Consider the following 144,179-nt stretch of genomic DNA (forward strand, 5'->3'; position numbering starts at 1 on the left):
ATATATGTATGGATGTTACAAAGCATGTCCAAATTCAGTACATGTTGACCATCACATGTATATGCTAACAATCTCAGATGAATTTTGTGATGTCTTTTCCTCTCTTTTCAGACATATGTGAATATGCACAATCACATTTTGGCAACTGTCGATATTCACTGCATCACAACATTTCCCCCCTATTGTTCTCAACAACATTCAAACATGTTAACATTGGCTGCCATCCAGACTAATGCTACATTAGTGCAAATAGGTGCATTAGCTGGCTCTGCTCAGTTGGGAGCTTGCATTATAGACTAGTGTTGCATTGGTGCAACGTGCTTGTGCAACTTGTAGCATGCTTCCTGCTGTGAAAGCTCTTCAACAGTCCATATACATTGCAGGGAATTACTTGAACCTATCCATTATGCTTGTTGTGCAAGTGCAATGCTTGCACAAATGGACCAAGAGCACAAGAGATTGTGCAATTTTGAATATCTGCTCAGCTATGTTACCTTCTTGCGTGTGCATCTTTGTTCGTAGCACTAGTGCAGCATTAGTAGTCTAGATGTCAGGCATTCCCCAGATTTTGAACATGCACTATAACAGACAGTAGGAATGTACATAAATTGATTTTTTAAAATACAATTTGTGCCTGAGTTGAATCATCCCTGATTTGTTTTGTGTCCAAATCTGCCCCCCATCACCTGATTCGATTTGGATTTAATTTGATTCAATTTGGATTTTGATCAATTCATACCACTTATAAAGGTCCTATGGGCACCAATTTTGGGTGGTGGGTAGGTCCTCATGGGTGCCACCTACCACCCAAATTTCAAGGCAGTAGGGCACTTGGTTGATTTTTAATGATTTTTTTTCTTTTTTAACCATTTTTGTATATTTCCACCATAGGAAATAATGGGGATTCAATATCGCCCTTTGCTAACCCTAACATGGATCCCCAGCTTTTTAGAAGAAGAAGAAGAAGAAGAAGAAGAAGAAGAAGAAGAAGAAGAAGAAGAAGAAGAAGAAGCAGCAGCAGCAGCTAAGCAATAGCCCTTGTAGAAGCGGAGTTATGGAGCAAAATGTGCGGTCACTATTTTTCAAGTGTATGGATTCTCTGGTGTATAAAAACTTTTCCTCATAATGAATCCCTATGAGGATTCATTGCACTATTTTTCCAAACACTTGAAAAATAGTATCCACACATTTTGTTCCATAACTCCACTTCTACAAGGGCTAGAACTTTTTTTTTTTTAAAGAAAGCTGGAAATCTAGGGGAATTAATAGAAGATATCCAAAGCTCGAATTCATTGATCAAATCTGGTATGATTCGATTTGGACCTGGATCTAGCCAATGGACCACGGGGTGATTTGTTCTGTCTCCAAATCGCCCAAATCAGCTAGATTTGGGAACAAATAAATTTGTACCGTAATTGAGTCGCACATCCCTAACAGAGCAAAATATTCTGCATTTTTATCCTTATTAGGCAACATTCAGAGCTCAGTCTGTGCAAGGACTTCCTATTATTAATTGTTGTTGATGTTGTTGTTTTATTATTCACATGAAAATGCTTGTTGCAGGTACAGAGGGTGCCCTAGTCTGAGGATGCACATCTAGCGTGTTCAACTATTGACAAGGTGGGAAAGCCTCTTTATCCATGGAGCCTCATGCATGCACCAGAGGTTCTGGTATTGATTTTCCAGAGACCTGGTATAGTGTAGGGTCTAAGACTGAGCTGTGAAGCACTGTTTCTGCCATGAGTTCACTAGGGGATGTTAGTCAAGCCACTCAGTTTCAGCTCCCCAGGTGCAATATGAGGATAACAATACTTTGCAGGGTTGGTATAGGGTTTACAGCATTCAAAAAGTGTAATTCCAGATTCAAAAGAGTGGGCTTTGCAAACTAAAAAGAAAAAGCTTAATATTGTTACAGGCATATTAAGCCATGCATTGGTCTGGAAGTTGCAGTTTACTACAACAACAAATATTTATATACCGCTTTTGAACAAAAGTTCCCAAAGCAGGTTACATAGAAATAAACAAAATGGCTCCCTGTCCCCAAGGGGCTCCCATTCTAAAAAGAAACATAAGATAAACACCAGCAACAGTCACTGGAGGGATGCTGTGCTGGGGGTGGATAGGGCCGGTTACTCTCCCCCCAATAAATAAAGAGAATCACCACGTTTAAAAGGTGCCTCTTTGCCCAGTTAGCAGCAGTTTAGATGAATTGTCCCCCCGCCCGACACACACACACAATTAGGCAATGGTGGTACAGTGCACACAGAGGGGGGCATGCATGCTCACACTCTTCCTCCACTTTATTAGGATGGCTTAACAGAAGTATCATCCAAACTGGCCCACTGGGTCTGAGTTACAGAGGTTAGTAGTGATATGATGGTTTCTTATTATTTAGGTATCATAATGCCTGAAAATATAACTTGCAGCCACAGTCCCATCACAGTTTATTCCCCCCCCCCCGTGATTGTTTTGAGGAGTGTTATGTTGTGTTTCTTTTAACAGTTTCAGGTTGTGTAGGTTGTCATGTATTGAATTTTAAAAATCTGGTCTTATGTACCTACATTTTCACCCTGGGTGTTTTTCCTGTACTGTTATTCTCCATATGTGCGGGGTCCAGTTTTATGTTTTTGTGGTTGTGTGGTACCTTTTAAAGGTTTCATTTGTTTCAGTGTTGTTATCTGGGCTCTAGGAAATTTTTTAATGTGTTGTTCCCAGTGCCGGGCTGCTGTCTTTGCCAGTACTGGGACAAGCATTCTATAGTGACAGTCGCTCAGCTGTTGCCTGGGAGACCAGGCCTATTGGCGCCATACATCTTGGCCTCATCAATCCCTAGCCAAGCACTGTGGCATAAGGAAGCTGTGCAGGCCTCAAGCCTGGATGGAATAAATCCTGGAGCCGGTCCTAGGGACATTTCCTCAGCCAGACATTCAGGCACAGAAAAGCTGTCTCTGTAGCCTTCAGGAATGAAAGAGTTTAGGCATTCCCTAACCAGTAAATAAAACCTACAGGAACAGTTTGTGTATGATTGACTCTTAGTCATAGTCAATGAGCAAGAGCATAGAAGATAAGAAAAGCTACATTTTACCGACTGAAATGTTTGGAATGAATCCAAATAGTGCCTCAAAGGGAACCCAGTATATGCAACATAAAATAAAATTTAAACTCGGTTATGGAAAGTTAGTTTACAATGATGAATGGTTTGTTATGTTGCCAGTTAGATTTTATCTTTATGGTTTTGTTTAATGCAGAGGCTGCACCTTATTTTTATGTATGCCATCTTTATTCTGCCCTTCCCCTGAAGAGCTCAGGGCAGCATACATAGTCCCCTCCACTTCCCTGCCTGAATTATCTTCACAACAATCCTATGAGATGGGTTTGCCTGAGAGATAGTTAACGGTCCAGGTCACCCACTGAGCTTCACAGCTGCATAAGAATTTGAAGCCAGGTCTCCCCCGTTCTAGTCTGATACTTTAGCCATTCTACTATACTATCTGTTTATGTGTATGTGTATTTATATGTGTATGAGGAAAGCTGGTCTTGTGGTAGCAAGCATGACTTGTTCCCTTAGCTAAGCAAGGTCTGCCCTGGTTGCATATGAATGGGAGACTAGATGTGTAAGCATGGTAAGATATTCTACTTAGGGCATGGAGCCGCTCTGGGAAGACCATCTAGGCTCCAAGTTCTCTCCCTGGCATCTCCAAGATACGGCTGAGAGAGATTCCTGCCTGCAAGCTTGGAGAAGCCGCTGCCAGTCTGTGTAGACAATACTGAGCTAGATGGACCAATGGTCTGACTCAGTATATGGCAGCTTCCTATGTTGTTATGTGTATGTACATACACACCCACACACATATATATCCTGATTTTATAATCTTAAATCCTAGTTGCCAGAAGAGAATAACCTGAGAGTCTAACTACATGTTAGATAGAAATGCATGTAATTAAGTTTTGATGGCTATTTTTTATAAAATGAAATACTGTTCCAGGAAGGACTGGAGAACGGTAGAGCTACAGGGGGTAGCTTTTTTCCACCACTCACCTTTCTGCTCCAAATCCTGCCCCCATCTGAGTTTCTTTTCCATCTGTGAGGTTGCAGATGCTGCTGAGGGAAAGGGAGCTAGAGGAATTTGAAGCACGATAATGGCTGAGAGAGAAATTCTTAGTAGCCCTCCTTCTTTACTCCCCTTCACTCCAAATGGCCACTTCCCTAAGTCCCTTATCTTTAGAAGTTGTAATCACTGGAGCTATATTACACATTCATTCATTCATTGCGATTTATATACTGCCTTTCACTAAAATAATCTCAAGGCTTGTGCGCATGCATGGGCACCATTTGTGTCCTGATGCCGCACAGGGGTACTTGGGCCAAGCGCCACCACAGCAGGAAGCTGCATGGGGCAGTGGAGAGCAGGTAAAGACCTCCTCTTCTCTTTCTTAAAGCTCCCGCTCCTTGTTCCCCTCCCCATGGCGCCGAACCATTGCTCAAACCGCAGTTAATGCGCACCCCTAACCATGGTTCTGATTTTGCCTGCAAACTGGGGAATGAACCTTCATACAGAGTTCCACTCACCCATCTGACGGTCCGTTCCTTCCAGCATTTGGGATTTCATCCAGACCGGTGGTAAGGGAGGAAGGTATTCCCACAGGCTTCCCTCCCATTGGCCGGTGCGGGCTGTCTTTCCAGGGTTGGGGAAAGCCTGCACAGACAGTCCCACCCCCTTTCTCGGTTCCCAAACTTGAGATTGTAATTATCTGGGAGTGCCCATCCACAAGGAAGGTGGAGACAAACTGTGGGTCCCTTGGACCTGGGGCTTGCTGTTGTGTCTGAAAGGGCCCAAGGTGTTATTTTTAGATTCTACCATGAAAATCTAGAAAAAGGGTCTGTGAATTTAAAGGTTCATTCAACCACCCTCTGTGACCAATATTTTCAATTTGTGGGTTTCCCCCCTTTTCTTTCCTGAGTGTAGGATGAAATTTTAAAATGTCAGGGCCTTGTGAAGTAATGAAAGTTTGTAAATGTTTGGAAACAACTGCACTGTAATCAGAGTTAAACATGTTGGTATTTATAAAATGATATGCAATTTGGGTTTGTCAGCCTAAATCAACTCGTTTGGTTTGGGGATGTTCCATATTAAAAGCCCCAGTTTTTAAAAACTTCCTATTCTGCAAGTCATGTCATCTCTGTTCTTGTTCTTGCTTCATATTCTTTTACATGTCAGACTAATGGCCAATTGCAAAAATCATCTGCAGCAACTGCCAGGGCCCAGTGGGGTCAGGAAGCTTTCAGATTTTGGATCTGCAAGCGGGGACTGGTTGTCTCCCTGGAAAAGCTATATTTGCCAGCATTGCAAAGACTGGGAAGCAACAGAATGAAACAGAAGGAGAGGGAGAGGAAGAAAAAAGAGAGGGAGACCCTAATTTTCCTCTCTTATGTTCTCAGACATGGTACCACCTGTAAACAACAGAGCTGAAGCACTGCTTTCTGGGAAATGTAGTCTGACAGCACAGGAAACAGGACATAAGGGGAATAAATTCAGCCTGACCATAGAAAGAAGAAGTCGCGAAAAGCGGTCTGTGAAGATGACTCCATATACACAAAAGGCAGTTATTAGAGAATTCCTCATTGTGAGGGAAAGTATTAGTCTTTTCATGTTAACTGGCTGAGTGAATTGGTCCTACATCTCCTGAGCAGCACCACAGCATCTGCTTTGCTTTTGTAGGAGCAGGGGCTATAGTGGCAGCTGGTTACAGGAATGCATCAAGAAAGGCTGAAGTCTCCAGGATTCAGACCTGTAGAGATGAATGAAACCAGAAGATATTTAAAGAGGTTTTCCACATGAGGAGGTATAATATACACTAACTGGGGTCACTACAGACTGTCCACACATTTGCCTCTTTCCCCCCACTTCATTCCATCCAAACAGGACTTTTGTATTGAAAAAGTGCAGACTTCATCTCCCTGTCTTCTCACCGCCTTCCTCTCTTCCCTGCCCACCACTGTCCATCCTCTCTGGAATCCCCCACCTAGAGTTGCCATACCCCCCCCCAAATTTCTGGTTTCACACAGATTTTAAGCATCTCACCCAGATTGCTTAGCCCACCCAGATTCAACCAGATTTCAGCTTTCATTAAAAAAAGAAAAACCTAAGCTCTAGCCCTTGTAGAAGCAGAGTTATGGAGCAAAACATGCAGTCACTTCTGCTTGAAAATTATTTTCAAGCCAGTTTACATAATATGCAAATTAGGCACCTGGATTTGGAAAGCCAGAATATGGCAACCCTACCCCCACCCATTTCCCTCCCATTGCCTACATATCACCCCTTTATTCCCATACACCCCCATTGTGTACATATTGGGGATCACACAGAGATATGAACTTGATGCTATTGGAGGGGGGAGATGCTATTGTTTTGAAGTATTTGTACACATGAAGAAGTGCTGCCAAGAACTGTAGCTTCTCCCATAGTAGAGAATACATAGCCCTAGAGAACCATTCATGGCAGTGTGGGAACAGTGGTGGGAAACGTCACTATTTTGTGGGCAGTAAGACTAAGGAGAAAGGCAACAGCCACGAAAATCAAGATTTTACTGCTGCTGAATGTTTTCCTGGGCAGGCAAAAGCATGAATGTGCCAAAATGCTCCTAAAAAAATAAAATAAAAAATACAAGCAATTGCAAAGCAGAAACCCAGCAAAGTAACTTGGCTACCATTTGCCAAATGGTAAAGTACAATCAACTCCCCCCCATCACACCCCCAGAAAATGATCCAGAGAGATTACAGTTATAGAAATTATATGCTCAGCAACTGAGGGGTGTTTGCCAGCTTGTGAAAATGTTCATTTGCACAAATAATCTTCAGAATTTATTTTTTATTTTTTATTTTACAAAAGGTGGGGGGAAATACAAGGCACATGTGCCTGGGGAAGAATCCAAAGGTAAAGCAATCTTCCAACCCACTGTCCCCAAACCACCCACACTATATATGTTATGGTTGGTGGGTCTGCAGGCTTGTGCTAGTACAAATAAGCATGCATATGGTGTAAATTCATCTTTAAAGAAATAAAAAAGGCAAATGTAAGGGAAATACCAGCAAGCTCGCTCGTGACCAGAAATGGACTGTGCACCACAGGAAAGAGGATTGCAGAGGTGTGCCCAGGTGCAGAAGTGAGGGGTATGCATGTCGGAACCAATACCCCCTAAGTCAACTTCCAGACAGGCAGCCACACCTCCAACACGTGCTTAATTTGCCACATGGCTGCTTCTAGCTCCCACAATATTCCATGCTTCTGTTTTCAGGACTGTTTCAAAGTCATCAGGAAAAAAGCCGGAAAGGACCGTTCACTGTCTGAACACCCCAAACATCTTGGGCATATGTAAGCAAGCTCAGTTGTGCCTATGATTCGGATTTCTAGTGACTCCACCACACCACTTGATTTGCAGGAGTAGTGATGATGGTTAGGAGTAAACAACATATCTGTCCCAGTCCCCATTCTTTATGCCAAATCCTGAGTGTCCCAATTTTTCTTTTGGAGGATTAATTTGTGTTCTTCTTTCCTCAGGCATCTGCAAAGGATCCTTCTGGAGTCATTTGCTGCCAGTGCCTGTGACATTGAGCTCATTATTGGGATTTCTGGGCATCAGTCTTGACTAGTGAGTTTCCAAACCAACACCTAAAATCTGTAAAGGAAACTCAAAGATTATTCATTGCCATTGGGACGACAAAAAAGCATTTGCTGAATCTGTATACAATCATGTGATAGTTAATAAAAGCTTGGTATTATATACATATTTCCAATAACTCACCAGTGGAAAGCTGGTCGAATAACCCATTGCATTTCAACACCTTAATTGTGAGGATTGTATTGCAAGCAGGGTTTCCCACCCAGGTATAAAACAGGCATCCATGTATGAGCCCATTTGCCAACTGAGGCCAAGTAGCTAGCTTTATTGTCTGTGCTATCTCTGTGGCAGGGAGGAGGAGTGACAACTTTGAGAAGAGCTTTCACAATGGCTGTTCCCAATGCTGTAGAACAGGGTTTCACAATGTGTAGGTCCCCAGATGTTATTGGACTTCAGCCCCCATAATCCCCAGCCCCAGTGGCCTTTGTTTGGGGATTATGGGAGTTGAAGTCCAATTACATCTGGGGACCCACACGTTGAGAATCCCTGCTGTAGAACCTTGCTCCCCCTCCCAATAAAGACCAGTACTTCTTTGCTGCTCTTTAGAAAGGGCTGCAAGTCTTTCCTTTTTAAGTATGCTCTGTAGCTTGTTTTGACTATTTACTGTTAAAAAGGTATGTCTTAGTCACATTTGTTTTCATTTCCCTCAGAGACTGGAAAAGCAGTCTCAGGAACACCTTAGAGCCTCCATTTGGGAAGTGCCTTGTGAGGTGATGAGAGGCCCATTTTCGGCTGCTAGGGAACATCATCTACACTCTTTCCTTGGTTCCTTGGGCTGCTCTTTAGCTTCAGTGATGAACGCTAACTCCTGTTGCTCCTGGGACTGGCAGATACAGACCGTGCACCTCTCCAGGGGCACAAGAGTACATGGGGCCCAATTTTGGACCTCCTTCCTTCTTTCCTTCACCCACTGCCAGACCCGGCTTCTTCAGCCCACTCCTCCAGTTTGCTCACAGAGTCGGCTTGTAGGTCACCTATGCCAATGCGGGGAATATGTAAGTGTGGGCTATGCAGGGGTTTTTTTGTTTTTTTGTTTTACATAAATGGATATTTATGTAATCACATTTTTAAAAATGCATCTATTTGATCAAGCTTTTAATTTATAATGTTTTAAAGTTTTAGTAATCATCATTTTTTAATTGCTTTTATATGATTTAAGGTTTTGATGGTTATGTTTTAATTTATAAACTGCCCAGTGGTTTTATTTGGGGCAGTATATAAATGTGAGAAATAAATACACATCATTTTCTGTGGGTTATACTTGGGTACGGGTTTTACCAGTGTGTCGGATATATGCACCAAAATACAGTAAATAAGCTTAAATCCCATCCTGTCTATGACAATTGTGATCGAAAGGACCCCCTTGGGTGACTGTACCATAAGGAAAGGACAGTTATCTGGGTTGTCTACTTCCTTTCTAGGTTAGGAAAAGCTGAGATTGAAGCGTTGAGACATCATGACCCATCTTGACTTTTCATAACCTAGAAAGGAAGTAGATGCTCACACAGGGATGGGATTGGGGGGCATGTGCTCTTAAGGCTGAGGGATATTATGCAGAGCTCAGTGTTAGCAGAAGTTCTGCACGGCTGAAGTTGCCATATGTTGGGTTGCATAGGATCAATGGCTTTCAACCACCCAAATATAAGCCACCACTTTAATAGGAGCCTCTTTGCCCAGTAAGCAGAGTAATACTTTAATATATAAATTAGTGTTAAGTCCCATCCTGTCTATAAAGTGATGGAAAGGACCTCCTTGGGTTACTGTACCATGGGGAATGGACAGTTATCTGCGGAGGTCTGTGTGTATCATCATACCTTAATGCATAGCCTAAAATGATGAAATATCTTGTACTTCTCACATTACTCGACCCAGAGGAAACAGGAAGCACTGAGGCTACTGTCATCATGATGATGTGATTTCTAATCCACTTGTTCAGATGCAAGGATTTCTATTAAAGTTTGAAAAGGGAAACAAAGCCTGAAAGTTTATTCAGAGCCAAGTAGGCATGAATGAGCTATAGCTGGATTTCTAAACCATGCAGACAGGCATCCAAATTCTGCATCATTGTGACCAGAACGCAGTCTCTAGTGCAGAACGCCAGTGTGCAGTAACTTTAAAAGCTTTAAATAATGCTGTTCCTCCAAGGTAATTGCGCAGATACTTTTCATAAAATACACTCCACATTGCCAGCAACTATTCAAGTTAAATGAACATGAGAAATGTTAGATGTGGCTTTATTATACTGTTAATCCTTGCTGGAAGGCTTCCTGAATTGTTCAAGGGTAGTATTGGGACTGATGATAAACTAATTTGCCATGGGTCTTAAGTTCATGTTATCTTTTCTTATCAGCCTAAGGGTAGGTCAGGGGGGAAGGGGGGAAGAGAAGTATTAAAAACATTTGAGAAACCAGAGTGGGCTACTGCAGAGTGTCACTTTAGCAACCCCCTTTCCCTGAAATTGATAATTTAATGGTTCATTTAATGTTTCAAAGCCATTTAATTTTCATCACGTGTATAACGATAAGATAATGTATCACACTAGGGCTGCATGTCCCTTTTGATGCAAACATATCTTTCCCTACATAGGCATGACCTTCTCAGGAAACAGACTGACCAACAGATGGATAGACTGACAAATGTCAGACTGTAGCATGCAAGCAAACAACAGACCTGCAATTTCTTCCATGTAATGATCCCGATCAAATCATTTTTAGGATGTGTGCAAGAATGAGCTGTACTCCGAAAGAAGTCCTTTAAGAGGTTCCATATGCATAGAGTTACAAATATTGGTTACCATAATGCCTTGGGGCTTTTGCAACCAAGCATTGCTTTGATTGGGTCAATAATCAAATCATTTGAAGTCCAGTTGACTGTTCCAAGGTAGCTTGACAATAACAAGATCTGTGTGGCACATTCTCACAGAAACATGTGTGGCTGTATGCCTGTAGGCAGGAACTCTGTCTGTGGAGAGCTGCTGTAGGGTAGGGCCCAAGACAAAAAGTGTGAGCTGTGGGGCTGGATATCCTGGGTTCTAATTGCCAAGCAACACCCACCATCTCACCCCACCCTAACCTACCATTTCCCTCAAGAGCTAATGAGACATGAATACAAAGGGGAGGGAAAAGGAGACGGGGGCAAGCTAGTAGAAACAAAGAAGGAAAGGAGAGAGAAAATGTCGTTAAGTATTGATATTGATATGCGACCTGCATTTTTATTTCCGTTTTCTTACACAGCTGAAAGCTATGGAGCACTTTTTCAAAATGGACCATATTCTGGCCTGCGTTGGAACAGCTGAAATCTCATCCATCCCAACAGGAGAAAGAAGTCAGTAACTCAGTATTCTTCATTATAAGGCTCTGGGACCAGTGGCGGCCCCCACCAACCCTAAGTGTGGCCCCCTTACCAATTGTTTCTTGGGCCTGTATGAAAGCCAAAGCTGAATAGGAACATAGGAAGCTGCTAGACCACTGGTCCATCTAGAAGCAGCTCTCCAAGGTTACAGGCTGGAGTCTTTCTCAGTCGTTCCTGGAGATGCCAGGGATTGAACCTGGGGCCTTCTGCATGCAAAGCAAATACTCTGCCACTGAGCTACAGCCCCATCCTTGGTAGAGATGACCATTCTCACTATGCAGTGATGTGCTTTGCCCAGTGCTGGGGGTGGGGGCTCCTTTAAGGGAGACTAAGCCCTCTTGAGCCCCTGCACCATCCTGGAAGGTGTGCACAGGGTCTGTTTTCAGTTGCTGGGTCCATTTTATTTACTTGTTTGTTTGTTTGCTTATTAATACAAAATGTTCAGGTTGCTCAGGGCAATGATGGGGCCTGGGAAGTCCAGGCAATGTCTCATGTGCACTGAAGGAGCATTGTAGAAAGCCCCTTTGGATCCCCTGTCATCTGCAGGATTTCTGTACCTGCTGCATAGGAATTTTTCAGCAGGCAAAACAAGAAAAGGTTCCTTGCAGGTAGCAGAGTTAAAAACCACTTATAGACTATAAAGGGCAGAGGTTGGTAATGAGTAAGTGAAGGCACATTCCTTATGGATATGGAATGAAACAAATGATTCAACAGCATGAAGACTCAGTTTATGCATGATATGGTATGACACAAACTGTTACTGTATGAATTGATCAGTCATATGTTATGATAAGGTAGTATTATGCATTTAATTAGTGGTAGGCATACCTTTCACTTCATGGCCTCGCATTCTCGTTGCTCCCCCCACCAAACTGCTTTTTGAACTTAAGTTCTTTAACAAATCCTTCTTTTCAAAGCCTCAAAGCTGATATGTTCTGGGGAAATGCCAGCGAGATGTTAAAGATTGGAGTGACTAGCTACTGTCATTTTATCAAGACAATAGGATTTGAGCAAGACAGGGGTAAGAGTTCTCCATGCAGAATTTAGCCACTTAATCCCGTCTTGTAGGCTGGCACAATATCAACAAAAGAAAAGAAACCAAATTACCCAGCTCTGCTTTTTTGGCAGGTTTAGCCACTGTCAGCAGGCCAGAAGTTAATTCCCTCATATTCCTTGTTTGCCACCAACTCTGGCAGGCCTTGCTGAGCCAGGTTTCCTGTGTAAATCTGTCAGCTGCAATGATGCACAGCGTGAAGTGGGACAGGAATGACATGCAAAGAGTGTGGTCCTTTCTCCAAATCAAGTGCCTAGAAATCAGAGCCTGGCACTGGAGCTTTTACCTTCTTTCTCTTCAGCCTGACTGATGATTTTGATATGAGATGAAAGAGATTTGTGTTCCTTCCCCAAATCGCCCCTCTCCCTACCTCCTCTGCCCTGAAATGCAAATTCTTGCCAATCACTGAAGATTGCTCTGAAGATTGTTGTTATATTCAGCTCTGTGTGTGGGAGCCTATATCCCTTCTGGCAAACTACAGAAACTTCCAGCTGTTCAGCATCGCACTGAGAGAGAACACTGTTGTAAGGTATGATATGTTAATAAGGCAGCTGACTACCCAGTCATCGAAACTGCACTAGGGAGACGGAAATGTGGCATCAATTTGCTTGTTCACAAATGCCTCTTTGACTAGTCACAGAGCATGACGTCTTTAAAATGTATGTCCAACCTGAACTCTTGGGTTGATAATGTGATATTAGGGGGAAACATACTCTCTAACACTAACATTTTTAGCACATGAGGCAGTGCTCCGTTTTCAGAACTCAAAAAGCAACAGTAGTGTGGGCGCAGAAATGATTAACATGGAAAGCATTTTCAATTGTGAAAGTGCTGTTGTTATTAAAATTTGTAGGCTGCCTCCATCTCTGGGTGGTTTATAAATGATTACAAATGAAGACCTTAAAACAATTTAAAATCACAATCCAGTTAAAAAGCTTGGGTGAAAAAATGAATCTTTAGAGACTTTTTTTTTTAAAGGTCAGAGTTGGGGAGGCTCTTATTTCATTAAAAGGTGAATCTCTCTCCCTCCATTCCTCTCCCTTCAACGTGGGCATGATTGAGTCAAAGTGAATTAATCTGAATTTTATTGATTTCAACGGGAGAGAGTTAAATGAATGTTATGCCAGCAAACAAATTCATTTTGAAAGAATGCAATCTTGGATAACTTGTTGTAGTTAAAAAAAAACCCACACACATTACCCCAGATGGGAGAATCTGCGGTGGGTGGGATTTGAACTGCAGGGAGAATTGGTGGGCAGAAAAGAGGAATGCTTATTCCTTCTTTTGCCTGCTGATTCTCCTCCACAGCTCCTCCCTCAGGCCTTCCTCCACCTCCACAAGCATTATCTCAGAGCTGATTGGAGGGGGGAGTGGCTGGGGTGGGGGAGGGTTAAGGGGGAGAATAAGCAGATGGGGAAAGGATTAAGCGCTTCCGTTTTTTTGTCTGCCAATGTTTCCCAGGCAGTGACCCCGGCCCACCCCCTCATTGGCATTAGAAGATAAACACAGGGCTAAGAAACCTGTATTTGCCTTGTATCATGTAATTCCAACCTAGGTTTTCCAGTTTCAGGCCATAGCTCAGTGATAGAGCACATATTTCCCTCCAAAAATTGCCTGACAACTCTAGGTAGGGGTAGGAAAATCCCCTCTCTGAAACTCTCCATGAGTTGCTGCCAGTCAGAGAGGACAATACTGAGCTAAGATAGACCAATAGTTTAACTTGGTATAAAGCAACTTCATATATTCACTTGAGATCAGTAGCTTACATGATGTAACATGTTACATCATGTTACATCATAATAGGGATGTGCATGAAACAGATGTTAGGTTCCATTTCGAGCTCCAAACAAAACACAAAATGGCAAAAACATTCTGTCAAAACAGCAGTTGAAACAGAAGTTCTATTTCGACAGCAGAGCTCAGCACAACTGGGTGACTCTGGGCCAGTCACTTCTCTCTCAGCCTAACTTACTTCACAAGGTTGTTGTGAAAGAGAAGCTCAAGTATGTAGTACACCACTCTGGACTCCTTGGAGGAAGAGCGGGATATAAATGTCAAAATAATAATAATTATTATCATTATTAATTATAATAATTATGTTATAATATAATTATATTATATTTTATTATATTAATAATAATAATGTAATATATTATACATTATATTATATTATGATTATATAATATATTAATATATTATATTAATATTATTATATTATATTAATAATAATATAATAATAATAAATTATTATTATTATTATTATTATTATTATTATTATTATTATATAATTTATTTAAAATTATTTAAAAAGAATGTACCAAATTTGGAAAGAGAAGCATCCAGATACAGAAATAACAGAACAAAGGCTAGAAGTTGAGCTGGAAGAACTGCAAAGAGCAACACAGGCTCAAGATATGGAAGAAGAATTACCACCAACTGAAGAAATTGCTCAGGCACAGGTGGAGGAGGTGTTGGAAATAGAGGATGCCACTCTTGCTGAACTGTTTCAAAATCAAAACCAGGCAACCTCCCCTTTGCCTTCACCTCAAAAACCCAAATGCCATTTAACAGAAAAGCAACAAGAACTGGTTCCTGGTTCCACCTGCTGAGCTTATTGCTCAGCCTATATAGGAAGACTGCCGGTGGCCACAGCCCTCAGAAGCCTGCTGGAGAAGAGGAGAAGAGGATACCATCTCCCCCAGGGTGTGAGACTGGGGTGCCTGCCTCTTCTCTTCTGCCCTCCCTGGTTGCCATCTGCCTCCCCCCAGGACTGCTTGCGGAGAGGCTTTGCAGGACTGGGGCTGTAAGGGTGCCTGGGCAGTTTTTCCTGGTTCCACCTGCTGAGCTTACTGCTCAGCCTATATAGGAAGACTGCCAGTGGTGGGGTCACCACCGAAGGGGTGACACCAAAGGGGGTTGCCCCTTTGTGGGAGCCTCTTCGGGGGAGAAACGAGGGCGAGGGCTGGACACTTTGTCCAACCATTTGTATAGAGGGAGGCATTCAATAGTGGGGCTTCTGTTCAATCAGTTTTAAGCTGTGCTGAGGTTGGGTTGAAGTTGTAATGTGTGTGGGTTTGTCTGGAGATGGGGATCCAGGGAGTGCCTTCGTTGAAGGTGGGGCAGCTATTCCGGTGGTGTTGGGGAATAGAAGAAGAAACGTTGGCAGGTCAGCAGGCTGTTCTAGGGGAAGGGTGGTCAGAAATCTAGTAGCTGTCCCCCTTTCTGGCTGTCCTGCCAGCTCTTTGACCTCGGGGAGCACTGCCAACATCCCACATAACCTTACCTTGCTTCTCTGCAATGCCAGGTCGGTCCAGAATAAACCAGAACTCATCCATGATTTGATCATGGATGAAGGGGCCGACCTGATGTGTATTACTGAGACTTGGTTGGGGGAGGCTAGTGGTCCAGTCTGGTCCCAGCTTCTCCCGCCAGGATATTCTGTAGAGGAGCAGGTGAGGGGACATGGGCGGGGAGGTGGAGTGGCTGTGGTCTATAAGGATAACATCTCCCTTACCAGGGTCCCTGTTAGGGTATCGGACCATATCGAATGTATGTACTTGAGTTTGGGGACCAGGGATAGATTGGGACTTCTGTTGGTGTACCGATCGCCCCGCTGCCCAACAGAATCCCTTACTGAGCTCACGGACTTGGTCGCGGAACTTGCGTTGGAGTCTCCCAGACTTTTGGTGCTGGGGGACTTCATTGTTCATTTTGGGACCAATTTGTTCGGGGCAGCTCAGGAGTTCATAGAAGCCATGACGACTATGGGCCTATCCCAAGTGATCTCTGGATCGACGCATATTGCAGGTCACATACTTGATTTGGTCTTTTATTCTGATCAGGGTGGTGTTCTGTGGGTGGGGACTCCTACGATTTCACCGTTGTCATGGACGGACCACCATCTGGTTAAGGTTGGACTTACAACCAACCACTTTCCACTTTCGTAGGGGCGAGGGGCCTATTAGAATAGTCCACCCGAAGAGGTTACTGGATCCGGTAGGATTCCAAGAAGCCTTGGAGGGATTTAATGTTGGCTCTGCTGGTGATCCTGTTGATGCCCTGGTTGAGAACTGGAACAACTTGCTCACCAGGGCAGTAGACACGATTGCTCCTAAGCGTCCCCTCTGACCTGCTTCAAAATTGGCCCCTTGGTATACGGAAGATCTACGGGGGCTGAAGCAGCAAGGTAGGCGACTGGAGCGCAAGTGGAGAAAAACTCAACTCGAATCCGACAGATTATGACATGGAGCACATTTAAAGATCTATGCTCAGGCGATACATGCGGCAAAGAAGCGGTTCTTTTCTGCCCGTATTGCCTCTGCGAGTTCACGTCCGGCGGAGTTGTTCAGGGTTGTGAGGGGAGTAGTATCTGCTCCCTCTCCCTTGAACCAGAATTTGGAGGCATCAGTTACCCGCTGTGGTGTGTTTAATGAATTTTTCGCAGACAAAATCTCTTGGATTCGGGCCGACCTAGATGGAGACTCCACAATTAATTTGATGTCTGAACTGGAGGTGTCCGACAACTCCTCTTATACGATTTGACTGGATCAATTTCAGTTTGTGACTCCTGATGATGTGGACAAGTTGCTTGGAGCGGTGAGGCCTACCACTTGTCCTCTTGATCCTTGTCCAACATGGCTTGTTCTATCTAGCAGGGAGGCTGTTGTAGGCGGCCTGGTAGAAATCATAAATGCTTCTCTGAGGGAGGGCAGGATGCCTCCTTGTCTTAAGGAGGCAATTATTAGACCTCTTCTAAAGAAGCCTGCATTAGATCCCTCAGAGTTGAGCAATTATAGGCCAGTTTCCAATCTCCCATGGCTGGGCAAGGTAATTGAGAGGGTGGTGGCCTCTCAGCTTCAGGAGGTCTTGGAGGAAACTGATTATCTAGACCCATTTCAAACTGGTTTTCGGGTGGGCTATTGGGTGGAGACTGCCTTGGTCGGCCTGATGGATGATCTCCAATTGGCAATGAATAGAGGAAGTGTGACTCTGTTGGTCCTCTTGGATCTCTCGGCGGCTTTCAATACTATCGACCATAGTATCCTTCTGGAACATCTGAGGGGGTTGGGGGTGGGAGGCACTGTTTTACAGTGGTTCCGCTCCTACCTCTCGGACAGATTCCAGATGGTGTCAATTGGAGATTGTTGCTCTTCAAAATCTGAGCTTAAGTATGGTGTCCCTCAAGGCTCCATACTCTCTCCAATGCTTTTTAACATCTACATGAAACCGCTGGGAGAGATCATCAGGGGATTTGGAGCTGGGTGTTACCAATACGCTGATGACACCCAGATCTACTTCTCCATGTCAGCTTCTTCAGGAGTTGGCATATCCTCCCTAAATGCCTGCCTGGAAGCAGTAATGGGCTGGATGAGGGAGAATAAACTGAAGCTGAATCCAGATAAGACGGAGGTACTTATTGTGCGGGGTCGGAACTCTAGAGACAATTTTGATCTGCCTGTTCTAGACAGGGTCACACTTCCCCAAAAGGAACAGGTTCACAGTCTGGGAGTACTTCTGGATCAACGTCTCTCCTTGGTTTCTCAGGTTGAGGCTGTGGCCAGGGGTGCTGTCTATCAGCTCCGGCTGATATGCCAGCTGCGCCCGTTTCTCGAGATCAATGACCTGAAAACTGTGGTACATTTGTTGGTAACCTCCAGACTGGACTTCTGTAATGCGCTCTATGTGGGGCTGCCTTTGTACGTAGTCCGGAAACTTCAGTTGGTTCAGAATGCGGCAGCCAGGTTGGTCTCTGGGTCATCTCGGAGAGACCACATTACTCCTTTGTTGATGGAGTTACACTGGCTGCCAATAGGTTTCCGGGCAAAATACAAAGTGCTAGTCATAACTTATAAAGCCCTAAACGGCTTAGGCCCTGGGTATTTAAGAGAGCGTCTTCTTCGCTATGAGCCCCACCGGCCGCTGAGGTCACTTGAGGAGGTCCGTCTCCAGTTGCCGCCAACTCGTTTGGTGGCTAGGCAGAGACGGGCCTTCTCGGCTGCTGCCCCGAGATTGTGGAATGCGCTCCCTGCTGAGATACGATCCTCCCCATCTCTGGCAATTTTCAGAAAACACCTGAAAACACATCTCTTCAACCAGGCTTTCGCAGCTTTTAAAAACTTGTTTTTAAATTGTTTTGATTATTTAATTGTTGTTTTCTGATGTTTTTAATTGTTAATCATTATTTTATATTTTATAATTTTTGTTTAATTATTAATTGATTTTAATGGTGTTTTAATGTAAACCACCCTGAGCCTTTTGGAAGGGCAGTATAAAAGTTTTAATAATAAATAAATAAATAATAAATAAACTAAAGCAAAAAATAACTGAGCACATGAACCAAACAACCACCAGGGTTCGACTTCCAGCTCTAAAAACAGTTGCCAAAAAACAACTTGCTCAGGCATTGAAAGATGTCAGTGCTGCACTTGCAGAAATAACCAATAATTTGCAAGAAACAAACCAACTAATGTACAGTACAGCAACAATAACAACACAAGAGCTTGGATATAAGATCAGTGGACCTGTAAAAAAAGAAAGTAGTGCATCACCTAAATGGAAGATTAGATTAGCAAATAAAATCACCAGGCTTAGATCAGATGCTAGTAAATTGAAAGATCTGAAAGACAAGAAGCTGAAGAATGAAAACACCAAACAGTATCTCATCCAAAAATACCACCTAGATTCAAGGAAAATTAGAGAAGTCTTGGAAATAATAAAGCAGCAAATAACAGCAGTGTCAAAGATTAGCAGATACGAAGCCAGAATTACACAACATAGGCAGAATCTCGAATTCCAGTTGAATCAGAGACGTTTCTAACAAAGCATAGAAGGAGAAACTGCAAGAAACATAGATACACCAAATAAAGAAGAAGCAGTGCAATTCTGGGGGAAATTATGGGACAATCCAGTAGATTATAATAAAAAAGCAGGCTAGGTGAAAGAGGTTGAAAATTGTAACCAACAAATGCAAGATCTAATATTAATACCAGAATTAATAAGTGAAAGAGCAAAGAAAAATAAAAATTGGACTGCTCCAGGCGACGATGAACTGCATGGCTTTTGGCTTAAACACCTAACAAGCCTTCATAAACAACTATCAAAACAGTTCAATCACATTTTGCTAGGAGGTGATATTGAACAATGGCTAACAACGGGGAAAACTCATCTCATAACGAAAGACCCAGCAAAAGGTGCAGTTCCAAGTAATTATAGACCAATAACCTGCCTGCCAACCATGTTCAAATTATTAACTGGAATAATAGCAGATGAAGTGATGCAACACTTATTAACTAACAAGCAGCTTCCAGTTGAACAGAAAGGAAATTGCCCTAACACCAGAAGCACAAAAGACCAGCTGCTGATTGACAAAATGATTTTAGAAAATTGTAAGAGAAGAAAAACAAACCTAAGTGTTGCATGGATTGACTACAAGAAAGTCTTCGATTCATTGCCTCACACATGGATACTAAAATGTTTAGAAACAACTGGTGTCAGCAAAAACATTCAGATATTTATTAAAAAAGCAATGAGCATGTGGAGTACACAGTTAACAATCAATGGTGAGACACATGGACAGGTTAGCATTAGAAGAGGCATTTTCCAAGGGGACTCACTATCCCCTCTGTTGTTTGTAATCACCATGACCCCACTTTCACAAATACTAAACAAAACAGGCCTCGGATACCAAACATCTAAAACATCAAGTTAAATAAACCATCTGCTTTACATGAACGATCTGAAGTTGTATGGAAAGTCCCAGTCAGAAATCGAATCACTGCTAAACACTGTCCATATATTCAGTAGCGATATAGCAATGGAGTTTGGACTATACAAGAGTGCTGCATTAATAATAAACAGAGGCGGGGGGAGAAAAAAAAAAGGAATAGACCTGCCCAATGGAAGCAAGATCAAGAACCTGGAAGAGAAAGAACATTACAAATACTTGGGCATTCTCCAGGCTGATAACATTGCACACGCTGAAGTTAAAAGAAAAATGGGAAGTGAATACATCAGGACAGTTAGAAAAATCCTAATGTCCAAACTCAATGGCAGGAACACCATACAAGCCATAAACACCTGGGCAATACCTGTTATCAGATACACTGCAGGAATAATAGACTGGACCCAGGCAGAGCTAGAGACGCTAGATTGTAAGACCAGGAAAATCATGACCATCAATCATGCTCTGCACCCCCACAGTGATGTAGATAGGCTATACCTCCCTCACAGCTCAGTTGGAAGAGGAATGCTGCAAGTCCATCAAACAGTAGAGGAGGAGAAAAGAGGCCTTGAAGAATATATCAAGGACAGTGAAGAAGATGCACTTCAAATGGTCAATAACGTGAAACTATTCAACACCAATGAAACAAAGCAGACCTACAAGAAAGAACAAGTCAAGAACCAAGCAGAAAAATGGAAAAATAAGCCCCTGCATGGTCAATACTTGCACAATATAAGTGGAAAATCAGACATCACCAAGACCTGGCAATGGCTTAAGAATGGCAACTTGAAGAAAGAAACAGAGGGTTTAATACTGGCTGCACAAGAACAGGCACTAAGAACAAATGCAATAAGAGCAAAAGTCGAAAAGTCAACAACAAACAGCAAGTGCCGCCTTTGTAAAGAAGCAGATGAAACCGTGGACCACCTAATCAGCTGTTGTAAAAAGATCGCACAGACTGACTACAAACAAAGGCATGACAAGGTAGCAGGGATGATACACTAGAACATCTGCAAAAAATGCAAGCTACCTGTAGCCAAAAATTGGTGGGACCATAAAATTGAAAAAGTTGAAGAATAAGATGTAAAAATATTATGGGACTTCCGACTACAAACAGACAAACATCTGCCACACAATACACCAGTTATAACTGTAGTCGAGAAGAAAGAAAAACAAGTTAAAATAATTGACATACCAATACCAGGGGATAGCAGAATAGAAGAAAAAGAAATAGAAAAAAGAACAAAGTACAAAAATCTACAAATTGAAATTGAAAGGCTGTGGCAGAAAAAGACCAAAATAATCCCAGTGGTAATTGGCGCCCTTGGTGCAGTTCCAAAAGACCTCGAAGAGCACCTCAACACCATAGGGGCCACAGAAATCACCATCAGCCAATTACAAAAAGCAACTTTACTGGGAACAGCCTATATTCTGCGACAATATCTATAACAACAGCAACTACATTAACAATAAAATTCAGCCATCCCAGGTCCTTGGGAAGGACTCGATGTCTGTATAAAAAAACCCAGTCAATAACACCTGTCTGACTGTGTGAAATAATAATAATAATAATAATAATAATAATAATAATAATAATAATAATAATATAATAATAATAAATATAATAATAACAACAACAACAACAACAACAACATAGCAATACCAGGGGATAGCAGAATAGAAGAAAAAGAAATAGAAAAAAGAACAAAATACAAAAATCTACAAATTGAAATTGAAAGGCTGTGGCAAAAAAAGACCAAAATAATCCCAGTGGTAATTGGTGCCCTAGGTGCAATTCCAAAACAACTTGAAGAGCACCTCAACAGCCAATTACAAAAAGCAGCTTTACTGGGAACAGCCTATATTCTGCGACGATATCTATAACAACAGCAACAACATTGACAATAAAATTCAGCCATCCCAGGTCCTTGGGAAGCACTCGATGTCTAGATAAAACAAACCAGTCAATAACACCTATCTGTCTGTAAATAAATAAATTAAAACATACATACATACATAAAAATATAACTCAAAATGTTTCAGCCATAGGGAACAATAGGGAAACTCAAAACACCCCATTGTTCCCCAGGGACACTAAAGTGGTTGGGTAGTATGGAATGATGGCTGTTACCTACCACACAACCCACAAAATAAATGGGCAAGGAGGCAATTTTAAACAAATGTTTAACCGTTCCCCATGGGAAACAAAGGGCAGCTCACAACTCACAGAGTGTAGTGCATACAAGTTTTGCATTGTAATTTGCAACCCTGCCTTGAAAAGCACTGCAGAAGCAGACAGTAAAAGGGAATCCATCCATCCCAACACAGAACACACATTTCAAACACAGTCCAAAAATGTCCAAAAAATAAATCACTGATCCAGAATGCACAGCCAGCCACAGTGCCTGTGCTGTAGTAATATCATTGGCATAAGTTGCTCTCTCACACATAATTATGACTCCTTGAATTTTTTCTCATGATCAGTGAGAAGAGCTTCTTCTGGGTCTGCGGGGAGAGCGGGTTTAGCCCACTCTACCCACAGATGATAAAAAGGCAGCCCTGGGTGGATGGATCGGCTGCCTCACATGACTGCCAGCTCCAATACGGAGCTTGCGGGGGCTGTGGGGATCAGGGCTGTGCAGCTCCCAGAAGTTCTAGCATACCCCGCGTGAATGCACAGGGCATCCTAGACTAGAGACCCCTGAGCCTGGGAGGCTGCTTGCAGCCTCCTGGTCCGGGGTCTACTTGTGTGTCGCCACATACCACGGCGACACACGAGCAACCAAATGAGGTTAACGGAATGCTTGCTCTGTTAACCTCATTTAAGGGGAGGGGGAATTAGCCACCTAGCTGCCTTGGGAGCACCGGACTCACCTGTGAGCCCAGTGGTTCCCACGATCCCTGGAAAGCAGGCTAAGCTCCCTTAGCCCACTTTCCAGTGATTGTGAGAATAGCCTCCTTATGTTACTTCCTAGCATTGCAACAGCTGCCATAGCAGCACCTTTATTTAGCAGGAAGCATAGCCATAAGCTCAACTAGAGCAACTTCAGCCACATTATGACTGAGTACACCTTGCAATGCAGATTGCAGACAAATGTCTCAAGGTCAGACATGGCGCTCATCACAGCCATCACCAATCTATCACTAAGAATCAATACACACAGAGAGAGAGCTGTCCATTTCTCGCCGCAACACTATCTCACAAACAAAACAAAGCACAACTCAAAGAAGGTTAAAGGCAGGCACCCAAGTTATGCCTTTATCAATCTGAGATCCAGCAAAACCAGATAGTTATAGCCACAGTAGCACTACATATTATACTCAGTGCTGAAAAAAGAAAACCACAAAATCAAACTTACCTTCCTCCACTCCTGATGTATGCTCTTCAAGAGGGGCATAAGGGCTTTCTCTGCCTTCCAGTCTCTTTGAATACATTTTTGAAACTCCCTCCTTTTGTGTTCTCCCCTCTCTCTTCCCTCCCCCCAGCCAATGGGGGCACAATTGCCAATGACATTGCTTGATTTCTATGATAAGAAGCCAACCAAGATACAAGGAGATTGCAAGCTAATCCAAAGCCAGTTCCAGAAAACCAATCAGCAAGGGGGAAACAGGCCTCCAAAATAGCACTCAGAATGTGGAAATGTTTTGACTGAAACAGTGTTCTTGTCTGAGTTTGAAACAGGCCCTTTATTCAAGTTGAAACATTTCATTGGTGAAATGTTCTGCACATCCCTGCTTCTTAATGCTGTACCCTGGGGCTGCTGCAGACTTCATAGCAATGGTGTTCTGAAGCAGTATTTCTGCAGGTTACCCCATTGTCACAAATGGGGAAACCTGAAGAAACACTGCTTCTGCATCAGAACGGTGTTGGGGATTGATTTGAAGACTGCAGCAGCCCTAGGGCGAAGCCTTATGAAGCTGTAACACCATACCTCGTGCAAGTCATTGAGACTAAAAAGTGTTTATCTTTGGCTGGATCATGCCCATTGCTTGTGTGGAAAATTGTACTAATCTATCCCTGTCTTTATCCTGCAGGAACCTAGTCCCCTAATTCCCATTGACTCAACAAGGCACTTCACACAATCGGTGTGAAGCACCTGAGAGGGTTCTGCGGGGAGAGAGCGGGCTTAGCCCTCTCTCTCCGCAGATTAGCCGCTTGTAGCTGGGTAGCCAAATTGGCCACCCACACGACTGCTGGCTCTGTCACAGAACTGACAGGGGCGGGGTGTATCGGGGGCCACATGGCCCCCAGAAGTTCCAGAATGCCCCGCATGAGCACGCAGGGCATCCTGGAAAGACCTCTGCAAGCAGCCTCCCAGTGGGGGTCTCCTCGTGTGTCGCCATGGCTCGGAATTGCGTCGTGGTGGCACACAATCAGGAAAACCTGGGCTAGTGGCATCCTTGCTCTGCTAACCTGGGCTAAGGGAAGGGCTACTTTGGCGGGCTAGCCGCCAGAGAATCACCGGGCTCACCCGCTAGCCTGCTGGTTCTCACGATGGGGAAAACCCGGGCTGGGCTTCTGTAGCCCAGTTTTCCCCCATCGTGAGAATAGCCTCAATGCCTCATTTATCCACAGTTTCATAATCTGCGGAAATCTGTGAGAACGGAACTCCCTCAGATAACCAGGTCCACCTCTACAAGCTAATCTGAGGGTAGACAGTTGTTTGGTCCTCCTTAACTCTGTGATTCTTTGAGCCGGGTCTCACGATCCATGAGACCCAGTTTCTTTGGGTGAGCGGGGAGAGCGGAGAGGGAGCCATTTGGGAGCTTGGAGAGGGAGCCTGAGGGAGCCCACGAATGCCAGCGCAGGGCATACTAGGGAGACCCCCGGAGTCGGGAGGCAGCTTTTTGCCTCACCTCCGGGGGTCTACTTGTGAGTAGGCACAGTGCGAAGCCGCACTGCGGCTACTCACGATTTTGAAAACCAGGTTTGCGGAGAGCTTGCTCTGCAAACCTGGTTTTGGGGCAGGGGTTCTTGAGCGGGTTACCCACTCTGGAACCACCAGGCTCACAGCCGAGCCCGGTGGTTCTGATGATCTGCAAAAATCGAGCTAGGCTCTCCTAGCCCGATTTTTGGAGATCGTCAGAATAGCCCCTTTGTTTCTGAATATGCATTGCTCGCTTCATCCTTATTTGATCATTTGAATTCCAAGTAGACCTTTACATCAATGTTCTCTTTCCAGACGGGATTCATCTTTAGCCCCAACTTGCAACATGAGGCCCATGTACAACCATTTTATCATATCTTCTCCCTGAAAGCCAGTGTAGCCTAATGACGAAGCATGTGAGTTGGGAAGTTCCTGGTTCAAATGATGCCTATGAAGTGGCCTTCATCAAGCTTCCACTGCACAGTATATGGGGCACAAGCAGTGGAGGGTGGGTTTGTACAGGTGGTGCAGGTACAGCTCATTCCAGGTCTCCTCTCCCCATCCCAGCTGCCTGCCTGTACACTTGGAGTTAACACAGCAGCAGCACGTAAAACAAGACAGATCAAGGTAGCCAGGCCAGGGAGAGGGAAGTGGATATGAGTCACACCTGCGGCTCATTTACTGACCCTGCCCTGCCCGTACAAGCCACTCCTGATATGGGGCTAATATTGGTCTGGTGATAGTGTACGCATCTAGCAGTTACTTGGATCTGTCTCCAGCACTAATCAGAACCCATAAACCTGTTAAAGCAGCGAGCAAAAATAACTGGGAAACATAGTAGTTTTTATATTAGCAAAAACAAAGATTGATTTTATGTGGTACACGAGCTAGAGTCACTAGAAGCCAAACTTATGCCACATACCCTGAGAAACAGCAAGAAAAAGTCTAGCTTTAAAAGATTTCCTTCCTATCAGCAGAAGTTCACAGACATCAGAGGAACAAATTCCTATGTGTTTCTTCTTCATACTTCCTAATCAGATGTAATAACTGCTCACACTGTATAGCTGAAAATTCAGGGATGAGCATTACTGACACTTTGAAGTCTGTCAAGTGTAAAAACAAACACAGCATTGTAAGCCTGTGACTCTAGGCCTTTCTGGAAGGCAGCAACATCATAACAGTAATATGGCACAGACCAAGGATATAAATGTGGCAAAATATCAAAGGAAACCTATGTTGGTCAGTATCCAATAATTATTGTTTTATGTGGATACTTGCTACATGCCACAAAAGCAAAGAAGCTAGACGAGTGCACTGGAAAGACATGAATGGGTCATTGCAGGAATGTGTAGCCAACAGAAGTCGCTTTGGTTTTGCTGCTGCTTCTCAGCTTATTTAGTATCAACAGATTGCAGGGCATGCTGAATAGGCATACTTGACACTCACAATCCACACAATGGCATAACATGAATCCAAGGTCTCTGCTAATGAAAGCTAAGAACCTAGACCATGGTTTGAGCTCCTAAGGCTGCATTCGCATGAAACGGAGGACTGAAATTGGAGGAACCCACAGTTTCCTTACCGCTACATCCTAACTCAGCCATCTCTGGTCCGGTCTGTAGCACACCCCAGGGTAGTGCTGACAAGACTCCAGTTTGAACCCTTGTTTTGTTGTGAGTTTCGCAGCCCCAGACCAAGGGTCCAGGGATTTTCATCCAAAGGCAGCACTAGAGGTTGCATTTGGCCGGACTGGAATTGAGGGAGGAAGCTCCTCCCTCTCTCCCTCCATGATTGGCTGTGCAGGCTGTCCTTCAAGCAAAAAGGAAGCCCACACAGCCTGCTCCCCCATCTCTCCGCAGTCTCATTTACTGCAGAGAGGACACTCTCCTGAATGTCCAAATGCGGACAGGAGAGCAGTGGGGGGTGGAACCGTGGGTTAATTGGACCTGCGATTCCGCATTACATGCAAATACAGCCTACGTGTACAATAAGCAAACTGTGGCTTGGAACAGCTTGCCCATTTTTGTTTCCCATCTGTTCAACATTCAGTTTCATCAGTTCATATACTCACACCCATCTTCATGGTATATCAGCCTCTGGAGGAAGAGCAACTCCTATTTCCATGAGGCAGCAACCTCTGGAGGTGGACCTATGGCCTAACCATGGTTTATTAATGGTCTTTCAATTCATAACTGAAACCATAGCACAAACTATGGTTTGCAAACCAACTTTACTCTGGTTTCAGTTCCTAATTTGTAGGTCCTAAACCAGGCATCCCCAAACTGCGGCCCTCCAGATGTTGCTGAACTACAACTCCCAGCATACCCAGCCACAAAAATTGTGTCTAGGGATGCTGGGACTTGTAGTTCAGCAACATCTGGAGGGCCGCAGTTTGGGGAAGCCTGTCCTAAACGGTCCATAGTGTGTGAGAAGGCTTGGACTTAGATGTAATGGGAAACCATGGTTTACCTAAACAAACCATAGTTTAAAGCTGTCTACACGTGCAACCTCATTTGGGAGGAAGGCGGGTCTAGATGAGGAGCACGTTTGCCACCTTCTCTCCCACCTGCTTCCAGTGTGCCTGTCCCCAACCTCAGCTGTCATAGTTTGGGAGGTGGGCGGAGCTCTCGCTGCCATCCCACTCTGCTGCCACTGCACAGCACAGCTTTTACAGTTTAAAAAAAAAAAGTAAAAAGCAGGAGAAATTGAGTCCCGAAAAGGACGAGCATTTCCCTGCATGAAATAGGGACATCACACGTAATGCAGGACAGCTGGCAACCCTACACCCAACCCACACAAAAAATGGACAAGCAGGTGATTTGAACATATTTTTAACCTTTTCCCCAAACCCCCATAGGATCAGAAGCCAGTGCCAGAAAACCAAGCAGCAAGGGGGAAACATGTCTCCATAATGGTGCTTGAAACATCAAAACATTTTGAATCAAAATGGGGTTATTTTGTTCCAAGCTCAAAACAGGCCCCTTATTTAAGTGGTGTTTTGTTTCAAGCTTGAAAAATGTTACGGCATCAAAATGTTTTGCACATCCCTACTAACTTGTTGATGATTCCATGGAGGGAGCCTTTGACATGGGGGAGCATTCAAAAATACAGCCTTCTCCCACTTTTAGTTTGAAGTGAAACAATCCAGAATTCTACCACTTCAGTGTAACATCTCATTTACGATAGACTGGCTTTTTGTCACACAATAGTGGGTCAGAATTTTGGAAATGGCTTTTCTATCAGCTATGATTGACAGGGAGCTTTCCATTCATTTTAAGAGCATCACTCTCATCTACAAATTCAGTACATTCAAGCTTTTGCGGGGGGGGGGGAGTGTGAAGGCTCCCTCTAAGTTGCATTTCAGAAATGCTACGTATAAAAGATGTCTTTTTTGTTTAAGGCGACTTAGAAAATAGAAAAACAATAGTATTGGCAACACACTGCTTTCTAGTTTTCTGTCCTCTTGTTCAGGCAACTGGCCGAGAGGATGGAATTTCGCCCAGATAGCACCTCTGATCATCAGGCAACCTCAACTGCCAGGCCAGAGTCCCCAAAGCAGGGGAGTTCTGGCATTTGTCATCCAGAAGAGAATGACTGAGGTGGCTGCTATAACAGCAATATGTGTGACTCTGCAATGTATAATGCCACAACACACTATGCATATCCCAACTAGGGTTGTGCACAATGTTCCGCACTGAGAACATTCCACATTCAAAATGGGCTGTTTCGAGTGCTCCAAGCTTGGAACAGAATGCCCTTCAAATGAAGGACTTGTTCTGAGGTTGGAATGGAACTGCCCATTTAGAGTCAGAGTGTTGGCCCAATGCGCATGAGCCCCTGGTGGTGCCCCTGGTGGCGCAGTGGTAAAACTGCCGCCCTGTAACCAGAAGGTTACAAGTTCAATCCTGACCAGGGGCTCAAGGTTGACTCAGCCTTCCATCCTTCTGAGGTCGGTAAAATGAGTACCCAGAATGTTGGGGGCAATATGCTAAATCATTGTAAACCGCTTAGAGAGCTCCGGCTATAAAGCGGTATATAAATGTAAGTGCTATTGCTATTGCTATTGCTATGGAAGGGAGATACTGGAGATTCCATATGGAAAGCATATCTGCTCCTGTGGCTCCGGTGAGATTGAAACGATGGCTCTTGTACATTTGTATTGTCAGTACTTCCATGACTCTTGGCATAAGCTTATCCCCATATATTAACTCATATCCAGGCTGTTCTGATTTCTTTTATTTATTTTTTGTCTCAGCCTTCTTTTGACAGATCAGAATGATTTTTAGATCCTATAATGTGGCCAAGTTTTGCTAGCAAAATTAGTTTAGAGTTTAATAAGAAATAAACATTTTAACGCCTGTATGTATGTATGTTGTGTCCACTGGTTGGATATGATTTTGTCATACATAGTATAGAATACAAAATGGTATAAGATCTAACATCGTTCAGGCACATAATTTTGATATCTTGCCACCTTCATACTCAGTATCATTCTGACCCTAGTTTTGATTAATATTATATAGTTTCTGCTCATAGTCTTGACTTTTAGCTTGCTCTACTCACTGTATTATGTTTTAGGTGTTTTAGGTAATTTTATAGAGATCCCCTATTACCTTGTAGGAGTAGATTGTCTTAATTGTTTCTTCTTTATTTTGCTCTTATGCTGGTCATAAACCGAAATAGAGACTTGACTTGACTTGAGTCAGAGTGTTCCAAGTGTTCCGAGCACCATTTTGGAATCCAAAATGGTGCTTAGAACACTTGGATTTTGGATTTCTATTTCTGGCAGAGGCCAGAAAAGCACCATTTTGGAATCAAATGATGCTTTTCTAGCCTCTGCACACATTCCGTGGCCATTTGCATGATGGTGCTGACCATGCAAATAGCCACTGTGCATGCACAGAGACCGGAAAAAGTTAAAATTTGGATTCACTCAGAATGCTTGGAATGTTCTGACTCGAAGTGGGTGGTTCTGTCTGAACAACCAGCTGAACCAGTTGTTCCAACAGAACATTCTGCAGATTTAGCATTCCATTCCAAGCTTAGAACAGAACGCTAAATCCATTTTGTGCACATGCCTAATGCCCAACTTGTTCACATAGATTGGTTCACAAAGTAGTTTACAGTTTTAAAAAATCACAGAGTGGTTCAATATTTTAGGGATCTGTTGCGTGTTTATCTTTTGGTTCCTGGCAGCTGATGGCATAGTCAAGGTTCTCAGCGATTCCCTCCAGAGGGAGAAGGCTGAAGGAGCTGCAGATGAATCCGGCTGATGGTAAAGACATTAGCCCACAGAAGCTGTCCCTCCATTTATTTGCTGAGTCTTCTGGCTCCTGGCTCATGACATAATCTAAGTTTCAAGCTCTTCCCTCCAGAAGCAGCTGCAGAATGACTCAGAAGTTAGCTGATGATAAAGTCACAATGTCTTATTGACAGCTGGGTAGCAAAATTGAACAAATTCCCAACAAAGGTGAGCAAGGGATAAAAGTTAGCACCACAAAGAGAGCTGGATGAAAGGCATAGCTGGCACTTAGAACTGGGTTTGAATCTCTGGTAGCTTGCATTAGTTCTGGCACCAATTTGGGGAAGGAGGAAATCACTGGAACAAAATAGTCTAAATGGCATGAACAGAAGGAGTAATCCCTGAAGACCCTTGCAGGATTATAAAGACATCAATATGGCCTTGGTTCATAAATTGCTTTCTTAGAAGGGTTCCAGGAAATTATAAAGGATACTACAGGGTCAATTTGTGGTAATCTTAACAGCAAAGTAAATATGAAGGCTCTGTGAACCAAGAAGGCAGGTTTTTCTAATAGCCTGAATCCCCATATTTCTCATAATTTAGAATCATGACATTTTAGAGTTAGAAGGGAGGTCTTCTAGTCCAACCCGCTGCTTAATGCAGGAAAACTGCTACAGCATCCGTGGCATATGGCCATCCAGCCTCTGTCTGAAAATGTCTGGAGAAGGAGAACCCACCATAGGGCAAGGTAGACTGTTCCATTGTTAAGCAGCTCTTATAATTAGACAATTCCTCCTAATGTCTAGGCTAAATCTGTTTTCTTGTAATTTCCACCCCATTGTTCAAAATGGCTGACATTCCACGCAAGGTTATGTGCGTGTGGCAATGTTACATCCGCACAGTTGCACAAGAGTGCCATTGTGCTAAATTCAAGAATTGCATGAACACAGTGGCACAATTGATGACCATTATTTCCAGTGGCTATCAGTTGCACAAATGTGTTATCTGCAATGCGCAGGTAATGTGGTACAGTATGTCAGCCAACAAGAGGAGGACACTGTGGTTTTGACTTCTGCTAGCATTACTGTTACTGCTACTGCTTATTCATATGAAAGCAAAATAATACCCTAACTGGATTACCTAAAATATCTATGGAATTCAGACAAATTTCTGGTACGTTTGCCAACTTTAAATAAATAAATAAATAAATAAATTCGTTGAATAAATTATTTCCTGTTAATTACTTGCTCATTTCTAGCCAACATCTATCATTCTTAATGAAAAGTGACCAAAATTGTGTATGAGGTGAAGAAGCTTGTCTTCCTTGTGCCTGAAACACCTTTGATCATGAAAACAACTTGGACTATGTTGGTTCTTTCGCACAACAGATGCTAAATAACAGCTTGTAACTAAGAGGAAAGTGTTCCCAAATCAGGGTTTCAAATAAATTCCTCTAACAGGATTAATTCTGCACTGGACCATGCATTTTAAACTGTGTGTCGACAACTGGAATCTTTAAATGTAATTTCTCTTTGCCCTTATGAAACAAGGTGGTTTTTTTTTTAAAAAAAACCCTCTATGTAAGTTGTTAAAAAAAATCTGTCAGACTATTTCTGTTTGCTTAACTTCCATGCTTATTTTTCCTCACAAGCCCCATGTGGATTTTATAATCTGGAGATACATTGGCTGACTTTAAAAGATTACTCTGCTAATAGCTTGATTCAGTTGTAAAACAGTAAACTGAGCTTGATTATTCATGAGCTGATACACAATGTCCTCCCCCTCACTCCACCCCATAGTGGTGGCTACACATCCTTATGTTAGGTGGAGGAGCTGGGATGACTGAAGTAGGCGGCTAGATATCTAGAACATAACTGGTGCTAGTGGCTCACACACAATGCAGCACACTGAGCACAGAAGTGCAGGACACACAGACTGCCTGCCTATCTGTCTGCGTGTCATAAATGCATTCTTGCTTCTTCTCAAAGAGCCTCAGTCGCTACTCTGGATTGCATCGTCACTGCAATCAAGAGCCTCCCATTGGAAATAAAGGGGGGATTATCACTTCAGTGATGACATCATCATCAAAACATGATTTTGACTCACATGGAAGCAGCACATGCGCTCCACTCTTCCATGGGCAGTCTGCTGCACTATACATGAGCCAATATGATCAAAGTCTACCAATTATTGCCTAAATGTTTATTAAGAGTCATGATGTGGTTGTGGTGAACATTTTCTTTTCCACCATTACAGTGTCTGCCCAGTGCCATTCAGCAGAATTGTTTCATGAAAGATTGGCCACCTGATAGGATTATGTTTGCCTCAAGCCAGAGATCTGCAGAGAGAGATATCCCACCCCATTTTGCAGACAAAAGCCTTCATATTTAGTGATACCTGGAGACGGTTTGATCACAGAGCTGGAATTCAAGCCACAGGTGGCTCACTAGTGTCTTGCCTCAGTTGGTTTAAATTATTATTTGTCAGCAACAGGAAGTATGCCAGAGGGGATATGCAGGTAATCAGCTGTAAATTGAATCTATGTCCATCGTGGTGGGTGAAGGATAATTGACAGAAGTTTAGATCACTTCTGGCAGGAATATTGGACCTCTATGCACTGCACCTATTTAAAAACCACAGTTATCCAGCCATCCCCACTCTTCATTTTGACTCCCTGATCATCTACTACACTACACCATTTCCAGAGGCCCCTATTGGAGTGAAGACTGTAGAATGGGTGACTGCCTTGCATCTTCAGGAACACGTGGAGGACATAAGAATCTGGGGCTCATGCCAGTCTGGTGGATGACCTGGATATGAGACTGGAAGGTTGCCTGAGGCCTTTGTAAACAATCTACAGCTGGAGATGTTTTTCAGACTACTTTGCTTAAGGAAAGTAAGCTTATGAGATACGTGTGTCTGTGTGTGGCATTGAGTGTGTCTCTGCGTGGGTGTGTACTTCGCAAGGCCTGGACCAATACGAATTAAACTGGGTACAGTTGTAGGGACACATAGAGATACCTCAACAATGTTTGTGATTATGTCATCCACCCCAATTCAAGATGGCGGACATGTAAATGTTTGAGGCGCAAGTGGGCTAACTTGTGAACCGCCTAACCAATTTGAGCCAAAATTGCTACAGATGTAGGGGCACATAGAAACATCTGGATGACATAGTTTGTGATGATATCCACCCTGATTCAAGATGGCAGACACATAAACATTTGAGGCACAATTAGGATAATATGTGGACTGTCTAACTGATTTGAACCAAATTAGGTACAGTTGTAGTGAATGACACAAAGGGACACCTCAGTGGTGTCATTTGTGGTGATGTTATCCAGCCCAATTCAAGATGGCAGACACGTGGACACTGGAGGCACTAGAGGGCTAACTTGTGAACCACGCCTTATCGATTTGAACTGAATTTGCTACAGCCATAGAGACACTTAGGGCCACCTCAATGGTGTAGCTTGTGATGATATCATCCACCCCAGTTCAAGATAACTGATACATAAATGTTTGAGGTGCAAGCACGCTAACTTGTGGACTGCCTAACTGATTTGAGCCAAAATTGCTACACCTGTCTAACTGATTTGAACCAAATTAGGTACAGTTGTAGTGAGTGACATAAAGGGTCACCTCAATGGCATAGTTTGTGATGATGTCATCCACCTCAATTCAAGATGGCAGACACATGAACATTTGAGGCGTAAGTGGGCTAACTTGTGAACTGCCAAGCCAATTTGAACCAAATTTGCTACAGGTGTAGGGACTACGGATGTGCAAATTGATTTAGGTATAAAATGATTTGTACCCAAATCTGGGTGATTTGTAGACAAAACAAATCACCCTTGTGCTCAACTGCCCAGATTTGGGTACAAACAAATCACCCCAGATTCAGACCCCAAAAATTTAGAGATGTGGACCTCCATTTTGTGGCCAAAGTGGGTTGGGTGATAGTGCCCAATGGGTGGAAGCAACTACCCAAATGTAAAAGAAATCGAGCAAAGGGGTGATTTTTAAAAAATGTTTGAAGTTTGTTTGTTTATTTATCATATTTTTATACCATCTGATATATCTAGGCGGTGTAAAAAATTTAAAATATTTTAAAGGCACAAATTAAAATACATGACAATAAAAACAATACAATAAAATTATTAAAACAAGTTTTTAAAATTATTAAAACGAATTCTAATTAAAAGCCTGAGAGAAAAGGAGGGTCTTGAAGTTCTTCCTGAAAACCAACAGAGAACAAGATGCTCTTATTTCAGCAGGAAGCTTATTCCAAAGTCAGCCACAGAGAAAGCCCGGTCCCTGGTCACCACCAAACAAGCATAATCGGACCTCCTCAGAAGATCATAGCAGGCAGCAGGGATTATGACAAAGGAGGCACTCTCTCAAATAGACTGGACCCATGCCATTAAGGGCTTTATAGGTAATAACCAGCACTTTGTATTTCACCTGGAACAGCAGCCAGTGCAATTCTTTTAGAACCGGTGTTATGTAGTCCCTTCGTGTTGTCCCAGAGACCAGTCTGGCTGCCACATTCTGTACCAATTGTAGTTTCCAGACTACGTACAAAGGCAGCCCCACGTAGAGTGCATTACAGTAGTCAAGCCTGGAGGTCACCAACATATGTACCACTGTTCTAAGGTCATTCACCTCTAGAAATGGACATAGCTGACGTATCAACCGAAGCTGATAAAAAGCACTCCTGGCCACCACCTCAAATTGAGAAACCAGGGAGAGATTTGGGTCCAGGAGCACTCCCAAGCTACGTATCTGATGTTGCAGGGGGAGTGTAACCCCATGCAGAATAGGCAGATCTAAACCATCTCTCAGGTCCCGGCCCCCCACAGTCAGTACCTCCGTCTCATTTGGATTCAACCTCAGTTTGTTATCTGAGCCCATTACTGCCTCCAGGCAATCATTTAGGGAAGATATGTCATTTCCTGATGAGGCTGGCATGGAGAAGTAAATCTGGGTTTCATCAGCATATTGATAACACCCAGGACCAAGTCTCCTGATGACCTCTCCCAGTGGTTTCATGTAGATGTTGAAAAGTATTGGAGACAGTATGGAGCCTTGTGGGACTCCAGTTCTCGCTTAGCAGAACAACAGTCTCCAAGTGACACCATCTGGAATCTGCCAGAGAGGTAGGGGCGGAACCACTGTAAAACAGTGCCACCCAATCCCACCTCCCTCAGGCAGTCCTGAAGGATACCATGGTCGATGGTATCAAAAGCCACAGAGAGATCCAAAAGGATCAGCAGAGACACTCCCTCTGTCGATAGCCCGTTGGAGATAATCCATCAGGCCAACCAAGGCAGTCTGGACCCCATAGCCCACATGAAAGCCAGTTTGAAATGTGTCTAGATAATCTGCATTATCCCAAACTGCCTGGAGCTGAGAAGCTACCACCCGCTCAACAACCTTGCCCAACCATGGAAGATTAGAAACAGGTCTGTAATTAGCTAACTCTGAGGGATCCAGTGTAGCTTTCTTCAAAAGTGGTCTAATAATAATAATAATGCCTCCTTCTTAAGACAAGGAGGCATCCTGCCCTCCCTCATAGAAGCATTTATAATATTAACCAGACCCTCTCTGATAATATGATTATCAGATGCGATAAGCCAAGTTGGGCAAGGATCAAGGGAACAGGTTGTAGGATGTACTGTCCGAAACAGTTTGTCCACTTCCTCAGGAGTCACAAACAGAAGCGGACTAACTTGAGAACTGCCTAACCAATTTGAACCAATTGTGCTATGGCTGTATGCATACATAGGGACACCTCAACAGCATAGTTTCTGATGATGTTATCCACCCCAATTCAAAATGACAAACGTGTGAACATTTGAGCTGCTAGTGGGAACTGATTTTGACCAAATATGGTACAGTACTAGTGAGTGACACATAGGAACACCTCAATGGCATAGTTTGTGATGATGTCATCCACCTCAATTCAAGATGGTGGACACATGAACATTTGAGGTGCAAGTGGGCTAACTTGTGAACTGCCAAGCCAGCTTGAACCAAATTTCCTACACCTAGGGATACATAATTACACCTCAACAGCATAGTTTATGATGATGTCATCCACACCAATTCAAAAGGGCAGACATTTGAACACTGAACATTGAACATTGGGGAAGGTAACAGGGGGAGCAGGGCCATTCCATCTGCCTTGCTGGGACTCACCATCTAGCCCCTTTGCCTCCTGTGGACATTCCAGCACAGATAGAGTGCAGCCTGCTTGTCGGCTGCCAAGTTCCAGCTGGCTGGTTGCCAGCCTCTCAGATTGCTGAAGATTGCTGAAGTTCCACCACCTGCTGCCTGTCCTACTGAGGGGAGTGGCTTCTGGGGCTTGCAAGCTTAAAAGCAAGGAGGCGCGCCATAGGCGTAGCCGTTGGCGTGGCCGTCAGGCCACCTGTATGCGGCCGCCTAAGCCAGCCTCCAAAGGGGGCCGGCCTTTGGGGCTGGGCCTTCGGGGGTGGGACTGAGGTCTGGGGGGTTGGGTTGGGCCAGGACTCTTGCAGACATGTGTTTGGGCTCTCTTGAGTGGGATGGTGCTGGGGGTCTGCCTAGCAGTTTGAAAGCAGCTATTACTGTAGTGGTGGGGAATAGAAGAACTGGCGCTGGCAGAGCAGCTGGCCGTTACAGGGGAAGGGAAATCAGTAATTTAGTAACTGTTTCCACTTCCAACTGTTCTGTCAACTCTTCGGCCTCAGGGAGCAGCTCCAACGACCCACAGAATCTGGCCTTGCTCCTCTGCAATGCCAGGTCAGTTCAGAATAAGACTGAAATTGTCCACGATTTCATCGTGGATGAGGGAGCTGACCTGGCATGTATAACCGAGACCTGGTTGGGGGAGGCGAGTGGTCCTGTGTGGGCTCAGCTTCTCCCACCAGGTTACTCTGTCGTGGAGCAGGCCAGGGAAAGTGGGCGTCGGGGTGGAGTGGCTGTGGTCCATAAGAATACCATTTCCCTTACCAGGGCCCCTGTGAGACAGCTGACTTATTTTGAGTGCATATTTTTGAGGCTGGGAACTAGGGATAGATTGGGGATTCTGTTGGTGTACCGTCCACCCCGCTGCCCAACTGACTCCCTAACTGAGCTGACAGAGCTGGTCGCGGAGTTGGTGTTGGAGTCTCCTAGATTTTTGGTGCTGGGGGACTTCAATATCCACTTTCAGGCTGGCTTGTCTGGTGCGGCTCAGGAGTTCATAGCAGCCATGAGAACTATGGGCCTATCCCAATTAGTTTCTGAACCAAATCATGTTGCCGGCCATGCACTCGATTTGGTCTTTTGTTCAGATCAGTGGGGTGTTCCTTGGGTGGGGGATCCAGTGATTTCCCCATTGTCATGGACGGACCACTACCTGGTTAAGGTTGGTCTCACAGCCGCAATCCACCCCTGGAGGGGTGGTGGACCTATTAGGATGGTCTGTCCAAAAAGGCTGCTGGACCCAGTGGGATTTCAAAAGGCCTTGGAGGATTTTGACGTTGATGCGGCCAGTGATTCTGTCGATGCCCTGATGGGAACCTGGAACAGGGAACTCAACAGGGCAGTAGACACGATTGCTTCAAAGTGTCCCTTCCGACCTGCTGCAAAATGGCCCCTTGGTATACTGAAGAGCTGCGGGGGCTGAAGTGGTTGGGTAGGCAGCTAGAGCGCAAGTGGAGGAGAACTCAGTTCAAATCTGACAGGATTCAGCATGTGACCCATTTGAAGGCTTATGCGGTGGCAGTGCACGCAGCGAAAAAGAGATTCTGGTCTGCACGCATTGCGGCTGCAGCTTCATGCTTGGCGGAGCTATCCCGGGTTGTGAGGAGTTTGGTTTCTGCTTCTTCTACTTCCAATCAGTCTCCGGAGTTGCTCTGCTGTGATGCCTTTAATGGGTTCTTTGCGAATAAGATCTCCTGTATTCGGGCTGACTTGGACTCCACTATTTCTGCAAGGTCTATGAAGGAGGTGTCCATCAATCCCTCTTGCAGTATTAGATTGGATCAGTTTCAATCTGTGACTCCTGAGGATGTGGACAAGCTGCTTGGGGCGGTGCGGCCTACCACCTGTTCTCTGGATCCTTGCCCGACTTGGCTGCTTCTATCTGGCAGAGAAATTGTTGGAGGTGGCCTAGTTAATATTGTAAATGCATCACTGAGGGAGGGTAGGGTGCCCCCCTGCCTGAAGGAGGCAATGGTTAGACCACTCTTAAAGAAGCCTTCCCTGGACCCCTTAGCAATGGACAGTTACAGGCCAATCTCCAATCTCCCTTGGTTGGGCAAGGTGATTGAGAGGGTGGTGGCCAACCAGCTCCAGGCAGTCTTGGAGGAAACTGATTATCTAGACCCATTTCAAACTGGCTTGAGAGCTGGCTATGGGGTTGAGACAGCCTTGGTCAGCCTGATGGATGACCTTTACTGGGGAGTCAACAGAGGGAGTGTGACTCTGCTGGTTCTTCTGGATCTCTCGGCGGTGTTCGATACCATCGACCATGGTATCCTTCTGGATTGCCTGGGGGAGTTGGGGATAGGGGGCATTGCTTTGCAGTGGTTCTGTTCCTATCTCTCAGGTAGATTCCAGATGGTAGAGCTTGGTGACAGTTGCTCCTCAAAAAAGTAGCTGTTATATGGAGTCCCTCAGGGCTCCATTCTGTCACCAATGCTTTTTAACATCTACATGAAACCACTGGGTGAGGTCATCAGGAGGTTTGGTGCTGGGTGTTATCAGTATGCTGAGACACCCAAATCTACTTCTCCTTTTCATCTTCAGGAAATGGCACTCATTCTCTAAATACCTGCCTACAGGCAGTAATGGGCTGGATGAGAGGTAACAAATTGAAGCTGAATCCAAGCAAGACGGAGGTGCTCATTGTGGGGGCTCAGATTCTGAGGGGTGAGTTAGATCTTCCTGTGCTGGATGGAGTTACACTCCCCCAGAAGGAGCAGGTGCGTAGCTTGGGAGTACTCCTGGACCCAGGCCTCACCCTGTTATCTCAGGTGGAGGCCATGGCCAGGAGTGCTTTCTATCAGCTTCGGCTGATCTGACAGCTGCGCCCATTCCTCGAAAAGGATGGCCTCAAAACAGTGGTGCATCAGCTGGTAACCTCCTGGCTTGACTATTGCAATGTGCTCTACGTGGGGCTGCCTTTGTACATAGTCCGGAAACTTCAGTTAGTTCAGAATGTGGCAGCCAGATTGGTCTCTGGGGCAACCCGGAGAGATCATATGATGCCTGTTTTGAAACAGTTACACTGGCTGCCGATATGTTTCCGGGCAAAATACAAAGTGCTGGTTATTACCTTTAAAGCCCTGACTGGCTTGGGTCCGAGATATCTTAGAGAGCGCCTTCTTTTACATGATCCACACCACGCGTTAAGGTCATTTGGGGAGGTCCATGTCCAGTTACCACCGGTTCGTTTGGTGGCGACTCAGAGGCGGGCCTTCTCTGTAGCTGCTCCTGGGCTGCGGAATGCACTCCCAGCAGAAATTCGTAATCTTAATTCTTTACTGTCCTTCAAGAGAGCCCTTAAAACCCATCTGTTTGGCCTGGCCTTTCAGGGTTTTTAATTAGTTTTAATTGTTTTAATGTTAACCTAGTTTTCAGGGTTTTAATTGTTTTGATAGTTTAATTGTTTTAAAGACGTTTTTAAATTGGTGTTTATATCTGTATTTCTGTTTTTATTTGTTTTTAATTATTTCTGCTTTATAATTGTAAACCGCCCTGAGCCAGCTCGGAAGGGCGGAATAAAAATCAAATAAATAAATAAATAAATAAATAAATAAAATTTAAGGCTGAAGTGGGCAGACTTGTGAGAATGGTAATTATTAATTAAGATTAGAGTGCTGGACTAGGACCGGGGAGACCCGAGTTCAAATCCCCACAGAGCCATGATACTTGCTGAGTGACTCTGGGCCAGTCACTTCTCTCTCAGCCTAACCTACTTCACAGGGCTGTTGTGACGAGAAACCTAAGTATGTAGTACACCGCTCTGGGCTCCTTGGAGGAAGAGCAGGATATAAAATGTAAAAATAAATAAATACATACATACATACATATATACATACATTAAAATAAAATAGGCACATTCATTCTTACCAGAACAACTTGGGGTTTTTTGGTTGGGGTTTTTTGAGAAGCTGACCCTCTTTTATCACAAACTGCTTCTGAATTTAGTTTCAAAAAGGCACACAAAAAAGGAAGGTAGCCATGGTGGTCCATCTACTTTATAATATTTGAGTTGGTCCTTATAAAGGTATTTCCCCTAGTTTCAACAGTGATTTGATATGCTGCACGGGCAGTCTGAGAAATACAAGTCTGAAGTCCCTATGATCATATACACCTCACATACTGAGGCTATTCACACACACACATGCAAAACCGGGCTAAATGGGCCCAGCCCAGTTTTGCATGTGAACCACCGGGATCGGCCCAATCCCAGTGGCACCACGGCAGCAAACCCGCCTAATTAGCCACCCTTTAAAATGAGGTTAAGGGAGTGCTCGCTCAGTTGGCAGACTCGGCGGGGGGGGGGGATCCCAATAATGCACTGCGCACTTGCATGGTGCATTATAGAGCTCCAGGTGGGGGGGGGGGACACGGGCGGCACATCCAACCCTCTGAGCTCCCAGCAGGAGCCAGTGCTCCTTTGGGCAGACAATCTGCCCACCCAAGGAGGAAGAACTGCTTGTCTGTGGGGAAGGTACATTCATTTAACCAGTCTTCCCCACAGCCCACCCTCTAGCCCTTCTCACTGCTCATGAGAAGAGGCTCACTGAGTCGGAGCATTGGTCCATCTAGACCAGGGATTCTCAACGTTGGGTCTCCAGATGTTATTGGACTTCAACTCCCATAATCCCCAGCCCCAGTGGCCTTTGGTTGGGGATTATGGGAGTTGAAGTCCTATAACATCTGGGGACCCAACGTTGAGAATCCCTGATCTAGACTACGATTGTCTGTTCTAATTGGCAGCAGCTCTCTTCATTCTCAGGCAAAGGTCTTCCCATCACCTACTACCTGGTTAAATGTCCAGAAGGTCCTAGTTCAGTCCCTGGCATCTCCAGTTAGAAGAGATGTCATAGGGACCTGGGATCTTCTGCATATATGTGCTCAAGCAGTGAGCTATGGCTGCTTTCATGGCGGGGGTGGTCAGGAAAGTGGCACTAGAATGCCTACAGCTGGTTTCTCATATGACTGCTCTTGCTCCTAAACCCTTCTTAGCTAGCTTTGTCATGCCAGAATCCAGACTATTCAACAGTATTGTTGATTACTGACTCCTTGGACTTACAGGTGGTTCTTTGGATATAGGTTCTGGATCTGGAGTTACTTGCAGAAAAGGAGTACAAGCAATTGTTCATACACATAAATGTCAGATCTGACACTCCAATGAACAAAAATGTTTTTGAAAAAATGAAGTTCATTGCTGAATCTCAGTACTAACCATGACATGTAACTCTGAATGGCTATGGTTTTTCTTTGAAATATTGAACAAATCGTTTCCATGATACCTTCCCAGCTGAAGATGCCCTTGAAAAGCTCTAAAATTAGAATGGCTTTAACATGACTGAGATTATAATGACCACCCACCACTACATTTTTCACTTTCATTGTTTTTTTATAGGGGACTGTGATGTGTGAGCCAGAAAACTGCAAGATGCTTAAAGTCATGGCAGTGTCTTCCCAAGAACAATGATATACCCCTACTACAACAAGTAATTAATCTTAGGCTCAAGTTTTCCTGATGGGAGCCTATTGACCCTCATACAATAGATAAAAGTAGTTTATCCTGTGAGTTCCCCTCCTGACCCCTTGCCACCTTTTTTCATGCAGTGTCTTCTCATACCATACTGAAGAATTATTCTTTCATGCCAATATGTTAGGCCTATTGGACTCTACAGAAGGCTGGCATTTCTTCCACTGGCTTAAAAAGATTATCAAGATAACAAAGCATAGAAGAAGAAAAAAACTTTCCCCCTTATATTGAAATAGCCTACTTCCTTCAATCAATGCAGAGAGAAGACACAGAGAGAGAGCTGTCATGGCTTGACTTATAGCAATACTGCTGCACAAATGAGTATGAAACCATGTAGCAGTAAAGGAAGAGAGATGTGTTCTACCACTGAAAACCTGGAACTGAGGATCTGCTTGTGAAAAATAAACTGGAGCAAAGATACTGGTGGATTGGGCCCTGGATCTGGAATATTTTTCAACCTTTTACAGATAGCCAAGCTAACTGTGATGTAATGGAGAGTGCTTGTGTGCTTTCTACTATTCTCATGGCTGTTTGCATTTTGACTTTCATGAACTGTAATGTGCTGGAAGACTAGAGATTCAGAGTATGTATTTAATCTTCTATTGAAGGAGCATATATGTGCATGGGCATGCACATGCCCCTGTGCATGTCATTTTATGCATCACTTTTTAACAGATAAACTCTCTCATATTCTGGCTGAACTGGACTACACAGTTACTGCAGAATCTACTGAAGAGGTCTCCAGCAACTGCTCTTATAGGATTAGATTGGATCACTTTCAGTTTGTGACTCCCGTGGATGCGGACAAACAGCTTCAGACTGTGCAGCCCACCACCTGTTCTCTTGATCCTTATTTCTTCTGGTAGCTGCATTATTAGAGAAGGTCTGGTGACTATCATAGAGTGAGTGCTTCTCTGAGGGAGGGCAGGATGCCTCCTTGTCTCAAAGAGGCTATTATTAGAACTTATTTGAAGAAACCTGTGTTGGACCCCTTGGTGTTGGCTAATTACAGACCTGTTTCTAATCCTCCATGGTTGGGCAAGGTGATTGAGCAGGTGGAGGCTTCTCAGCTCCATGCAGTTTTGGATTATACAGATTATCTAGACCCATTCAGACTGGCTTTTGGGCAGGCTATGAGGTTGAGACTGCCCTGGTCGGCCTGATGGATGATCTCCAGTTGGCTATTGACAGGGGGAGTGTGACTCTGCTGATCCTTTTGGATCTCTCTGCAGCTTTCGATACCATCGACCACTGTATCCTTCTGGGTCACCTGAAGGTGTGCAGATCCTTCTGGGTGTGCGGATGCCATGTGCATGCCAGTGTCGCACAGGGGCAGCTGAGAAGCCCCGTCAGTGCGTGGTCAGAGCTGGGGGGAGTGCCGCCATTACAGAAGTGGCAGTGAATGAAGGACAAGTAGGTATGGACCCACTCTCCTCCATGTTAAAGGGACTGTGTAAGCCCTCAGTTTTAAAGTGATGTATCTGTGATTTGGATGCTGAATTGTGAGCACATTCCTACATTATATATGACAAACTGTTAATTTTTGGAAGGGTGATATAGAAATCGAATAAATAATAATAAATAATAATTTAATATGTTTTGCTAAATGATAAAATGTTAACATGAAAACAGTACTAGATATAAATAATTTCTGAAAGACAAAAAAGAAACACGAACACCTTTTAACAAAAGTGCAAAATATGTATCTTGCAACTGACAATACTTGTTTGAAAACCGCCCTGGGCCAAATTGGGATGGGTGGTATAAAAATGCAAATGCAAAAATGCAATAAAACATCAATGGGTGGTGTAGAGGTGGAGGGAGACCCAAGTTCAACTCCCCACTCAGATATGAAGTTCATTGGGTGCTCTTAGACCAATCACTATCCCTTAACCTAACCTACCTCACAGGTTGATATGCAGATAAGATAGGGAGATAATGTACACCACCCTGAGCTCCTTGGAGAAAAGCCAGGAGGAAAAAAAAGTCATAAAGAATAATAATCTTTGTTGTTCTATGAGCCTGAACACCAGCTTCTGGTGCTTAAAATGTTCCCCTTTGTATTTGGTCCCCCAAAGCTCTATTTAAAAATCCCATGTTTATTTGGGTTTTCGTTATAAGTCTCAAATTCTGGTGGTTTTACCATCTCTGTTGGTAAAGATCTCACTCTGATCTCAGAATGCCTACATTTTTTCCATAGTTTTCTCAAAGTATGGAGCCTAAAACTGGAAACAGTATGAAAACTGTTATAGGGCCAACACTAAATTAAATAGAAACATGAATTTATGGCTGACATACTGCGAAAGTCTCCATCAGTCTAGGAATGGTGCATTTGTGCTGTTGTGCAAGACCGCAATATTGTACAAACACAGTTGTACAATAGAGGGCTATTGGAACAAATGGCCCTCTATTGGGCAATCCGCTGCACAAGAGCGATCTTGTGCAATTGTACAAACACTCTATTCCTAGGCTGATGGAGCTTTGTGCAATGTGTCAGCCTATGAACATGGGTGATCATCAGAAATATGCAGATTATGTGATTTTGCGAAGGAATCCACACCCACCCACCCCCCACAAAGAAATACAGCCATTCCTATAGAATGTTTGGTACCAATATATTTCTCTTTTTAAAAAAAGAATTGCAGCAGATGCTTTCGTTTCAGAACAGGGATGGCTAGATTTTTTTTAATTCCTGGGACCACTATATTCTCTACACACTGGTCCAAGTGGTGGATAATCAAGCTGGCATATCCTGGTATTAAGGGCTTTACAGGCATGGAATGTGTGTGTGCATCCTATGGTATGAACTTCTCAGGTGGAAAGGGCAAGTGAAAATCTGATTTGGGGCCACATCAGGTGTCATTTAGGAAGTTGTCCTGTTATCAATGTAAGCAGTTCAATCAGTATCCAGGACTTACTGCGTGGAGGTGGTTGCTATCAAGTCCCATCCTAGATCATCCCAACCATGCTATACCTTCATTCAATCCATGCTAATCAGGAGGGTCAGTGGTTATTTTTTGCTGTTGTGGAAAAGCATCAAAGGCTACGAACATAGTTGGACTGATAGCTGTATAGTGTGAGACTCTGTTGACACAGTGGTAGAATAGGCAGATCTTTGCCCTAATGTTGCCAAAAAATGTTCAGACTGTGTGGACACTTGTAGTCTTTTCTCCATATGCTGTGCAGACAGCCTTTCCCAGGGCTTTGTAAACTATACCTTCTATCTCCCAAGATGATCCTAATCAGATGAAAATGTCTTGCAATTACTTATATTTGTTCATTAAATTATTCCATAGCTCTCCCTTTCATTTTTGTGAAGAAAGGGAAAGCATAATTATTTCCAGTAAAGGTATGCAGTTCCATCAATGCCTTCTTGGTCACATCTGGTAGGGTCATAGAGGTCAGATGAATTGGTTTCCTGGCTTTTCCACTGTGTTGTCCAGGATGAGCATTTGGTTGATATAAGGGAAATGTGCTAATAGAAAAATGATAACATCAATATCACCAGATGCTGAGAGCAGTACCACCAGGCCATCCCTCTTTATTTTTCCTTTAACTAATTTTTCCTTTAATTACCATGTGAATCAGGTCTATAGAGTACAACCAGCTATTCATGTTGTATGCTGTGGCCAAGAATGTGATCATAAAATTGCCTAACTATATTTGAAGGTTGTCTGTTAGGTAAGTCAAGTTATTTGGTGTTGGAGGCCATGGCTATGGTATAGCACAGGGTTTCCCAACCTGTGGTATTCCAGATGTTGCTGAACTACAACTCTCATCACCCCCAGCTACAATTTATTGTGGCTGTGGATGATGGGAGTTGTAGTTCAGCAACTTCTGGAGTACCACAGTTTGGGAAACCTTGGCGTAGCAGCTTTGAACCATATTGTTCCTTCTCACTATATAAGCTTCTTGCTTCACAACTGCTTCTTCACACACTTTTAAAGATGGCATACTCAGCACATCTGTACTAGAACAAACTGGTATGCCATCTTTAAAAGTGTGTGAAGAAGCAGTTGTGAAGCAAGAAGCTCATATACTGAGAAGGAACAATATGGTTCCTGTCACATATTCTGTCACCAGAATATGTCACCATATTCTGAACTAGATGATGTTTAAATCTGTACTATTCGTCTCCTAAGCCCATACCATATATTACATTTGATAAATCCATCAGTTCTATTTGTCCTTGGGAGATTATATCCCCCCCCCCCACTGCTTCCCACACAATTTGATAAGCAACATTACTGGTTGGCACCTTCATAATTGCTTTTGTCTATACCAGTTTTTTATTCCTATTGAATATTCCTGCTCTAGTACATTCCTATTCATTCCCACTATAAAATACTGCATTCTTTGTATCCTTATTGTGCTTTCAGAACTATTAAGGTGTGTGTGTGTGTGTGTGTGTGTGTGTGTGTGTGTGTGTGTGTGTGTGTGTATTTGCCTTTGTGGCTAAGAACAGGATTTTTTGCAGCTATTTCTGTGATAACTGGTTTCAATTCCCCCCCTTAACAGTAATAACGTAACAATGAGAGGGAAATACCAACAAGGTATGTACCATTCATTAATTGTCATCACTTGCTCCTCTACTGTTAGTTACCCAACCTACACATGGGCAATTGTGCAATACCTTGCAAAAAGCTGCATATGATATATTCATCTATGCTGATTTCACACCCAGGAATTGGAACAGGAAAGCCTTGCATAGAATGTTCATTGCTTCTTCCAAGGAGGAATCTTTCTTCCTAACATTTCAGCAACTCCTCGAGTCTTTCTTCACTGAGAATGAAGAATTGTCAATATGTATTAGTCAGTCACTTATGTCAGTGAACAAATATTTGCCCAGTCTCTGTTTGAAAGCCTCCAGTGAAGGAAAGCCCACCACAGTGTGAGGCAGACTGTTCCAGTACTGAACATTCTTACAGGATTGGTTCGAATGATACTGGCCCAGCACATGTGAAGAAAGGGACAGTACTAAAAGTGCACTCATCAGGACATCCTCCACAGATGTCCCGAGTCCCCATGCCCTCCTGGTGCGCCTCTTGATCATGTGTGATCAAATGTTTGTATTGCATGTTTAGGGGCCATTCTGATTAACAGCCCCCCAATACACGATCAAGAGTTGTGCCAAGAGGGTGTCGAGATGATTGTTGAATGAGGATGTCCCAATAGGTGTGCTCTTGGTGCTGTCCCTCTTGCTGCATGTGTGCTGGACTGGTATTGTTTGAACTGGCTCATTGTTCTTACAGTTAAGACCAGAGGCGCTCTTACCCCTGGACTTTGGGGCCAAAGTCCAGGGCCTCCACACCCCCTGGAGGCCCCCAAATCAACTTTAGTCTGTCCTGGATGGTGTGGTTTGTGCCCTCAAAAACCTACGTGTTAAAAAATAATGCTTAACTTGTAGCATTTGGGGGTGGGGCGCAGGTGGCCTCCAAAGGCCTTGAGCTCCAGGCTCCAAAATTACCAAGGTGCATCTCTGGCTAGGACATTCTTCTTATCTAGCCTAAATCTGCATCCTTGTAATTTCAAACCATTGATTGTCATCCTGCCCTCAGGAGCAACAGAGAACAAGTCTACTGCATCTGTGTATCAGCCCTTCTGATATCTGAAGATGGCAGTCATATCTCCCTTTAGTTTCCTCTTCTTCAGGCTTCCTATTATTCCCAAGAGGAGTACGTGGCTGCAGCAGTTGCACAATTCTAAATAGCAATGGAGCCTCTCTGAGTTCAGGAGAAGCAAGAACGGCATTTGGGGATGAATGGAGACAGCGTACGCACAGAGCACGCACCCCTTCCATGGGCAACGCACTGCGCTGTATGTGAGTCAGTGAGTGAGAAACTGTAAGCAAAATTCTTGCCACACCAGGATTAACATTTAGTAGGACTACTGAAGACCAGAGAAAGTTGTTCTAGATCTGGCCATTTGCATGCTAGCTACGCATTCCTGTTCTTGAACTTAAGACAGAAGTTGGACCAGTAATATGCATCACTAACCTGAGGCATGCTTCGAATTATCCTTATGTCTAGGAACATCAGAAGATAGATCTTTTCTTAGAGAAATGTGCTGCACATTATTAAAAGCCTTGGTGCAGGGGTGGAATCAAAGACTCACATATATATCAGAGGAATAAGAGAGTCACAGCCATGCTCATTTTGTAGAGCAGGATTACCAACGCCTCACAACTTTTCTTCATGTCCTCATTTTCCAAATGTGATTAGTACAGAAGGGGTTTTTCTTATTCTCCTCACAACAAAAATCCTCAAAGGATCCTCTAAGAGGGCTCAAATGACAGCTAAAGACTCTCATACAAGAAAGAAAGGAAGCTTTTCTGGTTTCAGTTTTCTTACAAGATTTGGGGTGTGTGTTTTAAATACATTAATAAAGGCTGTAAATATTTTAAGAACTCATTCAGAGACTGCTATGTTTAAAAGCCATTTGGACATTGAATCACCTCATGCCTTTGTGCTTGCTGTTTCATCATATCATCTTCCTTTGACCATTGATTTCACTCACTCAATCAATTGCCTGGAGTTTCCACCAGCATGTGCAACAGCAATGCTCTCATTCATTTACCCCTCTTGGCATTCATTGACCACTATTGCTCCACTGTTCACAGATAACATCTTTCCTCCTGTTGTACACCAAAGAGGAGCTTTGTTATCAAGGCGCATCACAGGACAGATTGTCAAGAATCTTCCTTTTGCTGGAATCACAGTTCTTTGGAGATAGAATCTTGAGTTGAATTCCAAAGTCCAATGCGTATTCCTTTTAAATGCCCCTTTGTTACTTATCTGTAGTCATTTTCCCTTCTCTACCTTCAGCTTTGCAAAATGTACATAAATAGAACCCTAATGATTTGGCTACTATGCTTTTGGATAACACTTTTCTAGACAAACAAACAAATAAAATAACTGCTTCTGTAATGCTGACCTCATTGGCCTAAGCCTCTGAACAGCCTGCCACAATCAGACACACACAATAAGACCAGGAATAAGCAAGCTGCCTTCTACTGGGTCAGAACACTGGTCTACCTAACCCAGTGTTGTTAACTCTGCTTACCAGTAGCTCACAAGCAGAAGGCTTTCCCAACCTTGCTAAGTGGGGCCCTTAACTGGAAATGTCAGCAACCAGGGCATCTGTTGCGTTTCTGCTCCTTCTAATGCAATACAGGCAGCCACACAGAAAACACAGGGATTGATTTGAGCCTGGATTCACCAGTAATGATCCTTGGAGTCTTTCTGCCAGGACTCAACCTTGAAATGTGTCAAGCAAGAATTTTAAAAAGTACCTTCCGAGCATGGCAGGCACAGTGACTTCCCTTCATCACTGATACCTAAAATCAACCCCTACCCATCAAGGATTAGGCAAAGGGCTTCCAGGCCAAAGGTTATGACTTCCAGGCAGGCCTCAACTCAGTGCCTCTCATTGTAGAAATTAAGCAGTGATGACGAGATCCTCCCTGAGCTCTTGACAGCCCAAGCTTCTGTTCTAAAGAGAATTGCATCTCTAATGAAGATTCGGGACTGGTTCACACCTGCATGTTTATCACTTAATAGATTTGCATGTGTAAAAGAGACATCACAGTCAGAACTTGCGGGTCAAGTGGGTGCAGGTATCCATTTTACCATGTATTCTACATTTTATTACTCACTTGCACCCCATGTGTGGTAAAAGTCCTTATTTATTGAGCCCTTTCTCGTGAGCAGTGAGAAAGGGCTACAGGGTTGGTGGAGAGGAAACCCTAAAGAGCTTACCTCCCCACAGATGATCATTCAGCCTTCCCTGGGCAGGCAGATCACCTGCCCAGATGAGCACTGGCAGCAACTAGGGTCAGGGTGCCAGAATGTGTTGCCCCACCCCCAGAGTTCCAATACTGCAAAGTGCAGTGCATTGTGGGGATCCTCCTCCCCTCCCCAAGTCTGATAGCTATAGCTGCTTGCAGGAGAGAGAAGGGGAAGGCCACCATCTGCCCCTAGGCAGACCCCAGGGTGAGAGACTGGGTGCCTGCCTGTTTGCTTCTCCTGCTGCCCCCCCCCGGTCTGTTATCTGCACCCCAGGACTGGCTGCTGTGCTGAGGTGAGGCCTTGCAGGATTGGGGCCTGGGGAGGAGGGTGACTTAGTAGTTTCCTGGATTCCATCTGCCTAGAGCTGCCTGCTCAGGGCTATATAGGGTGCTGCCACTGGCGGGGTCGCCACTTTGGGGGACAGTGTGGGCCAAGTCTTCTGGCCCAGGTATTTGTATGTGGGGGGCATTTAATAGTGGGACTTCTGTTTTAATTAGTCCTGGGTGAGACAGTCCGAGGATATGTCTGGGCTTACCTAGAGATGGGGAGACAGGGGGTGTGTCCACTGACTGTGGACTAATGTGGATCCTTGAACTGAACCTTGAACTGAACTAATGTGGAGATGTCCAGCGACTCCTCTTGTGTGATTCGGTTGGATTAGTTGCAGTTTGTGACTCCTGAGGATGTGAACAAGCTGTTTGGAATGGTGCGGTCTACCACATGTTCTCTTGACCCTTGCCCAACATGGCTTATATTATCTGGCCGGGGGCTTGTTGTAGAAGGCCTGGTAGAGATAATAAATGCATCTATGAGGGAAGGTAGGATGCCTCCTTGTTTTAAGGAGGCAATTATTAGACCGCTTCTGAAGAACCCTACCTTGGATCCCTCAGAGCTGAGCAACTACAGGCCTGTCTCCAACCTTCCATGGCTGGGCAAGGTAATTGAGAGGGTGGTGGCATCCCAGCTCCAGATAGTCTTGGAGGAAACTGATTTTCTTGACCCATGTCAAACTGGCTTTCGGGCTGGCTATAGGGTGGAGACTACCTTGGTCAGCCTGATGAATGATCTCCAATTGGAAATAGACGGAGGAAGTGTGACTCTGTTGGTCCTTTTGGACCTCTCAGCAGCTTTCAATACTATTGACCACAGTATCCTTCTGGAACGTCTGAGGGGGTTGGGAGTTGGAGACACTGCTTTGCAGTGGTTCCTCCCCTACCTCTCAGGCAAGTTCCAGATGGTATCCCTTGGAGACTGCTGTTCTTCAAAATCTGAACTCTTGTATGGTGTGCCTCAGGGCTCCATATTGTCTCTGATGTTGTTTAACATCTACATGGAACCGCTGGGAGAGATCATCAGGAGATTTGGTGCAGGGTGCTATCTGTATGCTGATGACACCCAAATCTATTTCTCCATGTCAGCATCATCAGGAGAGGGCATAACCTCCCTAAATGCCTGTCTGGAGGCGGTAATGGGCTGGATGAGGAATAAAAAACTGAGACTGAATCCAGATAAGACGGAGGTACTCATTGTGTGGAGTCAGAACCCGAGAGACGATTTTGATCTACCTGTTCTGGATGGGGTCACACTTCCCCAGAAGGAACTGGTACACAGTCTAGGGGTGCTTCTGGGTCCGAGCTTCTCCCTGGTCTCCCAGGTTGAGGCGGCGGTGCCTTCTATCAGCTTTGGCTGATATGCCAGATGCGTCTGTTTCTTGAGATGAACGACCTCAAAACAGTGGTACATCTGCTGGTAACCTCCAGACTGGATTACTGTAATGCGCTCTATGTGGGGCTGCCCTTGTATGTAGTCCGGAAACTACAGCTGGTCCAGAATGTGGCAGCCAGGTTGGTCTCTGGGTCATCTCAGAGAGACCATATAAGTCCTGTTTTGAAGGAGCTACACTGTCTGCAGATATGTTTCCAGGCAAAATACAAGGTGTTGGTTATAACTTATAAAGCCCTAAACAACTTGGGCCCTGGGTATTTAAGAGAATGTCTTCTTCATCAAGAACCCCACCGCCCACTGAGATCATCTGGAGTGGTCCATCTGCATTTGCCACCGGCTCATCTGGTAGTTACTCAGGGACGGGCTTTCTCCATTGCAGCCCCTAGGCTTTGGAATGTGCTCCCTAGTGAAATAAGAGCCTCCCCATCTCTGAAAGCTTTTAAAAAGTCTTTAAAGATGCATCTGTTCACCCAGGCTTTTAATTAATATTGTTTTAATGGTTTTAATGCTGTTTTAAAATTTTGTTTAAAAAATTTTAAATTGTTGTAATGTTTTAAACTTTTTGTTTTTGTTTTAACTAATTTTTACTTTCTGTTTTTATTTTGTAAACCACCCAGAGAGGTAAATTTTGGGCGGTATAAAAATATGTTAAATACATAAATAAATAAATAAATATCTCCTTTCTATGCGGGGTGGGTGGGTCAAAAGCTGCAAAGACAGAATGACAATGGGAACATGGAACGTAAGAATCATGAATATAGGAAAGCTTGACACAGTGAAAGATTAAATGAATCAACTACAGATTGACATCTTGGGCATCAGTGAATTAAATGGACTGGAATGGGACACTTTCAATCAGAAAATCATACCATTTACTACCCGGGACACAAAAAACAAAGAAGGAACGGTGTTGCTTTCATATTCAGGAAGGATATAGCAATGCGGGTACAATGAATGCAGTCAGTGACCGACTAATATCAATTAGATTGCACGGACAATGCTTTAACATGACAGTTTTTCAAGTCTATGCCCCAACGATGATGCAGAAAAAGAGGAAGTTGATGAGTTTTATGCTCAAGTTCAGTCTGAAATTGACAGAACATGAAAGCAAGATGTGCTGATGGAGGTTGGAGACTGGAATGCCAAAGCTGGAAATGGTAAGGAGGAAAACACAGTCAGACAGTATGGCCTAGGAAACAGAAATGAAGCAGGAAAACACCTTATTAGTTTCTGCCACTCCAATACTCTCTTCATTGCTAACAGATACTTCAAACAACCAAAGCAGCACATATACACATAGACATCACCAGATGGAGTACACAGAAATCAAATTGATTACATTATCGGTGCAAGGAGGTGGAAGAGCTCAGTTATAACAGCAAAAATTATAACAGCAAGTTACCCCTGCTAACTTGGCAAAGAGGTAGCTTTTAACATGGTGATTCTCTTTGTTTAGCAGGGGGAGAGTAACTGGCCCTATCCACCCAAGCACAGTACCACCAGTGTCTGTTGCTGGTGTCTATCTTATGTTTCTTTTTAGATTGTGAGCCCTTTGGGGACAGGGATCCATCTTGTTTGTTTATTATTTATTTGTGTAAACCGCCCTGAGCCATTTTTGGAAGGGTGGTATAAAAATTGAATAGATAGATAGATAGATAGATAGATAGATAGATAGATAGATAGCGGCTGGGGGCTGATTGTGGAACAGATCACAAAGTGCTCATGTGCAAGTCAAGCTAAAGCAGAAAAAAAGCTATCCAGCTTCCATGATATGATCTTGAGAATGTATCCACCATTTTCAAGGAGAACATCAGGAACCACTTTGAAGTTCTGAAGCTCATTGTCAGGGAACCAGAGGAACTGTGGAATGAAATCAAAGAAGTTATTAAGGACAAATGTGAAAAGAGACTGCCAAAGACCAAGAAACAGAAGAAAGCAAAATGGATGTCAGAACAGATGGTGGAAATTGCCAAGAAGAGGAGAGAAGCCAAAGTCAAGGAAATTAAAGACCTCAGGAAGGAACTTAATAGGGAATTTTAGAAAGCTGTTAGAAGAGACAAAGAGCAATACTACAATGACATCTGTAAAGACCTTGAGGATGGAAATAGACACAGAAAAACAAGGCAAGTTTTCCAAATGATCTCTGGACTCAGAAGGAAGTTCCAACCTCAAATTGGTATGTTAAGAGATGCCAAAGGACAGATAGTGGGGCTATTCCCACGATCAGGCGAATTAAGGCTAGGGGAGCCTAGCCCGGTTTTGCCTGATTGTGGGAGCCACTGGGCTCCCAGGCGAGCTCGGTGGCTCCCAGGCAGTTAACCCGCCTAAGTACCGCTCCCCTAAAACCAGGTTTGCAAAGTGAGCGCTCTGCAAACCCGTTTTTAAAAATCGTGAGTAGATAGCCCCAGAGGGGAGGCGAAAAGCTGCCTCCCGGCTCCAGGGGTCTCGCCAGCATGCCCCCACTCCCCCCAGCCCCCCCCCCGGCTCCATCACAGAGCTGGCAATCGTGTGGGCGGCCGATCCAGCTGCCCAGGGCTCTCACCCTGCTTGTGTGTGGGGAGAGTGGGCTTAGCCCGCTCTCCCTGCTCACTCTCCAAAACTGGGTCTCACTGATTGTGAAACCTGGCTCAGTAACTGATTCAGAGAATATATGGAAGGAGTATACTGATAATCTGCACAGCAGGGATGTCAGCATCCAATATATTCTAGAATATATTCTCTACTTGCAAGAACCTCTAGTACGGGAAGATGAAGTTAGATCAGCACTCTGGTCATTACCAAGTAGGAAGGCTACAGGAATTGATGGAATAGCTACAGAAATATGGCAGACAACAAAAGAAGAATTAGTCAAGACCCTAACCAAACTATGCCAACAATTTTGGAGAATGACACAGTCGCCAACAGATTGGAAGAAGTCAGTCTACATGCCCATTCCAAAGAAAGGAGACATAACAGATTGCCCATACCATCACACAATATCCTTAATTTCACATGCTAGCAAAATAATGCTCAGGATCATCCAATGCAGATTAGAGCACTAGGTGGAAAGGGAAATACCGGATGTTCAAGCTGGTTTCAGAAAAGGATGAGGAACAAGAGACATCATTGCTGATGCGTATTGGATAATCAAGAAAGACAAAAAGAAGTCAATATGTGCTTTATTGACTTCAGAAAAGCCTTTGATTGCATCAACCACGTCAAGTTGTGGAATATCCTTAGGAAAATGGCCATCCCAGAACATCTCATTGTTCTCATGTGAAACCTATACACAGGATAGGAAGCCACAGTCCGGATGGAACATGGTGAAACAGACTGGTTCCAGATCAGCAAAGGAGTAGGACAAGGCTGTATACTTTCTCCTTCTTTATTCAATTTATATGCTGAACATATACTGAGAGAAGCTGGAATGGAAGAAGATGAGCGTGGTTTTAAAGTTGGAGGAAGAAACATCAATAACCTGCGCTATGCTGATGACACCACTCTGCTAGCTGAGAATGCAGATGATCTGCAAGCTCTAGTGATGAAAGTCAAAGAGCACAGTGAAAAAATGGGACTACGGCTAAATGTAAAGAAGACTCAAGTAATGAGATTGAGTACAGCAACCAGCCTCAAAATTGATAATGAAGACATTGAACTGGTAGATAGCTTTTGCCTTTTAGGATCTACCATCAACAGTGAAAGATCCAGCAGTCAAGAAATACGCTGCAGACTAGCACTTGGTAGGGTTGCAATGAAGGCCTTGGAAAGGATATTTAGATGTCATGATGTGTATACACCTACAAAGATTAGAATCGTTCAGACAATGGTTTTCTCCATGACACTCTATGGATGCGAAAGCTGGACTTTGAAGAAGCAAGATAGAAAAAATATTGACGCGTTTGAACTTTGGTGCTGGAGAAGACTTTTGAGGATACCATGGACAGCCAGGAAAACAAACAAATGGATCATAGAACAAATCAATCCAGAATTTTCACTCGAGGCACAAATGACCAGACTGAAACTATCATACTTTGGGCACATTATGCGAAAACCCAGCTCCCTTGAGAAGTCCATAATGCTGGGGAAAGTTGAAGGAAAGAGAAGAAGAGGACATCCAACAGCAAGGTGGATGGACTCGATTACGACAGCAATGAATGCACCACTGAGAGACCTTAAAGGCCAAGTTGAAGACAGATCATCCTGGAGAGAATCTATCTATATGCTCTCTAAGAGTCAACACGTACATGACGGCACAATCAATCAATCAATGTCCTTTTCTCCACTTAGAGGGGAGGACCGGCTTGCCAGTTTCACTCTCTGGTATCTCCAGGCAGGGCTGGGAAAGACTCCTGCCTAAAACCTTGGATAGCTGCTGCCAGTCTGACTCAGTATAAGGCAGCTTCCTATGTTCCTAGAATAACTACAATTTAAATTCATTTTAAAAACAAAAAACAAAAACCACAACAATCAAAAACCAAAACTAACCAACAGATCTGAAATGCTGACAAAAGAGATGAGCCTTATGTAGCCCTTCTTGAAGGCTCATAAGCAGGGAAAACTCAGCATGTCAGAAGGGAAATCGTTTCATAGCCCCAGAGGGATTGATCTAAAACTCTTCATTCCGGACAAGACAGTTCTCATTTCATACAAAGTAGATATATGAAGCTGGGCCTGGTAGTTCTCCAGGGCCGGCATCAGGGGTGAGCATCATTGAAAAGCTGCCTAGGGCTCAGAAAGGCCTACTGGCATTCCCTGAGACCACCTCCTGCCCATGGCATGCATGCAGTGGTGATGGCACAATGGTGGCTGCTGAAAGAGTTGCTCAATTGTCACCTTCTTTCCCCCATGCTATCTGCCAAGGTAAACTCTACAACAAAACCAGGGAGGAGGGGCCCATGGAGGGCAGTTTGCCAAGGGCCCCCTGGAACCTGAAGCTGGTCCTGAGAAGACCAAGGATGATACATAGAAGGACAATCTCTGAGATGTGGGGTACTTGGAAAGATGATACAGATGATTCCAGCTACCCCTGGGATAAGTTGGCCATCTGTATGAGCTCATTGCCTAACATTATAGTTTAATTTCATTTCAAATAGTTATATACTGCTTTTTAAAAAAGGGTTATCAAAGTGGTTTACATATCCAAAGAGCAAAATAATGGTTCCCCATTCCAAAGGGACTAGCCTACAATCTAAAAACAAACAAATAAAAAACACAAGGGAGACACCTGCAACAGCCTCTGGGAACATGCTCTGTCAGAACTGAATAAGGGAAGTTGCTCTCCTCCTACTAAATATAAGACAATGATTACTTGAAAGGTGTCCCTTTATCCAGTTAGCAGGGGTACATATCCAACACAAGGATATGTGTTTTTCAGTAGAGTCGGTTGACACATTCAGTTGCTTTTCATCCAATGGTGCAATGATGTTCATGCAGGTGGGCACTTACCTGAGAAGGGAAACTAGGGAACGATTAAGAATCCACGTTTCAAAAGTGGCAATGCCAAAGGCATTTCAGTCCCATTTGGGAGAGAAAGTCATCCATATTTGCATTTTCAGCTAGCTGAGAGGTATTGTCTTAAGTAAACCATACCCTACAAGGGCCCCTCACAAACCCTGTTCCAACACAGAAGGGAGTCAAACAAGGATGCATCCTGGCCCCACTCCTTTCCCACTTCTACATCAATGACATGGTGAGACACCTTACTTGCCCAGACTTTCACCCTCCCAAGCTGGTGGATAGAAGCATTTCTTCTCTGCTCTATGCCGACGATGCTGCAATCCTCTCTAGGACCCATTATACATCTCAAAAGAGCACTGGCAGCTCTAGCTCAGTCCTGCAAGAACGATCAACTATAAATCAACTATCAAAAAACTAAAGTTACGGCTCTCACCAGAAGACCCAAGACCTGTCCCTGAAGTATAAATGGCCACAAGGTCGAACAGATTACTTGTTTCAAATATCTGGGCGTGGTCCTACATGCCTCTGACTCCATAAAGGCCCACTGCAACCATGTCACCCTCACTGCTCAGAGGAGTTCCACCACCAATCTAAAATTCCTACAGACTAGAGGGGGCCATTACATACCCACAGCACTCAAATTATTTGAGGCCAAGACGTTGACGCAACTCCTCTATGGTGCCCCATCAGGGCCCCACCACTCCAATCTTGCCCCCTTGGAGCGGGGGCAATCCAAATTTCTAAGAGCGGCCCTCCAAGTGCCTCGCTGTGTCTCAAATGCCACACTACGCTTGGAAACGTGCATGATAAAGGTTGAGGCCAGAGCGTGGGTGTTCATTCTTAACCTCTGGGTTAAATTATCCCTCAGCCCATGGGGCTTGGCTCCTCTGACCCCACAGGACAATTTTCAACCATCCTGGAAAAGGGCGGTGTGGACTAAATGGTCACTCCTGGGCTTTCGACCCCCTCCTACTTGCTATGGTCTGTGACCAGGCAAAAACAGTCATCAAACAGGATAATGGACACTGAGTGCCAGGCTGACCTAGGCAGGGTCTCATCCTTCCTGTCCTTTAAGTCTTAGATACTCTACCTCTCTTGCTGTGTACCTGTCACAGCTAGAAATATCAAGCCACAGAATACCCTCATACCTTCGTCCATTGTCATGCCCTTCCCTTCACTGTATTGGAAGGCAAATACGGAAAGATCCCAATCGCAGAGAGACACTGGGGAGGTAGAAACCACAGAACATGCACTTGTCTTTTGCCTTTTTTATAGAGACATTTGTGCCAAAATTATATGTCCGCTACTTCGCAAGTACCCTGGCTGCCCAACCTATGTCTATACCCAGTTGCTGCTTTGGGATGACGACCTGGCCAAGAACTGCCAAATTCTGCGTGACAGCGTGTAGGATCCGCTAGGTGGTGACTGCCAGGCCATTCCCTTGCATCAGCTCTGCGTAGTTTTAAACTGCTGACTATTTTATCTTTTTAAGTGTTCCTATTTAGATGCCTTATTTTATATACCTCCATTTTAGCCACCGTTTTGCATTTTATATATTTCAAATTTTATATGTTCATAACTTTTTTAATACAGCTGTTTAATAATCTCATGGCTACCCTTTCTAAGAATAGCAGCTTTATAATATTATTATTTATATCTATATCTATATCTTTCTCTAAGATGTACCCATCACTAATCCCATGTGTGGCAGCTCTCGCAAGAGTTTGCAAGCAAAGGGAGGGGGAGAGGGAAATGATAGCGGTGGAGAACATAAGAACAACCGACAGGCCAGCAAATGCGTGGGCAGGCAGGCGGGCAGGCAGGCAGGTGGGCGGGCAGGCTGGTGGGCACAGTGGGAGGGTGGGGAGAGAAAGCAGCAGGGGGGGAGAGAAAAGGAAAGCAGCAGTGGCAGGGGGAAGTGGCAGCAGCGGCCGGGGGTGGAGAAAGTGGAAGGCGGCCGGAAAAAGCATCTGGCCAGGCAGGCTGCCAGAGAAAAAAAAACATTGGAGGGGGGAAGAGGGAAGAGAAGGGGGGAGGGCTGAGAATGAGGGGCCAAGAACGAGGGAGAACTAGAGGCGCAGATGCTCTGCGCCCGGGCCAGCTAGAATAGCTTTATACTATTAGGGCAGTAATTTTAAAGTAATATAGCTTTATGGTTCCATAATTTGTTTTTATTATTTTGAATCATGCTGGTCTTGGAATGTAATAAAGATTATTGATTGAGGTAGCCCATACACAGGGGTGGCTCCCTCATGGGACTGTGTGAGGTAATGGCCCCAGCCAGTAAGTGTGCCATGGGGTGGCAAGTGTGGGCCCCCTCTCCTGACTACCTGTGGTCATCACAAAGTGGACATGATTCATGCTGGAGGGGAGAAAGAGAGAGCACGAGTTGGAGCTCCAGTGACAGCAAAAGACAGACCAGCTGGCAAAGATGGCTGCTTACTGTCTGCTACAGCAAGCAGTGGCCCTGGCTAGAGGATGAAGTGGTCAGTGAGGGAAAGTGGGATGACATCTACACTGGGCTCCGTCCCTGGTGGTGGAATGACGAGCTGGGTGGTTGGGGCAGGTCCAGCAAGGTGTGGGGGGTATGGTGGCACATTGCAAGTCATCTCAAGCAGTGACAGACAACAAGCCACCTCTGCCCATACATGGGGAACATCTGTATGCCTGAGATAATAGGATATGAAAATCACAGAGGGAATTGATTGCAGAGCACATTATGGTCCACTAATATTTTTTATTTATTTATTATTTATTTATTTAACACATTTTTATACCGCCCTAACCCAAGGTCTCAGGGCAGTTCACAACAAACAAATACTAAAAACAATTTAAAACAAATAATAAACAATCAAAAGTTTAAAAAATTAAAAAGTTAAAAAGCTAAAAAATTAAAAATTAAAAAGCTAAAAAGCTTGGGTAAAAAGATAAGTCTTTAGACCCCTTTTTAAAGCCACTAGAGATGGGGAGACTCTTATTCCCACAGGAAGTGCATTCCAAAGTCTCGGGGCGACAACAGAGAAGACCCCTCCCTGGGTAGCCACCAAACGACATGAAAGTAGCCACAGACGAGCCTCCCCTGATGAACGTAGTGGACGATGGGGATCATGCAGAAGAAGACGCTCTCTTAAGTACTGTGGGCCTAAGCTGTTTAGGGCTTTATAGGTTATAACCTGCACTTTGTATTTTGCCCGGAAACCTATCGGCAGCCAGTGCAACTCCTGTAATATAGGAGTAATATGGTCTCTTCAAGATGACCCGGAGACCAACCTGGCTGCCGCATTTGTACTAATTGTAGTTTCCGGACTACGTACAAAGGCAGCCCCACATAGAGCGCATTGCTGTTTTGAGATAATGAACTTCAAGAAACGGACGCAGCTGGCGTATCAACCGAAGCTTATAGAAAGCGCTTCTGGCCACTGGCTCAACCTGGGAAACCAGGGAGAGGTGTGGATCCAGAAGCACTCCCAGACTGCGTACCTATTCCTTCTGAGGAAGTGTGACCCCATCTAGAACAGGTAGATCAATATTGCTTCCCGAGTGACGACCGCGCACAATAAGTACCTCTGTCTTGTCTGGATTCAATTTCAGTTTGTTATCCCTCATCCATCCCATTACTGCTTCCAAGCAGGCATTCAGGGAGGATATGTCTTCTCCTGATGATGTTGACATGGAGAAATAGATTTGGGTGTCATCAGCATACTGATAACACCCAGCACCAAATCTCCAGACGATCTCTCCCAATGGTTTCATGTAGATATTAAAAAGCATTGGAGACAGTATGGAGCCCTGAGGGACCCCATATAAAAGCTCAGATTTTGAAGAGCAGCAGTCTCCAAGTGACACCATCTGGAATCTGCCAGAAAGGTAGGAGCGGAACCACTGCAAAGCAGTGCCTCCCACCCCCAACACTCTCAGACTTTCCAGAAGGATACTATGGTCGATAGTATCGAAAGCCGCCGAGAGATCCAAAAGGACCAACAGAGTCACACTTCCTCTGTCCATTCCCAATTGGAGATCATCCATCAGGCTGACCAAGGCAGTCTCCACCCCATAACCCTCCCGAAAACCAGTTTGAAAGCATGATGTCAGCACAAATCTGATAAAATTGTTTTATTCTGCTTTAAATTCTGCTTTATATTTGTTGTTTTTTAACTTATGTACACCACCTAGGGATGTACATGTCAGGCAGTATATAAATATGATAAACAAAAATATATATATATATATATAGTGGCATAATTTTTCTTTTCTTTTTTGCTACATTGATTCCCAGTTTATTGTTTAAGTCAATAAGTAATCATAGCTATCAATGGCCTAGTCAGTTCAGAGCATGCTGTTTGTATGCATTTTTGTGAGGAAACCTATTTTTAAATAACCACAAATATCGATACAATCAATTTTGTAGGTGTGATTTCTGTGTAACTCCTCTGCCCCACCATTTTGTTCAGTTCCACACACACAATTTACTGGATGATTTCTTTTAACAACACATGCTTACTAATACTTTATTGCTGCATTACAAATAAAGTTATTTTTTATACTTGTAAAGAGAGGGTCAGCGGTATTAAGAAAATCCCATCGATTTTAGTGGGAAAGAGTCAACCATCTGATATCAAGGGAACTTAAGGCGGACTTAACTTTGGCTGGATCCTTCACCTAGCTGTTAATATCACAATTGCATTCAGAAAATTCTTCCGTAAGCCACATCAGACATATTTGCAAATACACTCGCCCGCTCTCCGGTAAGCCAACACGAAGCCAAATCCATCCTCTATTAAAATGATTGAGAGCGTTTGTAGCCATATTAAAAGAATGGGAGCTCTTGCCCTTTTAAAAGTCCACATATTGTTTGGGTTGAAGCAAATGGAAAATTAAGATGACCTGTCTGCCTCTGTCCATTAGAGGCTTTTTGATAGTCATTGTTGTCAGGAAAAATAATTGCTTCCCAAGAATTCTCGGCTAAATTATTTTATTAGTGTGAACTGGATTAAGGTTATAAGAAGGTCCCACTTGCTACTTACCCAATAATATCTGACCATGCATATCAAAGAATAGAGGAGGCAAATTATTCATTATTTCGCCAGCATAATGAAAGCATAAGGAGGGGGGGTGAGTTTAAAGGACACTATCTGCAGCAGGAAACTGTCAAAGAACGTGGGAACACAGCCCTCCTGCATTTTTGTTTCAGCTCCGTTGATCAGAAGATTGAAAGGCCTGCTGTACCTACAGGGGTTCTCTGTTCAGGCCCCACAGTGCAATTATAATCCATCCTCACCTCCTTTAGAATGACAGGCCAAAAAACAAAGCCTAAAGCTTTTATACGGCTTAGCATTCCTAAGAAACAAAAATCTTCATTCCCTTTTTTCCCCCCGTTGTTCTTGTTAACTCTTAGGGATTAATTAAAATTGTTCTTATATAATATTGAGGGATAAAAAGAAAGAGAAAACCGCTTTAAACTATCCAGTACTTTGAAAAGGGTGGATTTAATTTTTCCCCCTCCATATAGAAAATGTGGAGAGATCAGTTGCTAACTGCCACAAGGCAGGGCAGCGGATAAATTTTATCAACAGGTTATTGGCATGGAAAGAAGATGTATGGCGGGCAGAATTTTGATTGGCTGCCAGCTCCGCTTCTTTAATAACTTCCCCCCAATTTTCATCTTCATTTTCGCACTCTAGAAGGAGTTTTTTTTAACAGGGCATTTAAATAATGCAACATAACTCACCACATGTTAAACACAGACCATAAGAGAGCAATGCTAATAACAATCTCAAGTTTTTATTACATCCTCCTAGATCTGCTTGGGATTGAATCTTTGCCTAAATCGAGGATTTATTGGGGGCACTGCAGAGTTTATTCCGCAATAGCCCTGACAGTATTCATTCTTCAGGGTTAGGTTTCCATTACACCCAGAAGAAAAGTGCATGTTCGCACAGGATTTAAAAATGCTTACAACTGGCAGGATTAAAAGGGAAGCATTTAGCTTGGAGGTTGTCGTGTAAAGCAATGCAAAAGTGACACCATAAAGCATATGTCCTTGCAGAAAACAGCTTGAAAGCACACAGGGACGACGACGTGCTGAGTCAGGCGGCACAACTTGTGACCCACCACACCAAATGCAGTCCCTCCAGTCATGTATTACAGCCCTCTAGGGAGTGGGGAGGGAGACACCAGAGGCACAATAACTTGTGTGTGTGTGTCTGTGCGTGTGTAGTTTTTACTTATTTTTTATTTATTACACTTTTATACCGCCCCAAACTCGTGTCTCTAGTTGGGACTAGTAATGGAACCACACTTCAAAATTGGGGGTCAATATGCAAAGTTATACCAATTTGGTTCCTCCTCCTCCTCTTCCTGAAGCACATGCTGAGACAGGGCCAGTCCCTTCAGCAGAGGCGCTCTTACTCCCAGACCTTGGGGCTCTGGCCCATGGCCTCCAAATGTCCAGGGGGGCTCCAAATGTCCGGGGGGGGGGCTCCTGCCACTATCCTGCACCCGCCCCACCGCTACCCCACTGTGCCAAACCTCCAATATTTTCCACAGTTTTAGCCACCATGTGCATGACGTGTGTGTGTGTGTGTGTGTGTGTGATCTGAGCAGCATCATGACCCAGGCCACACAGAGGCCCATTGCACACATGCAGCAGCCTCCAACATGGCCACCATGAGGGGTGGGGAGGACCAGAAAGGGCCGAAGAATGCCTGAACAGGGTGATTTTTGCCACAAGGGAAGGCCGGCAGGAGGAGGGAGAATCTCTGTGGGGACCCCCCCCCCCCACAGCCTTGGAGAAGCCCCCTGGAGCAGGTAAGTACTAAAAATAAAATATTATATATTTTTTAAATTGATCCACAAACCAACCCAAACCGAACCAAACCCAGGGGGTTCCATGGGGGGGCAAAACTGAACTGGCCCAGTCCTGTTCAGGTCTGGTTCAGACTCGAACTGAACCAGGCCAGCCAGTTTTGCTCACACCCCTAGTGGGGGTGGTGATGGAATGGTTTCTTTGCTCTTGATTACATAATCAGGAGTCTGTTAGGGACTAGCTCAGAGTACATAAAACAATTTAATTCAGTGTGGAAGTAAGGTGAATGACTGCCAAATTTTACCAAGGGCCATTCTAAATTGAACTGGAGGAGGTTCACCTATAGGGATGTGCACAAATTGTGATTTGACATGCGACTTGGAACCCATCCCTGGCACCTTTAAAATGGAGGCAAGCAGGTGCATACCTGCTCCTCTGCTTCTCACCACCACTTCCTGTATCAGTGGCGCTCCTTCCAGCTATTTTTGTGTGCCGGCGGTGCTCTCCCTTGTGTGATGCCGGCACACACATGACTGCCGCATGAGCACACACACACAAAGGCATCTATCTTTTTGTGGGGGGAGGAAGGACGTACAGCTATTCAAACTTTTCTTCAAAAATTATAATATTGAAAAAATGTCCCTACAAATGCCAGTGCTAATACAGTTCATTATCCCCATGGGATAATGTTAAGGGGGGCCATTTATGGGACTATGGTCGGAAGAGAGTGGCTTATGCCAGTCCCACAATATAGTCAAACTGCAGGCAAGAGGTGGAACTGAAGCTGGTTTGAGTTTGGAGCCATAGATCCCCCATACAAAACACCTCTTCAGTTGCAGGAGTCTTATTACATTGCCCCATCAGATCACCACCCATCCCTCCTGTAGGTGTGTCTCCTTGGGTGCCTGCATGGCATGTACAACTGTAAGTGCATAGGCCTTTATCCACACAATTGAGAACATGGGACAATCAGGGTTCTCAATTGTGTGGAAGAGGCACCCTGCATGTGTACAGTTGTATGTGTGATGCCTCTGCAGCAATACGTTGTATTAGAGGCAGCAACAAGGAGATGGCGTTTAGAGGAGAAACGGGAAGTGAAGGGGTGGAGTGGAGAGTCCAGAGAATTTAAAGAAAGAACATGCAGTACTGCAGAAGCATTCTATAAATAAAGAGAAAGAGTTTACTTCATCTTCCATTGTTTCTTTAGGTCTGAAGCATGGTGCAAGAGGGCAGTGCTGCATGAAACAGCCTCTGTGTAGATGTTCAAATGAACAGAGTCAGAGCCTGTTGTTGTGATCCTGCACATGTTCACTCAGCCTGAGAATTTTATTTTTGGCCTCTTCAAATCCTATTGACTGCTGGTCCTGCTGAATCATATAATGAGAGGCATGAGCACACACACACACACACACCCAATTAATATATTGCTGATTAACAGTGCATGCAGATAGGTGCCAAGCCTTCACAAGCTCCCATTAAGGCTGGGGGGCATTGGGGGGGGAGTTGGGAGGGACCCCGAGGCATGCCCCCCAATTTTAGTTTTGGAGAAGCCTGGACCTGCCCCGCAGGACAAAAAGACCACCCTTAAAGAAGCAGAGTGGCCATGTACTTTGTAGTCACAGATTGCTCCAGCAAAGACTCCTCTCCTCCTGTCAAGCCACAGGACACAGCCAATAACCATGGAAGGGGAGGAGGATGAGAGAAAGAACTGGGAGAATGGGATGAGGGAAGGAGGGAGCAAGGAAAACCATTGATAAAGTGACCATGACACAAGATGCAGGCTATATAAAGAAAAAAGGGGGAGGAAATGCCAAACACAAAAACAAAGCTAGCATACCGAGAAAAAGAAAAAGAAACAAGCCTTAACAAAAAGGAAAGAAGAAGAAAAATGTGAAAGCAGCAAAATATACTGTACCAAACCAAATAACAACGAAAGCCATTCTGGCAAGACCTTCCCAACCCTACATTCCAACATTTCACCTCCCTGCTGCCCATCAGTGCCCAACTCTGCCCCTTATTCACTCACTAATCAGAAGCAAGTGATTTTAAAAAATCAAAGGCATGAAGATTGGTTACATTTCTTTGTGTATATTGTGATACTGGGCACTTGCAGAGACGCTGGCTGGGTTCAGACGTAGCATGGAATCACAGGTACAATAGACCTGCAGGTCTGTGCCCCCTTCCCCCACTCTCCCATCTGCATTTGGACATTGGGGAGAGGGGCCTCTCTGGAGTCAGCGAGACTGTGGAGAGGCAGGGGAGCTGGCTGTCCTTCAGGAAAGAAGGTAGCCCACACAACCAATAGCAGCCAGAGGGAGGGAGCAGCTTCCTCCCTTGACTCTGGTTTGGGACAAAGCTAACACTGGTGCCAGCATTCGGATGTAATGTTGGCCCTGCCAAACCAGAGGTTGGGACAACAAAACTTAGAGAGAACAGAAGGTAACAGAGGGAATTTGGGGAGGGAAACCATTTCCCCCTTTAACTGCAGTTTGCCACATTCAGATGTTTGGTCAGTGAAACCGGAGGTGAAGGGACTAGTGACGGTCTTTGGACTGGACTTCAAGGTGGAGGTCCAGGTCCCCTGCAAGTCTGGGGGGGCCTCCAAATGCTGAGTGGCCGCTAATTTAAGCGGCAGGGTTGTCCATGCAAAATGTGGGATCTCTCTGCAAGTCAGTGGGAAGTATCTTATTCAGAATCTCTTCTAAAAATACAAACAACAAAATAATCCCGCTTTCCCTGAGCATATTCTGGTGTAAAAAATAGTGCATTGCCAGGTATCTGGTGGCAGTAGAGGTGGGGCTGGCCCCCAAAAGGTCTTTAGGTCCAGGCTCCAAAAGTACCTAGGTGCACCTTTGGCCCTCCAGTGTTGTGTTATGTCTGTACCTGGCCAATGCAGAGCCAAAGAAGCTTTTAACCAATGTCCCAAAAATAAGCGGGGAATTCCTTCCACAGATGACCAGCAGCAGCGTGGTTTGTTTTGCTGCTGGAAGTTTCTTTGGCTCCTCCCTCTGACATTTGTCCAATCTACAGCTATTTCTTGGCTGCTCTGGGCCCCGTTCACTTTCTATGCCAAGAATAAACCAGGGGGGCGGGGGGAGGCGCTGTTTTGGACACAATGTCATGGCAATTTCAACCGCGCTTGAAACAAACAAGACAAAAACAAATTTTGGATGCAAATCTTGGCTTGTTTAGAAAAATCAAACCTCAGGCGAATTTAAGAGGTTCATTCGGATGGGAAAGCACAGTGGGGATTCTCAAATTCAACCGAGGTTCCGTGTTGCGCCTGAAACCAATGCCTGAAACCTGGCCTTAGCTCCACGGCAAATTCAGTGTACATTATAGATACTGATGAGATACTGAAGTGGTCATCTGATTTTTTGCTTACTTGACCAGGTAAATTTTCTCTATGTGATGAGGTTTTTCCCAATAGACTTCATTTGATCTAGCTCCATAATGTAGCATTTACAGGACTGCTTGCTTGCTTGCTTGTTCACATGGCTAGCTGTAATGTGCATTGAATGCATAGGGTTGGATACCAAGTGGTACTTGTAAGGCACTTCCACTTGTACAGCACTTCCATTTGTGTGAGAAGGGCATTTTTGCTTATCCCCTCTTCCCCCTGCAGCCCTCCAACCCCATACCACCCTGTTACAGAAGGACCCGTGACCCTCAAGAGTTGTTTTTTTTCAGGGGGCATGAGTGGGGAACTGCTGTCCTAAGGAGGAGTTTTGGAAGTTCACTTGGGTGAGCTTCCTTCCACTCATGCTTCTGAGACTCCAGTGAATAGTGGCCAGAGTTGATCTTCATTCATGTGTGCTGTCCATGATTTAAGCTACTGACTGCTTTGGACTGACTTCAAAGGCATATACGTTTCCACATGTTTAAGGACAGAGTTCCCCCTTGTCACAATGTTGGCCTAGAGAGCTCCTGCACCTTTTGAATTTTGTGACATGAAAGTACCCTCAGTGGTTAACAGCGCAACATGTGTACCTGGATCAGTGAACTCTTAAGTGAAAGAAGCCAATCTTGTTCCTGGAAATCTGATCTTTTTGCCTGATTAGGAATAATTTCCTGCTCAGCACGTAATGAACAAAAGGCTCTTTCAGCTACTATTGAAGCAACAGAAGAAGAAAAGAGGATTTTATTACTACTTGTCTTGATGGCACTGAGAAAAAGGTAACTAAACTCCATTTTTGTAGTGAAGAAGGAATCTTTCAGACTGCCCCAAGACACACCAGTACACAGTACATCTCCCTCTCAGCTTCCCAATGTTTTGCTTCAGTGTATTACTGCAACCTTGGAAGAGCAAAAAGCAGAAACAGCAGAGGCAAAAGTCAAGCATGGTTTCCTCTCAGGCAGAAATGTGTATCTGGCTCTGCAGACTACTTTGCCTAAACTGGTCCTGTCACTGGCCTGCCTATGGCCTCATTTCAAGCTGAGGCCAGCCATGTGGAGCCTGCTGAAAAGCACCTAGAAGTGTGGACAGTCACGCTAAGTTGTGGAACAGGTTAAAGGCTCTTAGACAGATAGGTGTGGGCTGATACATTTTCCATCCATCCATCCATCCATCCATCCATCCAACACATTTGTATCCCAAGCTTCCTCCAAGGTGCTCAGGGTGGCTTATTTTATTTCTAGGGGCCATTGTTTTTCTCACTGATATCCTGGGATGTGCCCCCTTATCAAGTCATATCTGAGAGTGTATTAAAGCATGAATCATTCTTAGCTTGTATGTGGCCTGTTGAATGGAGAATAACTTCCTGATCAGAATATTTCACACTTCTGAGCCATTTCATCACTGCTCTGAAAACCACATGGAGATGACAGTCTGTCTGCGCAGCCCACCCTGCAAACTGGGAGGGGGGAAAGCAAGGAGGCTCACAGAATGTGCACTTACTTGTGGTGGGTCGGGCAGGCAAACTATAGTCTGAATCAGCCCATAGTTAAGCCTTCCAGGACCCTGTGCATATTTGCTTATACATCAGGAATGAGATCTCAGTGCTTTGAAAAATAGTTGCAAAATATACAGAATGACAAAGACTATCTACCAAGGATTTATGCACATGACTGCATGCAGATTGCTTCATTTTTAAGCAGCATCTAGGATAATCGAGAGGGTGTTTTGGGGGGTGTTTTTTAAACATGGGATACAAAGAATGGGATCTTTGTATTCCATTTTTAAAATCTTAGTAGCAATAAAACAGCAATAAAAAAGAATGCTAAAAATAATTAACATGAAATGCACATGATATTATTTAGGTATTTGATTTTTTCCCCATTCTGCCCTTTCTCCAAGATGCTCAAGGCAGCATACATGGTTCTGTCTTTCATCCTCACAGCAAGCTTGTGAAGTAGATTATGTTGTGAGAGAGTAAAGTAAGCTCCATAGCTGAGTAGGTCTTCCTAGTCCTAGCCTGACGCTCTGAAAGCTGAATTTTGTTATTCAGCTACTGTGATGTCTGCCTATGGAGATGGGGCCATTGCACAGTGGTAGAGGAGCAGCTGCTTTGCATGCAGGAAGTTCCAGGTTCTGTCTCTACAGTATCTCCAGATAAGACCGGGAAAGACCCTGAAGCCCTGGAGAGCTGAAGCCAGTGAGAGTAGACAATACTGAGCTAGATGAAGCAATGATCTGACTCAGTATAAGACAATATATGTTCCTTAGATACATGCTGCCAGCACAATCCCTTTACAAGGACTTATTTGTATATAGTTTGGTGGGGTCGTATGGTCTCTCAGTCTGGGAAAATATAATTCTACCTTCAACAACAGGGCCCGTGCAAACTATGAGGATTAAGAGAGATATTCGATGTAAGGCTCGATAAGGGACAAACCTGAGAATATCAGGAAGAAAAACAATTGAGTTGTATATTTTGGGCTGTTGACTTCTAGAGTTGGGTTAAGTCTGCTTAAGTCTTGTTGGGTTAAGTCTGCTTCAGCAAAACAACAAAGAATCTTGTAGCTGGCATGGACTGATGCTCACTTTATGAGATGCATGAAGTGTAATCCTGAGTACACAGGTGTATGTGGGTACAGAGGGCAAACCCCACCCACCGTAAATAATAGCAATAGCAATAGCACTTACATTTATATACCGCTCTATAGCTGGAAGCTCTCTAAGCGGTTTACAATGATTTAGCATATTGCCCCCCAACATTCTGGGTACTCATTTTACCGACCTCGGAAGGATGGAAGGCTGAGTCAACCTTGAGCCCCTGGTCAGGATCGAACTTGTAACCTTCTGGTTACAGGGCAGCAGTTTTACCACTGCGCCACCAGGGGCTCAATAATGGGATCAAATGGCCATGAAGTCCAAGAAGTGCAGCCCATGACAATTCAATGTAGAGCTTAAAAGTAGGGTTTATTTTATGATAAGCACAGTGACAATTCACAACAATAATGGAATCTTCTTAATGTGCATCTTCAGACAGTGGCAGTAAATAGCAAAGGCCCTGTACAATAAAAAATTGTGGAAAATTAAATATGTAATACAATAGTCACTCACATACTGCACAATGCAGTGTGGGTGGTAGGAGCTCCACCGGGCTGCTGCACATGTGTAAAGACCGTTGATGGAGTTAAGCCCAGGGCAGCTCCGCTCCAGTGGAAAGTTGCATGCAGTTGTACAACAGGACACCCACTGTTGTCATTAGGTATCCTGTTGTACATCTGCATTTATATGCAACTTTCCACCAGAGTGGAGCTGCCCTGGGGTATAACTCATTTGATAGTGATTACACATGGCACAGCATGGAAATGACTTGATTAGCAAGCCAGAGGTTGCCAGTTTGAATCCTCACTGGTATGTTTCCCATACTATGGGAATGTGGTATGTTTCCCATACTATGGGAAACACCTATATCGGGCAGCAGAGATATAGGAAAGATGCTGAAAGGCATCATATTATACTGCATGGGAGATGGCAATGGTAAATCCCTCCTGTATTCTACCAAGGACAACCACAGGGCTCTATGGTCACCGGGAGTTGACACCAAATCAATGATACAACTTTACTTTACACATGTGAAGCAATGTAGGCAGGGCTCCTACTGCTTACATGGCATTGTGTCTTATGTGAGCAATTGGAAACAACAACAACAACAAGCATTTCTGATATCCCTTGATGAGATGTTCAAAATTGTTCAGTTTGAAAAATCACTTCAGTGGCCTCTCTAAGACTTTTTCCACCTCCCTTGGCTTCTTTTCTTTGCAAACCATTTTTTCCCTTTTCTTTTTCCCTGCCCCTCTCTCTCTCTCTCTCTCTCTCTCTCTCATTGTTTGAACTTTAACTAAAATTACACACCTTTGAGTGGGAAGTAGGCCGCCATTAAGGCAGCACCAGGTCCTGAGGTTCAAGAGACTTCATGGGTGGTGAGGCTGTGGTGAGTCAACAGCTAAGCTGCTGTTGATTTCAGTCTAAGGTGGGATTGGCGACAATTCCCTGTTCTGAGTCCATCGACAGTTTCTCCTGAGATGGAAGCTGACAAGCAGCTAGATGCCTGTCCTGAGAGTCACCCAAAGTCTTGTGGTGTTGAAAGACAGCTGAAGGGGTCTGACTGATTCATTAACTGATAGCATTGGTTGATTGGATCTGCTAACTGACTGAGCCATTCCCTTTGGTTAGCTGATTGATTTGTTGATAAATTCATTATTATTTGATTGACTTCTTTGAGTTATTGATTATTGATTTCCATATTTGATACATTACATTGTTCGAGTCATGTTTTATTTAGTTAACATGGATTTGTGGGACTGGATCTGAAGTTTCCAATTTGTCTGAAAATGCTCAGCTCATTTCTATTAGGTTAACCATTTATTTAAATGCTAATTAATTAATGGGTTAATGGATACATTTATTTGAATATAGGACTATTGTTATGCACACTTGTAATTAAGCCTCCAAATTTTACCCATCTGTAATTTTTTTGTATTGGCCTGCTTTGGGGACACTGGACGGGTTGTTTCTCTTACCTATTTTTGCACTGTGCCTTTACAGGCAGTGGTGGTGTCAGCAGCACTTGAAGTGCTGATAATGTTCCTCTCTGAGAAACACTCAGGAGTCACATTTAACGTTACAAAATTCTGTGCTGCAGTATGCAAAAGAGGGCATGAGTTAATTAAGAATAAATAATGATTGTACTGGACAAAGATTGCATGCCTTTATTGTACAGTATTTGTAATTTGACTGTTCCTGCACATGTAAAGTTGTGAAGCTGGTTATAAATCAAAATAAAGATATACAGATAATATTGCTGGCAGCCACTTGTGCCCTGCTCCCAAAACAGAGATTGGCATGAGCTGGCCGCTGGGGACTTCATCAGTGCTTCAAGCTCTGCTGAAGCCATTGCTACCTATAGAGGCCTGACCAAAAAACAAACAAATTGTTCTAGTAAGAACTAATCTGCCTACATTCCTTTCACTATCCCTACAACTGGAATAAATTTGGTCCAAATCAGTTAGGCAGTCCACAACTTAGCCCACTTGTGCCTCAAATGTTCACGTGTCTGCCATCTTGAACTGGGGTGGATGACATCACCACAAACTATGCCTTTGAGGTGTCCCTATGTGTCCCTACAACTGTAGCAGATTTGGTCCAAATTGGTTCCCACTTGCAATACAAATGTTCACATGTCTGCCATTTTGAATCAGGGTGGATGAAATCATTACAAACTACACCCTTGAGCCGTCCCTGTGTGCCCCTACAGCTGTAGCAAATTTGGTTCAAATTGGTTGGGTGATTTACAAGTTAGTCCACTTGCACCTCAAACGTTTATACATCTGCCATCTTGAATTGTGAATGATATCATCACAAACTATGCAATTAAAGTGTCCCAGTGTGTCACTCACTACAACTGTATCAAATTTGGTTAAAACCGGTTAAACATTCCACAAGTTAACCCACTTGGGCCTCCATGTGTCTGCCATTTTGATTTGGGGTGGATGACATCATCACAAACTACATCATTAAGGCATCCCTATGTGTCTCTAGAGCTGTAGCAAATTTGGTTCGAATTGGTTAGACAAGTCACAAGTTAGCCACTTGCACCTCAAAAGTTTATGCATCCGCCATCTTGAATTGGGGTGGATGACATCATCACAAATGACACCGTAGAGGTGTCTTTTTGTGTCCCTACATCTGTACCCAGTTTGGTTCATATTGGTCCAGGCATTACAAAGTTGATAGGGAGACACACACACGAACATACAGACACACACATGGAATGATGGGTGATCTCATCAGCCTACTAGAAACACACCATTAAAGATGTTGGGGGGGAGGGGAAATAGGTTGCTGCTAAAATATTTATAAAAATCAGAATTACATCTAAGTTGAAAAATAAAAAATTCGATTCAGGCTTCAACTTCCATTTTTAATTCTAAAGATGTGATGTATATCTCACAGAAGAACCATGTTTTTTGTGCTCTGTTGCCATAAGGTCCAGAAGAAAACAAAATGTCTAAACAGGACAGTAGTCTCTTCCAGATACTGGCATATTCCAACAACAGTACTAATTACCACAGGAAATAAAACGGGAAACCCAAAGGACAAAGAAGGACATTGCATGGTGTTCTCAGCGCCATCTGCTGGCAGTATATAGCTATCCATGAAACAAGCACCTCTGTTCAGACTCCGTTTATTGTAACTTGAAAAAAGACATTTTATTTTCTGTGGTAATTTGTTGCTGATGTAGAATATATCAGCACAGAAAACCCTTTAAGTAAACTGTTCTCCCCAGTTTCGTGGATAATAAATCAGCAGAATAGTCCCTTCTTTAACAAAAAGAAAAGAAATTTTTTAAACACTGCAAAATTTACTTCAGGCAAGCAAGTATCTTAGAATTTAGTTCTATTGTATGCTTTCTATGTAACGAATCCCTTTGGTTGCAGTCCTATACATACTTAGAAGTATGTCACATCATGGAGCTCAATATGACTTCCTTCTGACTAGACATGCTTAGGAGTATACTACAGACTAGCCAAAGCAGCTATGCAGAGAACGACAACTGCCCGATCTCAGCACAATCGACAAAGACCCAACATATTAGACACAAGATAAGGTTCTGTCTTAGAGGCTAAGGCAGGCCTGCACAACTCTGGCCTCTTGCAAATATCTTACTTTAAATTTCATCATCCCTGATGACTGTGGCTGGGGATTATGGGGCCTGTAGTCCAAAAACAGCTGGAGGGCAGAAGCTGTGCAGCCCTGCTCTAAGGCAAGCAGAACTATTCAAGGGATTTGGTCCAATTGGAAGGTCTAACTACATCAGACCAGCAAGTCCACCCAGCCTAATACCCTGTCATGAACAAGGCCCGTGTGAGAAGAAGTGCTAATTTATGCTACTAGAGAGGGAGGAGCACAGAGGCATGTGTGGTTAATTTGGCCCTCCATGGCCAAGGAGCTTCAAGACATCTACACAACACAGTGAAACCTCTGGCAGCTTTCCCAACCTTACTGATGGGGACCACCTCTCCCCTGTCCAGGTCCATGGTGCATGCCTGGAGGCCAACTGAACAGTGGGGGTGGGGCAGGATCCCCGCGGGATGCTTGGATGAGTGACATCACCACCACCAGGTACTGGCAGTGGGTAAGTTCACTGCCATTTAAAGCTGTATTCCCTCATCCTTATTGCCCTCACCCCCACCCCAGAGCGGCACTCACTGATCACTACTGCAGTTTAGTCCTGTCTCATTATTTTGAGGGAGGATGCTGCAATCCTTGCTAACTGGACAGAGAGGCATCTTTTAAAGTGGTGATTCTCTGACATTTAACAGGGGAAAAGCAACTGCCCTGTTCACCCCCAGCACAGCATCCCTCCAGTGCTGTTGCTGATGAATCCCTTATGTTTCTTTTTAGATTGTGAGCCCTTTCGGGGCAGGGAGTCATCTATCTATCTATCTATCTATCTATCTATCTATCTATCATATTTATATACTGCCTGGTATGTCAAATCAAATCTTTATTGTTATGGTCATTTGACCAGCAAAACCTGATATGTGTATCTCTAGGCAATGTACACAATTTAAAGCACAACAGATATAAAACAGAGTAAAAACAATTAAAATAGTTTCACAGCATAAAAACAGTTAAAATAATTTCACAGGATAAAAACAAATAAACCAAAAAAAAGTAATTTTGATTGAAAGCCTGAGAAAACAGGTGTGGCTTGAGGGGCTTTCTAAAAGCCACCAGAGATGGTGATGCTCTGGTTTTGACAGAGAGCATATTCCAAAGCCCTGGGGCAGCCACAGAGAAGGCCCAGTCCCAAGTTGCCACCAAATGAGCCGATGGCAACCATAACCAGACCTCCCCAGATGATCTTAATAGGCGGCAGGGTTCATGGCAATGGCGGCACTCTCTTAAGTAGACTGGACCCAAGCCATTAAGGGATGTATAGGTAATAACCAGCACTTTGTATTTTGTTGGAAACATATCGGCAACCAGTGCAGTTATTTGGTCCCTTTGGGTTGTCCCAGAGACCAGTCTGGTTGCCGCATTCAATACCAACTGTATTTTCTGGACTACGTACAAAGGCAGCCCCATGTAGTGTGCATTACAGTAGTCAGACCTGGAGCTTACCAGCATGTTTTTCTATGTAAACCATTCTGAGAACTTTGCTGAAAAGCAGTATATAAATATTTGTAGTCATATATATCTAGACCCATTTCAAACTGGCTTTCATGGGGGCTATGGGGTCCAGACTGCCTTGGTTGGCCTGATAGATAATCTCCAGCTATCGACAGAGGGAGCTGCTGATCCTTTTGGACCTCTCTGTGGCTTTCAGTACCATCGACCATGGTATCCTTCTGGACCATCTGAGGGAGGTGGGATTGGGTGGCACTGTTTTACAGTGGTTTCACCCCTACCTCTCTGGTAGATTCCAGATGGTATGCCTGGAGACAGTTACTCTGCAAAGCAAGAACTGAAGTATGGAATTCCACAAGGCTCCATACTTTCTCCAATGCTTTTTAACATCTACATGAAACCACTGGGAGAGATCATCAGGAGGTTTGGTGCAGGGTGTTATCAATATGCTGATGAAACCCAGATCTACTTCTCCATGTCAACCTCATCAAGAAATGGCAAATCTTCCCTAAATGTCTGCCTAGAAGCAGTAATGGGCTGTATGAGGGATAACAAACTGAGGTTGAATCCAGATAAGACGGAGGTACTGATTGTGGGGGGGTATGGACCCGGGAGATGGTTTAGATCTGCCAGTTCTGGATGGGGTTACACTCCCCCTGCTAGATCAGATACATAGCTTGGGAGTGCTCCTGGATCCAAAGCTCTCCCTGGTTTTTCAGGTTGAGGCAGTGGCCAGGAGTGCTTTTTATCAGCTTTGGCTGATACGTCAGCTATGTCCATTTTTAGAGGTGAATGGCCTTAACCTCCAGAGCTGACTACTGTAATGAACTCTATGTGGGGCTGGCTGCCCTGTATGTAGTCTGGAAAATACAATTGATACAAAATGCACCTGCGGCAGCCAGACAGATCTCTGGGACTACAAGAAGTGACACTATAACACTGGTTTTGAAAGAACTGCACTGGCTGCTGATATGTTTCTGGGTGAAATACAAAGTGCTGGTTATCACCTATAAAGCCCTTAATGGCTTGGGTCCAGGCTGTTTAAGAGAGCGCCTCCTCTTTCATGAACCCTGCCACTTGTTACAATCTTCTGGAGAGGTCCGGTTATGGTTTCCACCAGCTCATTTGGTGGAGACCCAGGACCGGGATTTCTCCGTGGCTGCCCCAGGGCTGTGGAATATGCTCTCTGCTGAAATAGGAATATCTCCTTCTCTGTTTGTTTTCAGGAACAGTTTTCAGACTCTCCTGTTCTTGCAAGCTTTTAATTAGAATTACTTTTTACAGTTTTAATTTGTTTTATAATATTGTTTTTATTGTTTCATTTATTTTAATTTTATTTTTAATATTTTAAATTTTGTATACCGCTTAGAGATTAGGTGGTATAAAAATATGATACATATAAACAAACAAACAAACAAACAAACAAACAAACAAAATAAAATTCATAGTCGCAAGGAGCACTCTGCTGCTGTCAAGAAGTTCTGAAAACTGTAGACTTTTAAGAATTAGACCGAATACAGCAAAATGAATGTAGGAAAGTGGATAATTTGAATGTAATGTTTCAGAAAGTTATGAGGCAGGGGAAGGTTAGGAGACTTCCAACCTTTAGCAGATGCTTGATTGCTCAACAGAAAATGTACCTACTTCAAGTTTTTTTGTTTTTGTTTTTTCAAATGTTGGTAGGTCTATAATATTCCACAGATGCTGAAGACTCTCAGTAAAAGTTAGGAGCTAATACCCTTAACAACACTTGAACTGCTTAACCAGCCATGAAAACAGTCAAAATTGAATATGTTGTTTTAATTGGTATTTATGTCCCTATCTGTCCTTCCAAAGACAAGTCCGGACAATCACATTAACCCTTCTGATGCTTCGTCTACTAACTACTTCTCCCCCCATCATTAATAAAATTAGAGAAGTTGTCACTTTAACTTAAACACCATATATTTCTCCCCAAGTAATATAGAAACTACCCAGATGGTCAGATTGTAAGGCATCACAGATCAGCAACTTGGAGCAGCTGGTGATACCAGGCAGTAACTTAATCTTCAAATCCTAACTATAATTTAGTTGATCAGAGAGTTACTGCCATAGCGGCACACTATAAGGTCATTCTCACGACCGTTACTGGGACATGGAGGGTGGGTGGTAGGAGGAGAAAGGTTTGAACCGACCTCCCCCGAAGATGATCAGTTGTCCTCTGTATGGATCACGGCTCACATGCCCACACGATCTGTGCTGCTCTGATCAGTGCAGATCTCTGAAGGCCACAAAAATGAAGCCCAACCTCCAGGTATCCCTAAATGTACCACAGGAGAAGTGCAGTGCATTAAGGGATTTCCGCTCAAGCTGGGCACTCTAGGAGCCCAGCTCTGTGTCTGCTCAGGATGCATGCCTACCCAAGCCTCAACAGCCTTTATGGCTAGCATATATATCTAGTGATATGCGAGCCCCACTCCACTCATTTTGGGCTTGGCTGAAACCAGCTGTTTCCCCAAAGAATCAGAAAACCTGTTTTATTCCAATGTTTTGGCCATTGGCCGTAAATAAAGTATCTGTCTTCCAAAATTTGGACTCAGTTGTGCTCCCAGTGACATTCTCAGAGGGTGATAGAATCTGAACACCTCCCCTAACCTGCCCATGAGCCCCAAGGAAGAATCGAAGTTGCACAGAGAGGCTCCTATCACTAGCACCAGCAGCAGCGGCAGGAGCTCCAGTGTGCAGCAATTTCATTCTTGGTGGGCACCATTTGGAATACCGATTCTGTCTTGGGATGCAGAGTCACTGTCATGGAATAATTGTATCTAGTGGCTGCCATTTTTTTCTTTCATACTTCCCTAGAGTGACACTGTGTCCTGGAGCAGAATGAGTACTCAAGATGGCGCCCATCAGGAAGGGTCTACATATTGACGCTCCTGCCATCATCACAGATAGCGGCAAAACTACTACTGCTATTACTATGATTTAGTAGTTGCTCACATATTGCACAACGTAGTGGCTTGCAAACTGCACAAAGTTCCATCCACATTGTAACAGTGCATGTACACAGCTGCACAATTGTGCTCTTGGTGCAAAAACAAGAATTGAGCAAGTGATGGATGGTCATTATTTCCCATGGCTGCCTAACGTGAAACTCTGTTGTGCAATTTTTGTATTTGCACAAAAAGCGTTATTGCACATGAGCATGTTCCATTACAATGAGCACGGAACTTTGCACAAGTATGTGAGCCAATAGTTTTATTAACAACTCCTGCCCTGAAAACAAATATGTGTTGAAAAATAATGGGGGTTCTGAAAACAAAGCTTCAGTTGCAGCCTGGTTTGTTTGTTTAGTCACAAATGGAATCGAAATATATGGACTGTACTCAGTTCAGGTTCCAGTAATTCTGACAATGAATGCACACCCTTAATTTGCATCTGGTTGACAGTCCACCTTGGTTTTCTATTGCAGATGCAATGAAAACTGAGTGACGAACAAAGTGCTGGACCTCCCATCCCTAGTTAGGCCACTTTAAGAACATATTGAGGAGCTTCACATGATTAGTGTGAAGCACCATTAGGGTTTGTGCAGGGAGAGCGAGCTTAGCCCATTCTCCTCGCACATGGACTGGGAGCTGTCCTTGGCTGGCTGGATCGGCTGCCCGGCTCCATGATAGGCTGGCAGGGATCGGGGTTCGGTCAGCCCCTGGAAGTCTCAAGATGCCCCGCGCGAGAAACCCCTGAGGCCAGGAGGCTTGTTAGAATCTCCCAGCGGTGGTCTCCTTGAGAGTCGTCGCAGCGCAAAGCCGTACCTCACGACCGCAAAAACACAGTCAATGGATCGAGCGCTCCATTAACCTCATTTAAGGGAAGGGGTTCCGAGGTGGGCTAGCTGCCATGGAAACATCGGGCTCACGGGCAAACCCAGTGGTTCTAATGATCACTAGAAATCAGGCTGGGCTCCCTTAGCCTGGTTTCTAGTGATCGTCAGAATAGCCTCAGTGAGAATTGAAACCATGAACTCTACAGAACTAAGGCAGCTCTTGCCTCTAGAACTACATGTGGCATGCAGCTACTGCTGAAAATGGCATATGCCTGTTGAGTTCTCCCATCCTCCCCTGTAAAGTGTAAGGTCACTTACCCTGTGTTGTGACATCATCAGGTTTAAATTTGTTCATCCCTTCCAGTGGTGACCAGTGATGTGGAGCAGTGGTGGGGAAACAAACAATGTGATGATGTCCTATCATGGAATAAGTGATGACAAGAGCAAGGTCAAGAATTCTACAGAGGGATGCCATTTTCAGATGCTATCCCATGCATATTCTATGCCATTCCATGGCACAGAATATGCAACTCCATTCTAAATTCTAAAAGTGAACTTCAAGGCCGGGGTAGATATAAACAGAAATTATATGCCTGCAATGACTTCCACTTCCATAATTCCATACCCACACATTTGTCACATCCTCCATTCATGTTCATGAAAACGAAAGTTTGCTGTCAGTACCACCTCTCTCCCCCACCCCGTGTTTTTGTTATTGTTGTTGCCATAAAAAATTGGTGCTTGCAGAAATTGGTGTGTTCTTTTTAAAGCAGAGGTCTGACCTGCTAATTTTCCCGACACTTAATTGCCTCTAAAAGCAGAATGCAACAGTTTTTTTAAAAGGCATTTTGCTGTATGAAAAGAATATTTGAATAAGTTTATCAGGTTAAAATCTGTTTTGTTTTGGTTTGCCACTGTTGTTGTTTTTTCTGGGTCCCACATGGAGAGCAAACATGGCCTGGAAGAGTGTTATGTCAAGTACCTCCCATCATGCATTGTTGCTGCTCAGTGAACTGGAGTCTCAGAAAAAGTAATTCCTCATTTTCATCTTGACTAGGATTCCCCTTTTCATTGCTGCGAAGCTGCACTAATCTTTCATTCAGAGCAACCCACACCCTCTGGTTCCACTCGGAATTCACCCTTTCTCTCTTGCATTGTGCCCTTTATCTGGGCCTTCTTCTCCCAATAGAACCCCTTGAAAGCTCTTTCACAGACAAGAAAGGGCCAGCTCCATAATGGCCAAGTTGGCCCTTTTCTTTTCTCTCCCTCCCCCCCCTTTTTTGCTGAGCTTCCGACTGAGCTTTGCTATTTAATCTTCTTGAGGCGTTCAAGATGTCACTTGCCTCTGATGACTGTAGACAAAAGGGAAATCCACCCAGCCTGAATGCAGCATATTCTTGAATGCATTGCGTCTGCTTTGAAGAGAGTTTCTTGTAGTCTCTGTGCTTCATTGGCTGTCCTGGTGGCCTTCATGGGGGTCTTTATGTGAAATCGCATGTACCAAGACCAAGAGATGTGTATGCTACCTGCTTTACATAGCCATGCATCTTAGCGAGGAAGGAAAGAAGGAAGGCACCAAACGAGATTTGCTTCAGTTGTTGTTGTTGTTAACAGTGCAGAAGGAACTCTAAAATCACATCTTCTTTACTGCACATATATACACGGACACGTACTTCCTTTGATTCTTTCTTGCTTTGCACTGCTGGTTCTCACAAAGCTATCAGAATACATAGCTATCAGAATACATACCCAGATCCAGTTGTGTTGTCTCTTTTTTCTTAGATCAGTTTCATAGACTCCCTGTGTATTCAGGAACCTAAAATCAAATACATAACATGCACAGTGAGAGTCATTTATGAATGCTATGCCCATGTATAAATTATGACTTAATAGCCCATTGCTTATATTTCATATTGTCTCCAAGTACAAAAGTTGTCCTCAGATCTCTAATATTTATTTTATTTATTTAATTAATTTTATTTATCAAATTTGTATACCGCCCCAAACTTTCATCTCCGGGCCATTTACAATAACATAAAACCAGTTTAAAACATATACAAAAACTTAAAAACAATTTAACAATTTAAAAATAACCAGAAATTAAAACCCCAAAATATTAGGAAGCTGAGAAAGCTTGGGCGAAAAGATGGGTTTTCAGGTGTTTTTTGAAAATTGCCAGAGATGGGGAGGATCGTATCCCAGCAGGGAGCGCATTCCACAATCTCGGGGCAGCGACCGAGAAGGCCCGTCTCTGTGTAGCCACCAAACGAGTTGGCGGTAACTGGAGACGGACTTCCTCGGATGACCTCAATGGGCAGTGGGGCTCATAATGAAGAAGACACTCTCTTAGATACCCAGGGCCTATGCCGTTTAGGGCTTTGTAAGTTATAACTAGCACTTTGCATTTTGTCCAGAAACTTATTGGCAGCCAGTGTAACTCCATCAGTAAAGGAGTAACATGGTATCTCTGAGATGATCCAGAGACCAACCTGGCTGCTGAACCAACTGAAGTTTCCGAACTATGTACAAAGGCAGCCCCATGTAGAGCGCATTACAGAAGTCAAGTCTGGAGGTTACCAACAGATGTACCACTGTTTTGAAGTCATTCATCTTGAGAAACGGGCGCAGCTGGCGTATCAGCCGGAGCTGTTAGAGAGCACCCTTGGCCACCGCCTCAACCTGAGAAACCAGGGAGAGGTGTGAATCTAGAAGTACTCCCAGACTACGAACCTGTTCCTTTTGGGGAAGTGTGACCCCATCTAGAACAGGCAGATCAAAATCATCTCTAGAGTTCTGACCCTGCACAGTAAGTACCTCCGTCTTATCTGGATTCAGCTTCAGTTTATTCTCTTTCATCCAGCCCATTACTGCTTCCAGGCAGGCATTTAGGGAGGATATGCCAGCTCCTGAAGAAGTTGACATGGAGAAGTAGATCTGGGTGTCATCAGCGTACTGGTAACACCCAGCTCCAAATCCCCTGATGATCTCTCCCAGCGGTTTCATGTAGATGTTAAAAAGAATTGAAGTACGGAGCCTTGAGGGGCACCATACTTAAGCTCAGATTTCGAAGAGCAACTATCTCCAATCGACACCATCTGGAATCTATCCGAAAGATAGGAGTGGAACCATGCTAAAACAGTGCCTCCCATCCCTAAACCCCTCAGACATTCCAGAAGGATACTATGGTCGATACTATTGAAAGCTGCCGAGAGGTCCAAAAGGACCAACAGAGTCACACTTCCTTGGTCAGTTGCCAATTGGAGATCATCCACCAGGCCGACCAAGGCAGTCTCCACCTCATAGCCTGCCCGAAAGCCAGTCTGAAATGGGTCAAGATAATCAGTTTCCTCCAAGACCTCCTGGAGCTGAGAGGCCACCACCCTCTCAATTACCTTGCGCAGCCAAGGGAGGTTGGAAAAAGGCCTATAATTGCCCAACTCTGAGGGATCTAATGCAGGCTTATCATGCTAACTAAGTGACTTAAATGCCTCTGTTTCAAAGAAGTGACAGAATAACCGAGGCACAATGAGTATGTAATATTTTTATATTCCTGTTTAGACATAGCCTAAATGTTTGAACATCCATGGGCTGCCAAAGGAATTAGACTATAACATAAATATATCTCAGAGCATCTGTTGGTTCTGCATGCTCTATAGCCCTTCTACCAGTGGTTCCCAAACTGGAGCCCCCAGATGTTGCTGAACTACAACTCCCATCAGCCCGGGCTACAATTTATTATGGCTGGGGACGATGGGAGCTATAGTTCAGGAACATCTGGAGGCTCCCAGTTTGGGAACTATTGCCTTATAGCCATTGGTGGAGAAAACAGAACCTCCACTCTACATTTCTACAGATGGAGATCAAGGTCACAACAACGTTATAGTGGGAGGAGAGGCTGGTGCTCAAATGACTTGAAGATCATACCCTTCCAATGAGCCAGTGATGCTGTTTCCTGAGGCTTGTACTGTGAGGTTTTGGTGGTGGTTGTAAGTCTTGTTTCGAACACTGAATTTGAGGCAGTTTGTGATATAGTTATGCGACCCCCGAGCTTTAAAAATAACTTTTAATTCAAACCTAATAATGAGTGTGGTTTTAACCTGTCTTTTAACTTGTTTGTTAATTTTATTACTTTTATTGTGTCTTCTATCTATTTTATTGTTGTGAGCCACCCTGAGCAGTAGTGCACTGGAGGAGCCGGGTATACATATTTTAAATAAATAATACAATACAATAATCAATATAATAAATAATGATAGTAATAGCAATGATTATTACTACTATTATTAGTATTATTATTAACAAATAAAATAACATTTGTTTGTTTGTTTGTTTGTTTGTTTGTTTGTTTGTTGGCCACTCCATAACAATTGTTCTCCGAGCAGTTCACAAAATAACCAGTGTATAATTTTTTTCAAAATGCTTCATCTGAATGTATAAACACAGTAGTTCATTTAGCCAGACTGGACAGGTGGGTAGTGTTGGATGTAAACCTGGCAAATCTAGGTTCAAATTCCTGTTCAGTTATGAAAACTCACCAGATGGCTTCTGTATCTGAGCTTTAGATTTGTGCCCTAAGAAGATTCTTATTTGGTTGGCAGGGTGGGTGGGTATATAAGCTAAAATATTGGGGTTTGGGGGTTGTTGTTTTAAGTCAGTTCGTTTCTACCAGCAGCACACACAGCCTCCTCTATACTGTTGTTTTAAAAATGCTTTCCCCATCTCTTCTGTCCCTCTATTCCTTAGCAGCCTGCCTTCTCTGTTCCTTGCCCATCTCTTTCCTCCATGCTTCTGTACTTCTGAGCCCACTGCCTAGGTCCCATCCCTTTCAACCACCCTACTTCCTTGCTTACAGTCCCTCAACTTTCTGCCCTGCTTTCTCCCTACATCTTTCTGTGAACAGTCTTTCCCATTTCTCAGTTCTGTGTAAAGCTTTGCCTAGCCAATCAGAATGTTCACTTCCCTGACAGCAAGAGACCATTCACACAATCAAAAACTGCATTCTACCCAAGTTTGGGAGCTGTGTGTGCTCCCAATTTTCAATTGTGTGGAGGCAAGGTAAGAGGAAAACCTGGGTAGAAATGATTATGTTGACGCAAGGTTGGAGGAAAAGCTACCCATGTTTTCCTCCTACTTTGCTTCCATGCAATCACTTTATAGGAACATAGGAAACTGCCATATACTGAGTCAGACCATTGGTCTATCTAGCTCAGTATTGTCTTCACAGACTGGCAGTGGATTCTCCAAGGTTGCAGGCAGGAATCTCTCACAGCCCTATCTTGGAGAAGCCAGGGAGGGAACTTGAAACCTTCTGCTCTTCCCAGAGCGGCTTCATCCCCTATGGGGAATATTTTGCAGTGCTCACACATCGTCTCCCTCCCATTCATATGCAACCAGGGCAGACCCTGCTTAGCTAAGGGGACAAGTCATGCTTGCTCCCACAAGACCAGCTCTCCTCTCCCAACTTCTACCCAGGTTTTCCTCCTAACCTGCTTCCACACAACCAAAAATTGGGAGCACACTCGGCTCCCAAATCAGTAGGACACAGTTTTTGATTGTGTGAATGACCTCCCTATCTACTAATTCTATCTATGGCTGGCCCTTCCCCTTGGGCAGTTTGTTTGGTTGTGAACTCAGCTTGGGAGTTTGTTGTTGAGAAAGATGGACTAGAACTGGAATACCTACAGAACATTCAATCTTATGTCCATTCATTTATATGCTTTTAGAATTTTCCAGTATGCTTTGCTTATATCAGCTTACCTGTATAGAAATGAAACGTATTCAAGGAAATGTTAGCATTCTGATTTGAAACACTGTGCCTGGAAAATTGTGTTAATGGCCCTGTGACATCTGCATAGGGTGGCTTCGCACAATCACCACTAAGTAGAGTGGTGTAGAAGAGTAAGTAGAATGGAACAGGAGATTGGGTTCCTGTGCCACACCTGTTCCCAATGGGCATGTTGTCTGAACCTGCTGACACACCCAGCTGCCAACTTTCGCCCGAGATTCGACCAAGAATCTCTGCCCAACTTGAATTCTAGGTATCAAGTTGGGTGGAGATTCTCAGTAGAATCTCGAGCCGAAGCTGGTAACAGGGTTCAGAGCTTGCCTGTTTACTCCTACGTACTTTGTACTTATTTTTGAGCGATCATGTGAACCTGTCCATAGTGCCACATTTTGTGATCTTGCACTGATATAGCTGTTGATAAAAATGTAAGAACAGCCCTGCTGGATCAGGCCCAAGCCTTATCTAGTCCAGAATCCTGTTTCACACAGTGGCCCACCAGATGCCTCTGGGAAGCCCACAAGCAAGAGGTAAGGAGGGCATGCCCTCTCTCCTGCTGTTGCTCCCCTGCAACTGGTATTGAGAGGCATCTTGACTCTTAGGCTGGAGGTGGTTTATAGCCCTCAGACTAGTAGCCACCACTAAATTGGTCCTCCATGAATTTATCTAAACCCTTCTTAAAGCCTTCCAGGCTGGTAGCTGTCACCACATCTTGTGGCAGAGAATTCCATAGGTTAATTATGTGTTGTGTGAAAAAATACTTCCTTTTGTTGGACCTATGCTCAACTAAAGTAATATATTTGCTGAGAAAATAAGTATTGAGGCCAGAACACAAGTTATAAGTCTGACAGTACTTTTTTGATCAATGTTTCTGAAGATTTGTTTCATTTTTTTAAGTCTCAGATCACCACCAGAGTAGCAGATTGGTCATGATAAAATGAAAGACAACATGAAAGTGTTGGTCATGATAAATGAAATCAATAGTGATTTTACAAAATGTAGAATAAAATCAGCACTGGACATGTTTTAAATTTACCCAAACCTTCCTCAAGAGCCTGAAAACATGCCATCTTTGCTAGAGATATATACAACTTTTCATTTCCCATATCAATCATGAGAACAAGTTGAAGTTCAGATAATGGCCAGTTCAATTTACCCTAATTGTTAAGGACTTAGCCTGACTGTTTGCATTACAGACTGCGGCCAGTGGGTTCTCAGTAGGGGTTTGCGGCCTACTCCATCCCATAACAAACCCATGTTCATGCGTCAATTCAGATCCATCACCCTGAGATAAACTGTGAATATTGTCCTTTGTCCTGGGTCGCATTCTTTCCTGCATTGTGTGCTGACTATTTAAGGATTTAAAGGCTCATTTGCACAATTCCTTTGTCAGCAGCCTCCAAAGAGAATGAAAAAGGGATGGGCTCCTCTGTCTGGGTTAGGCCCAGGAGCTTGTGAGTGATATCTACATATACATAAGTGTTTTTCCCCCTTACACACACACACACACACACACACACACACACACACACAGTCTGCCCTGAAAGGGGGAAAAAGGAGAAATAAATAACTTTCCAATTTTTGAAACTTCTAAGGTAACAGGTTAATAGATTATTTGTTTTCACCTTTTATTCCTTAACAAATAAAAATAGTTTTTTGGGAAATGGCCAAGAAATATGTGGCGGATATGAAGATTAGCCTGACAAGATTAAGCTGCACCATCGGCATTTACATCATTATTTGGAAGAGAGAAATGTTATAGAAACAACTGGAAGGGAGCCAGAAACTGCATGTGGACAATTCTGTAACCCCCCCATGTCTCAAAAGACACTGTTATTCAGGATTTAGATTTGGTTTATTGTTATCAGCACCCAAATTGTCTCCTTCTTGGAAAGGACTGCCCCTTTTAATTTTCTTCAGCGCCCAACAGGGCTGACTGAATGATTACGAAAAGGATTAGTGTTTGATGAAGGAGGAACTCGCCTCACTTGCATTCCCGTTCACATTAGGATCTTCAACGACTATGCTAATTCACTCTGACCTTTTTACCTGGCCACTCTATTATCTGACCAGCGCTTTCTATACCTCATGGGCGGCTGCCCTCTTCTGTTGGTGAAGCCTCCAGGCACAGAAATATTTGGAGTTGGACAACAAACAGAATATCCTATTCAGAAAAGACACCCAAGCCACAACCCAACTCCCAGTTAGGCTGGAGCAGGCCTGGCAATTGCAAGCTGTGGAACACCTGAACGACTACTCTTCTCGCGTCTTCCACGATTCCAAGCTGACCTTCTTCCTTGTCATGCCACACTCTACTGTCCCCCACACATCCCAACTGTTGGTTGGTCGCTTTAATATAGTTTATAAACCTTATGTGTTGTATCCCACTACACAAATACAGCCCAAACAACACCCTCTGGCTTTTCATACCAGTTTTTCTAGTCCAATACATTTGAACTAGGATGGACTATCTTGCTCTTAACTAGGGTCTTCTGGAATTCTGACTAGGTCTATCTATCTATCTATCTATTTCTCCTGGGTGTGCCCAGGAGAAATGAGTCCCGGCAGCCCAGCTGATTGGCTGGGCTGTGGGGGCGCCTGATTGGTCCTGGTGGCACACCCAGGAGAACCAGCGGGCCAGGAGTGTGGGCGGCCATGGTGGCCGCGGAGCCGAGGCGGCGGGCCCAGGCGGAACCGAGCTGGCGGCTGGTGGGCCCGGCCCAGCCGCGGAGGCCCAGCTGCGGAGGCAAGGCAGCGGGCCAGGCGGCAGTGGCGGGCCAGGCCCAGCCGCGGGGAGGCCAGAGGCGGCGGCAGCAGGCCCGGCCACGGGGAGGCCAGAGGAGGCGGTGGCGGGCCCGCTTGAGGCACAGATGCTCTGTGCCTGGGCCCACTAGTATATATATTTTTCTCCTGGGTGTGCCCAGGAAAAATGCGTCCCAGCAGCCCAGCTGATTGGCTGGGCTGCGGGGTTGCCTCATTGGTCCTGGCGCACCCAGGAGAATTGCCTGGCTGGGTGGCTGCAGAGGCAAGGCGGCGGGCCCGGCTGCGGCGGGCCAGGCAGTGGCGGTGGGCCAGGCCGCGGAGGCAAGGCGGTGGGCCTGGCCGCGGTGGGCCAGCTGGCGGCAGGCCCGGCCGCAGAGGCAAGGCAGCGGGCCCGGCTGCAGGCCAGGCGGCGGCGGGCCCGGATGCGGAGGGCCAGGCCACTGAGGGCCAGGCAGAGGTGGCGGGCCCGGCCGCGGAGGCAAGGCAGCGGGACTGGCTGCGGAGGCAAGGCGGCGGGCCCGGCCGCGGTGGGCCAGGCGGCGGCGGAGGGCTAGGCGGTGGCGGGCCCGGCCGCGGAGGGCCAGGCCACGGGCCAGCTAGAGGCACAGATGCTCTGTGCCCGGGCCCACTAGTAAGCTTTAATTTATGAGTGCAGGATGTGGGCCTGTTCTTACAATATCAGAACTGGGCTCTCCTCCTGCCCTCATCCTGCAACCACTTCTTGCAGTTATCTATCTATCTATCTGTCTATCTATCTATCTATCACATTTTTATACTGCCCAAAATGCGAGTTCTCTGGGCAGTTTACAAGACAATAAAAACCAATAAAAAGATGAACACATTAAAATTTAAAATTTTAAACTTTGACTGTAACCTTTTGCCATTATTCCAATCCTTTTTGGTATGGATATGGGAAAGATATGTTGCAGGCAGCATTCAAGGGGAATGGCATTTGTGTCTAAAGTTGTCTTCAGAAAGATGTATGGTATGAAGGTCCATTATGCTTCAGGACATCTGAAGCTGCCTTATACTGAATCATTGATCCATCTAGTTCAATATTGTCTACACTGACTGGTGGATCCAGGACTTCAAATATGGTTCTTTCCCAGTTGTAGGGTATGGAGGCCCTGGAGATTGCTGAGGAGGCCTCCTGCAGTCAAACCATGTGCTTTCCCACTGAGCTAGGTCCCTCTCACAAAGGTGAATTTGGCCTTAAATTCACCATTTCCCCAGTGGGGTTCAAATTTGGCTTGCCTGATTCCCAGCCCAGGTCTCTGTGCATTGAGCTACTAGCATTCCCCCCACAAACATAAGCTGTGTCCATAATAAGTTGGATCCTGATTAGTGAGGCATTGTATTTGCAGATGATCTACATTTTAAATCAAGGCATGCCTCTTTTAGAAACAGGAAATGACATCAACTTGTGCTTAAACCCTCCCCGCCCCCACACTTCCGACTCCCTACCCCAAAGGTCATTTCCCCCCAGCCAAGCTCCCATACTGTAAGTGAGCCCAGTGTTCAGAAAAGCCTCTGGAAAGGGGCTGTAGGGGAAAGGATGAACAGCCCCCCACCATCCTTCCCTCTTCATCCTCCCCCCCCCCGCCGCATGCCACTTTGGTGCTTTAAAAAGCTTCCCTCTCCCCCAGCCCCAACACACACTGTCCAGCCCCTGCTTTGCACATGATGGGGATGATTCACATTGAAAGGCACACATTTACTGCCTTCACGTGCCGTTTGCCCCTTGGATACTTACTTAGCAGAAAGAACTTTGATAGCTGCAGCTTCTTCCAGCATTGTGGAACTTAAATCGGAGCAACACTGCCAAAATTCTTCTGTAACTTCACAAGGTATCACAGCCGTCCTACATAGACTACAAATGGCCCTACACTTTTTGAACATCCTACCATATAAACAAGCCTTCAAACAAGTTATTTTTAAACTCCTGCTTAGACACCCTACTCCCCAGCCACCCCACCCCGCCAGCACCACTGGTGGTTATTATTATTCTAATCCTTTACAACAGCCACCTGTGACAATTGTTCAGAAATGTCTTGTCCAGGATTTTCGAAATGATGTTCAGGAACAATTCTGTACATTTTGACTGTAAAAGCCCGAAGAGCAACGTGTGTGTGTGTGTGTGCGCGACGTGTGTGCGTACAGAAGGCAGCCTTTGCACGAGTGATCCTGCTGGCATGGAGCAGGATGGCTCCGAGCCAGGTAGCCACACTCCAAGGCAGAACACACGCTCCTGCTTCTATTGTGAAAAGAAAGCCTTGTGTTAACTCCAGCTTCTGCCCGCAGCAGACCCCAGCGTGTGGGTGAACTAGCTAAGGAGGAGAGCTTGCCGCCCTGTCCTTGAAACTATACTGTGTCAGTCACAGAACAGTTAGCTCTCCTCTCCTGCAGACGTCTCTTCTGTGTGGGAATCCTGCCCTGCTGTGGAAGAGAGGTTGAAGGTCTTGCCAGATACCAGTGTTTAAAATTCTAATGGTTGAGTAGACAGGAAGGAGGATTTCAAAGGAGCTGGTCAGGTGACTCATTCCATTGCTCCCCTGAAATGTCTGCTGAGGGTCCTTCAGCACAGAAGCAAGGGGCAGGGGAAAGGGTTAGGGTTAGGGATAAACCATTTAACAACAGCACCGCCTTACTTGGCTTAGTTCACCCCTCTCCCCCCCCCACTTTAACTGTAGACATATCCACTTGTCTTGCTGAGGTTGCTGATTTGTTTATTTTATTTTATTTTTAAATAAAAGGCGAGCAGGGGGAAGGCATTGGGTTGTCTTGTATGTTTTTGAAATCTCTGGGATTTTTACGTCATGATTTCATTGCTACGCATCCTACCTCCATATGCAATTTCAATCGTTTGCTACTGTTCTTAGCTTTGTTATTAGGTACAATGCCTTTATTATTTCTTTGCAGTATTCATGCTTATATGGTCCTTTCTGGCGTTCTTAAATGCCATGACTCCAAGTCAGCTATAGTATCAACACAGGCATCAGTCCTAGCCACACTTACCTGGGAAGCCCCTTTCAACATGGGATTCCACATAGGATTCCACTGTAAAACCCATTGAAAGCAATAGGAGTTTGAGTATATACAACTGCATGATGGTAGATAGAAAACAGTCCTCTGACACAAAATGCCCCCGTTACACATTTCTTGAAGGTCATAGATCTCAATAAATGTAAAGATTTTTTCCTAATGTGACATGGAAGGAAGTTAAGGCTTCTGGTTTTGTTTTAAGGGAATACAGCATATAGTTATGTTGTCTCCCTTTACTGTTAGTTAAATTTGCACTCTGTATAGAGCCACCTAATGGTGCAGCAGTGAAATGGCTTGACTACCAAGCCAGAGGTTGCCAGTTCGAATCCCCGCTGGTATGTTTCCCAGACTATGGGAAACACCTATATTGGACAGCAGCAATATAGGAAGATGCTGAAAGGCATCATCTCATACTGCATGGGAGGAGGCAATGGTAAACTCCTCCTGCATTCTACTATAGACAACCATGGGGCTCTGTGGTCACCAGGAATCAACACCAACTCAGTGGCACACTTTACTTTATTAATTTTATATATGTTATAATATTATTTTCATACAGTGAAGACTATTTATATGTACAGTTATTTTGTACTGGTTTTAGCTGACATAATACTCACACTAACAGAGCCATAAGGCTCTGGTGCAGGACCACAGTGAAATAGGAAGATAGCTCCAACACTTTTGAAAACTGGCAGCTGTGCAAGCAATGCTACCCTATTTATCCCCAGTGTTGCAAATGGTGATAAATGTGGTAATATTGTTTCTGCACCTGCCAGTTTTTAAAAGCATCTAGCTTTGCTGCAGCCCTGAAATGGAGACTTATGATTTCATTAGTGTGTGCATCATGTCAGCCAATGTAACTTACTATTAAATACTAACAATATATATATTTTAATGGGAGTCAAGTCATTTGGGATGTTTCTATGTTTTTATTTTTTAAAAAAACATATAGGTCCATAAAGTAGTCACAACAGTAACAATGGCCAGCATGATGCACAGTGTTCTGGCAAAGGTGAGGTATGTGCTGGGACTGCTGCAGACTTGTAAGACCAGTGGCGTATCAGGGGAAATGGCGCCCAGGGCAAGCTCTGGCCCTGAAATGGCGCCCCCCCACGCCCCCACATACCTGTGCCGGCGCGGCAGCGCCCCAGGTGGCAGATCGCCGGCAGTGGCGGCGGCGATGGCGGGTGGCGGCGCGTCGCCCACCGAGTGCGGTGGCGGTGGCAGCGATTTGGCAGTGGCGGCGGCGGGTCGCCCGCCGAGTGCGGCAGTGGCTGGTGGCTGGCGGCGGCGGCGGATTGCCCGCCGAGGAGTGCAGGCAGAGCGACGCCAAGGCCTGCTGTCTGGCCCGGCGTCGCTTCCCAACTGCGCAGGCGCGCCTGCGCAGTTGGGAAGTGACGCCAGGCCAGGCAGGCCTCGGCATCGCTCTGCCTGCACTCCTCGGCGGGCGATCCGCTGCCACCGCCAGCCACCAGCCACCACCGCACTCAACGGGTGACCCACCGCCGCCCGCCACTGCCGAATCGCCGCCGCACGCCCGCCGCCACACTCGGCGGGCGATCCGGGGGGCGGGGGGATGCCACTTTTTGGCACTCCCCCCCCACATGACCCGCCGGGGTGGTGCCCAGGGCACGTGCCCTGCCTGCCCCCCCTATGTTACACCCCTGTGTAAGACAGCCCCATCACTGTTGAGAATGAGTGCTCTACTACACTAGTACAATAACCGCACTACTGCAGTTTGCCACAATGGGGATAACTGCAGTAGGATGCTTGCACAACCCCTGGACCTCAACGGTGTCGGGTCTGCCGTATGAGTCTGCAAAAGCCCCACAGATTGCGCCCTCACCGGAACACTGCTCATCATCTTGGCCAACGCTATCCCATAATAAAAACAATAACAAAAGGGGGTGGGGAATCAACAGAAACCACAGCGAAAAGAAAACAAAGCTTAATAGAGCACGGACACCCTTTGAAATAAAGCGGTTTTCACTCGATGTCTAAAAATTGATAGCGAAGATTAGTCTCCCTCGGGAGAGAATTTCACAACATCAGTGGTGCTGCATAAAAGTCCTTGTCCTACATCACCACCTTCTATATCTCTGAAGGAGAGAAAAAATGGAGCAAGGCCTCCAAGGATGACCTAAATGCCATAAGTAACAGGTTGGCTCATTCAGGGAGAGGTGATCCGTGGAGTTAGTCACAACGAACTTGCTCCACTAATTTCAGTGGGGCTTAGTCATCAAGACTAACTGTGATTGGGGGTCCATAGATTGTATAACCTAAGTCATGCCACTGTTTCATAAATCCCTCATCACAGGGGTCCCAACCATCCAGAACTGGCCAGGAGTCTCCAGAAACCAGCATCAATCTCCACATGACTATTGAAAGCAATCTTGGAAGCTTTAATGACCTGATATTGTGGAAAATATTGAGGAGGGATGAATGTCCCAGAATAATTTCAGTCAGAGTTGGGAACCCTCCCTCGCCATGACAACAAATTTCTTTTCACCACCATCTTTCCCACTAAATGGCTAGAGTTAGTACTCATATTTTCAGTTCTCAGTTATGTAAGTCATGTGGTATTGTTTGACAGACCCACATAGGATGATTTATGCAACTAGACAATTGTGTTATCTCCCTGGCTCATTGCTTTGATTATGTCACCCTTCACTTTGTATTCAGGGCTCACTCAGCTGGTGCAAATCAATACCATGCTATTGACTTCAGTGGAGCGGTGCTAATTTATATCAGTTGGAGATCAGCACACAGATGCTTCAGCCAAAACCACACAGAATCCTTTCCGCATTGCAATTGTAATTACCCCTCCCCCCAATCCAGACCGTAATGTACACATCCAACCAGCTTTTGTCTCATGTGGTCTGCAAAGAAGCCAGAGCTCCTGTACCTGCCATAGCTGTGTAGAAGTGGAGATTTTGGATAGAGCAGGTGCCATGTCCTTTTGCTGACCCTGCTGAACTTCAGTGTTAAAGGTGATAGGAACCCTGGCTTCTATTGTTTTATTTGTACACCACCCCAAACTCCCATCTCTGTGTGGTTTACAGCAACATAAAACAAATTAAAACAGAAATTAAAAGCGTAAAACAATTTGAAACCACTAGTCTAGTTTAAAAGCCTGGATGAATACATGTGTCTTTAGAGGCTTTCTAAAAGTTGTCAGAGATGGGGAGGCTCTTATTTCAGCAGGGAGCATATTCTAGAGTCTTGATGCAGCAACAGAGAAAGCCTGTCCCTCTGTAGCTACCAGAGGAGCTGGTGACAACTGCAGACAAACCTCTCCGGATGATCTCAATGGGCGATGGGGCTCATAGTTAAGAAGACGTTCTCATAAATACACTGGGCTTAAGCTGTTTGGGGCTTTATAGATTATAACCAGCATCTTGTGTGTTGCCCGGAAACTTATTGGTAGCCAGTGTACTTCTTTTAATATTGGAGTAATATAGACCAACCTGGCTGACACATTCTGTACTAACTGCAGTTTCTGGACTATGTACAAAGGCAGCCCCACGCGAAGAGCACTGCAGTAGTCATTCCTAGGTGCTTACCTCTCCTCCTGCCACACCTGAAAGCTGTTGTGAGCAGTGGCATGCCACCCAGCACCTGCTGCACCCAAGGATCGGCTCCGCCACTTAGCTGCACATGCATGGAGGCCATTTTCTGGCCGTGCAAATTGCCTCTATCAGCTGAGTGGGGGAGCCGATCCTCCACCACAATGGGTGCTGGACGGTGCACCACTGCTCAAAGCAGCTTTCAGGTGCGGTGGGAGGAGAGGTAAGCACCTAGTAATTTAGAGTTAAAGGTGCCTCCCAATGTGCCCCCCCCAGCAGTGCCCACACCAGCTGCTGCTGTTGGGAAGTGTGAGCCCATCCAGAACTAGCAGGTCAAATTGTCTCCTGAGTTCCAACCCCTCACAATAACTACCTCCATCTTATTTGGGTTCAGTCTCCGTTTGTTATCCCTCATCCAGCCCACCACTGCTTCCAGGCAGGCATTTAGGAAGGCATTTATGCCTTCTCTTGGCATGGAGAAATCAATTTGGGTATCCTTAGCATACTGATAACATCCTGCACCCAATCTCCTGATGATCTCTCCCATCACTTCCATGTAGATGTTAGAGAGCATCTATTATACCTGAACATTCTCTACACTGCCTACATAACTCATCGCTCTGGAGGAGAAAATTTTTCACAACACAGGAAAAACATTTGCATAGGTTTCTGGAAGTCATGTGGGTCCTGCTCAAGAAGGGTTTCTCCTATTCCAGTCTTGTTCCAGTAGGAATGCAAGAATTATAGATAGCAATGTATTCCTTCTAAGGACAGGCTTATGCTCATAACCAGCTTTAGGGCTATGCACACCTACCTGAAGAGGGTGCTGAGCTGCTACACTAACCATGATGACACTGATAAACTAAACATAGGGGTGGGGGGCATTCCAAAGGCATTCCTTGTCCAGGGCACTATTTCTCATTGGGCTGGCCTCGCTTAAGCTGATCAGTGCTGCTGAGTCAGTGTGGAATCAGTGTTGTCCCTTGTGGAGATGGCATCCATATGATTACACCAACAATGGTTCTGGAACTTTGCTGCATTGGACTGAGAACCAAAAAGCAAAATTCTGTGGGGGAAATAAGCACAACTGAATTTGGTCTGAAACTGGTGAGCAGTTACACAGTAAGGACATGCACATGAGCACCCCTATCCAGGCTTCCACGGGCCCATTCAGGGAGGGCTGCTTGGGTGGAGTGCTGGGATCAGTCGTGATCCCGGCACACTGCAACCGGGTAGCTCAGGTTTTTTACCTAGGCTAAAAGTGAGATAGAAGGGCATGAGCACCCTTCTATTTCACCTCTCCCAGTCATATGAATGCTCAGGCTGCCTATAGCCTGATCGTTCAAAGAGTCAGGTGGCTAGGGTGCCTGGCAGTGGGGAGATCCCACAGTGCACCATGCTCCTAGCATGGTGCATTGTGGGATTTATGGAGGCCTGGTTCCATTCCCCCACCCCCTGATGGCCATGCTGCTCGCTGCAGCACAGCTCGTGTGGGCACAGGAGTGGTGCTGCTGATGACAAACTACGATCATCTGGGGGAATGATGATCATTCATCATTCATCACCAGCCTCACCAACAATAGTCATGCAAACAACCTTAGTGCCTAGTGCCTTAGTGCTTCACTAACCTGAGCAAAGTGATTCAAGAGCCAGTGCTGTCATCAGTATGTGCGGGTGCCTAGAAGCCTTGCAAAGACTAGAGCCTGCTAAGCACAGATTGTGGTGTTTTCAGTTAATCCATTCCTTGATCCAGGCCAGCTTTTGAGTGGGGCTTTAATGATTTATATTCCAGTCCTGGAATAGAGGCGGGGCTAACTAACAGCCAGCAGCAAGAGCATGGAAAAGCCATCTGCACTTGCCTCTCTGTATAGAATATCTATTTCATTAAACTATTCATATTCCTGATTCCACCCCACTGCTTTGTCCTTGAATACCTCATCTCTTTCCCTTGGATTCTACACTGATCGACGCAGGCAAGCCACTATGCTACCATTGAAAGTGGGTGTCATGGTTCTAGGGGAAAACCTTCATCCTTGGAACAAACTGTCACTGCTCCCCAGGAGCACCGGGGTTTACAGAAGCCACCACTGGCGCCAGTGTGGTGCCCTCTCACCACTTCCCTCAGTCATCCTTAGAAGGCTTTTAAAGGCGATATATTATCAGTTAAATGAGATATATAAGAAAGACTGTAAAGTTGGATTTGTAGATCAGATTTCAAGTTTTGAGAAGGAATTATGTGAAAATGATGAAAAATTAGTTTCTAAAATGTATAAATTGTTACTTCTGGAGGAAACAAGAGAGGAAGTGGTTAAAACGACCATGATAAAGTGGGCTCAAGATGTGGGGCGTAATATAGCAATGGCAGCCTGGGAAAAATTATGGAAAACGGATTTAAAATTTACTGCATGTTATGCTTTAAAAGAAAATTATTATAAAATGATGTATAGATGGTATCTGACACCAAAAAAATTGGCATTGATGTATAAAAATGTCTCAAATAAGTGCTGGAAGTCCACTTTTTTCCACATGTGGTGGACCTGTGGGAAGGCTAAGGCCTATTGGGATATGATATATAATGAGTTAAAGAAAATATTTAAAATGACATTTCCTAAGAAGCCAGAATCCTTCCTGCTGGGAATAACACAAGGAGCAATTCCTGCAAATAATTTGAAATTTTTTATGTATGCTACTACAGCGGCTAGAATAATATATGCACAGAAATGGAAAAGCAATGAACTGCCTTCAAAAGAAGATTGGTTGATAAAAACTTTGGAATATGCAGAGATAGCAAAACTTACAACACTGATAAGAGACCAAAATTTACAATGCTTTAAAGAAGATTGGAAACCTTTTTTGTTGTACCTAAAAAATTATTTTCCTACTATGGATCTTACAGCAGGATTTGAAATTTAGGGGAAAAAATGCAGGTTGGGTAGATTAATTTTTTTAAGGTTTAAATTTATGTTTTGTACTTTTATTATAGCAAGGTTAAATTTTATAATTGATGTCTCGCGAAGAGAGGTGCACGGGAAGTCCATTTTTGTCTATTATGTTTGTTATGATTACTATTATTAAAACCAATAAAAACTGGAAGAAAAAAGAAGAAGAAGGCTTTTAAAGGCAGGATTCCCCTTTGCTTGTAAAGGGGAATCCTCATCAGATTCCCCTTTACAAGCATAACCCCTTGAACTGTCGAACCGGATTGAACTGGTCCATAATGGACTGAGCCCAGTTCAGTTCAAACTCAGACCAGCTGCCTTTTTTTGAGGCTGATTTGGTTTGAGTACAAACCAGTCAAATCTGGGTGGTTTGAATCGAACCTGTTTTGATTCGAAACAGTTCTGCACGCCCGACCCCGCCCAAGACTAGGCCACGGGACTGGCCTCTCAGATTTTTCAAGCCGTGATAGGCGCAGAGAGGGGCCTGGTTTTGAATGAAACCATTCAAGTTTCATTCTGGGTCATATGCATTTTGAATAAATTCAGTTCATTCAGGGTCATCCTGTACCATAGGAACTGTTGTTCCCTTGCCCAACATAATTCTGAATATACTGTGAATATGGTACCAAATTTGATGCCTCGGTGTAGCAGCCTACATAGAAATGGATGTGGCTTGCCATTCCCTTCTTTGCCCACAGAAATGACTCCATGGCATAGGTGGGAGTAATGGCCCAAACTCTCCAGTCTCTCCAATATCAGTGTCTAGAGAGGTCTATCTAAGCCTAGTGAGGCATAATGCAGAGAGGGGATCTATCAGAACTTGACAGAAGCCACTGCAGCTCTGCCTAAGTGAGGTCCACCTGATCAGAATCCAATAGCTAAAACTCAATTTTTTCTTGTGACAGGGGTGGGGAAATCTCTGGCATGATATTGTAGTTCCCTCTCAGAGATGCAATGAGCTTCAGATCCTGTGGGACATATTTCTGAAATGAACACTTTAAAAAACAACAACAACTAAGCATTTAGGAAACCAGCTAGGAAAATGAGAGACCTGCAATCAGGTGCTGCTTATAGGATTATAAATCTTCCATCATTATCAGTGTTGAAATCTCACAGCCTCTGAGGGTATGCTGCTTAGTATGTGGTATGGAACAGAAGCATCTTTTTTGACCTAGCCTCTGGGGAATTCCATGTTGTCTTATTCTCAAATATATGTGCCTTTTTCAAAAGCACTTTTTATTGCTCCTTCTCCTATATTACATTTGTTAGCCTCAAGATACACGCAGTTCTCATCTCCATAGAAAGCATCCTTCCCAGGATGTGCCAAAGGTCAAGAGTTGATCTTTGAACCATTATTTTGTGGTGCTTCGATATAGCTAGCTCGTATCTTCCTCTTCTTTTCTATTTTTAACTTTGAATTTAGATCCCAAGGGCCAGCAAGCATAGCTCAGCACTCTGCTGGTATCTGCTTACCAAGCGGTATTGACTTCAGTGAACCTGTACAATTCTCCTTACTTTGAGCCTGTAGTTCAGCTCGTAAACAGAAAGTAGGCTTCTTTTAAAGTTTCATGCAGCCAAAGACACAAGCCAAGAATATGGCACAATACTGGTGAAGGATTATGGTATTTCTGGTATTGAATATATCAGTTTGTGGAACAGCTTATGCCAACTGAGGATAACAGAACATAGGAACATAGGAAGCTGCCATATACTGAGTCAGACCATTGGTCTATCTTGCTCAGTATTGTACACACGGACTGGCAGCGGCTTCTCCAAGCTTGCAGGCAGGAATCTCTCTCAGCCCTATCTTGGAGACGCCAGGGAGGGAACTTGGAACCTTCTGCTCTTCCCAGAGTGGCTCCATCCTCTGAGGGGAATATCTTACAGTGCCCACACATCAAGTCTCCCATTCATATGCAACCAGGGTAGATCCTGCTTAGCTAAGGGGACAAGTCATGCTTGCTACCACAAGACCAGCTCTCATCACTACAGAGGAGCCACAGAGAGATCCAGATTTGAAAGAGGATAGATAGATAGATAGATAGATAGATAGATAGATAGATAGATAGATAGATAGAGACTAGCTGACCTTGGGCATGTCGCTCTCATGTAGCTTAATCTTCCTCACAGAGTTGTTGTGAGGATAAAATAAGTGGTGGGAGAAACATGGAATCTAAGCTCTGAATATGGGATAAAATGTAGTTTTAAAATGAGTTAATCCTCCCAATGAAATTAGTGGGAGTAAGTTGCTTCACTTTAGCTGGCCATATTAATCCCTCAAGAACTGTACAATTGTGATTCCTTTCAATGGGGCAGGAGATGGAGATTACATTGCCGCAGTGGCTTGGAGATTGCTTCCCGTGTTTACCCTGTTGCCTCCATGATGTAAATTTAATTCGTTAGTGCCTGCTGCATGGAAGATGCTAATTAAATGGTTTATTTTATTCAAATATATAATTATAGGATATTATTTAATTTGCTTTGTTTTGGCGTGATTCCCACCCATGTGTCCTCAGAGGAATCTTTGGCAAAGCTGTCAATTTGATGGCATTTGCATTTGATAATTTGTATAGCATAATTGCAGTAAATTCACATAAGCTACAGCTTGCAAACTCTAAAAATGCAGAGCTCAGCAGCACTTAAGCAGACATGCACAAGAGCGTAGTGATGAGAAGGGACCTGACTTTTTAATAGCTGCCATAAAATCTTGCGCTTTAAGCCGCAAAACAAAGCTAATTAAGGCAGAAAAATTCCAGCACCAATTAAAAGTGATTTCCCCTTCAGCCATAAAAGGCTTTCTGATTTTTTTTTAAAGGTGTATATAACACAGGCCATTTTAGATTTGTGCCAAGAAGAACTGTAAGCTAGTTCAAGGACCCTGAAAAGCTGCACGAGGATTAAAATCTACGTGAAACTGTTTACATCCAAAATGCAGCTAGCAGTAAATAAATAAAAGGGCCCGACACTTAATCTATGTTTATATGAGAGAGAGATAATATTAGACATGAGCCTAGTACTGATGAATGTTATGAAGTCGGACATAACATTTAGGAAGTGTGATTTCCGATGCCTCTGGGTAGATTCAGAGAAATGGCAGCCAACTGCAGAAGCTGCTTTAAAATAGATTACTGCCTCCCACCTGGTTCCAGACACCATTATGCAGTAAGCTCTTAAGTGTCTCCCTTCCCCTTGCCTCCTGGTCCTCTGATTTCACTTTGGGTTATGGCATAAGGAAGGATTATTCTCTTTCACTTATGCTGAAGTTCCAAATGTTATTGATATGTTGGTGCATTTGCAAACATAGCTAGGTACAGAGCTTAAAAGTGATTCTACTTTGGTATGCTAGGCTATCTGGGATTTTATTTATTCATCATCATCATCATCATTTTACATTTATATTCTGCTCTTTTTCCAAGGAGCCCAAAGTGGTGTACATGGTTTTGTTTACCCTCACAACAATCCCGTGAGGTAGGTTTGACTAAGAGAAAAGTGATTGGCCCAGAGCAGTGTTCTCTCTCTCTTTTTTTTTTCCATCTCTGTGAAGAATGAGCAATGTGTGGATACATATATTCAGAGTGGGACCTTCCTGATTCATTCTGACTGGGACCTAAAATTAACTGAGTGGACATTAAAAAACTTGTGTGCGTTCACACACATGCACACTTTAGAGGGAACACTGGCTCAAAGTCATCCAGTGAATTTCATGATTGAATGAAAATTTGAACTCAGCTCTCACCAGTCCTAGCCCAACACTTAAAGAGGAGAGATCTTTTGAGCTCTCCACTTTTGAGAGGAGAGCTGGTCTTGTAGTTGCAACCATGACTTCTCCCCTTAGCTAAGCAGGGTCTGCCCTGGTTGCATATGAATGGGAGGCGTGATGTGTGAGTAATGTAATATATTCCCTTCATGGGATGGAGCCTCTCTGGGAAGAGTAGAAGGTTCCAAGTTCCCGCCCTGGCATCTCCACGATAGGGCTGAGATTCCTGCCTGCAACCTTGGAGAAGCCGCTGCCAGTCTGGGCAGACAATACTGAGCTAGATGGACCAATGGTCTGACTCAGTAAATGGCAGCTTCCTATGTCCTATATCTATGAGGCTCTCCAGAGATCTTTGGTATGGGGTTCTAATTTTGAATTTACAGCTTCTACAGCAGGTGTTCTTCATTTCAACGCCCAAGACGGCAGCTCCCATAGACCTGTGGCTCCCTCACTACTGTTTATTAGATCTGTGCAAAACTTTGCCCAAAGCCAAATACTCCACACAGTTCCCCTAGCACTGTGCAGAGGTGACTGTTCCTACTATTCATTGTGCTGTACTTTGTCCAGTACTGGTGGGGCTCCTCTAAGGGAAACTGAACCCTCTCATGCCCCAGCACCATTTTGGAAGATATGCATGAAGTGCTAGGAAGTGTAGTCCTTTCTAGTGTTTCCCCGTTGAGCTGGGAACGTCTAGGAAGGATGAAACTTCCCAATGCTCCATGAGTGCCTTCAGAGATGACAGTGAGGTTCAACAGGACCCCATCTTTTCTCTTAATGGCCCCTCCCCGTCACCGGGAAAAGCTCAGGACTGTGTGGAGGTCAGCCTGGTAGGAAAGAGCTCTCACACTGATGGTTTTTCATTTTTGTTTTTGCCAAAATGCCCCCCGCTTGAAAAATAGTGAAGATCACCATTCTATAGTGACACTTGGACTTATACCAAGCGGTTGGAGTTTATCTAGAGGCAGAAAAGTATGGTTATTGTGGGCATTAATTCTGGCTAAACACCTCATGCTTCAGAAATGTAAAGTTAAGGATACTCCTGAGGTAAAACAATAGATTTCTGATTATTATTATTATAACTATTACTATTGCTGTTTATGAGAGAAGATGAATGGATGTTATTATTTATTTATCGTAATTTTTTAATGATTTTTTTTCTCCTGTCCAAAAAATTATTAATGAAGAAAACAGAGATCTTCTGGCAAGTGCCTTCATTTTCTGAGTGGAAAAGAAAACAACAGATCAGATAGTCAAGTTGGCTGATCTGTTAATGTTACTGGACAGTCAAACATCTTTCTGCAAGATGCTGGAGAGGAGCCACACAAAATCAGTCACGACCGAGTCTCATTGGAATCAACAGGACTAACGTTAGTCGTGACTAACTTGTCTTGTTTATTTCAACGGTGTTTGGTCATGACTAATTTAGGCTGGATCTTGCCCACTGTGAAGAAATTCCTCAGAGATTCATCATGTTCCTTGGCAGTCAGTTTAGAACAGTTTCTAAAAGCATATCTAGGAATAAACCAGGCCAATCCTTAGGATTCTCCGGTTGCAACTGAAGACTAGTGCTGTGGTTTGAGGAAAGAAGGGAGGAAAGAAGGGAGCTGCGCTAGGGAAGCTCTGGGAGGGAAAAGTTGCCTCCCCCCACCCCAACCCAAGCTGTATTATCTTATTTATTTTAAACATTTCTATCCCACCTTTAGTGCAAGTCAACAAAGCAGTCATTTCACTTTAAAGCTGCAGCATGTGTAGCAGAGTTGAGTGAGTTGGGACCCATTAATTTCAATGAACTGCCACATGTTTATTATTTATTTATTTTTATTCTTTACATTGATATCCCGCTCTTCCTCCGAGGAGCCCAGAGCGGTGTACTACATACTTGAGTTTCTCCTCACAACAACCCTATGAAGTAGGTTAGGCTGAGAGAGAAGTGACTGGCCCAGAGCCACCCAGCAAGTCTCATGGCTGAATGGGGATTTGAACTCAGGTCTCCCCGGTCCTAGTCCAGCACTCTAGCCACTACACCACGCTGGCTCCTTATGTTTCAGGCTGCACTGTTTCAGGCTGAACTGGCCCTGTGGCCTCAGTCTTCAGTGAAATGAAACTACAGCATGGCATTGAAAAGCACATTTCTGAGCAGAAGATAGATGCTTGGTTTGCAGTGTCTGCAACCTTGTGCGCGCTTACCTGGGAGTAAGTCCCATGGAACTCAATGGGACTTCCAAGCAAACATGGCTACGATCCAACTGCATGGAATGCTATCCAAGCACTGCTTGTGTTCAGGATGCTTTACGGGTCTTATCTCATTGAGATCAAAATGGCTTTGTGGATTACTGCTATAGCTGTTTTCAGTGTTCAGCTAATGTGTGGTGTTGAAAATCCTATAATCACTGAAAGTGACATCATCATTTCTGAAGGGGGAGAGAAACCAAACCTGAATGAATTTACACATCCTGTCACGCTATGTATTACAAACGTAACAAGCAAGAGCGAACAAAGCCATTAGGTTATTATAGATCATTACCAGTATTTGGAGAATCCTCTGTTATTTCAGAACTTGCAGGGAGATCTTTTTTTTTTTGGTTGCGTTTGCCTTTCACAACATTTAGTTCAAGTTCCTTTAAAACAAAACCAAAAAAAAAAACCAAAAAAACCTAAGCAGTGTTCTTGGAAACACAGAAGCTTACATGAAATTCTGGATCATATTCAGAAATAGTATGTAGGACAGAAGTAACCCCAGAGGCCAGTTCATGCAGAGTGTGTTCTGCCCTGAAACCAAACAGCAATAGAAGCTCTCTCATTGAAGAGAGGCCTTGTCAGAGCAATATAGTAAATCCTAGAAATAGCCTGACTGTGGCTGACTTGAATTGGTTGATTTACATTCTCTGGGACAATGGGCAGTTTTTCCTCGTAATTACACATTCGGCGTCTAAGTTATACATGATATTTCACATATCATGTTATGACCTGTTTTTTGTGTGCGTGAGAGGATTAAGTGTCAACACAGTGTGTTTGTTTGATCATTTTTTCAAATAAAAAAGGCAGTCTCCACTTGACTCATTTGCAAACTCTTTCCTCTATGTTCGCTTTGTGACATCTCTGAAAAGATCAGAAGGAAAAATCTGAGCTGCATTTTTTGATGTGTTTGCAAGAGATCTCAGGATAAATATTTGCATATCTGACATGATGAAGATGAAGATTACTGCAGTGAACATAATTATTGCAGTGAACAATTATTGCAGTGAACATAAGCAGCTCATAATACTGAGCCCCTAATCTCAAATTTTGCTTTTAAAATGCGTGTATGTGATAACGATTCATTTTACACTTCTCATTGGAACTGAAGTAAGGCCTGAGTCACTCAGCTACCTGGAGCTTGTATGGGCTCAGAAATGTCTGTGTCTAGGAGCTCATGAAGGAATGTTGTCCCAACTATGTTGCTGCAGAGCTGACTTGATTCAGAGGCAACCTGACTCACCTTGATGTTCCTGCATTTATTTATTTAAATAAATGCAGGAACCTGCAAGAAGCTTCACCCCAACAAGAAGCTGCATAGGGTGGCAGAAAGCAGGGAAGGACCTGCTCTCCTCTTTCTTAAAGCTCCTGGGCCCCGCTCCTGAAGTGTGCTCGAACCTCAGTTCAAACAGCAATTCATGCACATCCCAAGTCCAAGACCATTCATATAGCTCTTTATAAACAAGACAAAACCTGTAAGCATTATCAATGCAACTGCCTTCCCCTGCAACAACACTCTAACAATTTGGATATTTTTCTTCTCCTGCACTGATAAGCACATCTCAACTACTTTACAATGTGTTGAACATGACACATATCCCGCAAAAGTGGTATTATTGTCAACAGTTAGGGTTGAGCCGAACCCCCAACCCTAGCTTCACGCCCTTGGCACTCAAAGGTGCAAAGAGAGACCTTTCAAAGTGGAGATCCTCTTTCAAAGTGGAGATCCTACAATTCAGTTATTCACTTATTCAGCCCTAGCATAGCGTCCCTTCAGTGGCTGTTGCTGGTGTCTACTTTGTGTTTCTTTTCAGATTGGAAGCCCTTTGGGGAAAGGGAACTACCACCTCCACCTCCTCTATGTAAACTTCCATGAGATATTTTTTATTTATTTATTGGCTGAAATGTGATACTATAATAAAAATATTAAGTCGAGGATCAAGGGGAGGAAACTTTTGAAGAAGGGCAAACTTTGCCCATTGCACCGAGGGAAGGAAGTGGATCTCTTTATTTATTTATTTGTGTTTTTTAAAAAATAAAATAAAATACCACGCCTCTCTAGTGCGATCCTGGTTTGGACAGCTCACTAAATTAGAAGATGGACAAAACAACAGAACAACAATAACAACAACAAAAATTAAAAACAGGACCTGGTTAAGCCCAAATGTAAAAGCTGAAGAATTAGAAAGTTAAAAGATTAAATTAATCTTTAAAAGTAAAAAACCTATCTTCCAGCCAGTTCAGAGCCTGCAGCTTATAACCAGGGCTGGATTATCCTTTCTTTCTTTCTTTCTTTCTTTCTTTCTTTCTTTCTTTCTTTCTTTCTTTTTATTTATTTATTGTTGAATTTCTATACCGCCTTTCATTAAAAGCAACCCCAAGGCAGTTTACAAAAGTTAAAAACATACAATAAAAATGACAATTACAATATTAAGCTAAAAATATAAAACAAATCTAATTTAAAAACTATAAAATACAAGCATAAAAACACATAAACACAAGAGTAAAAACACATAGAAGCAGCACAGAAACGGTCATGTAAAAGCCTGGGTAAAAAGCCAAGATTTAAGAAGCTTTCTAAAAACTGTGATGGAGTCCGAGGAGTGAATGGCCACTGGGAGAGCATTCCAGAGTCTGGGGGCAGCAACAGAGAAGGCCCTGTCCTGAGTGCACGACAGATGAGCCTCCTTCATTGTAGGCACCCAGAGCAGAGCCCCCTCAGATGACCTTGTCAAGTGGGCAGCAACCCTTGGGAGCATTCGGTAAAGTGCTACAGCCTACGAAGCTCCTAAGGGCCTATGAAAATGTTTTAGAACCCCCCACCCCCCAAAAATCTCATTGGACCAAACAAAATATGAAAAGAAAACTGCTAAATCAAACTTAATTTGCTTTAACGGAATTATTTTAATATCATAAGAAAATAGTAAAATGTAGAGTGCTGTAAAACTGAATTAAGTTTAATTGTACCAGTTCTGATTTAAGAACATGTACTTTAAACATAAGCCACCTAATAGCACAGTGGGGAAGTAACTTGCCTAGGGAGCAAGAGGTTGCTGGTTCAAATCCCCGCTGGTATCTTTCCCAGACTATGGAAAACACCTATATTGGGCAGCAGCGATATATAGGAAGATGCTGAAAGGCATCATCTCATACTGCATGGGAGATGGCAATGGTAAATCCCTCCTGTATTCTACCAAAGAAAACCACATGGCTCTGTGGTCATCAGGAATCGACACTGACTCGATGGCACAACCTTACTTTTACTTAACATTAAACATTAAGTGTGTGTCTCTTTTTGTTAGCAAAATCATGGACTACATCTTTCAATCTCAAATTTTGCAAATTTTGCATTTTCAATTGAGAGCAGAGCAAGTGAAGATAGTCATTTCCATCTCATGGTGGACCTAAGACAGTTCTTTATAGGTTTCAGCTTTTAAAAAGAGCACTCCCCTCCACAGTTTGTTCCCAAAATGGCAAGATACCTTCTAAAAGCATTGTTAACATCTGGAAAACTTGTCACCAAACTCTCCTCACCCCGACCTACAAAACAACTTCTTGTGAGAAAATTATCCTCATGGAGAATCCAGCCCTGCAGATGCCCATTCCAACATTTTATCCAGCATACATTCATACATTTTATCCAACAGTGCACCACAGCCTGTCTGCCGTGCGGCTTGTTTGCCACAGCCTCACTCAAATGGAGCAGGAGGCTTGCTGGGCTCAGCCATTGCCTGACAGGCTCTAGGGGTGGAGTTTGGATGACCATTTGAGCCCCCACATCCTTGGCCAAAGTGATCCCTCTCAGTGAGTGCCAGTTTGGGCTTCCTCTGTTCTGTGGAGGCATCACCAATCTTAAAGGCTTCATGATTTGGGAGGGGTGATGCCTTATGCAGACTCCTTGACCTTAGGTCAGCTAGAAAGGGCAGGATTTGCCACAGGGACAATGCTGTCCCTGTGTGTTGCCCCATGCATTTTAGGCGGGACTTGCACCTGGGAAGCAAATTTTCGTTATCACACTGGTGGGGGCGGGGGGCGGTGCCAATCTTCTTTCCTTCTTTTGATTTGCCTAATTATCAATAAGGTTGTGGCCCATTTAACTCCATATCTTGGCTCATGTCTTCATTGGACTGGGTTCAATGGGACATATTAGGGGACCTATATATTGAACACAATGCGAATATTTATCTCTAGATCTGTCTTGGGGGCCTAGGATTATGATTGTGTCTAGGGCCTACAAAGTCTTTAATCTGACCCTGCTCATAACACAGTGCTGGCTGGAATACAGAGAGAATCATCTGGTTCCCTTTCACTCACAGTACAGCACAGGAAGAGGGAACAGTGAGTTGCCGAATTACCTGAGCAATCTGGTGACTATCCTTCTCTTCTTACACTGTGCTGCATTTGCTTTGTCTGTACCTGCAATGTTTATGAACAGCCACAGAACAGATGAATTGATGTTATAACCCCAGATCTGGAACCTTCCCAATTGGGGGACAAGGTGGACAATTCAGGGGATATGGCAGGATTGGAAAGACCCTATGACCCTGACCCAGGGTGAGCCCACACCACCAGGATCCCCCACACCAGGAGAACCAGGGGAAACAGAGCCAGCACACCCACCAGAACCCAAGGACCGGGTCCTACTTTCATTCTCTGACTTAGAGGAGTCCCTTGAAAACCTGTCAGCTCAAAAAGAGTTCCCTTATAGCCTCCAGAGCCCCATCTTATAAAATCATGCAAGGCCCTTTTAGAAAATACCCAGGGAAGGGATGAGGCCACTCCACTCTACCTGAGCAGCCACCATAAAAACCAGAAGTCACCTCCAAGCAGCCACTGGCCTGGCCTGCTTGGAGCTATCCAAGGTGCTAACCCATGCCACTGGGGAGCTGTCCAAGGTCTGGGTCCCTACTGATCTCTGCCTCAGCAGACACACTCTCAGTCAGGTACAGGATAATTGAATGACCCCGTTAATTGTGCTTAAGGGGGCACATCTCCCAGTCACTCTATAACCCTGTTTTGCTCCAAAGCATCACCAAGATAAAACTTGGGCTCTGTATTAGTTACTGTACTGTACTAGATATTAAACTATATGCCTGTAAACTGGTTTACTCTTGGGGTTAAAATGTGATTGGGGCAGAACTTGATCAATAGCCTGGATAAACTTTGACACTTCAAAATCTCTGCCTCCAACACCAATGTATCACTTCTGCAGTGCTGGTGTACCATTACATTAAGACATTGCAGTGATGCTTACTAATCAGTTTGCCATGATTGCAGCCCAAATCAGTATTAATGGAGACATGGTGAAGAGCTAATCTAGCTTATTACCTTTACCAATCAGCTGCTCCTTATCTTATAACTGCTTTTCAAATTTCATTTTATCTTACTGTGTAAGGGGGAAAAAAGACTCTAATCTTTAGAGGATTAACTAAATTGACTATTATCTTGCTCAATTGAACTCCCTTCCTGTAGGACTGAAGGAACATGAACATTTTTCTTTTGCTTTACAGACTTTCTTGCCAAATGGAAATTCAAAATCCTTTAAAAATACCTACCAGGCAGAATCCCTTGTGTCTGGTGCAATTCTGCTAAAATAACACCTGCATATTTTTCTCAACATCTTCATTACTTGATTCATTTTATTTTAAAAGGAACAATGGTCCAAAATATTAATACATTCAACCTTGGTCAGAACCCTTCTACCTCGGAGCTTCTACTTTTTAGGCTGGTTTTCAGGTTTATTCACAACAAGAGGTAACAAGAAGCAGAAAATCACAATATGCAAATTCATGTGCTTCTACCATCATTGTATAAAAAGTCAATCACATGACAGAGAAACAGTACTCAGGACCGGCCTTGCAAATAAAGGAGTGGAGCTGTGCAGATTAACAGTGTATTTGATCCTCACTGTTCCCCATTGAGTTCTAGGGGATAAGATATTTTGCAGCACTGTAGTACTATCTTCAGTGATGGATGGGAGGATGGAGAGTGGAACTGAATGACTAGAAATCCCCATCTCTCTCCATCCTTAATGACTGGTCCCAGGACATGGTCTGAGAGCATGTGAAGCAGCCTCCTTGCTGAAAATAAGCATGTACAGGTCTGGTCAGTGCTTCAATGGAAGACCAGCAGGGAACTCTATGCATGACATCCTGAGTTCCACAATGGAAGTAATGCAATACATTAAAATTGGCGGTGGGAAGGGGGTTGCTGGTAATATCATTAGTTAAGGTTAGGTTATGCCGTCAAGTCGGTGTTGACTCCTGGTGACCATAGAGCCTTGTCGTTTTCTTGGTAGAATATAGGAGTTTAACGCTGCCATCTCCCATGCAGTATGAGACGATGCCTTCAGCACCTTCCTATATCACTGCTGCCCGATATAGGAGTTCCCCATATTCTGTGAAACACACCAGCGGGAATTCAAACCAACAGCCTCCTGTTCTCTAGGCAGGTTGCTTTCCCGCTGTGCCATTAGGTGGCCAGTAATATCATTAGACTCCATTAAAAACAAACAAATAAATTCAATAAACAGAAAACATGCCAAAACATTTGCCATCTTTGGGTTTCAGTGGCTTAATATTTTCTATGGGAATTCACTAACGGTGATGAATATACAGCACTGTGTAGACCAAATGCATTGTTTCGTGTTCCCATTGCACTGGCATTCAAACCCTAAAGGCTTATACTTGTAAATAAATCCCCTTGATTCAGGGACACCATTAAGCATGGATCTGGGGGCCTAGATCCGTGTGCCACTCTCCTAAAGGGCCCCATGATTTCCCCCAAGGGAAAAGAGGGTTCATTTATATTTATGGAATTCCAGGAGTTCTGAAATTTGACACAGATGTAGGTCAGGTTAACAGGATTTATGTGTCTTTATTTTGTGTATTTATTTTGAAGCAGTTCAGGCAATCCGTTGATTTTTAATGATTTTTGAATTTTTATAAAACTTCAAAGAGTCCTATAAGTGGCTTGTTTCATGGCAGAAAATTTCCATGAAAATTATCATTCTGGAACTGAAGCCCCCCTTGGACCATCATTTCACCTGATGTGGAGAAATCAGTTCATTACCTTCATTAAAATGGTAAACATCACCTCCCTTTTCACCCCTTTTATATTTCCAGAATGGCTAGGCCTAGAGTTCTGAAATTGGGCCCATATGTAGGACAGGACTCTGCATAATTATTTTGAAGCAGATTAGTCAATTGTTTGATTTTTAATGACACTGTGTATTTTACATCTTTCCCACCCCCACCCCCCAGTGATTGTTTTAAATTTTAAAAAAAACTTCAAAAAGAGTCCTATAAGTCGCTTGTTTCTTGGCAGAGTTATTTCTATCTATAGAGTACTTCACACCTATTAAAAGTGGAACCAAGTGTTACATCTGAATAAACAAACATGCTTGTTTTTTTGTTTTGTTTTTTACACAAATGCAATATACAGGTGAAACTCAGAAAATTAGAATATTATGCAAAAGTCCATTAATTTCAGTAATGCAAATTAAAAGGTGAAACTGATATATGAGACAGACGCATTACATGCAAAGCGAGATAAGTCAAGCCTTAATTTGTTATAATTGTGATGATCATGGCGTACAGCTCATGAAAACCCCAAATCCACAATCCCAGAAAATTAGAATATTACATGGAACCAAGAAGACAAGGATTGTAGAATAGAACAATATCGGACCTCTGAAAAGTATAAGCATGCATATGTATTCAGTACTTGGTTTGGGCCCCTTTTGCAGCAATTACTGCCTCAATGCGGCGTGGCATGGATGCTATCAGCCTGTGGCACTGATGAGGTGTTATGGAAGACCAGGATGCTTCATTAGCGGCCTTCAGCTCTTCTGCATTGTTTGGTCTCATGTCTCTCATCCTTCTCTCGGCAATGCCCCATAGATTCTCTATGGGGTCAGGTCAGGCGAGTTTGCTGGCCAATCAAGCACAGTACACTGTATACTTTTCAGAGGTCCGATATTGTTCTATTCTTCAATCCTTGTCTTCTTGGTTCCATGTAATATTCTAATTTTCTGGGATTGTGGATTTGGGGTTCTCATGAGCTGTACGCCATGATCATCACAATTATAACAAATTAAGGCTTGACTTATCTCGCTTTGCATGTAATGCGTCTGTCTCATATATCAGTTTCACCTTTTAATTTGCATTACTGAAATTAATGGACTTTTGCACGATATTCTAATTTTCCGAGTTTCACCTGTACTCAAGTTGGTTTGTGATCCAAATGGTCTTGCATGAGAATTGTGAAGCAAGGGGCATGTATTGTGGTTTTAAACCCACCCACCTTATACATGCACTATGTGTCCAAGTTGGTTTTGTATTTGAACTGTGGCACAAGGGGCACGTGTTGTGTCCCAGTTAGTTTGTGAATTGTCACAAAGCTGTGTGAATCTACTAGGATTTGCTAGTCTCTCTCTCTCTCTCTCTGCACTCTGGCCCAGATCTGTGGATTTGTGGTGAGTGATCATGAAGGTGTATGGATTCTTTGAGGATAGTATAGTCTTTTCTTTTCCAAATGCACTCTGGCCCAGACCTGTGGGTTTGTGGTGAAATGTATATATACGAAGAGGATGCTTATTTTGCAGAGGGGCTGGGGCGTAAGCTCATTAAGTCCAGTGTCCAAAATTACCTAGTTGCACCCTTGCCTTGTTCTCAAGTTACTTACTTCCAAGTACAGCCTGTTTTCCATTTTACAGGAGTATGTGGAAAAGAAAAAGCAGAACAATTCAAGTCTGTCTTTGAAGCAGGACTCATAAATCTTCCAATGGTGAGACTAAGAGGTCCAAAAGTCACCTTCTTTTCTTGTTCTAGGCCATGCTTGAACCACCTTTGAAATCATCATCCAGTGCAGAATTACACACGCCTAAGGATACAAGGTTTTACTGGCTGCAGAAATCTGAAGACTCGCAGACAAGATCTGAGTGGGCCCTCTGAACCTGGCCATGCAAACGTTCTCATGCTGCCTCTGACCTTAGGTGAGAGAAAGGCTATGCTGTTGAAGCAATGGGCCTTCGCCAACCTTGGGCCCTGGCAAATACTAGCCTTTGCACCTTGTGGAACTGGAGTTACCTTAAAAAAAGTAAAGTGTGCCATCAAGTCAATTTCAACTCCTGGCGCTCACAGAGCCCTGTGGTTTTCTTTGGTAGTATACAGGAGGGGATTACCATTGCCTCCTCCCGCGTAGTATGAGATGATGCCTTTCAGCATCTTCCTATATCATTGCTGTCTGATATAGTAGCAGCGGGGATTCAAACTGGCAACCTTCTGCTTGTTAGTCAAGCATTTTCCTGTGGCGCCACTTATACCAGGTCAAATTATTGGTCCATCTTTCCACACTCTCAGGCACTTAAGCGTGACTACCTGAGATCATCTGACAGGTAATGGCAAAGACTGAGCCTCAGTGCCTTTGTACCTAGAAACACATTGGCCAAATTCAGATGTAACAGGAAAGCAGAGGTCCCTTCACCTCTGGTTTCCTCACCCACACATCAGAAATCAGGGAAATGGAGTTTGCGGTAGAAAGGGACCCATGGTTTCCCTCCCTGGATTCCAATCTGAACCTTTGGTTCAGACTGGAGTTCTGCCATTGCAAACTCCATTTCTGTGGTGCCAGCATTACATCCAAACCCTGGTGCCACAGTTTTGGACCCATGGAACCAGAGTTGAGGGAGGAAGCTCCTCCCTCTCTCTAGCCCGATTGGCTGTGTGGGCTGTCCTTCTGTCAAGAAGCAAGCCCGCACAGCCAGATCCCCCTCCTCTCTGCAGTCTCGCTGACTGCAGAGGCAGCTCACCTGAAAATCCGAACGTAGATGGGAGAGTGGGTCGCAGAACCGCAGGTCCATTGGACCTGCAGTTCCATGTTACGTCTGAAGGCAGCCCTTCTCTACACTGAGCTTTGACCCCTCTTGACACACAAGCACTGGATTATGGCCTGATCCCAGTTACAGAAGATGTTTTGCTGAAGGATACATTGACATAGTTGTAGGCTCTTACTGCTGGGAACAGAAGTGTCACTCTTTGCCTCTGTTGTATAGTTAGAGCATTGTAGGGCAGCAAGATAGAGCCCTGCTTGGCAAGCATTGTGTGCCACCTTCCATTGATTGATTGATTAAGTGCGTCAAGTTGGTGTTGGCTCTTAGCGACCACATAGATAGATTTTCTCCAGAATGATCTGTCTTCAACTTGGGCAGCAGCGATATAGGAAGGTGCTGGAGGCCACCTTAGATACTGCAGGGCAAATTGCTATTATAATTAATGGAACAGCTAATGCTGTTCAGGCTGACCATCTCCCTCAACCCGCCCCATTAATAATGCATTTTTAATTTCAACTTTACTGACATTGTACCAATTTCTTCCATTTTAACTTTACATAATAATGGCTTTTGACTCTTCCATTCCGTAGGCCTTTGACCTCCCCCTTTACATTCCCCCCTCTTTTTCTATCTCCCAGGTGTAGATATACACCTGCCAACTGAGGATGACATGTCATGCAGCTGATGATGTGGACACTACCTGAGGCTGTGCGATGTAGTCTGCAAAAGCTTGTGCTAAAATAAATGAATCAACTTAAAGGTGTTAGAAGACTCTCTGCTGATTTTCTGCAACAACCTAACATGGTTAGATATATCTCATGCTGACAATTTTTTTTGCAGGCATTGATGCTGCACCTGCAGCTTATATTCATCTAAATATCCAACTATCAGATCATCTCCCAATGACATGATTCAAAGAAGCTGCTATGTCAAAACAGAAAAGATTAAGGAATGAACACGGAAGATGCAAATACATCAACAGAGTACATTTTGTTCACATGTTTGGTTGGCTTGATTATCCTGGACAGCTCCCTATGTTTTTGCCTGACAATCTTGATAGGTAATCAGGGGCTTATGTTCATGAAAAGGGCTGGTGCTTCCGGATGATTCTAGCCTTGGGAACAAAATCCTTATCAGAGCTTGGAGGAGGGGACAGAGAGAGAGCTACAAAGAGTCCGAAATTTGGGCAGAGACCGAAAGAACACCAGCTAGAGCATTATCTCTGTCTTTAGTTGGCATAAAGTGAAACCCTTAGGTGGGGATATGTGTGTGTGTGAGAGAGTTGATCTCTTTGGGAATCTGATGCAGAATTTGCAGTTGTGTTGTCTGCCTTCAGAGCCTGTTTGCTTCCAAAGCACTTTGCTTGCATGTTTATAAACAGATTTTACAAAGAAGCTTTTATTCTCTAATTTTATAAATCTACTCTTGAAGAAAGACATACCAACAACAACTCTTTCCAGGAGAGAGAAAAATTTCAACAGATGAAAACAAGAGATCACTGGTATATCTTCACTTAGAACTTTCCTACTTGTGTCCAAGACCTTTATCAAGGAGCTGCATGCCTTAGGTTCTGTTCAGGCTTCGCTATCCGGAGCAGAGGGGACATGAGCACACCAGATGATAGCCCCATCCCATGCTGATGTGTTCTTTGTATACAAATCCCTGGTTTTCCCTGAATACACTGTCGGTCTGCTGGTACGCATTGCAATCTAAAGTGTTTATTTCCATGACAAGGAATGCTGGGCATCCAATGTTCCTGATCATGGAGCAGGGCGACCAGTGTCCCTGATCATTTCCCCCAGATACTGCATTTGATTCTACAGAAACACTTTACTTGGGGAGACTGGGGGGGTTGGATACTGGTGTGGGGTAGAAGGGATAGCCAACATGCTCTTGAACCCCATATACCTGGGTACACTATACCCAGACAGCAGTGTCTGCACCGACTCTCCACTTTCCATGGATTCGTCTTTTTTTCTACACCTGCCACTTGAATGTAAATGCCATTTTTACACAATCTTGTTCTACAGTCCCTTTCCACAATAGTTAAAATATTTTGGTCTGAACCAGGCTTTGAGATTTTGCGGTTTATGGAGAAACAAGTGTTCTCAGATATCAAGCAATTAAGTGAAAATGCCTTCATTTTTAATAGGGATGTGAGAATACAGATCCCATCTCCACCCCACCAATGTCACAAGTATTGTCCAACCTCTTTATTGTTTCACACAAAATTCCTTGATGCTTCATCTGAGCAGGAACCTTCAAATTAACTTCAAAACTGTACCTTTAGCAAAACTCAGTGGCAACTCTAGGCCTTAGTACATGGACAATGAATTGGGAACAAGATGCTGATGTCTGAAAGGCTACTATGCAAGGGAAGGTTTGACATAATGCTTCACACATGGTAGCCAAATGATAGATCTGCATATAGATATATACTGAGCCTTTTTCAAAGTTGCATCCAAAATGGAGACAGGAATAAAATTCAACCACTTTATTGAAAGCAAATCTCAAGATGAAAACAGAAGCAATCCAGTTTAGCAACTCTGCCTAGGTGAGGTTTCCCCCACCTGCAACTTCATTATATACACAACCTTCTTCCAGTTGGCCATAGGACAAGCTGTCTTAAAGCTACAGTACTGTAAAAGGTACAAACCACCACAGTCTAGGTTTTAGTTAAGGGATAATGAATATGGGACAAAATGCTGATATCTGAAAGGCTACTGTCTAAGGAGGGACTTGACATAATGCTTCACACATTGTAGCCAAATGATAGATTTCCATATGGATACCTATTGATGCCTTTTTCAAAATTATTCCAACATCTTTCTGTGTCTTCTTTGCAATTCATTTTACAACAAATGTTACCCCGCTCAAAATATGACTTGTCAGAAGCTGAAAAAGGAAAGCAGTTCAGAGCCCCTTTTATCAGCTTTGGCTGATATGCCAACTGCAACCATACCTGGATAGAGATAGCTTGGCCACAATTATTCATGCTCTGATAAGGTTTCGCTTAGATTACTGCAATGCGCTCTACGTGGGGCTGCCTTTGAAGATGGTCTGGAAACTGCATGTGGTACAAAATAGGGCTGCAAGATTATTAACTGGGACTGGACATTTTGAGCATATTATGCCAGTGCTTTGTCAGCTGCACTGGCTACCAGTCCATTTCTGTACTCAATTGAAAATGCTGGCTTTAACCTTTAAAGCCCTAAATGGCTTGGGTCCTTGTTACCTGAGAGAGTGCCTTGCCCCATATGTCCCTACTCGAACCTTAAGATCTTCTTGGGAGGCCCTCCTCTGGGTGCCCCTGCCAAATGAGGAAAGGCGGGTGACTACTAGAGAGAGGGCCTTTTCAGTGGTTGCACCCCATTTATGGAATAGCCTCCCCAGTAAGGTTCACCTGGCTTCATCACATTGTTCTTTTAGATGCCAGGTAAAGACCTTTTTGTTCACCCAGACCTTTTAAATTCTGATTTTCAGATTTGATTTGATTTTAAACTAATTTTAAAATGAGCTTTTAAACTTCTTTGTATTGTATTTTGTATTTTCTTTTCTCCCTTTTCGTCTGTTATGATTTAATGTGTTATGTGTTTTTATTGTATGTTTTAATCCTCTGTTGTGAGATGCCCAGAGAACAATTTGTTATGAAATGGCTAACAAATAAAGTTTGTTTGTTTATTACTATTACTATTATTATTATTATTCCCTGTGACACAAGGGTTAATTTACATCAGCTTGGCACTTCAAAGCTTTTGAAATTGATAAATAGTGAACTTGCAGCATGTAGAAACACATTGCATATCATATGTACTTACACTGCCATGAACCATTAACTTTCTACATAAATCTTTAGCTTGCACACAAACCATACTAAATTTTTATCCAAGAAGTATACTAGGATTTTTAGAGAGGACATGGCATGTATTCATTTTTATTTTAAAGATCACAGGTATTTGTGTAGTATATGGAAGGGACATATATCTTTTCTGAGCATGAAGGGATTGAACTGAAATGCTTTATAGAGTAGTTTTTCTAGAAGCCGCTAAATTTCTCCAAATCATTCATGCTGCTCTGTGTAAGCAAATTGGTCTTGAAGTTTCCTTCAGCAGTACAGGCACTCATCGCATGGATTAACCTTTCACTTGGAAGATTCCCCCAGCATGGATCACGGGAGGCCTGTAGGTGTATAGAACTACAACATAGCTACTTTCTGTGTGGTGAATATTTTCCCTTCATAAACCCATCATCTTTCAATATAAGTTTTCATTCCTATTGTTGAATGGGCTAAATTGTTTGACTCCTCTTTCCCCAGGCTGGCCAGGCCTTTGGCCAGTATCATGCCTCTCCCTGTGAATACCTTGAGATGTTATTTACAGGTGCTGCACCTCTCAGCCCATCCTACCACTGGACTCCTCCTTGTGTGCCCCCTCTGGTTGTATTGTCCTTTGCTTCTTGGAGGTGGTGGTGAGGGTGAGGGTGACAGCGGCGGCAGTGGCCGGACTTTAGTTTTGACCAGTGGCATAGCCAGCAGAGTGGCAACCCGTGTTCCACCCTCTCAGCACCCCTCTTTGCACATGACATCATATGCAGGGGCTGCACAAGGGGTCACACGCAAAAGGGGGGGGGGGTCCGTGGAGCCCATGTGTGCTCTCTGGAGCTCATTTCTAGGCAGCGCTTGCTGCTGGGCTGTGTTTATTTCCCTTCCTCTCCCTCCAGTGAGGGAGAGGAATGCCATCCACCAGCAAGCTTTGCCTGGAAATTAGATCAGGAGGGCTGTGGCAGACCCTTTGGCAATTGGGCCATGCCGCCTTAGTGCGTGACGTCACATGCAACGGGAACTCTGTTGGCCCTTTTCATTGGCAGCCCAGGTTCTTTGAACCCTTTTGTTCAATGGTGGCTCCACTCCTTGTTTGGGCCCAAAGGAGGCCGAACAGGAGGGCAGACAAGAAATTTACAAGGAATAGGGTGGGATTGTGGCTGTATACTCTTGCAGTACCATGAGGCATTTAAAGGGAGAGGCAGGGGTTTTGTTTGTTTGTTTTGCAAGGTACCACACACCTCTCCAAGCAGCAGGAATTCAGAGTATGATTTGCAAGGAGAAATTGTTTCCTTTGCAGAAAAAAAAGCACTAGATCCTTCATGACATTATTCAATAACATTAGGCCCATTCACACATTATGTACAACACTCGTACAATGAGTGTACAGTGAATGCAGGTACAGATCTGTACAGAGGCAGTCATTCGACATGTAATGTTGAATGCAGGTAGAGCAGTGCACTTCCTCTCTGTACCATTCATTCATTCATTCATTCATTCATTTGCTGCCCTTCCAAAAATGGCTCAGGGCAGTTTACAACAAAACAAAAACAAAACAATTGAAATCATGTAAACATTAAAATCATTAACATTAAAATCATTTAAAACCAACATTAATAGCCATAGATCTAATTAAAAGCCTGGGCGAATAAATGTGTCTTCAGTGCCTTTTAAAAAGTTTCCAGGGATGGGGAGGCTCTTATTTCAACAGGGAGTGCATTCCAAAGTCCAGGGGCAGCAACGGAGAAGGCCTGTTCCTGAGTAGGCCATCAAACGAGTTGGCAGCAGCCGCAGATGAACCTCTCTAGATGATCTTAACAAGTGGTGGGGCTCATGGTGAAGAAGACATTCTCTTAAATACCCAGGGCCTAAGCTGTTTAGGGCTTTAAAGGTAATAACCAGCACCTTGTATTTTGCCCGGAAACATATTGGCAGCCAGTGTGGTTCTTTCAACACAAAGTAATATGGTCTCTCTTAGATGACACAGAGACCAACCTGGCTGCCACATTCTGGACCAACTGCAGTTTCCGGACTATGTACAAAGGCAGCCCCACATAGAGTGCATTGCAGTAATCCAGCCTAGAGGTTACCAGCAGATGAACCACCGCTTTGAGGTTGTTCATCTCAAGAAACGGACACAGCTGGCATATCAGCCGAAGCTGATAAAAATTTGAAGGACATGTATCCAAGTTCACTTTTTAAATGAACACAGGTACAGAGCTTGCTGCTGGATGGCATTTTCCACCCTGATGTGCTTTCATTTTATTTGATGACTATGTATTTATTTATTGTTAAATTTATATACTGCCTTTCATTAAAACAATCCCAAGGCGTTTTACACAGAATTTAAAAACAAGATTATTAAAAAGCCACATTTAAATTTTAAGCTAAAATATAAAAACAAATCTGATTAAAAAGATTTAAAATACAAGCATAAAAACAGAACAAAATACAAAGAAGAAGAAGCAGAGAAAGCAGAAGCAGAGAGAGCAGAAGCAGAGCTTTTCATTAAAAACAACCCCAAGGTGGTTTACAAAAGTTAAAAACATACAATAAAATGACAATTAAAATATTGAGCTAAAAATATAAAACAAATCTAATTTAAAAACTATAAAATACAAGCATAAAAACACATAAACACAAGAGTAAAAACACATAGAAGCAGCATAGAAACGGTCATGTAAAAGCCTGGGTAAAAAGCCAAGATTTAACACGCTTTCTAAAAACTGTGATGGAGACCGAGGAGCAAATAGCCACCAGGAGAGCATTCCAGAGTCTGGGGGAAGCAACAGAGAAGGCCCTGTCCTTCATGCATGACAACTGAGCCTCCCTTATTGTCGGCACCTGGAGTAGAGCCCCCTCAGATGACCTCATCAAGCAGGCAGCAACCCTTGGGAGCAGGTGGTCCCTCAGGTATCCTGGGCTCAAACCATTAAGGGCTTTAAAGGTCAAAACCAGCACCTTGAATTGGACCCGGAAACACACTGGTAGCCAGTGCAGTTCTTTCAAAATGGTTGTGATGTGCTCCTACCGGGCAGCTCCAGATAAATCCCTAGCTGCCGCATTTTGCACTAGCTGCAGTTTCTGGATATTCTTCAAGGGCAGCCCCATGTGGAGCGCAGTACAGTAATCCAGGGCTGTGACATGACTTAGGCATGGATAACTGTGACCAGATCTGCCTTCTCAAGAAAGGGGCACAGCTAGCGCACTAGCCAAAGTCATGCAAAGGCACCCCTGGCCACCACCTCCACCTGAGCTTCCAAAAGCAGAGCCAGGTCCAGAAGTACCCCCAAGCTGTGTACTTGCTCCTTCAAGGGGAGTGCAACCTCATCCAGAACCGGTTAAAACTCCTCATCTCTATTGGCTCTCCTACTGACCAACATTACCTCCGTCTTGCCTGGATTCAATTTCAGTTTATTAGCCCACATCCTACCCATCATGGCCTCCAGCCTCCAATTCAGGACATCCACTGCCTCCCGAGGATCAAGTGACAAGGATAGAGCTGAGTGTCATCTGCATATTGCTGACAACTCAGTCCAAGTCTCTGAATGACCTCTCCCAGCTGTTTCATGTAGATGTTACACAGCATGGGGGACAAAACCGAACCCTGCGGGACCCCACAGGTCAATGGCCACGGAGCCGCAGTAGTCCCCCAGCACCACCTTCTGGACTCTCCCCCCAAGAAAGGACTGGAACTACTCCAACACAGTACCTCCAATTCCCATACTCAAGAGGCAGTCCAGAAGGTATCGAACACATGGTAGATGGTATCGAACGCCGCTGAGAGGTCCAGCAGAACTAACAGGGATGCACTCCCCCTGTCTAGTTCCCGGCGTAGGTTATCCACTAGAGTGACCAAGGCAGTCTCAGTCCCATATCCAGGGCAGAAGCCAGACTGAAAAGGCTCCAGATAATCTGTATCATCCAAGACCTTCTGCAGCTGGGACACCACCACACACTCTATCACCTTGCCCAAAAAAGGCAGGTTAGAGACCAGTCAATAGTTGTCTGAGTTGGGGGGATCAAGGGAGGGCTTTTTAAAATAATGGTCTTACCATCGCCTCCTTGAGCCATGATGGCATCCTGCCCTCCCTCTGTGAAGCATTAATAATCACCTCCAACCATCTACCTGTACCATCCCTGGCAGTTTTCATCAGCCATGAAGGGCAAGGGTCAAGAGCACACAATGTCACCCACACACTGCCCAAGATCTTGTCCACATCCTCAGGACCAGATGGTACCAGAGGCACATCTGCTGGAACTGCCAAAACTCTGGAGTCCAAATCAGCACATATGCAAGAGACTTTATCCGCAAAGCGACAAGCAAACTGATCACAGCGGGCTGTGGATGGTTCCTCCCCCATTACCTGGGGGGATGTGTGCAGCAGTGTCTTTGCTACACAAAACAGCTCCGCCGGTCTGCACTGAGCAGATGCAATGGAGGCAGAGAAAAAGCATTTCTTTGCCACCCCCACAGAGTAGTCCCTAAAATGGGCTCTAGCCTGTGGATCAAGCCATGGAACTTGCACCTGGATCAGGCCCCTATAGATGAAGACCATAACCCAACCCCCTGACCTGGTTGAGTTAGAGCCCCCTAACCTGCCCCTCTACACACACTATGGTCTTGATCCTTGGGGGACCCAATCCCGCTGATATTTACCAACTCAAGAACCTCACAGCCAGTGATGCATTTAACATCATATGTAGTACACACCTACATAAGCATGCTTTGGCTTGTGCTGTCTGCATTAGATTGTGGCTATGAAATACAGGAATTTTGACTTTTCGCTTCCTTTGTGATGAAAGGCCAATAGTTAAAAACAAAAGCAGCTTAGGCCTTGCAAGCTCTCTCCCTGCCCTTATTCCAAATCTGTGGGGCACTATTTTGAGCTGCACTTTGCACATGCTCAGAGGTGCAACTGCGAGCTTCAGCATTTAGATCAGATCCTGGCGTTGATTCCAAATGAGTGACTCAGCTGTTGTGTTTGTGTTTGTTTTTTGTGTATTCATATCCCACTTTCTCCAAGGAGTCCAAGGCAGTGTCCATGCTCCTCTTGGTTATGACACCTCTGTGTGGAGTTAGGTGGAGTTAGTCTGAAAGATAATTCACTGGCCCAGTGTCAGCCAGTGAGGCTATTCACACGAGCAGCCCAATCCAGGCTCGGGCAGCCCAGCTTGGGTTGGGCTGCTCGTGTGAAGTGTCAGGATCCCTCCCAATTCTGGTGCTTCCGCCCCCACTACCCTGACTTTTTGACCCAGCTCTTTACCAAGGTTAAATGAACCTTGGCAAGCGATTGTGTGCATGGTCGCGGCCAGGTCAAAAGGCTTCCCCTGGCCCACCGCCATTTCCGGGGGGAGGGGGCGGGTTCAGGTGGAAGGAGCAGCTGTGCCGAGCGTGGCGACTGATCTAATGCGCACAGCTGCTGTGCTCATGGCGCAGGGCACCCTGGGATGCGGGAGGGGGAAGTCCTCCTGCTCCCAGCTCTTGCCTTCGCCATGCTGCCGCTCGTGTGGGTACATGGTGCAATGAAGGCAAAAATGGCCACTGCTCATCTGTCAGGAAGGCAGGCCAGCTCCTGCTTTCCCCGCAGCCCTCCAGAGCAGCAGCCAGGAGGTGGTGTGCACGGCCTCAGTGTCTTTCACAGCTGAACAGGGGCTTGAACTCAGGTCTCCCCAGTTCTAGTCCTCCATTAATTAATTAACCCAACACAGTTTAAACCCTGTTTCACAATCCCTTCCGAATTATGACTCATCGCCAAAAGGGAACAAGGACTCTAGCAGTCTATGCTGTGATCATTCCAGTGGAAAGCATTTAAGATGTCTGACCTGATTTTCAGTGTTGTCAAGAAAACTCAACCACCTCCTTTTTCTAAAAAAACAGGGCGGCAGGTGGGGTGGGGGGACCTGCTGGAGCTGTAGGTGCTCTCGTTTTTTCAAGATTAGACCTGCAGCCGCTGCAGCACTTTAACAAACAGGCTCGAGCTTGTCAAGTCTAGTTAATACCTGGAAGAAGACACAGACACAGTTTTCTTCTTCAGATTCCTTTAGGCACTGAGAGAGGAAGGAGAGGTTAGAGCACTCAAGGATTTCACCAGCAATCCCTGAATCGGAAGGATCCCGGCGGCTAATGCAGGTCATGGGCTAAAACAAATGGGAGAAATACCTGCTGGTTTTGTTCCATAACGCAGAGTGCAACTGCAGATACAAACCAAAGGTTTGAAAGCAGCACTCAAATTAGAGGCAAAGACATACTAATTGCATCTACTCTCTTAACCACTGTTGGAGACTCTCTCCATTCTTTTTGCTGCCCCTCCTCACCAAGGTGAGGCTGAAAATAAGACTGCCTATTTTTAGCAGCTACCTGCTAAAAAGGAGGAGGAAAGTGGGACGGGATTAGGAATGATATCTGGCCAGAATTTACAGAACTTACTCTCTTCATTTGTCTGTTGTCCGAAATGGAGGAAGCAAAACCAAGAGGGGGGAAACAAACAGCCAAGCCATTTTGCTCTTTGCGCAGATGCGCGAGGGTTTGTAACCTGCATGTACATTAAGGTGTCCTTGTATCTGTGGGTGTGCTGTAATGCTATGGAATGAGAATGGGGATACATGGGCATTATGGCATCATGTGTAGATCTGCCCTGATATTTGGGAAGAGGAGACTGGTGTCATTGTGCAAGGCGTGCTTGGCAAGGCTGCACCTTCTCCGATGGCCACCATACAGCCAAGTCATGCAGCTGTATTTCATACTGACTTATGCTGCCTTTCAACCAGGGCCACCTCCTTAATCTATCATATTTTTACACTGCCTGATATGTACATCTCTAGGTGTACTGAATTTAATATATTTTAAAAATCAGATTAAAATTCATGAAACAATAAAAGCAATAGTATCAAACAAATTAAAATTGTAAAAACTAATTCTAATTAAAAGCTTGTGAGGACAGGAGAGTCTTGAGGGTCTTCCTGAAAACAAACAGAGGAGATGCTCTTATTTCATCAAGGAGCATATCCGAAAGCCCTGGGGCAGCCACAGAGAAAGCCCAGTCCTGAGTTCCCACCAGACGAGCTGGTGGCAACCATAACCGGACCTCTCCAGAAGATCGTAACAGGCGGTAGGGTTCATGGCAAAGGAGGCACTCTCTTAAATAGCCTGGACCCAAGACATTAAGGGCCTTATAGGTGATAACCAGCACTTTGCATTTCACCCAGAAACATATTGGAAGCCAGTGCAATTCTTTCAAAACCGGTGTTATATGGTCTCTTCGTGTTGTCCCAGAGACCAATTTGGCTGCCACACTCTGCATCAACTGTAGTTTCTGGACTACGTACAAAGGCAGCCCCACATAGAGCGCAGTACAGTAGTCAAGCCTGGAGGTTACCAGCATATGTACCACTGTTTTAACATCATTAATCTCTAGAAATAGACATAACTGATGTATTTGGCCAAAGCTGATAAAAAGAGCTCCTGGCCACCTCCTCAGCCTGAGAAACCAGGGAGAGCTTTGGGTCCAGGAGCACTCCCAAGCTACATACCTGATAAGAACATAAGAACAGCCCTGCTGGATCAGGCCCAAGGCCCATCTAGTCCAGCATCCTGTTTCGCACAGTGGCCCACCAGATGCCGCTGGAAGCCTCAGACAGGAGTTGAGGGCGTGCCCTCTCTCCTGCCATTACTCCCCCGCAACTGGTACTCAGAGGCACCCCGCCCCGAGGCTGGAGGTGGCCCACAGCCCTCTGACTAGTAGCCATTGATAGACCTCTCCTCCATGAAGTCATCCAAACCCCTCTTAAAGCCATCCAGGTTGTTGGCTGTCACCACATCCTGTGGCAGAGAGTTCCACAAGTGGATCACGCGTTGTGTGAAAAAGTACTTCCGTTTGTTGGTCCTAGACCTTCTGGCAATCAATTTCATGGAGTGACCCCTGGTTCTAGCGTTGTGTGAGAGGGAAAAGAATCTCTCTCTCTCCACTTTGTCCACGCCATGCATGATTTTATAGACCTCTATCATGTCTCCCCGCAGTCGTCTTTTTTCTAAACTAAAACTAAACTTTCTAAACTGATCTTGCAGGAGGAGTGTAACCCCAACCAGAACAAGCAGATCTAAACCTCTAAACCATTTCCCGGGTCCCAGCCCACCCACCCCCACCCATCCAGGACCTCTGATTAATGCACTACACAAACAAAACTCAGGTTACCATCATGCTTGGAAACCACCATTGTTGGGTTTATTATCGCACTAGCAGCAACTGCTGAACATTTGGAACAGGGGAATATGCTGCTACTGAGAGCACCTCCTCACTCTAGTTCAGAGCTGCTCAACTTAGGCCCCCCAGCTGGTTTTGGACTACAACTCCCATATAAAGCCCTAAACAGCTTAGGCCCTGGGTGTTTGAGAGAATGAGGCTATTCCCACGATCAGGCGAAATCGGGCTAGGGGAGCCTAACCTGATTTCACCTGACCATGAGAACCACCAGGCTTGCAGGCGAGCCCAGTGGCCTCCAGGCGGTTAACCCGCCAAACTATCCCTCCCCTTAAACCGGGTTTGCGGAGCGAGCACTCTGCAAACCTGGTTTTTCTGCTCGTGAGTTGCCATGGTCCAGCTCTGCCATGTGGCAACTCATGAGTAGACCCACGATCGGGAGGCTGAAAAGCAGCCTCCCAACTTGGGGGTCTCTCCAGCATGCCCTGCATGCTCATGCAGGGCATGCTGGAGCTTCTGGGGGGCCGTGCGGCCCTCGATTCCCCCAGCCCCCGCCGGCTCCGTAATGGAGCCGGCAGTCATGTGGGCGGCCAATCTGGTCACCCAGGGCTACCACCCTGCTTGTCTGTGGGGACAGCAGGCTAAGCTCCCTCTCCCCGCTAACCCGCTCATGGCTCTTCTCACTAATCGTGAGAAGAGCCTCAATGTCTTCTTCACCATGAGCCCCACCACCTGTTAAGATCATCTGGAGAGGTTCACCTGCAGTTGCCACCAACTCTCTTGGTGGCTACTTGGGGACGGGCCTTCTCCGTTGCTGCTCCTGGACTTTGGAATGCGCTCCCTGTTGAAATAAGAGCCTCCCCATCTCTGGCAACTTTTAAAAAGACACTGAAGACACATTTATTCACCCAGGCTTTTAATTAGATTTATGGTTTTAAAAATTTTAATGTTGGTTTTGAACTATTTTAGTGTTAATAATTTTAATTGTTTAATTTATTTAGTTTTGAATTTAATTGTTAATTGATTTTAATTGTTTTTGTTTTGATGTAAACCACCCTGAGCCATTTGGGAAGGTCGGTATATAGATCAAATAAATAAATAAAAAGAATAATCCCCTGCCACAGTAGCCAAGAGCCAGGGATTATGGGAGTTGTAAACCAACAGCTGCAGGAGGGCCAAAATTGAGCAGGCCTGCTCTAGTTCCTCCCCCTCAAGGCCCACTGCTCCAACCCCCACCCCCGAGGAGTTGTTGTGATGAAGAGCTGACTACTCCTTCCCCTTGATTGAGAAGGCAGCTGAGCTGAGTAACAAGCAGGCCCGGCCAAAGCCCCCACTGGCACCTGAGGGGCATCGTGAGCTGCTGTCCTCCCCCATAGGGTGCACAACACTAATCTTCCCTTCACACTCCCCAATTCCCCCCATCCATCTTGCTCCCTCACCTAATACCCCCAGGCTCATCCTCTATCCCCATGGCATGCAAAACAGTCTGCCTTGCAATTTCATCCAGACACACCCACCCCCGCCACACACATACACACATCCCTGATCTTTCTTCTAAATACCCCACAAATTACCCTCTCTTCTTCCATTGAGTGCTGCTACATTTCAAACCTTTGGTTTGTGTCTGCAGTTGCACTCCTCATTTTGGTACAAGATCAGTAGGTATTTCCCACATTTGTGTTAGCCCATGACCTGCGTTAGCTATCGGTATCCTTCTTCCTTCCCCACCCCCACCCCCATCTCTCTTTACCTACTCACTGGTGTTGGTGTTGGCCACTGCTTCACATCTCGCTCCCTTGTTGTACACTTGTACAATATGATAGGCTCCATCACATGATGATAAATAGGGTAGGAGAAGCATCCTACCATTTTCTGCTCACATGTGAGTAAAAAACAAGGTAGAAGGCACTGGCAGTGATCATCTGCTAAGTGGCAGCTGGCTAGGAGGGCTTTTTCTCCTACCTCATTCAAGTGCTGGACAAAGACCTCCTACCCAGTGAGAGCCTAGCAGATTATTACTGCCTGTACCTCCTACCTTGTGTTTTACTCACAGTGGGAGTACACAGAGCTCCCAAACTTGGGTGGGATGCTTCTCCTACCCTATTTGTTTTTGTGCGAACAAGTCTAATGTCTGAATAGGGCCATTATAGCCAACGCATGTATGATCTCTGTACAGTGTATACATGTGCAGATCTGTACACATGTACAGTTATTCACACATCAAGGTCATGCACACGAACTTCGGCCGCCACTTTCATGGGCTGCAGGGGAGGCAGAAGCTTGCCAACCTTCCCTGGCAGACAAGTGGTGGCCATTCTTGCCTCCATTGTGCTGCACACCCACATGAGCAGTGGCGCAGTAAAGGCAAGAGCTGGGAGAGGGAGGACTTCCCTCTCCCACACTGCAGGATGCCCCACACTACAAATGTGGTGGCTGCTCACATTAGAGCAGTCACCATGTTTGGCGCAGCCTCGGCTTACCTCCAGTTCACACTGCCGGAAGTGGTGGTGGGCTGGGGAGAAGCCGTTGACCCCGGCAGCAATGGTGCACACGATTGCCGGCCGAGGTTAAGCGTACCACAGGTTCACTTAACCTTGGTTTAACACTGAGTTCAAAAGTGGGGCTAGGCACAGGGGCAGTGTTGGAATCAGGCTCGATCCCAGCGGTTCATACTGTTGAAGCTAGGAGCCTGGCAGTATCAGCTCTCAGCTGCAATGACTCACAGTGACCACTGGGAGTTTTTAGGTTCATGGATAAAAGTGCTGGACTCCTCCCCTCTTTGTTCTTCCAGTGTTAGTCTCCATTCTGTCCCTCCAGAGATGGCTGTTTGTTTTGGTCTCTCTCTTCAGCCATGAGCTACAGCTGAAATTAAGCTGCAGGCTCTTTCACATTTGTTTATAACCTTTTCTTTACATAAATCCTTGTAGTTCTTCAATACTAAAGAACTGTCTCAAGACCTCTTGCTTTGCTGCTTTCTCACCAAACTGGTTTTGCTCTGATATTTGGGGACTGAACTGCCATTCTTCCCCTACACATACACACTGCCTAATACAGGCTGGGCCGCCCTAGCCTGGGTTAGGCTGAGCATGTGAACAGTCGTATTATGTTCCAAGCACTACAAGAGCACTCTTCTTCTTCTTTATGCCTTGTACACAGGTTCACTTTCAAAGTAAATGCATGTAGTTATTCACACAAAACATGTACATTTGTGCAACCATATGTATGCACACATCACATAGTGGCCACATTCAAATGTAATGGGAAACTGGAGTTGCAGGGACCTGTGGTTTCCTTACCGTTATGTCCGAATGCGTGCAACTCCAGTCCTGCCCGTTGCACAGCCTGAGGTTTCGCTTGGGAGATTCCAATTTGAACCCTGGGTTTGTAGTGAATTTTGCTGCTCAAAACTGAGGGTTCACGGAACCTCCATTCTGTTCAAATGCAGCACTGGAAGCTGCATTTGTCTGGACTGGAGCTGAGGGAGGAAGTTCCTCCCTCCATGACTGGCTGTGCAGGCTGTCCTTCAAGCAAGAAGGAAGCCCATACAGCCAGTTCCCCCTCCTCTCTGCAGTCTCACTGACTGCAGAGAGGATGTTCTTACTGTTTTCCAAATGCAGGCAGCTGAGTGGCAGTGGGGGTGGGGGAGTGGAACCAAGGGTCCATTGGACCCATGGTTCCATGTGACATCTGAATGTGGCCAATGTCTGAATAGGGCTTTATGGAACTGCAGATCCCAGGGTTTCCTGGGGTAAGGGGATGATTTATGAAGACTGCAAACTGCACACTTGCTTAGGAGTTAGCCCTGCTGGAATACAATGGGGCTTACTTTGAATAAACCTGCATAGGGTTGGGCTGCAAAATGGTGTACATATATTATCCGAGTGCTTGAAAAAATGTGATTTCTTTATAAGTGACATACTAGTTCAGAGAGATGTCCAAATCTTTAGCAACAACTGAGGATCAGCTACAAATGCACTGTGTGATTTTTAAAAATCATCATCTGGGAAGACTCTTTGAAATCCACACAAGATAGAGCTGATAGATTAAAACCAACTGCTGGACATGTACCTGGAACCAGGGTGAGCGGTCCACGAATTTCTCTCTAATTGTTCCTCCCATCAGCCTATGGAATCCTTCATCATTTTGCAACATTCCCAGCTTTTCAAGGAGGGGTCTTGTCATTAGCTTGTGGACATACCTCCCATCCCCCAGCAAGCCAGGAGAAATGCTGCTGAACAGGAATAAATTAAGCAAAAGAATGGGTTACAAAAGGTCACTAATGGGAAGCAATGTTTATCAATGGTAAGGTTCTTAAGAGATCATAGATTATTAATTGCTATGAGGCCGATAAGCTTGCATCAAAAGAGACACAGTGGGGTGAATTTTTTCTTTTAAAGCAGACGCACAAAATATATCCGTGTGAGACTGGTAAGGAATGCATAGCTCCACTGCAATGGCTGATATTACAAAAGACCCACGACAACAATAATGGCCTTCCGGGAAGACTGGTTTTCAGTCGAATCAGACGAGAGAGAATCCTTTGGATGGTGATGCTGAGCTCTTCTGGCAAAATGTATTCATCCAATAAATAATTTACATCAAAAAAGAAAGGGACAATTGGAGCACAGGATGCATTGGAGACGGAGGGGATATTTTGATACAGTCTTCACGTTTTGATAGTGTGAACAATCAAATGGGTTCTACCCCTCCTTCCCCCACCCCACACACCCTGCCTTTCCCTCCAGCCTCCTGATGTCTGTATCCAATAGACTCTGGGTGTTTGTAAATTGCCTGGGATAGCTAGTGCTCTGTAAACCGCAGTGACCCTAGGAACTGTGCATTTAGAAGAAATATCTCTGTAATGAAGCTATAATCAGGTCATGAGGACACGATGGTTGAGAATGTATTCATCCTGACAGCTCCAATGATGTTGTTTACAAACAGACATGAACCCAGCTGCTTAGTGAGTTGGATACTCTGTTCTTTTATAGAAGGGATTACTTTACCCAACAGTATATTAAGTGGAAGCTGATTTCCACCAGGCTGAATAAGGCTGCACCTGTTATTAGAGGAAATATGGTTTGCTGTTGATTTTTACATAGATCATTTTATTACTTGATAATATGTTCATTCCATTTTTCATGACTTCACATTTGCATGATAGTTGATTCCAATGTGTGTGTTTTAAAACTGCACTATAGAAGTGCACACTCACAAAAGGCAATTTAGAATCTGGCTGGGCCATTTTTAACAGTATGTCCCACTGAGTTCAATGTTTTGTTTGACTTTCTTTCATCTTTGGTAGGTAGGCTTGAATTCCAATCTCATGCATGCTTACTTAGAGGTAAGTTCTATGTACTGAGTTCAGTGGCACTTACATCCAACAAGTGTGGATAGGACTGATGTTTCAAAGTCTCAGTCAAATGGGCACATGTTCACAGCATTTGCAGAAATTCAGATAATGCAAATAAACTCATAGGAAGATGCTGAAAGCATGAACTGAATAAATCAGTGTAATTCAACAAAATGCTTCATTACATGTTTAGCATTGTTGACTTTTAATCAGTTTTTAATTGGATGAGTCTATGAAAGGGTACATTTCTTGATTCAAAGGATCTCAAGTCTTTCTGATTAGCAGGAACATCCCCAGTTGTAAGCTTTTTTCTTTTTCTTTTTTAAAGAAAATTTATGAGCAAAATAACCCAGCACTTTGGATATCTTTATAAAAGTCAGTAAACACTGGGATTGTGAAATATCAACATCAATGCCACCTAAGATCAGGATCTTAAATCTCTTCTGCCTCTAGGAAAGTATTACTGGATTTAAGGGGAAATCCCTGAAGACAATCAGTGCTGTTCACCTGGAGGGGAGAAGCTGGGAAGTAGCAAGGATAGGACCAAATCCTTCTGAGTTGTGAGCTGAGTTGTGCTGTTTCCAGTTTTCTAACAAGATACTAATACAGCCCCAGCAACTGGATTACGGCAGAAACTGTGGAGCAGGACTCATTTACACAGGAAGCTCCCCATTTGATTTATTTCACAGTATGAAATAAATCAAATTCTGAATAAAATAAATCATATCAGTACCTAAATGCACTGGACTAAATCCAGTGCAATTAGAGAGGACAGCTAGTCTTGTGGTAGCAAGGATGGCTTGTCCCTTTAGCTAAGCAGGGTCTGCCCTGGTTGCATCTGAATGGGAGACTAGAAGTGTAAGCACTGTAAGATATTCCCCTCAGGGGATGCAGCTGCTCTCAGAAGAGCATCTAGGTTCCAAGTGCACTCCCTGGCATCTCCAGAAGAGGGCTGAGAGAGATTCTTGCCTGCAACGTTGGAGAAGCCGCTGCCAGTCTGTGAAGACAATACTGAGCTAGATAGACCAATGGTCTGACTCAGTATATGGCAGTTTCCTATGTCCCTAAATCTGCATTATATGCATGATATTGCTATGTCCCCTTTATGATTTATAATCCATATATTTTCTGTACAATTCTGACATCCAAAATAATGTATCTGTTATAAAGACTATGGGCTGCAAACCTACACCCAGGTTGCTTAAGTTCAATTTAAATCAATGGAACTAAAGCAGCTTCTATGCATGCAGGATTGCTGCCCCTACACCATCGTGCCTACTAGGGATGTCCCTATTTGCTGGGGAGAAATGCTTGTCCCATTCAGGACTCAATTTCTCCTGCTTTTTTACTTTTATTTCGATGGAGGGGCGGGGATGGCGGCAAGGGTCCTGCCCACCTCCCAAACTATGACAGCTGAAGTTGGGGCGGGGTGAGCACTCTGGAGGCAGGTGGGAGAGAAGGTGAAAGAGCTCCTCACCTGGTCCGCTTACCTCCCAAATGAGGCAGATCAGGCCAATATCAGGCCTCTGTGCATGCGTGCCTCATTTGGGAGGTAGGCAGGCCAGATGAGGAGCTCTTTTGCCTTCTCTCCCACCTGCCTCCAGCACGCGCCCCCCGCCCTGACCTCAACTGTCATCGTTGGGGAGGCAGACAGAGCTCTCTCCCCTGTCCCCATTCCTCTGCCACCGTGCAGCGGCAACACATAATAAAAAGCAATTGCAACTTTTAAAATTTTAAATAGTTCATAAGTAAAAATGTTGTCTGAGAGTCTTGCTGAAATAATTTTTTTTAAAATCAGTTTGATTTGCTTCTGAAAAGTTAAGAGTGTTTCATCCTGGTAGATTTCTTTGGGGAAGGAATTCTGTTAAAGATGGAGCTACTGCTAAGAAGACTCTGTTTCCACAGACTTTATTTGGTGGAGGGTTGGAGTATACTACCTAACACGAAATAGTGTGGATCGGGGTGGGTAAACTTGGCGGAGCAGCTGTTGTTGAACTACAACTCCCATCATCCCCAGCCACAATAAATTATGGCTGGAGCTGTTGGGAGTTGTAGTTCAACAACAGCTGGAGGGCCACATTTGCCCACCCCTGGTGTAGACAGACGTCATGTAAATCAGATTCTTTCTGCTCTTTTTTCTCCGTATCCTTTTGCTGATGCTTGCAGATTTACTACACATGACCAAAAAATATACACAGTACTATGACTATTAAATAGGCACAAAGTACACCAATGGATGCCGCCACCCCTGCTTGCAGTCTCCTTCCCAGACTGTCTGCTGCCTGCGGTTGCCATAATCATAAAAGAGGAAGAAAGGTAAGCCTATAATGGATAAAGGTTTTGTTGGTTTGAAGCATAACTTCAACCCTATTCTTATTCTGCCAAAGTAAAGTCAGTTGAGAAAACGTGGAGAATGTTTTAGAGCCAATGATTTTGCTCTTTAAGGAAGATTTAAAAAATAAGCCAAACATCATGTAATAGGCTGAAAACCATATGTATTCTGATGAAATTCCTTTTACACCAAATAATTTTGATTCCTGTTAGCAAAACGCTAGAGCCAAAGCATCTATTCTCATTATATTTTAACAGAGCAGATCACATGCATTCTAATGGCTAAAACATGCAATCATGCATAAGACGGACTGTTTATGACAAGAGTCGCTCAAGAGGCTTGACTAGCAAGCCAGAGGTTGCCGGTTACCCACCGGTATGTTTCCCAGACTATGGGAAACTCCTATATCGGGCAGCAGCAATATAGGAAGATGCTGAAAGGCATCATCTCATACTGTGCGGGAGGAGGCAATGGCAAACCCCTCCTGTATTCTACCAAAGACAACCACAGGGCTCTGTGGTCTCCAGGAGTCGGCATCGACTCAACGGCACACTTTACCTTTATGTCCAGCTCAAGAGGCGAGGCAAGGGTGGGCAAGCACCCCCTCAGAAAATTACCCCCCCCCCCGACTGTCTTCCATCTCTGTTTCAGAAACCTAACATGTGGGACAGAGCTTGCCCAGCCAGAAATGGACTTTGCTCCTTCTGAGTACAACCCCACTCCATTTTATTCTGGTACCACCACTGGTTTGTGCAGCCTTAAAACTAGTAAACCCATGTTGCATACAATCAAACTAATAAGGCACTTGCTCAAAAGGAAAACCCTCCTTTTAAATATTTTCTTAAAATACTTATTATATCAGGGCTGTTCCCAAATTGGTAGCTTAGAAATATGGCGTTGGGAGAATTCAGATGATGTATATGAACTTATTGAGATTCATTTAAAGTGTAGTAATGAGTTACTCTGATATTTATCCTGTCCGTTTTTGGTTGACTGACTTTTGTTCTTTAATTAAATATAGCTTCAGACTGTGATAATACATTGCTTTTATAAATGAAGTTGTTATTTTTAACATCCATGATGTTGCAAACGAAGTACACATGAGCAAAGACACCTACAGACTTTGTCTTAAAGTGAGGAATTGATAATATTGAATGAGCTAATGTTCACACAGCAGGCTTTACCGAGGGGTTTACTGGGAGACTTTACTGCGAACTTGAAATTGTCCCCCAAAACTGACACCAATAGTGGATTTTTTTTTACCTCAGATACACTCTGATGTGCAGTGAAAAACCCAATTTGTCTGTGAAATACTCCTCAATAACTCGCAGGGACTTTGGAGTAAATCTGGCTGATATGTGAACGTACTCATTCCAGAAGAGATGCGAGTTAAAGGGCTTTAAAAGCCCCATGTGAAAAACTTCCTGGAATCTGATGAAATCCTTCAGAACAGCTTGATTCTCTGTGTAAAGCTTCTGCGAAAAACTGGAAGCAGAAATGCAAAGTGGAAGCCTTCCAGCAGTTTTCTGGTAACGGCAATGATACTTTCAAATCCCATTGAAGCAAATGTGCTTTACACAGAAAATGTGCCTCCTTGGTTGTGCCTGTGTCATCTTTTCCACAGTCTGACTGTGCATGGCTTTTACAAGCAGTTTGAAAGCCAAGCAAAGCAGATTCTCTTATTGCTATGGAATACACGGAATATCTACACTTTCCACGGGACAGCATTGCCTATGGTATATTAGCATTCACTCCAAAATAGCACACACTGTCCTTATGGTACAGTAGGCAGAGTATTTTCTAATTTGTATTTGCACTGGAAATTAAAGCACAAATGGGCAGAGGAACAATTATGCATCCTTGCTAATTAATGTTTCAAACATGAATTATGCAAATGAGTCACAAAAGGCTCATTTTAAGTTGCTTCCTGATATTCTTTATGGGTTTTCATGGGAATATTTTGAAAGGTTTCTGGCTTTCTGCTTCATAAATAGTTATGGCTCTTTAAAAATCAAGCAGCATAATACAGCTGTAATAAAAAATCAGAATAATTGCCATTCTGTTGTCTAACTAAATGCTTTATCTAACATTTTTTAATATTGGTGGTAGTGGCATCCAACATTTTAGGGGTAACACAGCTTGATCCTACAAGTAACAGGGCCTGTCTGAGTTGACAGGAAATCTGTATGGAGATTGTCTGGTAGAAATGCCTTAGGAAACAATTGGCACTTTACTTCAATGACTGGTATATCCTAATACTCAAAAGTACCGATAAAGAGCAAAGATTATGTATAATTTCTAATGGGGAAACAGGAAACTGGTCAAATGACCCCTCAGGCCCTGGGTCAAGGCACTTTTCATGCATTATCAAGATGAAACAGCTGGTAGCCTCTACAACTGAATAGGTCTAGGCCCAAAGGAGTAAGAATGGAGGACAGAAAGATTTCTTCTTCCTCTTTTTAAGCAACAGATTTCTTACGCTTTGAAAATGTGATGATAAAAAAATGTATATACCACTTTTCAACAACAAAAGATCTCAAAAGGAGTTTACCTAGTAAAAAGAATGAAAAAAATGTTTTTACATTTTATATCCTGCTCTCCCTCCAAGGAGCCCAGAAGCTTCGCCTCACAACAACCCTGTGAAGTAGGTTAGGCTGAGAGAGAAGTGACCGGCCCAGAGTCACCCAGCAAATATCATGGCTGAATGGGGATTTGAACCTGGGTCTCCCCGGTCTTAATCCAGCACCCTAACCACTACACCATGGTGACTTTTACATTTTACATCTTAAAAAATAAAAATTAAAAAAGCAGAAGAGAGGTACCAGCAATAGCTACTGGGCACTATGCTGGGATTGAATAGGGGTAGTTGATCTCCCCCTGCTAAAACACCACCTGTGGTGTTGCGGCACAGGCTGTTCTACTCTGACTTAAAATTGTGCAGCTGAAGTTGTGCAATGCTGCCTTCATTGGAAATAATGGAGGCAGCATCACACAACTGTGTTCGCACAATTTTGAGTCTGAGTGGAACATTCCAATTCGGACACAATGTGATGGCTGAAATTCAGCCACACTTAAAACAAACAAGCCAACTACACATCTTGGTTTCAAAGCTCAGTATGCATGGCCAAACTGAACCACAGTTGAATTAGGGAGGTGTACTGAAACAGACCCCCCCAAACTCCTGCTGTGCTGCCTCATTGTGGTGGGGCTGTGTGTTCCTGGAAGGGATGAGCGAAGTACGCCGGGAGATATACTCACTCCCAGTAGGGTCACCCAAAGCACGAAGGTCATCCCAGCTGCACAGCTAAAGCAAGCAGGCACCTATACTGGGCAGCAGCAATACAGGAAGGTGCTGGAGACGGATGATCACTTCAGCTACAATGACAAAGGTATCATTTCATACTGTGCGGGAGAAGGCAATGGTAAACCACTACTGTATTTTACCAAGAAAACCACATGGATAGACAAAATGGAATGATTGTCAATGTAGTGACAAAATGTAGTGACAAAATGGAATGATTGTCAATGTAGTGCCAGATGATGGGTCCCTCAGGTTGGATGGTACTCAACATGCTACTGAGGAAGAGCTGTGGATCTCTCAAAGTACCAATGGTGTTTATGACGCGGTTAGACTAAAGCCTTTTGGACGTCCAGCAGCTGATGTTGCCATGCAGGAAAAGAAAATCCGAAGCTGCAAAGACAGAATTACAATGGGAAAATGGAACGTAAGATGCATGAATATGGGAAAGCTCGACACAGTGAAAGATTAAATGAACCAACTACAGACTGACATCTTGGGCATCAGTGAATTAAAATGGACTAGAATGGGACACTTTCAGTCAGTAAACCATACAGTTTAATACTCAGGACATGAAAAACAAAGGAGAAATGGTGTTGCTTTCAATGGGAAAAGATATAGCAATGACAGTACTTGGGTACAATGCAGTCAGTGACCAACTAATATCAATTAGATTTCATGGGCAACCCTCTAACATGACAGTCTATGCCCCAATGACAGATGCAGAAGAAGAGGAGGTTGATAAGTTTTATGCTCAAGTCTAGGCTGAAACTGACAGAACATGCAAGCAAGATGTGATGCTGGTGGTTGGAGACTGGAATGCCAAAGTTGGAGAAGGTAAGGAGGAAAACACAGTCGGCCTATATGGCCAAGGAAACAGAAACAAAGCAGCAGAACAACTTACTTATTCCTGCCAAGGCAATGATCTCTTCATTGCTAACATATTCTTCAAATAACCAAAGCAGCGCCTATACACATGGACATTACCAGATAGAGTACACAGAAATCAGATTGATTACATTATTGGTGCAAGGAAGTGGAAGAGCTCAGTTATAACAGCAAAGACATGGCCGGGGGCCAATTGTGGAACAGGTAACGAACTGCTCATGTGCAAGTTCCAAATCAAGGTAAAGCAGAAAAACAAAGCTATTCAGCTTCCATGATATGATCTTGAGAATGTACCCACCATTTTCAAGGAGAACATCAAGAACCACTTTGAAGTTCTGAGCCTCATTGAAAGGGAACCAGAGGAACTGTGGAATGAAGTCAAAGCAGTTGTTAAGGACAAATGTGAAAAGAGAATGCCAAAGCAAAATACATGTCAGAACAGATGGTGGCAATTGCCAAGAAGAGGAGAGAAGCCAAAGTCAAGAAAGATAAAGACCTCAGGAAGGAACTTAATAGGGAATTTCAGAAAGTTGTTAGAAGAGACAAGGAGTAGTACTACAATGACATCTGTAAAGACCTTGAGGATGGAAATAGACACAGAAAAACAAGACAAGTTTTCCAAAAGATCTCTGAACTCAGAAAGAGGTTCCAACCTCAGATTGGTATGTTAAGAGATGCCAAAGGACAGATAGTAACTAATTCAGAGAAGATCAAGATCAAACAGAGATGAAAGGAGTACATACATACTCTACATACCCATACCAAAGAAAGAAGACTGAACAGATTCTTAATTTCACATGCTAACAAAATAATGCTCAGGATCATCCAAAATAGATTACAGCCCTAGGTGGAAAGGGAAATGCTGGATGTTCAGCCTGGTTTACAAAAAGTTTGAGGAAAATCATTGCTGATGCATGCTGGATAATTGAGAAAGCCAAAGTGGAATTCCAAAGTTGTGGAATATCCTTAGGAAAATGGGTGTCTCTGAACTCAGAAGGAGGTTCCAACCTCGAACTGGTATGTTAAGGGATGCTAAAGGACAGATAGTAACTGATTCAGAGAAGATCAAACAGAGATGGAAAGAGTCTACTGAAAATCTGTACAGCAGGGACATCAACATCCAAGATACTTTAGAAGATATTCCCTACCTGCAAGAACCTCTAGTAAGGGAAGATGACGTTATATCAGCACTCCAGTCATTACCAAGTCAGAAGGCTACAGGAATTGATGGCATAGCTACAGAAATATGGCAAGCAACAGAAGAAGAATCAGTCAAGACTCTAACCAAACTATGCCAGCAAATTTGGGGAACAACACAATGGCCAACAGATTGGAACAGGTCAGTCTACATACCCATACCCCAAAAAGGAAACTTAACAGATTGTGCAAACCATCGCACACTATAGCACAATATGCTAGCAAAATAATGCTCAGGAGCATCCAATACAGATTAGAGCCCTAGGTGGAAAGGGAAATGCCGGATGTTCAAGCTGGTTTCAGAAAAGGTCGAGGAACAAGAGACACCATTGCTGATGCATGCTGGATAATCAAGAAAGCCAAAGAATACCAGAAGGAAGTCAAATATGTGCTTTATTGACTTCAGAAAAGCCTTTGATTGCGTCGACCATGTCAAGTTGTGGAATATTCTTAGGAAAATGGGCATCCCAGAACACTTCACTGTTCTCATGAGAAACCTATACACAGGACAGGAAGCCACCATCCAGATGGAACATGGTGAAACAGACTGGTTCCAGATTGACAAAGGAGAAAGACAAGGTTGTACACTTTCTCCTTCTTTATTCAATTTATATGCTGAACATATACTGAGAGAAGCTGGATTGGAAGAAGATGAGCGTGGTTTTAAAGTTGGAAGAAGAAACATCAATTACCTGTGCTACACTGATGACACCACTCTAATAGCTGAGAATGCGGATGATCTGCAAGCTCTAGTAATGAATGTCAAGGAGCACAGTGAAAAAATGGGACTACAACTAAATGTAAAAAGATTAATGGCAACAGCTACAGCAACCAGCCTCAGAATTGACAATGAAGACATTGAAGTGGTAGATAGCTTCTGCCTTTTAGGATCAACCATCAATAATAAAGGATCCAGCAGTCAGGAAATATCCCGCAGAATAGCACTTGGTAGGGTTGCAATGAAGGCCTTGGAAAGGAGATTTAGATGCCATGACCTGTCTACACATACAAAGATTAGAATAGTTCGGTCAATGGTTTTTCCCATGACACTTTATGGATGAGAAAGCTGGTCTTTGAAGAAGCAAGATAGAAAATGCATTAACGCTTTTGAACTTTGGTGCTGGAGAAGGCTTTTGAAGATACCATGAAAACAAACCAATGGATCATAGAACATATCAATCCAGAATTTTCCCTCGAGGCACAAATGACCAGGCTCAAACTATCATACTTCAGACACATTATGCGAAGATCTAGCTCCCTTGAGAAGTCCATAATGCTGGGGAAAGTTGAAGGAAAGACAAGAGGGCGACCAGCAGCAAGGTGAATAGACTCTATTATGAGAGCAATGAATGCACCACCGACAGACCTTAAACGCCAAGCTGAAGACAGATCATCCTGGAGAGAATCTATCTATGTGGCCGCTAAGAGTCAACACCAACTTGACGGCACTTAGTCAATCAATCAATCAATTCAAACAGAAAAACAAACAGAGAATGCTCTAATTCAGCCAAGCTTCTGCATTGCATCTGAACTGGACCTTCAGTTCTACAATATTAATTTTGTAACAAGGTAAACAAAAAATGCACATTGTGTTCTAAATGTGGCCACAGCACAGATATATAGCATGGCATTATATATGCTGCTGTTCAATGCTAGGAGGAATGAACTAAATTTGGATTTTCTGTTCCTGCTATTCTAGGCAATGCAGAAAGAATATTTGGGAACTGGGAATAGCTGTCAAATATGACAGACAGTTCTTTAGGATGAGGTATTAGTTATTGCAAATAACATATCTTGAACAATGAGGCTCTCCACACAAGCAGTGTAGAGAGCCACAAGGGAGATAGAGGGGAGAGAGGGCTTGGCCAACAGACAAGCAGAGAGCCTGCCCTGGGAGGCCGGATCAGCCACCAGCACGATTGTCATATCTGTCATGGAGCCGGTTGGTGTGGTGGGTATCGGGGGCCGCCTACCCCCCCGGAAGCCCCAGAATGCCCTACATGAGTGTGCAGGGCATTCTGGGGAGTCCCCCGATATCATGAGGCTTGTCATAGTCTCTCGGTCAGGGGTCTCCTTGTGAGTCACCTCGTGGTGCAGAGCCATGGCATGGCGACTCACAATCACAAAAATGGGGTTAGCGGAGCACTTGCTTAGCTAACCTCATTTAAGGGGGGGCATTTTAGAGGGCTGGCCGCCAGGAGCCATACAGCCCCCCTGGCAACATACACCCGCCATAAACGTGCTGGGCTCCTTTAGCTCAGTTTTGGCTGGTTGTGGGAATAAACTCAACAACTCTTTCTCAATTTACATATTTATCACTGAATTTATTTTATAGGTGTTGCATTGGAATTGGAATTGTTTGTGTCTTTGATCTGTGTGAAATTCATCTGGACCCATTCAAAACCAGTTCAAACAAGTTGTAATCCCCATTCTTGAATGGAACTCCCACTGCCAGTCAGTTGCGTTACCACAAATGCCACTTGCCCCACCTTTAAGTTGGCAACTAATAGGAGACCAGGCAGTAATTTTTAGAGACGGCCGAATTTAGGCAAAGGGCCTCCAGGCAGCTGCTGACCACCCCATGGTATAATATTCACAGAATTTGTTAGAAACAAGTATAGACCTGCAACAAGATATTGGTGTATATCCCTGGTGTGTGTGTCTTACCTGCGCCTGTGCCTGAGCATGGTGAAAGTTTTAAGCAACTTTGCCCATCGAAGTAAAGGAGGCTGCGACTGTCATGAGAAAGTATTCTTAAAGCTGAGAAATTTCCCACTGTTTTTGTTCTAGGCCTACTTCTTACCTTCTCATCACCGAGTTCCATGAGCTCTGCCCACTTGCTTATCTGTTAACTGACCTCTGAATCTGTGAACATTCATAGGAATATAGGAAGCTGCCATATACTAAGTCAGACCATAGGTCCATCTAGCTCAGTATTGTCTACACAGTCTGGCAGCGGCTTCTCCAAGGTTGCAGGCAGGAGTCTCTCTTAGCCTATCTTGGAGATGCCAGAGAGGGAACTTGGAACCTTCTGCTATTTCCAGAGCGGCTCCATCCCCTATCCTGTACGGCTGCATCCTACAGGGTTTGCACATCAAGTCTCCCATTCATATGCAAACAGGGCAGACCCTGCTTAGCTAAGGGGACACGTCATGCTTGCTACCACAAGACCAGCTCTCCTCTCTTCCTGCCTCAATTCCACTCCATTGAGTTATATTGAGGCACTTTAGGGGAGGTGGTTTGCCCTCTGAGGTTTTTTCCCTTCAGATTTTCATGAAACCAAAATATATGCGGGTTACCCTTAGCCTGCCAATACCTTCCTCTAGCCCACAGGGGCTCCAGTTATGTATCTATAACATGCCCAGCTCTTTTGGAAGTGCATATAAAATTTGGAAATGTTTTTTCTCCCACAGATTCAAACGTTGCTGTGTTCAGATGGAAATATAACTGTCCAATGATAAAGGTTATTTGGTTTTTATCAGTTCATCTTTAATATGGCACTTTTATTTTTGACCATATCTCTTGTGGAATAAGGAATAAGTGCAAACAGTTCCCCCCAGTATAGAAAAAATAAAATCCTCATGTCTTTCATTCTGTGAGACCCTAACTACAAATCCTCTGAGCATGATTCAAGTCTTCCAGATGCAGAACTGAAGAATCTGGGTTTCCAGTCATAACAGGGAGTACAAATGCTAACGATTTGCCCAATTTTTAAGGCATTCTTGTCATGTTAATTTGAGTACCTACAGAATAATTAACTTAGTTGGTGTGATCAACTTCCCCTTCCCTGGCTTAAAGGTAGTTGGTCTTTTAAATGCTGTCTTTTACAAGTCAATAAAAAGTGGTGTCACTGTGGTCATTTCCTTTGCTGATCATTACCTGACGGCTTTGTGTTGTTCTACCACCCGGCCTCCACTTTCATTGGAGTAAAAGAACCACCTCACATATCCCCTTCAAAAAGGAAGGCATTCATCCTATAATTGCCCTGGCCCCAGACAACCCATGAGCACACAATAAAGACAATCTGTCCCATGTTAGATGGAAGCTTAACCAGATGCCTTTAGTTTCTGGTGCATATGCAACCAAAGTATGGACAGAATTATTCACTTTTGAACTGAGATTTATTTATATTATGAGAACGGGGAGGAGGGGGGCTTTCCCCCTGACCTGAAACAAGCAAACAGACAGAATATAGGGCCACTTTGTTTCAAGCTTTGGGGTCAGTAGGGTATTCAGAAAGAAACTGGGATATTTGAAACATTTAGGAAACAAACGTAATTGAAGGCGGATGGCATTTGGCTTCAGAAGCAGAGGTTTTATTTCCGTAGCATGTAATTTTTCACATTGATTCGTAAAGGTTAGAGCACTGAAGTGTTACATGCCAGACTTGGAGACTAGGGGACAAGATATTTGCCGACGGCTTTTACAACACAAGTCAGACCCTCTTCTTATGTTACCCTGGTGGTATGTTACCCTGCTGGGGTGGGAGCCAAAACAGTGTGGCTCCTTCCTTCCCACACAGAGTAGCCAGATTATTTGTAACCCTTATCTCAGAGGCTTTAAAAACTCAGGTTTTGCTCAAAAACCCTCATGTCTGCAGTGGCAGAGGGAAGGGAAATCCAGTATTCGTGTCTTCCTGGATCCTCACATTTTTCTCTCATTGCAGGTAGTCCCATATGCTTCTTCACCTCCAGAAAAAAAGTGCCTTTAGGAGTACCACTCCATGTTCCTCAACAGTTTCACAAAGGACACAACAGTGACCCAGGAAGGTCATATGTGCTGTCCTCACACCTAACAAAGTTTAAAGTAGTTCAGGTTTCCACCTTCTCTACTTTCTTTCAACACTGCCCCTCCCCCACCAAAAAAACCATCTTCATTTTTTCCTCATTCTACTTTCGCAGTGGTGCTGCCAGAGAGAAAAAGGCCCCCAAGAGCTTTCCCAGACAGCAGGCTTTACCATGGGTTTTCTGCCAGGCTTTACTGCAAGTTCAAAGTTGCCCAAAGAACAGATGCAAAAAGTGGGGTTTTTTTTAACCCCGGATATGAATCGGGCTACACTCTTAACGTGCAATGAAAAACCCAAATTGCATGTGAAGTGCTCCCAGACAGCTTGCAGGGACTTCGGGGTAGATTTAGCCATTATGTGAATGCACATCTCCATTCTGGAGGAGATGTGAGCTAAAAGCTGGGTGTTAAAAACTTCCAATCCACTGAGACCAGAGGTTCTCAAACTTGGGTTCTGAGACAGTGTTCTCTCTGAGAGGAAATCCCAGATATTGACTACAACTCCCATAATTCCCTGCCAAAGGCCATCAAAGCCGAGGATACTGGGAGTTGTAGTCAACAACATCTAGAATTCTTTGTTAGAGGGAATGCTGGTCCCAGATATTGCTGGACTACAACACCAATCATCCCCAGCCACTTTGTGGCTGGAGTTGTTGATGGGAATTCTGGTCCAGCAACATCTGGGGACCTAAGTATCTGGGGACCCCTGACCTAAATAATTAAGCGGGAGGGTAGATCCCACACACTTTGTTGCAGTAGGGGTTTTGTTTGTTTGTTTTTGTTAGAAGTAAAGTAGTATTTCATGGGGAGCTATAGAACTTTGTGTGAGATGGGAATCCTCACTAGCGGAATTTGGAACTAGATGGGAGTTTAGAGTGTTCTGTTATTTATTGGAATGCTCTAAACTGATAGTCTGGTCTATTCCATAGGTTCAGGCAGGTTACAATATGCACATGCCCTATTAATCAATCTATTTATTTATCTGTTTATTTCCCATCACCTGAATGGGAAAATAGGGACATGTTGGCAGGTATGCAAGAAGTATGGAGCCACTGTTCCTGTTACTCTGTTCCCCAATCTCTACCTTTTCAGAAAGCAGGGGAAACAGTAGTGGTACCTGGAGAAATCTGAGTGGTGTTGGCAGCATAGAGAGGCCAGAGGCCTAGTCAGGCCATAACCAGTCTAATTTGGGGGGCGGGGAGTAGAGGAGTAGAGAGCTTGTATGTTGGAGCATTCACCTAATTTGTTAAAAAAAATTGTCAAAGAAAAATGGTGGGGGCAGGCAGACCTGCACTAGCTCCCCTGGTTATAGGCCTGGGCCTAGTGAGGTAATGGTGGCAGTGGTGACCAGGTGCCTGGAGGAAAGGATGGGGCCATAGCTCAGTGGCAGAGTATCTGCAGAATGTCCCAGGTTCAATCCCCAACATCTCCAGGTAGGGCAGGGAAAGACTCCTGCCTGAAACCTTGGAGACCCACTGCCAATCAGCATTGACAATACTAAGCTAGATGGATCAATGGTCTGACTTGGAATAAGGCAGTTTCCCATGTTTCAAACTCTCAAGAACTTCATTCAGATGTTT

The 144,179-nt window shown here is 44.2% G+C and overlaps 1 long non-coding RNA gene across 2 annotated transcripts; it reads left to right on the top strand.

Moving 5' to 3' along the window:
* Positions 1–49,625: 49,625 nt before the first annotated feature.
* On the top strand, positions 49,626–113,697 carry LOC128340389 (uncharacterized). Of its 2 annotated transcripts, none has more exons than XR_008313672.1 (3): positions 49,626–49,749; positions 111,725–111,888; positions 113,566–113,697. It is a non-coding gene; the product is annotated as an uncharacterized LOC128340389 (long non-coding RNA). The 2 variants fall into 2 exon arrangements; XR_008313671.1 differs by lacking the exon at positions 49,626–49,749 and adding an exon at positions 63,259–63,425.
* Positions 113,698–144,179: the final 30,482 nt, after the last annotated feature.

Source organism: Hemicordylus capensis, chromosome 1 (assembly GCF_027244095.1).
Source record: "Hemicordylus capensis ecotype Gifberg chromosome 1, rHemCap1.1.pri, whole genome shotgun sequence".
Lineage (NCBI taxonomy): Eukaryota > Metazoa > Chordata > Lepidosauria > Squamata > Cordylidae > Hemicordylus > Hemicordylus capensis.